The sequence below is a fragment of the Dendrobates tinctorius genome, unplaced genomic scaffold (genome assembly GCF_039654945.1).
Source record: "Dendrobates tinctorius isolate UK_male_01 unplaced genomic scaffold, ASM3965494v1 ptg000014l, whole genome shotgun sequence".
NCBI lineage: Eukaryota > Metazoa > Chordata > Amphibia > Anura > Dendrobatidae > Dendrobates > Dendrobates tinctorius.
The window spans coordinates 31,903,200-32,022,391 of NW_027361682.1; the positions used below are offsets into that span (position 1 = coordinate 31,903,200).

General features: G+C 47.1%; 2 protein-coding genes across 4 annotated transcripts; both read left to right on the forward strand.

The window, feature by feature from the left end:
• Positions 1-19,534: 19,534 nt before the first annotated feature.
• On the forward strand, positions 19,535-35,036 carry TEPSIN (TEPSIN adaptor related protein complex 4 accessory protein). The gene is made up of 13 exons (XM_073560608.1): positions 19,535-19,614; positions 20,073-20,145; positions 21,068-21,159; positions 21,234-21,327; positions 23,827-23,894; positions 23,983-24,061; positions 24,154-24,216; positions 24,762-24,956; positions 25,027-25,204; positions 26,886-26,999; positions 32,840-32,918; positions 33,908-34,042; positions 34,365-35,036. The coding sequence occupies exons 1-13, from the start codon at positions 19,579-19,581 to the stop codon at positions 34,818-34,820; spliced, it is 1,662 nt and encodes a 553-aa protein (XP_073416709.1). The 5' UTR covers positions 19,535-19,578; the 3' UTR covers positions 34,821-35,036.
• Positions 35,037-46,132: 11,096 nt separating this feature from the next.
• LOC141073418 (centrosomal protein of 131 kDa-like) lies at positions 46,133-110,836 on the forward strand. Of its 3 annotated transcripts, none has more exons than XM_073560622.1 (18): positions 46,133-46,270; positions 79,069-79,248; positions 79,974-80,056; positions 80,680-80,794; positions 94,162-94,283; positions 95,885-95,998; positions 96,358-96,510; positions 97,268-97,385; positions 102,491-102,607; positions 102,701-102,866; positions 103,795-103,889; positions 103,985-104,152; positions 104,224-104,430; positions 104,796-104,933; positions 105,716-105,841; positions 107,826-107,942; positions 108,334-108,363; positions 110,654-110,836. In XM_073560622.1, the coding sequence occupies exons 2-18, from the start codon at positions 79,075-79,077 to the stop codon at positions 110,819-110,821; spliced, it is 2,211 nt and encodes a 736-aa protein (XP_073416723.1). In that variant the 5' UTR covers positions 46,133-46,270; positions 79,069-79,074; the 3' UTR covers positions 110,822-110,836. The 3 variants fall into 3 exon arrangements, with proteins under 3 accessions (XP_073416723.1, XP_073416715.1, XP_073416730.1); XM_073560614.1 differs by lacking the exon at positions 46,133-46,270 and adding an exon at positions 75,710-75,891; XM_073560629.1 differs by lacking the exons at positions 46,133-46,270; positions 108,334-108,363 and adding an exon at positions 75,711-75,891.
• The last annotated feature ends 8,356 nt before the right edge of the window (positions 110,837-119,192 follow it).

Sequence of the window (119,192 nt, forward strand, 5' to 3'; positions counted from 1 at the left end):
TTTGAAACAGTATATGATGAGCTCCACATAATGCTACAGTATATGTTGGTCCCCATGGATTAAGCTCCACTGTCTTATGGGCCCAAATAATGCTCCAAACATAATGGGCCCCATTTCTAATGCTCTAGTGTATAATGGGCCCTGTAAATGCTGCTCCAGTGTCTGATGTCCACCTTTGGAATGTTCCAGTGTATGGTGGGCCCCATCTATCATTCTCCAGAGTATAGTGCTCCCCAAAAATTGCTGTCCCAACATTGAAGACAATCAAATAAGTCTCCTTGCTAGGGAATCCCTGTACTTGTCTGGACAGGTGCTGTAGCTTGCTTAACAGCTCGCCAGCCGTTCTCACGCCCAGTATGGATTACACGTGATTGCACAAAGGTGAGAAAGGGTACCGTATCCCCAGATAACATGTATGGATAGCGTACACATTCAAAATATATGTCTCAGGAGGCAGGCTCAGACGGTGTTAGGCCCAGCATGGATTGCACGTGATTGCACAAAGGTTAGAAAGGGTACCGTATCCCCGGATAACATGTATGGATAGCGTACACATTCAAAATATGTCTATACAGCATGAGGCAGGCTCAGACGGTGTTAGGCCCAGTATGGATTGCACGTGATTGCACAAAGGGTACCGTATCCCTGGATAACATGTATGGATAGCGTACACATTCAAAATATATGTCTATACAGCATGAGGCAGGCTCAGACGGTGTTAGGCCCAGTATGGATTGCACGTGATTGCACAAAGGTTAGAAAGGGTACCGTATCCCTGGATAACATGTATGGATAGCGTACACATTCAAAATATATGTCTCAGGAGGCAGGCTCAGACGGTGTTAGGCCCAGTATGGATTGCACGTGATTGCACAAAGGTTAGAAAGGGTACCGTATCCCCGGATAACATGTATGGATAGCGTACACATTCAAAATATATGTCTATACAGCATGAGGCAGGCTCAGACGGTGTTAGGCCCAGTATGGATTGCACGTGATTGCACAAAGGTTAGAAAGGGTACCGTATCCCTGGATAACATGTATGGATAGCGTACACATTCAAAATATGTCTATACAGCATGAGGCAGGCTCAGACGGTGTTAGGCCCAGTATGGATTGCACGTGATTGCACAAAGGTTAGAAAGGGTACCGTATCCCTGGATAACATGTATGGATAGCGTACACATTCAAAATATATGTCTCAGGAGGCAGGCTCAGACGGTGTTAGGCCCAGTATGGATCCCACGTGATTGCACAAAGGTTAGAAAGGGTACCGTATCCCTAGATAACAAGTATGGATAGCGTACACATTCAAAATATATGTCTCAGGAGGCAGGCTCAGACGGTGTTAGGCCCAGTATGGATTGCACGTGATTGCACAAAGGTTATAAAGGGTACCGTATCCCTGGATAACATGTATGGATAGCGTACACATTCAAAATATATGTCTCAGGAGGCAGGCTCAGACGGTGTTAGGCCCAGTATGGATCCCACGTGATTGCACAAAGGTTAGAAAGGGTACCGTATCCCTAGATAACAAGTATGGATAGCGTACACATTCAAAATATATGTCTCAGGAGGCAGGCTCAGACGGTGTTAGGCCCAGTATGGATTGCACGTGATTGCACAAAGGTTATAAAGGGTACCGTATCCCTGGATAACATGTATGGATAGCGTACACATTCAAAATATATGTCTCAGGATGCAGGCTCAGACGGTGTTAGGCCCAGTATGGATTGCACGTGATTGCACAAAGGTTAGAAAGGGTACCGTATCCCTGGATAACATGTATGGATAGCGTACACATTCAAAATATATGTCTATACAGCATGAGGCAGGCTCAAACGGTGTTAGGCCCAGTATGGATTGCACAAAGGTTAGAAAGGGTACCGTATCCCTGGATAACATGTATGGATAGCGTACACATTCAAAATATATGTCTATACAGCATGAGGCAGGCTCAGACGGTGTTAGGCCCAGTATGGATTGCACGTGATTGCACAAAGGTTAGAAAGGGTACCGTATCCCTGGATAACATGTATGGATAGCGTACACATTCAAAATATGTCTCAGGAGGCAGGCTCAGACGGTGTTAGGCCCAGTATGGATCGCACAAAGGTTAGAAAGGGTACCGTATCCCTGGATAACAAGTATGGATAGCGTACACATTCAAAATATATGTCTCAGGAGGCAGGCTCAGACGGTGTTAGGCCCAGTATGGATTGCACGTGATTGCACAAAGGTTAGAAAGGGTACCGTATCCCTGGATAACATGTATGGATAGCGTACACATTCAAAATATATGTCTCAGGAGGCAGGCTCAGACGGTGTTAGGCCCAGTATGGATTGCACGTGATTGCACAAAGGTTAGAAAGGGTACCGTATTCCTGGATAACATGTATGGATAGCGTACACATTCAAAATATATGTCTATACAGCATGAGGCAGGCTCAGACGGTGTTAGGCCCAGTATGGATTGCACGTGATTGCACAAAGGTTAGAAAGGGTACCGTATCCCTGGATAACATGTATGGATAGCGTACACATTCAAAATATATGTCTCAGGAGGCAGGCTCAGACGGTGTCAGGCACAGTATGGATTTGACGGCCCAGATTACACAGCGGAGGAGCAGGGAGAGGTAAAGATTGCAAATGCTGGGGCCCTGCCCAAGCAAGGGGGGCCCACTCGTGGGCGTCGGTACTGGCACTGGGCCCCTCATAGTACAGCGGTGTGTCTGACGGCGGGTGTGCACCACCACCGTCAGAGACACTTGATTGCACTATGAGGGACCCTGTGCCAGTGCCCGCGCCCAAGAGTCGGCCTACCCACCTGTCCAGGGCAACGGCACTCGCACGGTGTCGTGCGGTAGGTGGTGATCCCGGCCATGGGGGGGAGGCAGCACAGTTAGGGAGTTTTAGAAAGTGGCATATGTTGATGTTGGACATTCAGCTGATGCAAAAGGCGAAATAGGTGAAGTCCCAGGAAGAGATGGACCAAAGCAAGCCATTTTTCTGTCACCCTATGTGTCATCAGGGGAAGGTGGGACAAAATCCTTGGAAACCCATGCGTGGTTCATTTTAATGAAGGTTAGATCATCCACATTTTGGGTTGACAGACGGGTCCTTTTTTCTGTCAGGATTGATCCAGCTGCACTGAAGACTCTTTCCGATAGCACACTTGCAGCTGGGCAAGCGAGCTCCTGTAAGGCATATTGTGCCAATTCAGGCCAGGTGTCCAGTTTAGCGGCCCAATAGTCAAAGGGGAATGACCTGTGTGGGAGAACATCGATATGGGAGGAAAAGTAGTTTGTTACCATAGTTGACAACTGCTGTCTCCTGTCACTTTCCATCGATGCAGTATTACCAGTTGTGTGAGCGGTATTTGAAAAATCAGTCCACAACATTGTCATGAAACCCCTGTCTCCAACGCCACTTCTGCTGTGTGCACCACGAACACCTCTGCCAAGCTGCCCCCGGCCCGTACGGCTCGTGTGAGAACCATCACCGCTGCTGTGTGCTGGGAATGCCTCAAGCAACCGATTTACCAGAGTTGCTTGTTTATTAGCCAATATTAGGTCAAGGTTCTCCTGTGGCATGATGTTTTGTAATTTGCCTTTATAGCGTGGATCCAGGATGCTGGCCAACCAGTAGTCGTCATCGTTCATCATTTTGGCAATGCGGGGGTCCCTTTTTAGGATCTGCAAGGCATAATCTGACATGTGGGCCAATGTTCCCGGTGTCAATGATGCACTGCGAGTGCTGGGTGGAGGAGCACTTTCTGGCAAATCCACATCCCTCCAGTCACGCACAAACCCTGTACCAGACCTTGCCACGCCAACATTTTCACTTGCCCCACGAGATGCATCCTCTTCCCCTAAGTAATCATCCCCATCATCCTCCTCCTCTTCTTCCTCCACCTCGTCCAGGAGAGGTCCCTGAGCAGACAATGGCTGAATGTCATCAAGGATTCCCTCCTCCTCTTCCTCCTCATCAACATTGGCTGCAGACGCCTGCTCCTTAAGGTGCGTCAAAGTTTGCATGAGCAGACGCATAAGTGGGATGCTCATGCTTAGGATGGCGTCGTCTGCGCTTACCAGCCGTGTGCATTCCTCAAAACACTGAAGGACTTTACAAAGGTCTTTCAGCTTCGACCACTGCACACCTGTCAACTCCATGTCTGCTCTCAAAGTGCCTGGCCGTGTATCCTCCCACAAATGCATTATGGCCTGCCTCTGCTCGCACAGCCGCTCCACCATGTGCAGGGTGGAGTTCCACCTTGTTGCAATGTCGATAATGAGGCGGTGGTTGTGAAGGTGGAGCAATCGCTGCAGCTTCTGCATACGAACGGAGTGTACAGGCGACCGGCGGATGTGCGCGCACAGTCTTCGCACCTTCTGGAGCAGGGCTGTTAATTCCGGATAATTTTTGAGGAAGCACTGCACCACCAGGTTCAAGGTGTGAGCCAAGCAAGGTATGTGGCTGAGTTTTGAAAGGGCTATGGCTGCCACAAAATTACGGCCGTTATCACTAACTACCTTGCCTGCCTCAAGATGTACACTGCCCAGCCATGACTCAGTTTGTCGCTTCAAGTACTCGGCCAGCACCTCAGCGGTGTGTCTGTCGCCCAAACACATCATCTGCAACACAGCCTGCTGACGCTTTCCACTAGCTGCTCGATAGGGGGACACATCGTGTGCAACAGTGGCAGCTGCAGATGGAGTGCTCGTACGACTGCGCTCTGTGGACGAGCTTTCGCTTCTGGAGGAGGAGGAGGAGGGTCGAACGCCTACAGCCAACTGTTTCCTATACCGTGGGCTAGGCAGCACTGTCCCACCACCGCTGTCCCCTGTGGACCCTGCATCCACCACATTAACCCAGTGCGCAGTTGTAATGATGTATAGTAGGTTTCTATGAAGACAGTGGCTAGATGATAGAGTCACAGACACAGGTATACGTGAAAGTAGTTTGTATTAAACAAGCAGCACAGAACAGCACAGGTGCTGGCGGAGCCAGACAATGACAGCAGTGGTAACAGCAGCAGAACTCAGTCCAGTAGATAGCAAGTTGTACACCAGCACTATGTAGACGTAAGCAGACACAGTCTTAAGGACAGTCACTTAGCCCTCTCCCTTGCGGGAGGGGAATCTTCGAGCACAGTGCAGTGGCAGAGAAAGTCACTAGGTAATTGATACTGAATGTGAAAAGGTAGCAGGGATAAGTCTCTCAGGTGAAACGCACACAGCAGTCAAGATCTTCAGCGCATACCGTGAGTGCTGTAGGAGCGGTGAGCGGTGGAGGCAGGGCTGGAAGGAGCCTTCAGGCAGACACCGTCAGAAGGTCCAGGCGGCGGTTAGGCAGCAGGTAATCCAGGTGGATTCAGAAGGAAGGAAGGAGGTAGCACAGCGTGCAACTCCCAGCTAGCAGATCAGGTACAGGACGAGATATACAAGCAAGGTAGTCACGTCCAGGAAAGCTATTTAAACCCGGCGGGCGGGACCAACAGGCGGTGATGTCACAGGAACCAGTATGGCCGAATGAAGCCAGGCTTAAGGGCAACAGTAAGGGCAAAGTCCGGAACACAGCAGAATAGGAACGATGCTTACATTATTCCCCCCTTAAAGAATGTCCTCCGGACAATCTTCGACCAGGCTTGTCCGGGTACCTTAGATGAAACTGCTCCAGCAGCCGCGGAGCACAGATATTCTCCACCGGTTCCCAGGAATTCTCCTCGACAGAGTATCCTTGCCACTTGACCAGGTATTGCAGCTTCCTTCTGAAGATCCGTGAATCCAGAATCTTCTCCACGACATATTGTTCATGTCCATCAACGAGCACTGGAGCTGGAGGAGAGGAAGTACGCCCTGGGAAGGAATTTGGTACAACTGGCTTTAGTAGGGAAACATGGAACACCGGGTGAACCTTCCAGGCAGGGGGCAATTTCAGACGCACCGCTACCGAATTCACTAGAGCCACGATCTTGTATGGCCCTACAAACTTCTGTCCAAGCTTGACAGTCGGTGCCCTCACCCTCAGATTCTTGGTAGACAACCAGACCGTATCTCCCACCCTATACACCGGAGCCGGCCTCCTGGTACGATCTGCTGCTCTCTTATACCTCTCCTGCGCTGTCGTCAAGGTGGTCTTTAGAGCTTCCAAATTCTGCTGTAAGAAGGAAAGATGGTCAGACACAGCAGGCACTGCAGCCTCCTTGGGGAACTGCGGCAAGATGCTTGGGTGGTAACCCTGATTAGCAAAGAACGGTGACTGCTTAGTCGAGGAGTGCTGCGAGTTGTTATATGTGAACTCTGCCAGGGGAAGCAGATCTACCCAATCGTCCTGCAGATGACTTAAGTAGCAACGGAGGTACTGCTCCAGGGTCTGATTCGTACGTTCCGTCTGTCCATTGGTCTGTGGATGGTAAGCCGAAGACAGACTTACTCTAATATCCAGAGCCGCGCAGAAACACCTCCAGAACCTAGACGTGAACTGCACCCCACGATCCGAGATCACCTCATCCGGGACCCCGTGCAGACGGACCACCTCTTGAATCAACAAGTCTGCAGTCTGTTTTGCTGTGGGTAATCCAGCGCAAGGGATAAAGTGTGCTGCCTTAGTGAGGCGGTCCACGACCACTAGAATGGTGTTCTTACCCTTGGAGACCGGTAGTTCAACAATAAAGTCCATTGAGATGGATCTCCAGGAACGAGATGGTATAGGCAAGGGTTGTAACAACCCGGAAGGCGACGCACGAGGCGTCTTGAACCGAGCACATACCTCGCAGGATGACACGTATCCCTCCACGTCCTTCCGGTACGAAGGCCACCAGAAGTACCGAGCCAGGAACTCTTGGGTCTTCGTTATTCCACGATGTCCCCCAATCTTAGAATCATGGATCAGTCGGAGGACTTCAAGTCTTGTCACCTCTGGTACATACAGCCGATTCTCCTGTAACCACACTCCTCCACTGAAATTTAGGCTTACTTCGGGGGTAGGTTGCCTTAGCAACGGATCTGCTGTGTATGCTGCTTTGATCTCAGACAGAAGATCCTGATGATGGATTGCAGAGATGAAATGAGCGGGAGACACAACAGTACTAGGAGACGACTCAATCACTTCCTCAGGAGCAGCAATCCTAGATAGCGCATCTGCCTTACCATTCCGTGCCCCCGACCTGTAGGAGATGATGAAGTTGAATTGGTTTAGAAACAAGCTCCAACGTGCCTGACGTGGGTTCAAACATCTTACGGACTGCATGAATTCCAAGTTTCGGTGGTCGGTAAGAACTGTAATCGGAGTTGAGGACCCCAGCAGCAAGTGTCTCCACTCCTTGAATGCCGTCACAATCGCCAGTAACTCCTTGTTCCCTACGTCATAGTTCTTCTGCGCCGGGGATAGCTTCTGAGAAAGAAAGGCACAAGGATGAAGAACTGCCTTCTCACCTCCTCTCTGTGACAACACTGCGCCGATGGCGACATCCGATGCGTCCACCTCAAGAGTAAAGCTCAGGTCTGGGTCTGGATGTCTTAAGATGGGAGCCGACACAAATTTGTCCTTCAGCCGTGTGAACGCCTCCTGGGCTTGCGGAGTCCACCGGAACGGTACCCCCTTCTTAGTCAGTTGGGTGATGGGTGCCACAATCTCAGAGAAGTTACGGATGAAGCGCCTATAGAAGTTGGCGAATCCCACAAACCTCTGAACTTCTTTCACCGATCCTGGCGCTGGCCACTCCTGGATCGCTCTGGTCTTTTGATCGTCCATCTGGAGACCCTGTGGAGAGATGACATAACCGAGGAACTGCACTGTTGCCCTGTGGAACTCGCATTTCTCCAATTTGATGTAAAGATGGTTATGCAGCAGGCGTTGCAGCACTGTCCTCACGTGGAGCCGATGTTCCTCGAGATCACTGGAAAAGATTAAAATGTCATCGAGATACACAACCATAAATACATCAAGCACATCTCGGAAAATGTCATTAACAAAATGCTGAAAGGTTGCAGGAGCATTTCGTAGTCCGAACGGCATGACCCGTGACTCGAAGTGTCCATAACGACAGCGGAAGGCCGTCTTCCACTCATCTCCAGACCGAATTCTCACGAGATTGTAGGCTCCCCGAAGATCCAGTTTGGTGAATATCTTAGCCTGCTTCACCCTCTCCAGTAGTTCAGAGATTAAGGGTAGCGGGTGCCGATTCATGACCGTTACCTTGTTTAAATCACGGTAGTCCATGCAAGGACGCAGACCCCCGTCCTTTTTCTTCACGAAGAAGATTGGTGCACCTGCAGGAGAAGTAGACGGTCGGATGAAGCCCTTGGCGAGATTCTCGTCGATGAAGTCCTTCAAGGCCTTTAATTCAGGACCAGACAAAGGGTAAATACGCCCGAATGGGATCTCCGCCCCAGATACCAGTTCTATCGGGCAATCATAAGGCCGGTGGGGAGGTAACATATCTGCCCTCTTCTTGTCACATACCTCTGCCAGATCCTGATACTCCGGTGGTAATTGTCCCTCAGTCGTAGCTACTACCTTGGGGATAGCAGCGACCTTAGGAATAGCGGGGTTGCTGTTAGAACTTGGAGGGAACTGCACTTCCCTGGTCTCCCAGTTGATGCGAGGATTCTGAACCTGGAGCCAAGGTAACCCCAGGATAATAGGGAAGTGAGAAGATATTAGTAAAAAGGACAAATGTTCCACATGTTCCTCTCCAATGCATACCTTCACCGACTCAGTCTCCATGGTTACCGGTCCAGATGTAAGTGGCGACCCGTCTACTGTCTCCATCAAGACTGACGACTCCCTCTTCACTGCCCTGATTCCATGCTTCCTTGCAAACGCGATATCCATGAAGTTCCCACTGGCCCCGGAGTCCAACATGGCGGCGCTCTCGACACACCGACCCTGGAAGCAGACCCTCAAGGATAGGTAATAGTGGGAATTCTTCTTAGTAGCGAAGTAGGAGGAAACGACGGATGTCATCGAGATCACCACTGCGTTCAATGGAAGAGATGCCAGCGAATTCATATCGGCAAAGTCCAGGTCTCTCTGATTGTCTCTGCCCCCCGAATTGTTCAGATCTAAGACGCAGGACTCCCCCGCCTCGGAGTTACAATCAATGATAGCTGCAGCCGTCTTACGTCTCCTGACTGGACACTCGGAGATGAAGTGACCGGTCCCCCCGCAGTAGAAGCACAGGTTTTCCTTAAAGCGATGCTCCTTGCGGGCATCAGGAGGATTTCTACGTACGGCATCCACCTGCATCGGTTCGGGCTCGGGATTCCTCCTGCTGGTGACATCTCTGGAGGGAGAAGAGAACGGAACAGTGTTATTAAACCGTAGATCAGACCAGCGCTCCTGTCTGCGCTCGGAGAGTCGATTGTCAATGCGGATGCAGTGATTGATGAAGTCCCCAAGAAGCACGGGCGAGTCCCCGCGTGCCAGTTCATCCTTAACTGCCGTAGACAATCCCCTGCGGAAGATGGCCTGCTTGGCTGCCCCGTTCCAGGTGGTGTCTAAAGCCCATCTACGGAAGTCCAATGCATACTCCAGCACCGAACGCTTCCCCTGCCGAAGGGTCAGCAGCGTCGTCTCAGCAGTATTAGCTCGGTTCGGGTCATCAAACATCTGCGTCATTGCGGCAATGAAATTGTCCATAGAGTTAAGCAGGGGGTCGTCGGTCTCAATCAAAGGGTTGGCCCATGCGAGCGCCTTACCAGACAGCAGCATGACTATAGTCAGAACTTTGGAGTGTTCAGTAGTGAACTGTGGGGCATGAGCAGCAAAGAAGATCCGGCACTGGTTCAAAAATCCTCGGAATTTATCCCTCTCACCAGCGAACCGGAAGGGTGGAAGCTTCGGGAAGGTCGGTGTAGTATCCCGGGCAGCACCTGCTACCTGCGCGGCTGGGGCCTGTTCCAGAGCAGCAATCCGATCGAGCTGCATAGGAATCGCTTGCTCCAACGCCAGAACACGATCACCCTGAAGAGGAGCTGCTTGTTCCAGCGCCGTAATCCGATTTGCCAGTCGTTGCAACTGTGCCTCTGCTGCCCCGGCGTTGTGTTCGATACGTTGCTCCAGCGTGTCCAGCTGGGTCCTAATGCCTGCCACATCCTGCCGTATCAAAGCAAGCTGCTTGCTTACACGTTTCTCCAGGGACTCTACACCTGCGGTCTCCATATTGGTGGCTTGTATATCCTGTAATGATGTATAGTAGGTTTCTATGAAGACAGTGGCTAGATGATAGAGTCACAGACACAGGTATACGTGAAAGTAGTTTGTATTAAACAAGCAGCACAGAACAGCACAGGTGCTGGCGGAGCCAGACAATGACAGCAGTGGTAACAGCAGCAGAACTCAGTCCAGTAGATAGCAAGTTGTACACCAGCACTATGTAGACGTAAGCAGACACAGTCTTAAGAATGCAGGCAAGGACAGTCACTTAGCCCTCTCCCTTGTGGGAGGGGAATCTTCGAGCACAGTGCAGTGGCAGAGAAAGTCACTAGGTAATTGATACTGAATGTGTAAAGGTAGCAGGGATAAGTCTCTCAGGTGAAACGCACACAGCAGTCAAGATCTTCAGCGCATACCGTGAGTGCTGTAGGAGCGGTGAGCGGTGGAGGCAGGGCTGGAAGGAGCCTTCAGGCAGACACGTCAGAAGGTCCAGGCGGCGGCGGTTAGGCAGCAGGTAATCCAGGTGGATTCAGAAGGAAGGAAGGAAGGAAGGAGGTAGCACAGCGTGCAACTCCCAGCTAGCAGATCAGGTACAGGACGAGATATACAAGCAAGGTAGTCACGTCCAGGAAAGCTATTTAAACCCGGCGGGCGGGACCAACAGGCGGTGATGTCACAGGAACCAGTATGGCCGAATGAAGCCAGGCTTAAGGGCAACAGTAAGGGCAAAGTCCGGAACACAGCAGAATAGGAACGATGCTTACAGCAGTGATGGACACGTAACGGCCCTGGCCATGCCGACTGGACCATGCATCAGTTGTGAGGTGCACCTTTCCGCTCACTGACTGCTTGAGTGCATGGACAATGCGGTCTTTCACATGATGGTGGAGGGCTGGGATGGCTTTGCGAGAGAAGAAGTGGCGACTGGGTAGGTCATAGCGTGGTACTGCATAGGCCATGAGTTCGCGGAAAGCTGTGCTTTCCACCAACCGAAAGGGCATCATCTCAAACGAGATTAGTTTGGCAATGTGGGCGTTCAAACCCAGTGTACGCGGATGAGAGACTGAGTACTTTCTTGACCTACTCATAGTGTCTGGGAGGGTGAGCTGGACTTGAGAGCTGCATATGGTGGAAGTAGCGGTGGACAGGGCGGACTGAGAGAGGGTTGATGATGGTGATGGAGTTGGTGTTCTTTCTGATGGCCTAGAATCAGTCTTTCGTTGATATAACAGTGGGATTCCCTGACTGCTGTGGCCTTGCAACGACACCTCAACATTTGCTGCTGTGCTAACCGGTGGGCTTACAGTGGGGGAAACAATGTAGCGTTGCTGACTACCTTCGTTGTGATCAGTTGCACATGTGGCACTTGAGGTTTGGTGTTGTGTCCACGCTTGCAAGTGCATGCTGGTTAAATGTCTAAGCATGCAACTGGTATTCAAATTTTTCAGATTTTTCCCTCGGCTAAAGGTCTTTGCGCACTTCTTACAGATAACCTTGGCCTGATCATGAGGATTTTGTTCAAAAAAGTGCCACACTGCACTCTTCCTACTTTGGCAGACATTTTGCGGCCTAGCACGCTGTGATCTTTTGACCCTCTGGACAAGCTGTCCAGCAACTCTTTTGATGTTTGGAACCTGTCTTTGGAGTGCTCCGGGCCTGCCAGATAACAGCTGTTGCGATGTCTGCTGTGGATGCTCCTCATCTGAGCTATTGGAAGCAGCACCCTCTTCCCCCAATGGATGCCAATCTGGGTCAACAACTGGGTCATCCATCACCTCCTCTATGTCATGTGCACCTTCCTCTGTGTCACCGTGTATGGTGGTATAGTGTGCGGGAAGGGGCACCTGAGTCTCATCAGGGTCAGAATCTGGCTCTGTACACTGCGAGGACAATGTAGTGCTCTGAGTGAATGTACCAGCAGAATCATCCATCAGCGGCTGTGCATCAGTGCACTCCATGTCAGATTCATCTTGGCCTGGGTAATTCACCATTTGACTTGATAATCCAGGCATGGTATGTGAAAACAGCTCCATGGAGTAATCAGTAGTATGGCCTGCGTCATCCTTCAATCTTGGTTGGGGTGAAGGACACAAGGAAAGGTGTGGTTCATGAACATGAGCCTCCAATGACGACTCAGTGCTTTTACTTTTTACAACTGAAGAAGAGGAGGCGATAGAGCTGGAGGCTGAGTCAGCAATGTAAGACAAAACTTTTTCCTGATGCTCTGGCTTTAAAAGCGGTTTGCCAACTCCTAGAAAACTAAGCGTTCGAGGCCTTATGTAGCCAGACGATGACGCAGGCTCAACACCTCCTGCATTCGGTCCTATTTTGCTTTTGCCACTACCATCAGATCCACCACCAACACCATCATTACCAGCTGCCAACCCCCGCCCAATTCCACGGCCTCTTCCACCAGCCTTCCTCATTTTTGGTAGAAATGTAGACAAAATCCAACAAACTATATAGTATGTAAAACAAGGTGTCTATAGGACAGGGGAGATTTTGAATTTCTGCACACACTTTTGGACACTGGACACTTTTGGATTGTGTGAGGCCCAATGAATATCTGAGCGCTATGTGACAAGCTCGATGGCACAGCTGTGACCTAAGTGACTAGAGGATAAGTGAGAGTTTGAATCTCTGCACACACTTTAGGACACTGGACACTTTTGGATTGTGTGAGGCCCAATGAATATCTGAGCGCTATGTGACAAGCTCGATGGCACAGCTGTGACCTAAGTGACTAGAGGATAAGTGAGAGTTTGAATCTCTGCACACACTTTAGGACACTGGACACTTTTGGATTGTGTGAGGCCCAATGAATATCTGAGCGCTATGTGACAAGCTCGATGGCACAGCTGTGACCTAAGTGACTAGAAGATAAGTGAGAGTTTGAATCTCTGCACACACTTTTGGACACTGGACACTTTTGGATTGTGTGAGGCCCAATGAATATCTGAGCGCTATGTGACAAGCTCGATGGCACAGCTGTGACCTAAGTGACTAGAGGATAAGTGAGAGTTTGAATCTCTGCACACACTTTTGGACACTGGACACTTTTGGATTGTGTGAGGCCCAATGAATATCTGAGCGCTATATGACAAGCTCGATGGCGCAGCTGTGACCTAAGTGACTAGAGAATAAGTGAGATTTTGAATCTCTGTACACACTTTTGGACACTGGACACTTTTGGATTGTGTGAGGCCCAATGAATATCTGAGCGCTATGTGACAAGCTCGATGGCACAGCTGTGACCTAAGTGACTAGAGGATAAGTGAGAGTTTGAATCTCTGCACACACTTTTGGACACTGGACACTTTTGGATTGTGTGAGGCCCAATGAATATCTGAGCGCTATGTGACAAGCTCGATGGCACAGCTGTGACCTAAGTGACTAGAGGATAAGGGAGATTGGATTGCTTTTAAAAAAGCAGTTTCCGGAGCAGTGGGTAAACAGCAATGCCAGCCTGTCAGGAAGCCTTAAAAGGCAGCCCAACAACCAACACCACTGATACACCACTATATAGCCTCCCCTTGCACTGCACACAGTGACTGGTGTGTTGTGCAGGCCAAATTGCTATCAGCAGCAGAAGCAGTTTTTTTTTCTTCTCAGCAGGACAAAAAAAAAAAATTGGGATTGCTTTTAAAAAAGCAGTTTGAGGCCCAATGAATATCTGAGCGCTATGTGACAAGCTCGATGGCACAGCTGTGACCAAAGTGACTAGAGGATAAGGGAGATTGGATTGCTTTTAAAAAAGCAGTTTGCGGAGCAGTGGGTAAACAGCAATGCCAGCCTGTCAGGAAGCCTTAGAAGGCAGCCCAACAACCAACACCACTGATACACCACTATATAGCCTCCCCTTGCACTGCACACACAGTGACTGGTGTGTTGTGCAGGCCAAATCGCTAGCAGCAGAAGCAGTTTTTTGGTCTTCTTCCCTGCCTAACGCTCTCCCTACAGAATCAGCAGCAACCTCTCCCTATACTGAGATCGGCAGAAGATGGCGGTCGGCGTGCACGCCCTTTTATACCCCCTGTGACGCCCACCAAAGCAAGCCAATCACTTGCATGCCCTTCTGAAAGATGGTGGTGACCCGTGCCTATGTCATCACGTTGCCCACAGTGTCCGTGGATCCTGATTGGCTGAAAAAGAACGCAAAACAAACTTTTGAAACGCGACTTTGGCGCGTAAGTCGCCGACCTCGTGGCCGACCTCATCCTAGGGTCGGGTTTCGTTTCATGAAACCCGACTTTGCCAAAAGTCGGCGACTTTTGAATTTTTTCGACCCGTTTCGCTCAACTCTACTAAATATACCTTTTCACTACTGATACAAATATTAATGGTGTGGTCTGTAAAAAAAAACATACTCAAACCATCACCCCCTTGGATCCAGCGCAGGACTCTTTAGTCAGTGCGGAGGCAGAAAGAGGGTTTGTCACTGTTCCACCAGCAACAGGACCACTGTGGCCTGTGATTGCAGCGGTCACATGACTTGAGGGGCCCGTCGTCATGTTTTTTAACGAGATACTACTCAAGGTTGTTTAGATTTCTGTTCGCTGACCACTGCAGCTAATCACAGGACGCAGTGGTCCTGCTGCTGTGGAAACGGACTTCTCCTTTACCTAGTTCGGCAAGGATCCTCATGTTGCTGGTAGATGACTTTAATTTTTTTTTTATAAATGCAGGTCCTGAAGCACCAAAAAAAGAAAAACAACTGCTTACCTAACCTAACGTTTAGACATCTTCACTGCCCTATACTATGAGGAATACTGACGTCTGTGCACTAGGCCACCAGGGATACAGACATTAACCCTTTCCCTGCTCTAAACCACTGGCGATATTAATACTAGGCTCCCTCTCTGCTACACAGATGCAGACAATCTTATCACTGGATTAATTCTCCAATAGATGAGAGACATTGGCATAAATTTCCCTCTCTGTATTAGACCACCAGGAACATTAGCGTAAATTACCCCCTCTGTACTAAATCACAAGGGACAATGGCCTCACTCTGCACTAGACCACCGGCGTAAATTCCCACCTCTTTTCACTAGACCATCGGGCACACTGGCGTAAATTCCCCACTCTGTACTAGACCACTAAAGACACTAAATCCCCCTCTCTGTACAAGACCCCCAGGGACACTGGCGTAATTCCCTTCTCAGTACTAGACCAACACGGACACTGGCCTAAATCTCCCTCTCTGCACTAGACCACCAGAGACAAAGGTGTATGTATATTCCCACCTATCTGCACTAGACCACCAAGGACACTGGCATAAATCTCCCATTCTGCACTAGAGTACCAAGGACAAGAAATCCCCCTCTCTGTACTTGACCACCAGGGTCATTAGCATAATTCCCCCTCTGTACTAGACCACCAAAGATGTCAATTTTACACCCACTCTCTGCACTAGACCACCAGGAATTCTGAAATGAGTTTGGTTCAGTAGAGCCATAGACTGATTTGTTTCAATTCTGCTCCTGATATTTGGGAAGCTGTACAATATGGCGGTATGACCTCACATGTGATCGTGCAGGTAGCACAAGCTTTCTAGTCAAGATGTTACAAATAATGTTTTTCTCCCTCGAATAGAGAACACCCAGAATGAGGCATTACCCTGTGTGCCATCCCTAATACTCCCAGAGTAGTAGATCTGGGTCTCTGGCCCTTTAAAAATACATTTACCTCCTCCAAAAGGCCAGAAAAAAAAATCCTGAGGTTCCGTTTGTATGATGGACTAGGAAATGTTGGTTTCCTTTCAAGCGTCGGGCGCAGGGTGAAAACCACTTCTGATGTAATGACAATGGTGATGTGCCACTGATTTTCAACTTGCCGCCTCGCAAACCGTGGCCCGACAGATTTATCAGGGCTCATACTCACTGGCGAATAAAAAAACGGTCCGATTTCTGGACTGTAAAAAAGGGTGGAGTGCTATGCGCGTGTCATGCGATTTCTAATCTTTCTATCAGTTTTACATTCGTTTGCAGTCCGTTTTTTTTCGCAGCAACTATTTTTCGACAGTCATTTACAGGACCATTTACAGTGTTCTGTGCCACAGAATGGTAATGTATCCGTTTAAAACGAATGGTCCCTTTTTTTTTAATCGCTCCCATTGACTTGCATTGGCGAAAATCGCGGCATGCTGCGATTTTTTTCTCAGTCCGATTTTGGATGGGGGAAAAAAAAAAAAAAAGAAAAAAAAAAAAAATCGCAAGTGAGATGTCACCCATTGACTAACATTGGTCAGAGTGGAATTCGATTTTATCGCCAGTGAGTATGAGCCCTTAGGCTGGAAATGTGGCAAAATAGCAGCGGAGATTACACATTGTGACACGTGAACGGCCCAGGACTGTTTTCCCCAGCCTGCAGCTCCTCTTCTGCTGCAAAAAGGCAACTCAAATCATAGCTGCGGCTGTGAGGGCATGATGGGAGTTGTAGTTTTGAGCCTGCTGGAGAACCACAGGTTTGGGTGTGCACACTTACGTGCCAAATTGGTGCATTTTTGGCTCATCAGCCAAGTGGGCATCAGTTAAGTAACTCAGGCAAAATGACTACTACCACCATCATGGACCAAAAAAAGAAAAAAATCAGAAGAATAGTTTCTGGTTTTAATTCTTAAAATGTTTTCCCTTTTTAAAATTGACGTCTTATGGCGGTATTCCATACTTTAGAGATTTGTGGGTTTTTTTACATTGAGATTATTAAAACTCAAGGTGTACATGGTGTTTTTCCCTAAGACTATACTGGGATGTGTGGAGAAGGCTGGAGCCCGTAGGTGGTGATGAAAGACTATTTTAGTACATCAGCAGCAGAGATGGAAGTGTCCGCAGAGCTGGAGGCCGGGGACAGGGAGAGTCCGGTCACCTCGTGCTGCACTTGGCCTGTAATAAGAGATAATGGAATTGTTAGTAGTCGTCACATGACCATGGTTGCCAGATTGGTCATCTACAGCCACAAAGTCCCTAATGCGGCCCCTTCCATGTGCCACAGTCCCCAGTACAGCCTCGTCCCCATGCCACAAAGTTCCCGATGCGGCCTAGTCTCTGCCGCAAAAACAATGGGACAATTGTGACAGGTTGTAGTCCTAAGCACAGCAGTTCTGGCCAATAGCCATCCCACAGATTGCTCTGCAGCGCCTCTACAGGGGGAAAGAAGCATAGCAGCCAAAAGACACTCCCCATGTCTTCCTTCACCCCCTGCCCTGAGCATAACGATGTATCGATATTACCTCCTTCACTGTTACTTCTGCCTTTAAGGGAGTGTGCACACGCTGCGGATCCACAGCAGTTTCTGCTGTGGCATACAGTACCATTATAATCAATGGAAAATGAAATCCGCAGTGCACACGGTGCGGAATTTTCCGCGCTGATTTGCTGCAGTTTCAAATCCGTAGCATGTCACTTCTTTGTGCGGATTCCGCTGCGGTTTGGCACCTGCACCATGGCAGGTGTCAGACCACAGGGGAAACCCGCAGGCTAAACTGCAGGTTTTACCTGCGGATTTAGACAACCTGCGGTTTTACCTGCGGATTTAGATAAATCCGCCCGGAAAATTCCGCAGAAGAATCCGCAGCGTGTGCACTCACCCTAAGATCTGATGGCTGTCAGTGAACGGCAATATTTACAATTGTAACAGTTATTAGAGATGAGCCAATCCGTCAGTATTTTTATTTGTTCGGACCTGAATCAAGTCTGCCCAAAACTGGATTTTGGGAGATTCTCTCCTCTCTAGTAGCAAACCCTCAGCTGTGAGAAGTATCACACCTGTTAGGCTATGTGCACACGTAGTTGGAAGTGCTGCGGATTTTGAAAAATCCACAGGTCAAAATACCTGCGGTTTCACACCTCACAATGGATAAGGTGGGAAACCGCAGCGGAATCCGCACAAAGAATTGACATGCTGCGGATTGTAACCCGCGCGGAAAAATCCGCAGCATGTGCACAGCGTTTTTGGTTTTACCATTGCAAAGAATGGTACTGTACAACGCAGCAGAAACTGCTGCGGACCCGCAGGGCCAGAAACGCTGCAGATCCGCAACGTGTGCACATAGCCTTAGAGTGTTCTACCTCTTGGATATTTCACACGACTCCACAGTGAACGGCTTTTCAGGCATAGTCTTGAGGCCGGAGGCACACTTGCAACTGCAATGCCTGAAACTCACTGACATTCTCAGTTGCCTCATTCTACATCCAGCTAAAAACATATTGGATGTAGAAGGCAAATGGAGCAAGTTTTTAATGAAACCCAACTATAAAAATTATTTTTTGGCCCCCAAAACATGCATTTAATCAAATATATATTAAAAGATTAGTCCCCGAAGGTGGACAATCTCTTAAACACAAAACTTGCTCATCTCTAATAATTGCTACAATTGTGTTTCCGTTCAGTGACAGCCATCAGAGATAGTGAAGACATTGTGACAAGCCCATAGCAGCAGACTATTATTCTACCAGTAAGACTTGGCCCTCATTGTCTATAGTGGCTGCAAAGGGAACAAACCATCAGCTGTGAACAACAGCATCAGGTCTGTACGGGTCTCTACTCACTGACGGCAAGCACGAAGCCCCAAGTGGCCGACTCACCGCCTTACTGATGCACTGCTTTAGCTCTTCAAACTCCTTTGCACACGTCCCTTTCCGCAGCTCCACTTTTCCAGTGGTGTCCGCTGACACGCATCGCCCGTAGGCCGCTGCCTGTAAACAAAAGGTTAACTATATCTCTTTTTATCCTTCTGACATTTTTTCCCAAAAGAAAAACAATACTGATGCCTCTGAATTGTGCTGACCCTCAGTTACTCCTCCTGGAATTGTAGGAATAGTTAGTTTGGGCCTTGACATATCCCCTAATGAACAGGGTAGGTTAAAAACGCCCATTGACAAGGGGATTGGGAACACCCAGTTGTCCATTTAGTCGCCAAATCCAGGAGGCGGAACTGAGGAAATGCAAGCAACTTTGATTTTTTTTTTTTAACCAAAAGTGCTGAAACAGTGAGAATACAGCCATTTTAAGGCAGCAAATGACTGCTAGGACCTGTAGGGCAAGTCTGCGACCCGTGGAACTACAGGTCCCAGCATGCCGTCCTTCAACGTCGTTTTTTCGCTTTCTTACTTGTATCCTGCACTCCACCAAGAGTCGGGGAATCGTCTCAAGCTTCCACTTCCCCGGAGTCACCGTCCTCGCACTCATCATAGCTCCAGCAGCTATTTTCTTATGGGCGCAGCCATACTGACGTCCCAGCCAATCTGCTCAACCGAAACGCCTTGTCTGCGTTCCAGTTGGTGTTTCTCTTAACGTGCCGCTTATTGGCTGTGCTCTTGGAAATCGCGCGCTGATTGGTTGGTAGGGAGGAATCTGCTTTGTGATTGGAGGACGCTGCTTCCGGCTGTCAGTGAGGCCCCGGCGGCTGGGAGGATGGCGGTGCTGGGCAGGCTGACGTTCCTGCAGCAGGTGAGCGCTGGGCACTGAGCTGACGCTTCTTCCCGCTGCACCTGTGCTTTACAGCTTGTCTGCCTGTTTTTGGCTTTCTTTATCTCACTGAGTGAAATCTCTCCTTAAAGAGATCTTCCATGTCTGTGATGTGGCTGTTTAGATCATTAACATTTTTTAAAAAAATAATTTACATTTTTTACTTTTTTTTTTAAGTGGTCCCAACGGTTCCGCTGTACAAACACTATAAGCTTAGGATGTGTTGCATTGACCTCAGTTACATTTTGTGCCTCAGATCTCAGGAATCTGACCCAACATACATAGGAAATTAATTTGCCGGCACTCCCAGTGACTCCTAGTAAATGACTCTCCTCTGTTTCTGCTTTGTATCGACTACAGCGCCCCCTGGTGTTGTATATAGAGTGTTGTGAATGAGACTGGAGCTCCTTACTAAAGTATCATCTCCTTTTTTCCCCCAGCTTCCATTGTTATTAAAGGCGACTTCCGATGATGATACCCCTTGCCCTGGATATCTGTATGAGGAAATAGCCAGTATCCTTTACTGCCTGTGTGCAGTGGTGCGGCGGAATATTCCCATAGGTGCCATTAATTTCAATTTGTTCCCTATAATACAGAGGTTCCACTTTTCAGGCGGGACCTGATACACGTTTCGGGGATTCCACAGTCCTAAATAGATTTTCCAGATCGATAGAACACTAGACTCGGGCATCTTTTATGTACATGGCTCTGTGGACAAGAGCACCATCAATAGATCAAAGTTTCATGTCTCCCCGTTCCCCTTTCGTTTCCCCTCGCCGTTCCCCTTTCGTTTCCCCTCGCCGTTCCCCTTTCCTTTCCCCTGTCCCGTTCCCCTTTCATTTCCCCTTGTCGTTCCCCTTTCCTCTCCCCGTTCCCCTTGCCGTTCCCCTTTCCTTTCCCCTTTCCTTTTCCCTTGCCGTTCCCCTTTCCTTTCCCCTCGCCGTTCCCCTTTCCCCTCGCCGTTCCCCTTTCCTCTCCCCGTTCCCCTTTCCTTTCCCCTCGCCGTTCCCCTTTCCTTTCCCCTGTCCCGTTTCTCTGTCCCCCTCCCTCCCCTTTCCCATTCCCTTTCTCTTCTCGTTTCCCTTCCCCTGTCACCCTTTCCCCTCAATCCCTCTCTCGCTCACCTTTCCCTTTTATTCAATTTCCCATCCTCCGTTAAGCCTTTCCTTTCACCGTCCCCTTTCTCTCACCCCTCTTCCCTCCCACACCATTTTCCCCTCCCCCATTCCCTTCTTTTCTTTCCCCGGTACCATCCGAGCAGACTTATTATTATGTGTCGGTGACCTGTTTAGCTGTACAGTGCTGGGTTCTGAGTTGAAATCCCACCAGTGGCCACCCCTTCTCGGAGGTTATACTTTCCTCCTCACCTACCCCCATGCATCTCCTCCATATAATAAGTCCCTTGGACTATATTATCCCCTAATCCGATATTCAGAGATCTCCCACGAGTCTTCCGGGAACTGCCAGTTCCTCTTGGAGTATCTTCTGAACCGTCTGCAGAACCACTCGTGTCACGTGAAACTGAAGGTGGGTGTAGTGTGGTGAGTTAGGTGGGCACAGCATGGTGACCTCCAATCCCCTCTAAATATTGTCGTTTCCAGGTGCTGAAGATCCTGCTCTATCTCTGTTCTCACGGTTCCGATCAGATCCTCCAAGATCTCCGACGCAACGCGGTGTACATACAGGAGGCTTCAGGTAGGAGAATCCTATATAGACGCACCCGTGTCATTATTATTACACTTCCTGTCCGTGATCGTGATGACAATGGGGAGCCAAGTGCTGGAACCTGCACCAATTGACAGAATAGTACATTTTTATCCCCGATATAAGATGTCATGGAAGGTCTGACGCCCGACCGACACTCTATTCATTCTCCATTTTAACGAGGATAGAAATGTGCTGGTCCCATCGGTCGGACCCCCACAGATCGACTGGGGACAAGTGATAAGCTGTTTTTAACAGACAACTCCTTTAAACCTGTCATGATTGGGCAGTTTTCTGATTTTGCGATTTGGTTTTGTTCCGCCTCTTCTTCCAAAAGCTAAAACTTTTTTTTTTTTCTTCACTTTTTTGTTTAAACCATTTGTTTTTTTGTGTTAAATCTGTTTTTGTTTCACAATTCTTTGAGAATTTTTATTTTTCTGCTGATGGAGCTGTGTGAGCAGTTGTTTTTGCGTTGGCAAGCTGTAGCTTTTATTGAGGTATACAGTGGGTGAAATTAGCATTGAACACGTCACCAATTTTCTACGTAAATATATTTGTAAAGGTGCCATTGGCGTGAAATCCTTATCAGATGTTGGTAACAACCCATCCAATCCACATAGGCAAATAAATCAAACCATAGATGTCCGTAAATTAAGTTATGACTAATAATGATAAATGACACAGGAAAAAGTATTGAACACGCGTACTGAAATGTAATTATTACTTCATATAAAAGCCTTTGTTGGTGCTGACAGCTGTTAGACGCCTCCTGTATAGAGAAACTAGTTGCAGACATTGCTCAGGTGTGATTTTGCCCCATTCTTCCACACAAGCACTCTTAACATCCTGAATTTTCCATGGGCTCCTTCTAGGATCGCTGATCACCAGGGCCATTCTAGCAGCTTTATTTTTTTTTTCTCTGAAACCAATTGAGTTTCCTTGGCTGTGTGTTTGGGTTCATTGCAAATTGTCTCTTTAGGGTTCATTGTCTTGCTGAAATGTCCACCCTCATTTCATCTTCATCATCCTGGTAGATGGCAGCAGAATCAAGAATGGAAAAATGATTTGAGACATTCATATAATTGAAGGAAGGAGGAAGTTTGCCAGTGCCATATGCTAAAAAACGGCCCCACCCCATGATGTTCCCAACTCCAAACTTCACTGTTGGTTTAGTGTTTTTGGGGTGACATGCAGCACCTTTTGGTCTATAAACATAGTGTTTATTATGGCATCCAAGGAGTTCAATTTTGGTCTCATCTGACCAGACTATATTCTCCCAGTATGTCACAGGTTTGTCTAAATGTTCTTGCGCAAACTGTAAACTCGCTTTAACATGCATTTTGTTCGACAATGGAGTCTTTCTTGCTGAGCGTGCATACAGACCATGGAGGTCGAATGTATTATTCAAGGTGTTTTTACACTGCGTTGATCCCGTCAGGGCTTACTTCCGAACCCCCATATAAAGGGATTCTGGCGTATGCACCGACTGGCACATAGACCATAATGGTGCCGACAGAGTGAACGTGTGGTCTGCCACGCATCATTTTTGGCATGTATTCCTACTGTGTTGTCTTTTAAACAATTGTACCTACTGATTCTAGGTCTTTCTATAACTCTCCACTGGTGGTCCTTTGCTCTTGGACAACTCTTCTGATAATTATTTTCTCTCCTGTCCGAAATCTTGCAGGGAGCACCTGGTCATGGCCGGTTTATGGTGAAATTATGTTCTTTCCTCTTCTGGATTATTGTCCTAACAGTGCACACTGTAACCTTCAAAACTGTAGTTTAGAAATTCTCCTCTAACTTATGCCATCAGTATGTTTTACAACAATAAGGTTGCGAATGTCTTGAGACAGCTCACTGGTTTTACCCGTTAAGTGATGTTTATTGAGTGGCTCCTTGGTAATAAGGCACCTTATTATAGGCAATCAGTTGGACCAGCTGATATTATTTTGCACGAAGTGACAGGAATGCTTTCTAATAGCTGATAGATTTCAGCTGGTGTCGTGACTTTCTATGGGTTTCTGCACCTCTTTTTCTTCATGTCTTCAATACTTTTTCCTCTGCCATTTCTCATTATTACACATAACAATTTATGACACAGTATTTTAGTATATAGTAAATTGTAGTTCTACTGTAAAGAATGCTTCATAGAAGGACAAACACAGCACCCTGCGATCACTTTGTAAGAGTTGGGGCAATGGGTGCAGGTGCACAAGGCCGTTTAAATGCAGCTGTCATTAGCTCTGGGCCGCTTATTTTAGGCAGATGCCAGCTATACTACTTATGACAAAGCTGGCATCTGCTAGGCATGGTGCGGGCTCAGCTCCTGAACCTTTCATTACAGATGTACTGAGACTGACGTACAGCTATAGCGATATCAAGGAAGGAAGGTCCCGGCAGGGATCTACCTACATTACCTTTATCAACACACATCCATGCTGTGATCACTGGATGTGTGCCTTATCTTTCATATGTTTTTCTTCACAGCTGTTAGCGGACCCCCGGACCCTCTGCATGGTATCAGCCTGTACCAGAGGGTGCGGTCGGCCGGTCAGGTAAGTCTGCGCACTATACATATGTTACATTCTAGGACACCTCATAGATCAGTCACAGGTGCCATATTGCTTTTGTCTTCTTGTCCAGGAACTTGTGGGCAGCTTATATACAGATCCCGCACCGCGTCATCCCGATATGGTGCCAAACAAGGAAAGGTGCCAGCCTGGTAATGTGCCAGAACCGCTGTTGTTTGTTTTATTCCCTTTTTAATTAAGTGGGTAATAGTTTGCTAATTGCTCTGCTGTCACTTTCTTACAGGAATGGGGTCTCAGCTCTCCCGCTCACAAGGGTTTGGCTATACCAAGGAGAAGCAGAATTTAGGTAATTTCTAGCGCATTGCAATATATCTACAGATTTAAGGAGAGCTCTCGTGCCTGAGAATTTGAGGGCCGCAGTCTGATTGCTGCTCCTGCACTGTCATCTGTGTCCTTCACTATTTCTAACACTAGATGGCACCATTGTCTAGGATAATTTTCCAGAAACAAATAGTGAGTCTTGTGATCCCGGTCCGCTGATTGGATGTGCCGTGTAGTATATTACGTGGGCTATCTTATGCTGGCATCTGGACGGCCATCTTTTGGGCTGTGTTGCCACAGTTCTGTGTTTTGGGTATCCAAAAATAAGCTTTTTAAAGCAGTATCCCAGCCATTATTGTGATAAATGCAAGATCACAAAGCTGAGCTTAGATGAAGGGGTATTCCCACCAGGAGCAATTAAGAGATCAGTGCGGGTCTCATAAGCTACTTAGAGGACTGTTCACTCTAGATAAAATTTGCAAACCCTCCACTGTGAGAAGTTAGATGTTCACAAAATTTCGCTGACAGCAAACAGTATAATCTTGACCGGTGACCGTCTTTCTCATACAGGCACCCCGAGTGAAGCCCTGCTGAGCGGCATACAGAGAGCAGCCGTCGCTGTGACGCAGAAAGTGCTGGTCGGAGCAGGGTCGCCGTCCTCTTGTCTCCGGGATCAGGCCGATGACACCTACAAGCCGGTGGCGGTGTCCGTGGACGAGCAGCATCCGTCGGCAGAGAAGCCCGTGCCACCCGTGACTCAGAGAGGTGAAGCGCGTCTGATTGGCATGGTAGGTCAAAATTGCCTGCTTATATACTCATGTAGTCTTCCTTCCAGGCAGTCATCGCTCGGGGGTCCCCGGGGGGGGATGGGATGACAGCGACAGAGGTCACAGCTCCCAGGACTCCTTCCATAACAAGTCTCCACGCAGCCAGTCCTCAGATGCCGGGAGCAAAACGGGCAGCGATGGGCAGTCCCGCAGCAGCACCCGAGAGAGCACAGAGATTCCTGAAAGGTAGACTGATCGCACAGACTGTCGGTGTAAATATGAGCACCTTCATTCACTGACAGCAAGCAGACATTCGGAAATGGTGAGACACTGAAGCACAAAATATTTTGTAAAATTACAGAACTTTTCTTAGAATATGGTGACAGAGTCTATTCTAACGATGATTGACAAATCATCTGGAGGTTTTGATTGGTGGGGTTCCGCAGCCTGAGACCCCCCATGATCACTGACGTAGAGGGACAGCAGTGTGGCCAGATGGGGTTAGCCAAAGATGGGTTCAATAAAAAGTCTAAATCCTGTCTTTAGCTAATGTGAAGAGTCGGCTGAGATTTTCTACCTCTCGTTTTAGCTATCACTCATGGTCTCAGCCCCAGACCCCCAGTGATCAAATCTTCCTGTCCTTAAGACCTATCAAGTTTGGTGAAAATGCTGCTTTTTAATCACCATAAAATGAACAGTTCTGCAACTTTCTATTATACTTTGTCAAGCTCTCACTTTTTCCAAAATTTCTGCTTGTTGTCAGTGAATGAAAATATCCACATTTACAGCCACACAACCAAGAACCTCTTCAGACCTAATACTTCTGACACCTAAATTAATCCACTTTTTTCCACCAATACTGCAAATGGCACTTCCCTAAGCAATATACACAAACCAAAGGAGGCAGTATTTCAACTTACACCAACAGAAGAGAACCATAAATGATATAAAAATGTGTTTATTATTAAAAATCCATAAAAATGCTACTTTTAATCAATGCAAACAACATACCCCAAGGGGACAGCATTTACTGGCTCAAAAAAAAAAAAACCCCATGATTACATTAAGGGTTATACCTATATCATGATGGAAAATGGATATAACATATCATAATGAAAAAGTCTTATTATTAAGCCCAGTGGCATAAATTATACATAGACACAAATTACCATAAGCACATTACTGTATTATGTAAATACAAGGGGAAATATATATATACCATATGAGAGTGACACCAAGGAATCCTATTATATTATGCCAAATAGCATTTCTCTTAAATTACCATAAGTATCCCCAAAATCTCTGGTTATATTATCCCTTATTGTGCATATTACCCACACAATAAAAATAGGCAAACCGCATAAATACCAAAATTTTAATTTCCAAAAGGGTGTACTTACTATAAAGTGAGAGGTAATTGCAGCCTGTGATGCTATCCCCTCGCCCCGACGCGCGTTTCGCCCGCTTGCTTCTTCCGGGGTCACCCTTAATGTAATCATGGGGTTTTTTTGAGCCAGTAAATGCTGTCCCCTTGGGGTATGTTGTTTGCATTGATTAAAAGTAGCATTTTTATGGATTTTTAATAATTAAATAAACACATTTTTTATATAATTTATGGTTCTCTTCTGTTGGTGTCAGTTGAAATACTGCCTCCTTTGGTTTGTGTATATCACTTCTGACACCTAGTCTGGTACTTTGTAGCAAACGCAGAATAAGGGAGGGATTTGTGCCAATGATGTATTTAGCTGACAGAGGATTTTCTAGAGGGGATGTGATTGTGACAAACCCTCAGCTGTGTTAGGTGTCAGGTTTTCAGTCTATAGATTTAGAATGAGAATTTTCCCGTTCATTGACAGCGAGCGGTGATTTCGCAAACTGGAGTTGTCCGATGTCCAGTAAGTCGGTAGTGTGTCGTTCTCTTGAACAGGGTGGAAACCGCTCATCCGGGCGACTGTCTACAGGAGGCGCAGTTAGTTGCGACCATCACCAGGGGGCAGAATGTGTTCCTCACCCAAGAGGAGGTGCAGCATTTTATTCGAGGGTGAGTACAATGATGGGCGGTGTACTGATTCATGATGGGGTCCCAGATTAAGAACAACCAAGCAAGATGACCTGGAAGCATTTTTATTTAATAATGGAGTTTGCTACTACTTTGAGCTAATACTCCAGTCATGTCCAAAGCTGCTTAAAATCATCGACCTGCCCTGCATTAAAGGGATATTCCCATCTCCAAGATCCTATCCCAATATGTAGTAGGTGTAATGACAATAATATTAGCAAATACCTCCAATTAGAAATGTAGTATAGTTCTTCTGATTCGCTATGTCAGTTACACCATATGCAGGGCATTGCAGTAGCTTAGGTATCCATGGGTACAACCATTGATATAACGAGTTAGTTGTCAGTAGTTGTAACCATGGATACCTAAGCTACTGCAATGCCCTGAATATGGGGTATGTGACGTAGCTTATCAGAAGAAATATACTACATTTCTAATAATGATGCCTACTACATATTGGGATCTTGGGTGTTTCTGTCCCCCCGCTATTCCCCAGCTTCTCCCCTCTGTCAATCCCTTCACTGGCTCCCAATTGCCCAGAGACTCCATTACAAAACCCTAACCATGACATACAAAGCAATCCACAACCTGTCTCCTCCATACATCTGTGACCTCGTCTCCCGGTACTTTCCTGCACGCAACCTCCGATCCTCACAAGATCTCCTTCTTTACTCCCCTCTTATCTCCTCTTCCCACAATCGCATACAAGATTTCTCTCGCGTATCACCCCTACTCTAGAACTCTCTACCACAACATATCAGACTCTCACCTACCATCGAAACCTTCAAAAAGAGCCTGAAGACCCACCTCTTCCGACAAGCCTATAACCTGCAGTAACCACCGATCGACCAAACCGCTGCACGACCAGCTCTACCCTCGCCTACTGTATTATCACCCATCCCTTGAAGATTGTGAGCCCTCGCGGGCAGGGTCCTCTCTCCTCCTGTACCAGTTATGACTTGTATTGTTTAAGATTATTGTACTTGTTTTTATGTATACCCCTCCTCACATGTAAAGCGCCATGGAATAAATGGCGCTATAACAATAAATAATAATAATACTGTACAGTAGCAAGAGGCGGTGTCTTGAATCCACAGAAGTTGCTCAGGTAGTGCAGCTCATCTAGGATGGAACATCAATGTGAGCTGTGGCAAGAAGGGTAGCTGTGTTTGTCAGCAAAGTGTCCAGAGTATGGAACAGATACCAGGAGACAGGCTAGTACACCAGGAGACATGGAGGGGGCCGTAGGGGGCGGCAACCCAGCAGCAGGACCACCACCTCCTCCTTTGTGCAAGGAGAAACAGTGCCAAAGCCCTGAAAAATGACCTCCAGCAGGCCACTAACATCCATGTGACTGCTCAAACTGTCAGATCAGACTCCATGCGGACCCGACATCCATAAGTAGGTGTTGTGCTTTCAGCCCATCACTGTGCAGGACGATTGGCATTTGCCATAGAGCACCATGATTGGAAGATTTCACATTGATGCCCTGTGCCCTTCATGGATGAAAGCGGGGTCATACTGAGCATATGTGACAGATGTGACCGAGTCTGGAGACACAGTTGAGAGCGTTCCGCTGCCTGCAACATCCTCCAACATGACCGGTTTGGTAGTGGGTCAGTAATGGTGTGGGGAGGCATTTCTTTGGAGGGTCACACAGCCCTACATGTGCTAGGCAAAGGTTCCCTGACTGCCATTAGGTACCGGGGTGAGATCCTCATACCCATTATGAGACCATATTCAGGTGCAGTGGGCCCTGGGTTCCTTCTGATGCATGATATGCTAGGCATCATGTGGCTCTTGCATGTCAACTGTTCCTGCATGATGAAGACATTCATGCTCTGGACTGGCCTGCCTGTTCCCCACACCTAAATCCAATCGAACACATCTGGAACATCCAGTGCATTGCGAAAGTATTTGGCTTCCTGGAACTTTTCAACCATTTCACACATATCATGCTTCAAACATAAAGATACTAAATGTAAATTTTTGGTAAAGAATCAACAACAAGTGGAACACAATTGTGAAGTTGAATGAAATTTATTGGCTATTTTAAATTTTTGTGGAAATTCAAAAACTGAAAAGTGGGGCGTGCAATATTATTCAGCCCCTTTACATTCAGTGCAGCAAACTCACTCCAGAAGTTCATTGTGGATCTCTGAATGATCCAATGTTGTTCTAAATGACTAATGATGATAATCCACCTGTCTGTAATCAAGTCTCCGTATAAATGCACCTGCTCTGTGATAGTCTCAGGGTTCGGTTTGAAGCACAGAGAGCATCATGAAGACCAAGGAACACAACAGGCAGGTCCGTGATACTGTTGTGGAGAAGTTTAAAGCCGGATTTGGATACAAAATGATTTCCAAAACTTTAAACATCCCAAGGAGCACTGTGCAAGTGATCATATTGAAATTGTCATGATCCAGTTTGGATATGACAGAGAAAATGCACAAGTAACCTTTTTTTTTCCTTTGGCTGTGACTTTTGTTCTAAATTTTCCCCCCAGTGGTGGTGAGCGTCATTGCGCGCTTAGTGCACATGATTATAAAACAGGTGTGATTGCTCTATAAAAGAATGTCAGATGTGGTAATCACTGTTGGTGATAGTCCTCAGTTACAAGCAAGCCTGGGCAAAGGATGGAGCTGAAGGAGAGTCCTGGGCAGCTCAGTGAGAGTCCTGGAGTGGCAGCTATGGTGTCTGCGAGGAGGGCTGGCATGGCTTGGTGGAGCTCCACCTATGGTGTCAGCAAGGTGTTCTTGCATGGCTTGGTGGAGTGATAGCTATGGTGTAGAGCTGCACTCATGATGCTGGACTCGGTTGCTGGAAAGCTGGATTCAAGATGCTGGACTCTTTTGCTGGATAGCTGGACTCATATGCTGGACTGTGTTTCTGCACAGCTGCACGCAGGTGGTGGATTCTGTTTGCTCCAAGGCTGCACTGTGGTGTTGGATCTGGTCGGAGGAAAAGATGCACGCATGTAGTGGGCTCTGTTGCTTGGAGCGTAAGCAACAGAGCAAAGCTAAGTGTTGTTTCCCTGTTTTGTCTCTTTTCCTTATGTGTGTTTTAGTGTAGTGGTGGGATTAGTTTCCGCACCGTCCTCTTCACTAGTGAGGGTTTAGGTGCAGGGCGAGTCAGGGTTTTTACCCAGAAACTTCTGAAGAACTTGCAGTCTTCATTGGCCCCTATCTCCTCCCTCTCATGTCCTGATTCTGCATTGAAGCATTACAATGAAACACTTCAAACTGCCCTGGATGAATTTGCACCCCCTATAAATAGAACACCACAACGCAGACGGCGACAACCCTGGCACACGGTGCAAACACGTTTCCTGCAGCGGTGCTCCAGGTGCGCCGAACGTCTGTGGAGAAAATCCAATCTACACGAAGATTTCATCCATTTTAAGTTTATGCTTAGAACATACAACACTGCCCTTCACCTCTCCAAACAAACCTATTTCAACACCCTCATCATCTCACTGTCCAATAACCCGAAACGTCTCTTTGACACTTTTCATTCTCTACTCAATCCAAGAGTACAGGCCCCAACCACTGAGCTCCGAGCTGACGATCTGGCCAATTACTTCAAAGAAAAAATTGACCAGATCCGACAGGAAATTATCTCCAAATCCCCTCATACCATGCACTGTCCTCCCTCCCCCACTGCATCTAACTCACTCTCTGATTTTGAACCAGTCACAGAAGAAGAAGTAAGCAGGCTCCTTGCATCTTCTCGCCCAACTACTTGCACCAGTGACCCATTTCCGTCACATCTCCTCCAGTCCCTTTCCCCTGCTGTCACCCCTCACCTAACTAAAATATTTAACCTCTCTCTCTCTTCTGGTATTTTTCCCTCCTCATTTAAGCATGCCATCATACATCCACTACTTAAAAAACCATCCCTCGACCAAAACTGTGCCGCTAACTATAGACCTGTCTCTAATCTTCCCTTCATCTCTAAACTCCTGGAACGCCTGGTCCACTCCCGTCTTATCCGCTATCTCTCAGAAAACTCTGTTCTCGACCCTCTCCAATCCAGTTTCCGCTCTTTACACTCCACTGAAACTGCCCTCACTAAAGTCTCTAATGATCTGCTAACAGCTAAATCAAATGGTCATTACTCCATGCTAATTCTCTTGGATCTCTCTGCAGCATTCGACACTGTGGATCATCAGCTCCTCCTCACTATGCTCCATTCCATTGGCCTCAAGGACACCGTTCTCTCCTGGTTCTCCTCCTATCTCTCCGACCGCTCCTTTACTGTTTCTTTTGCCGGTTCCTCCTCCTCTCACCTTCCCCTTACTGTTGGGGTTCCTCAAGGATCGGTTCTAGGCCCCCTCCTCTTCTCCTTGTACACTGCCCCTATTGGTCAAACAATCAGTAGATTTGGTTTCCAGTACCATCTCTATGCTGATGACACCCAATTATACGCTTCTTCTCCTGACATCACGCCAGCCTTTCTAGAAAACACTGGCGATTGTCTAAACGCTGTGTCTAATATCATGTCCTCACTATATCTGAAACTGAACCTGTCAAAGACTGAACTCCTTGTGTTTCCTCCCGCTACTAATGTACCTACACCCGACATTGCCATTTCCGTCTGTGGTTCCACTATTACTCCCCAGCAACATGCCCGCTGTCTTGGGGTCATACTTGATTCCGAGCTTTCCTTTGCCCCCCACATTCGATCACTGGCTCGCTCTTGTCATCTGCACCTCAAAAACATTTCTAGAATTCGACCTTTTCTTACTTTTGACTCTGCAAAAACTCTTACTGTTTCTCTTATTCATTCTCGTCTCGACTATTGTAACTCTCTTCTAATCGGTCTCCCTCTTACCAAACTCTCCCCTCTCCAATCTGTCTTGAATGCTGCAGCCAGGATCATATTCCTCACCCATCGTTACACCGATGCCTCTACCTTGTGCCAGTCATTACACTGGCTACCCATCCACTCCAGAATTCAGTATAAACTTATTACCCTCACCCACAAAGCCCTCCATGGCTCAGCACCACCCTACATCTCCTCCCTTGTTTCAGTATACCACCCTACCCGCGCCCTCCATTCTGCTGATGACCTGAGGTTAGTATCCTCAATAGTCAGAACCTCCCACTCCCGTCTCCAAGACTTTACACGTGCCGCGCCAATTCTTTGGAATGCACTTCCCAGGTCAATACGATTAGTCCCCAATCCCCACAATTTTAAGCGTGTCCTGAAAACGCATTTATTCAGACTGGCCTATCGCCTCAACACATTAACCTAACCTATCCCTGTGTGGCAGAGCCAAAAATTTTACCATAACCAGGTTCCCAGCATCATGTTCCCACATGCTTTATGCATCCATTAGCCCTCTGTGTCTGTACTGTTACACACTTAACATTATGGCTGGTCCATACAATCAGGGCAATTGTTACCACCCACCTTTCGTGTCTACCTCTTTCCTCATAGACTGTAAGCTTGCGAGCAGGGCCCTCACTCCTCTTGGTATTTGTTATAATCTACTGTATGTGATTATTGTTATGCTGTAATGTCTATTGTCTGTACAAATCCCCTCCGAAATGTAAAGTGCTGCGGAATATGTCGGCGCTATAAAAATAAAATTTATTATTATTATTATTATTATCTTGGAGATGGGAGTACCCCTTTAAGGCTAACATGTTACATGGCCGCTATTTATCTTATCTTTCACATTTTACTCCTCTCATCAGGAACACTATGCCCCCCACAGTGCAGTAATGCGGATAACGCTCCACGCAGAGCAGCAGTGATTGGTGGCAGTAGATTAGATTTCGGTTTGTGCACTGACCTCTGTATTTCTACACCAGGTGTTCGCTGCTGAACTGTGAAGTCGTCTTCGCAATGTTAAACCGCTCGTTAGAAGGTGATGATGCGGGTGTCCAACTGGTGAGAAAACGCGAGCCAAATGCAAACTGTCATTCATAAAATGTCATGGATGAAGCAATGGCCCTGTGGATGTCGGCGAGGTGGCTGTCCATGGCAGGGAGAGTTCTGTGCATGTCGGCGAGGTGGCTGTCCACGGTAGGGAGAGTCGTGCGCAAGTCAGCGAGGTGGCTGTCCACGGTAGGGAGAGTCGTGCGCAAGTCAGCGAGGTGGCTGTCCACGGTAGGGAGAGTCGTGCGCAAGTCAGCGAGGTGGCTGTCCACGGTAGGGAGAGTCGTGCGCAAGTCAGCGAGGTGGCTGTCCACGGTAGGGAGAGTCGTGCGCAAGTCAGCGAGGTGGCTGTCCACGGCAGGGAGAGCCATGCACATGTCGACGAGGTGGCTGTCCACGGCAGGGAGAGCCCATGCGCATGTCGGCGAGGTGGCTGTCCATGGCAGGGAGAGTCCTGCACATGTCGGCGAGGTGGCTGTCCATGGCAGGGAGAGTCCTGCACATGTCGGCGAGATGGCTGTCCACGGCAGGGAGAGCCGTGCACATCTCGGCAAGGTGGCTGTCGTCGTACGCATGTCGGCGAGGTGGCTGTCCATGGCAGGGAGAGTTGTACGCATGTCGGCGAGGTGGCTATCCACGGCAGGGAGAGTTGTACGCATGTCAGCGAGATTGTTGTTCACGGCAGGGAGAGCTGTACGCATGTCGGCGAGGTGGTTGTCCACGGCAGGGAGAGCCCTGCGCATGTCGCCCCCTCCCCCCCAAAAAAAAGAAAATGGTAATGCAACAAGACTAACAAAATGTCATATGTACCCTATCAAAAAAGACGTCCGCTCACTCTTTAAGAAAAAAAGCCCCTTTTAGGTCTCTGAAAATAGCGGTACAAATTTATTTTAACGAAGAATAAAAATGTGCAAGTTTCATATCGCAGCTATCTCCCCCTGCTATTATTTTGGAAAAGGAATTACTGCATTGTAAGTTTTTTGCTTTCGGTGTCCTTGCAGCGGTCTATGTGCGCCGTAGCTTCACTCATGACCTCTGACCTTCTGTCACATGAGCACATGCTCTCGGTGGTTAGGAAGAACCTACAGAAACTGATCCGTGGACCTCCAGGACCAGTGAAGGATAAAGCCAGGAAGGTAAGGGACTGTGATTATAAAACTTGTAGGGGGACCAATTCCTACTGTTGGGGGGATAGGGGTTACACCAGGTGGCCATACACTTTTTACATTTGGCCCTAAAATTACTTTAGTCCAACGGGTAAGATACCACCGACTGTTTACAATATTGTTTCACATTTATGTTACTTTTTCTACTCCAATTACTCCCAAAATTGTGTTCGGGCAGCCAGAAGAATTTTGAATGTAGCTCTTGATGTGAATGGAGTACACATGCTATTAACTAAGCTTTATTTGCAACAAATTTTACTTTGTTTGTTTGTTTTTTGTTTTTTTTTGCAAGATTCTCCTCCAGTTTGAAGCCCTGACGCAGACGTCTACTAAACCAGAGACCGTCCAGTTACCCACCTTGCCCTCTACCCAACTCACCCCATTGGACCTTCTAACTGACAACCTCCTAGAAACAGGTGACGAAGATCTACTGACACCCTCAAACACCCCTACGTCCCCAATTGTGGCAGATCCCTCCAAACCTGCTTGCTGCGGATATGTACTAAATGGACACGAGCATACGGACGGAGAAGAGGCGGCCACCATTGAGAAGGACAACTGTGCCTGCACTGACCCACGTGGACGGTTGTCACTTTTTGATGGCATGGAGTTGGTGACTCCTGTGCGAAGACTTGGAAAGGATGATATGCCAAGTCCAAAGCTACCTACCACTCCCTTGGTACAAACAGTCTCACAGGAGAGGACTTCACAGCCCGGTCTATCAGCTTTCTCCTTCTTGAACAGTTAGCCTACGACGTGGTGCTATAGATGACGGAGGTATCTGTGGCCGGTGATGCATGGTTTCTGCCTATAGGACACAGAAGATATTGAAGTCACAGGCAGCTGGCCTGAGCAGCAGAAACCAGCGAGCACTAGCACGTTCAAGTATTAATATGTTAAGGGCTGTGTATATATCATGATATCCTACAGCGAGGACACTTAATAAAATATTTGGTACAAGAGAGTCCAAGGAGGTTGTCCTAAAGGGAGAAAGGTTTAAGGATCGGAAAAAGAAATTGTAGTTCCGTGATAAATAAAAATTTTGAGGGTAATGTTGCACAGATCAAACATGTCTCCAGTTGGCATCTCTAAATAAGGGCTCATACTTGCACACTCCAGTCCCAGTGCCAGCGGCAGTGCTGGGTTTTCATGCGAGAGACTCGCACGAGAATTGTGCGAGTCTCTCGGAAGTGAGTATGAGCCCTAATTGATGTTCTGTAGTCAGGAGGAGAGCAAATTGGCATAGCTGTTTCCCACGAAGCGAATCTTGGCTTATTAGAAAGGCTCCTTACACCAGCTGGTGGTCTTCACAAGTGGAAACATTGGGCACCTAGACCACTAGCTCTGATAGATTGCGCAGAGAGAAGTCGGAACTTTTGCTTACCGTGACTCCCGCTGTTAACTCTCAGGATCAGCTCTTAGGTCGTACCTCACACCAAGGATGTTAAATCTTGGCAAAAAAAAAACGTACTTTTACTTATTGATCTGATGTGTTATTATTTTTTTCCCTCAGCCTTTTTTCTTGCCAGTGTCTTGTCTGATGAATTTTCAGCAGAGAAATGAAGTCTTCTTTTCTGTGGGAAGATTTTCAAAACCAAGAGCAAAACAAAATCTGAAAAAAAATAAAATACTACTTGAACAGCAGTGTACATTTTCAGCTTAGGCACATAATTATATGAATTTGTTTTTGATGTGTTTTTTGAAGTAGATCTGCTAGAAAATCCACTTAAAAAAAACCTCTGTGTGCATCTAGCCAAAGGTAAGTTCACACTATGCTTTTTGATGTAAATTCTACTCCAAAATCCACATGAGAAAAAAAAAATTGAATACTGTGAATAACTTTCAATGGAAAAGCACCTCTAGTTGCTTTAAAAAACAAATGTTCCATATTTCCCTACGGAATCAATAGACGCCTTAAAAAAAACACCTGCGCACAAAATCCGCATAATAAAAAAAAAGAGGGATTTTTCGTTCTTACCGTAAAATCTCTTTCTTGGAGCCTTCATTGGGGGACACAGATTACCATGGGTGTATGCTGTGTGAGGTAGCGCTGTCATTCAAGGTTGGGGGACACTCGCTTGGCAGCCACACAATCAGATCCAGCTCGGATTTTCATAACTATAACAGTCCATGAGGTTTATTTGTCATCATAAACCACAGCAATATAACATAAAGTTCACCACAGCATAGCGTCCATTACAGAGCTTCCCTCTGTTAAGCCTGTGATCATACAGGTTCTGCTTAGTAGGCTTTCTATCCTCATTTATCTCACCCACATCAGGGTCTCCACACGGTTCCTTCATTCAGGCTGCAGACGTCCATATCCCTCCAGGTAACTCTCAAGCTCTGGCAGCCATTACACACAGCCACACACAGGCTGTTAGTGAAGAGATCCTTCTCCTCACGGGACCTTCCAAACTGGATCAATCAGGTCCCAGCATTCACTCCTTGTGACCTATCCTGGCTACGTTATATGGTCCGTAGCCACGCCCACTGGGTCACATGGCTATGACCTCATCACAGGTCCTTCACCTACTCACATAGCCTTTTACTATAGGTGTTATCAGACACACCCCTGGGTGGGTTTGTGGGCAGCTAGAACCCACCCATCTCTCCAGCTGCCTGAAGGCTTCTCCCTAACACATAGGCATGACAGATCAGCTCTGCTGATCAGCACATAACAAAGCGTTCATCTCAAAGCCACCCACTTTGAGACACACCACGGCTACTCCGTATTCTGCCACTCATCCTCTCTCTTGGGACATCCACACAGCGCCCCCTAGTGGACACAGTGGTCATTACACCACATACCCCACCCCTCTGTTCAAACTTGTGGGGTTGAACACACAATCTTACACCAGGATCTCGAGACCGGGCACACATTACACCTTGCCCCACAGGTCGAGAGAACCGTCTCCATCTGTCATACGGCCTCATCTCTACATTAGGTCTCCCCCGCCCCAAGCGGTCAGAATATCGGTCATTGTCTTTGACCCTCCATTTGCAGTCTGTCTGCGTCATCAGACACAGTTTAGTCACCACCCTCCTAGAGTGCGCTTCGTCACCTGACCATTCTCCCGCTGACCGGCTCTCCCGGTTGGTACGGTCATCAGTCATAATCGGCTCTACTGTCTGGCCAGAATCTGACTCATTCAGCATCTCACAGGAACTACGGTCTCTCACCGTCATCCTGCCAGTCAAACTACCACTTGCTGACATTCTTCGGCCATCTGCCCTGTCACTTCTTGGCGGAACTCTTCGGGTCCTTACATCTTGGTTGAGTTGCAGGCGGCTGCCACCTGGTATTCCGTACTTCTTTATTAATTCGCCGGCGGTCCTGCCTCAACTGCTCAATCTCTTGCAGGTACCCCACCCGATACTCTACGAGCATCCGAAAGTCTCTCAGGCTCTCCATGGAGCCAACCACCATGATGGGAATCCTACCCACTTCACTGGATATCTGGTCTTCATCATCATGAGGGATCCTCACTCTCACCACTCCGGAGATATTCACAAGGTCTTGCATTACCTTCCCGGATCTTCCAATGATTCTCCCAATCAGAGCTTTGGGTACCGGAACCACATCTTTCCGCAAACCCCTCCGATCCATAGCCTCCCTGGCTAACTCCAGGCGTCGAGCAGCTTTCACATTACTCTGCCTGACCAACTGTGTGACGTGGAGACACTGCAAATGCATCTCTTTCAGGACAGATACCCGGTTTGCTGTATCTTCTCTGGTGGATATTATCACTAACTGCTGAGTCTCAGGTTCCCAGTGCACCTCACACGCCTTGACCACCTCTTTGAAAGCCTCATGTACTCCTTCCTCCGCACAGGCATCTTGCATGTCTTCTGGAACGTCAATCACAGTCTTGAAGGACGTGGTCTTGCTCTCTTCCAGGCCAGGAGGCTCTGGCCTTACCACGGACACTTCCCTCACTACAGTTGACCCGACCGGGTGACTGTCTTCTTCAGTTCTTAACTCATCAACTTCACATGATTGGATCACTTCATGACCCTTGGCGACTATGGCCACTGGCAGTTCTGTCTTATCACTCACGCTCACCCGCGGTAAGTCTTCGTCCAATTTCTCCCGCAGAAGACTTTTTACTACTCCTCTGAGTTCCTCCATCTCTTCCTTGAGGTTCTTGTTCACACTTTGCCAGGTGGACAGGTGACCTCTGAGCTCCAAGATCTCTTCCTTGAGCTCTTCGACCCTGTGCTCGGCCGTTTGTCTCAGGATTCTTTCTCGCTTAACATGTTCATCCACCTCTTCTCTGAGGGCCTTATTCAGTCCTTGCCACGTTATCATGTGACCTTTGAGCACAGAGACTTCTTTCTCTAGCTCCTCTAGTCTGTGCTCCCTGTCTCTCTCAGAGCCACAGTCACCCCCAGAGTCTGAGTCATCCCTCCAGTTACTCACTAACCGTGTGACTACTTCAGTCGTCTTATCCACCAGGTCAGCGACAGTTTTGTCACGAGATGTCTGGTCCGTCCGTTGGGCTGACATACCCCTTTTCCCGGTCACTTCCACCTCTGACCTTTCCACGTCAGGAGCCGTCACCGTCTTCGTATTGGTTAGCCCAACAGTAGGAACGTCTCCACCCTCCTGGCATATATCATCAAACCTGACAAAGTCCCGGCCCCACTCCAAGGCATACACTAAGTCTGATGGTATACTGCCCCCTTGGCACTCACTGCCTTCGAGACCCTCAAACATTATTCTGTCTCCCGCATAGTTCACTGTGACCCCATGTGCACAGCGAACCTGGACCATTTTCTCGGTCAGACAGAAAGTGAGAGGAGTTCCTACCAGCGTCACCTGACTCTTTGAGTCCAACTGTCCCGAGATCCCTTCCCGGTGTAGCATCACGGAACACACTTGCGGCCAGTCATCACTCGGAAAGAATATCCCACATTCTGGAAATGACATACATGAACACTGCAGTTTCCCAGACATACCCACTGAGCCAACCAGTGCTGCCATTTCATCAAACTCGGCCCCTTTCTGGACCACCACCCCAATTTGGGTTACCACCTCCCTCTGAGACTCCACCCCTTTTTGAGTTACCACCCCAATTTGGGACTCAACCCCCTTTTGGGACTCCACTTCTTTTTTGGTTACCACCCCAATTTGGGACTCCACCCCCTTTTGGGCTACAACCCCGATTTGGGTCACCGCCCCCTTTTGGGACTCCACCCCCTTTCGGGATCGCCCCATGTCTGTTGTACCGGTCTTCTCAGACCACAGTTCACACCACACAGTTTATGTCTCGTACGATATCAGACAAGTCCTTGCTGGCACCAGCACAGCTCCTGCTGTCACCGATCACCAGCACTAACGGCTGCTGTTCACACACACAGCGGCTGGAGTCACTGCAGCTCCTGCTGCAGTGTCTTCGTGGACCCGCCGATCCACCGGAAGCCGCTTGTCACCTTCGTGGCCCCACCGAGCCACATCAAGCCGCTTGTCACCTTCTTGACTCCCACTGAGCCACCGCAGGCTGAGTCGAGAAAAAAGAAGAAAAAAAACACCACAAAAAACTCACGTGTCCTGACTGTGTGCTATTCAGGACGCTCCTGTCTCCACTTGAGACCGTCCAACACACAGGGCGCACCGGGTGCGATTCAGGGAGCGACCCTCCTCCCAGGGTCTCCCCACACAACGGCCTCACCAGGTTCAGGGGCTCAGCGGGTGCTCTTCAGGACATCTGTCTCCGCCTGAGACTGCCCAACACTCGCGCCTCACCAGGTCCAAGGTCACACCACGTGCTCCTGGGATCCGACTCTGCTCCCAGGGCTGACCCTCCAGGACCTTTCCTCACTGGACCCTCCAGGTACACTGTCTTCCTCACTGACCCAGGTCAGTACCACACGAACACCAGTCCGATACCTGTGTCGGCCACACGGGTCACCGTTTTACTCATGGACCCAGGTCAGTACCGCACGAACACCAGTCCGTTTCTCCTATGTTGCCCACACAGGTCCTCGGGTACCTCTTCTCCGCAGAGGCACACTAGCAATTACCAGTTTCTTTCTCTTAGGGAAGCGGCCGCACTGGGCTCACCGATTCGGACAGTGCCTTACTCACTAGGCCGCCCTACGGTTTCCAAAACCACAGCCGGACAGTGGCCAGTCAGCAGCACATCACACGGCATCCACAACCGTCAGCCCTCCTGGCTCAGCGTGGCTCTTTGCCACCGAATTTTGCAGTCCTTATCCGTTGCTCCCAGCAACAAGGCTACACCATTGCCCGCATTCTCCACCAATTGTGAGGTAGCGCTGTCATTCAAGGTTGGGGGACACTCGCTTGGCAGCCACACAATCAGATCCAGCTCGGATTTTCATAACTATAACAGTCCATGAGGTTTATTTGTCATCATAAACCACAGCAATATAACATAAAGTTCACCACAGCATAGCGTCCATTACAGAGCTTCCCTCTGTTAAGCCTGTGATCATACAGGTTCTGCTTAGTAGGCTTTCTAGCCTCATTTATCTCACCCACATCAGGGTCTCCACACGGTTCCTTCATTCAGGCTGCAGACGTCCATATCCCTCCAGGGAACTCTCAAGCTCTTTCAGCCATTACACACAGCCACACACAGGCTGTTAGTGAAGAGATCCTTCTCCTCACGGGACCTTCCAAACTGGACCAATCAGGTCCCAGCATTCACTCCTTGTGACCTATCCTGGCTACGTTATATGGTCCGTAGCCACGCCCACTGGGTCACATGGCTATGACCTCATCACAGGTCCTTCACCTACTCACATAGCCTTTTACTATAGGTGTTATCAGACACACCCCTGGGTGGGTTTGTGAGCAGCTAGAACCCACCCATCTCTCCAGCTGCCTGAAGGCTTCTCCCTAACACATAGGCATGACAGATCAGCTCTGCTGATCAGCACATAACCAAGCCTTCATCTCAAAGCCACCCACTTTGAGACACACCATGGCTACTCCGTATTCTGCCACTCATCCTCTCTCGGGACATCCACACAGCGCCCCCTAGTGGACACAGTGGTCATTACACCACAGCTGCTGCTAGGAGGCTGACACTATGCAAAACAAGAAAATTAGCTCCTCCCTGGCAGTATACACCCACTGACAGGCACCAAGTACCTCGGTGAGAAAGCAGTAGGAGAAGCAACCGAAAACTATCAACATATGTACCAATCCAACAAGGGACTCGAAGACCCAACACGGTACAACTTAAACAGGGAGGGTGCTGTATCCCCCAATGAAGGCTCCAAGAAAGAGATTTTACGGTAAGAACCCAAAATCCCTCTTTCTTTATCGTCTTATTGGGGGACACAGATTACCATGGGACTTTCCAAAGCAGTCCCGAGGGTGGGAACAGCCATAAAGGAACGAAAGAAGGAAGGGCTTAGGTCGGCCGATGTGCAACCGCTGTCTGCAGAACCTTCCTACCAAGAGCTGCATCAGACGAGGCCTGGGTATGAACCCTGTAGAACCTCGCAAAGGTGTGCAAAGACGACCAGGTCGCGGCTCTGCAAAGTTGTAAGGCCGAAGCCTGGTGTCGCACAGCCCAAGAAGCCCCTACAGCCCGGGTGGAGTGGGCTCTCACTTCCGGAGGGGGCCGTTTTTCCTGAAGTCGGTAGGCTTCCAGAATGGTAGAAAGAATCCAGTGAGTGATTGTGGATTTGGATGCCGGAAGCCCTTTCCGGCGACCTTCAGAGATGACAAGAATCGGATTGGCGAAAAGAAGCGGTTCTGGCAAGGTAGACATGCAAGACTCTCACTAGATCCAGTTTGTGGAGCGACTTTTCCAGAGGATGAGCAGGCGCAGGACAAAACGAGGGAAGGACGATATCCTCGTTAATGTGAAACGGGGATACCACTTTTGGAAAGTAGGAAGGAACCGGCCTGAGAACGACCTTATCCTGGTGGAGGATTAGGTATGGGGAACGACAGGATAAAGCCGCCAGCTCAGAAACTCTCCTGATGGATGTAATGGCGATTAGGAAAGCCACCTTCCATGAGAGAAAGGACAGAGGAATGTCCTGGATAGGTTCGAACGGCGCCTTTTGGAGAGCGCCAAGAACGAGATTGCGATCCCATGGATCAATCGGAGAATGATGAGGAGGAGCAACATGGGCGACTCCTTGGAGAAAAGTCTTCACCTGCGGTAAGGAGGCCAGATCCTTCTGGAAGAGGATTGCCAGAGCAGACACCTGGCCTTTGAGGGTACTGAGGGACAGGCCCGCATCCAAACCGGACTGGAGGAAGCCGAGTATGGATGGAACGGAGAATGACAATGGAAAAACATCGTTATCCTCGCACCAACGGAAAAAGGCCTTCCAGTACCTATGGTAAATGCGGGAGGAGGCTGGCTTCCTAGCTCTGATCATGGTTTGAATGACCCGGCTGGAAAACCCTGATTCTCTCAGAATCGTGGCCTCAACGGCCATGCCGTTAAACTCAGAGACTGAGAATTCTGGTGGTAAAGGGGGCCTTGTGAGAGAAGATCTGAACGGTCTGGAAGCCTCTAGGGGACGTCCGCGAGTATGTTCACCAACTCTGCGTACCAAGGCCGTCTTGGCCAGTCTGGAGCCACCAGAATTACTGGGATGCCCTCTGACTTTATCTTTTTGACCACCCTTGGGATCAGGGCAAGGGGAGGAAACAGGTAAGGCAGTTGGAACTGGGACTACGGAATTACCAGGGTGTCGCAATCGACGGCTAGAGGATCCCTGGACCTGGCTACAAAGTGAGGAACTTTGTTGTTCATCCGATATGCCATGAGATCGACGTCCGGGGTGCCCCAACGCTGGCATATCTGATTGAAGACTGTGGGGTGAAGGGACCATTCGCCTGATGCTAGACCCTGGCAACTTAAGAAGTCGGCTGCCCAATTTTCCACCCCTGGAATGTGAACGGCAGAGATCGCCGGAACATGACGCTCTGCACAACGCAGTATCTTTGCCACTTCTGACATTACCTGCCTGCTGTGAGTACCGCCCTAGTGGTTTATGTACTCCACGGCCGTGGCGTTGTCTGACTGAATGCGGACTGGTTTGCCTACGAGAAGAGGCTGCCAACGAAGGAGAGCAAGGAAGATTGCACTGATCTCCAGAAGGTTGATGGGAAGGAGAGTCTCCTGGGTGTCCCAGCGCCCTTGAGCCGTTTTGCAATGGTAAACCGCCCCCCATCCCAGGAGACTGGCATCGGTGGTGATGACTTGCCACTGAGGCGGAAGAAAGGACCTTCCCTGGAAAATTGACGCCGGCAAAGTCCACCAAGTCAGCGATTGTCTGACTCTGAATGGAAGGAGAATGAGACGGTCCAGAGAAAACGAAGTCTTGTCCCAGGCTGAAAGGAGGAACAGCTGGAGAGGGCGAGATTGAAATTGTGTGAAAGGCACTGCTTCCATGGAAGCTATCATCTTCCCTAGGACCCTCATGCAGGACCGGAGTGGAATGATCCTCAAGCGTTTTAGGGATCGGATCCCCTTGCAAAGGGCTGAAAATTTGTCCCTCGGTAGAAACACTCAGGCTAAATTCGTGTCGAATTCCATGCCCAAAAAGGTCAGACGCTGGGTAGGGTGCAGGATGGACTTCTCTTTGTTGACTATCCATCCGAGGCGGCCGAGAGCATCCAGGGTTATCTGAAGACTTTGAAGACAGTCTTGGCGGGACGAACCCTTGATCAGGAGATCGTCCAGGTAAGGGATGATGAGAATCCCCCTGGATCGAAGGATGGCCATGACTGTTGCCATCACCTTCGTAAAGACACGGGGAGCGGAGGCTAGGCCGAAGGGAAAGGCCGTGAACTGATAGTGGTTGTCCTGAATCGCAAAGCGGAGATATCTCTGATGTTGCAAACAAATAGGGATGTGGAGGTAGGCATCCTGTATGTCCACAGAGCAGAGGAACTCTCCGGGTTCCATCGAGGCTATTACCGAGCGCAGGGACTCCATCTTGAAGTGGAGGATCCTCACGTGGCGGTTGAGCAACTTGAGGTCCAAAATTGGACGAAGGGAGCCGTCTTTTTTCGGGACTACGAAGAGATTCGAGTAGAAACCTGAAAACCGTTCGTTTGAAGGAACGGATAACCCCGGCGGAAAGAAGGGAGGAGACGGCCTGAAGGAACCCTGGGATCTGGGATCGCTGTCTTGGGGGGTTGAGACAGGTAGAAATGACTGTTTGGGGGGGAAGAAAATTCGATTTTGTATCCGGATGTGATGATTTCCTTGACCCAAGCGTCGTCGACAGCGGATAGCCATGCGTCCTTGAAAGAGGAAAGTCTGCCTCCCACCCTGGAAGGATTTCCAGGTGGGGGTGACCCATCACTTAGATGAAAATCTGCCGGACCAGGGGCCTGAAGACCTGGAGGGCTGACCTCTTGATCTCCAGCAGGGAGCGGGTTTATATGATGGTTTTCTCCGGTCTCTGGAAGCGGAGGGCCGGTCCTGCTGGGATGAGCCTTCTGTGGGAGAGAAGGGGCGAAAGGACCTAAATGGCCAAGAAGCTTTTCTGATAAAAAACCTTCTAGGCCGGGACTGAGGAAGGGAGGTACTCTTACCACCAGTGGCATCCAAGATTATCTGATCCAGCTTGGCGCCAAAGAGCCTAGAGCCGTGAAATGCCAGGTTGGTGAGTGACTTTTTAGAAGTGGTGTCCACACTCCTCGACTTCAACCAAAGGATGCGGCGTATGGTTACTATGTTGCTGTTAGCTCTTGCTACGCACCCAGCCACGTCCAAGGAGGCGGCCAAAAGGTATTTACCCGCATGATTAATCTGGTCTGCTAAGTCTGCCAGCTCGTCCTGAGGTGCTGCCACTGAAATGCCCTTGCAAAGAATTTTTGCCCAAGCTGAAATGACTTTCGCCACCCAAGCGGAGGCGAAAATAGGACAGAGGGAGGTGCCGAACGCCTCAAAAATTGACTTAGCCAACGATTCTATTTGCCTGTCTGTCGGATCTTTAAGCGAAGCTCCGTCCGGAAGGGATAGAACCGTCTTAGAAGAAAGACGGGAAACTGGTGGATCTACCTCGGGAGCTTTGGTCCATTTTGTGACTAGATCCGCATAGAAGGGATATAGCACATCTAAGTACTTGCGGCCTGAAAAACGTTTCTCAGGATGTTGCCAGTGATTGGCTAAAGAAGTGTCGAACTCCTTGTGATTAGGAAAGGTTCGAGAGGGAGGCCTCACTCTCTTAAAAAAAACAGAGCATTCCTGAGGGGGCGCCTTATCCTCCTTTATTTTGAGGGTTTGGAATATAGCCGATATGAGACTATCCACCATGTCCCGAGTTTTAGCTATGTTGTCCGCCTCTGAGTCAGATCCAGACTGGGAATCATCGTCTGACCTAGGGTCGTCTGCTGATGAGGGAGACGAGCAGCGTAGCCTGGGAGAAGCGGAAAGACCTTGCGAGCTGGAAGAAGAGCCAGACAGAGCCCGCTTCCTAGAGCCCCTACCCGGCCTGTCCGTCTGAAGGTCGCTGTCAGGTGCAGGCGACTCACCGTGAGGGGCGGTCGGCGCACAGGTGGCTGTAGATAGCTGGGGTAACCGTTCTAAGACCTGGACCAGAGACTGAGAAACTTTAGTCAGATCAGAGACCGACAGACATTGCAACGGCCCACTCGGGGTGGGGTGCTCTCATTCCGGGGCTCGGAGTGCTCCTGATGGGCAGACATGGTGGAAGGGCTGCAGGACGGGCAGAAAGCAGAGAGGAGACGACTGACCTGATGCCCACTTATTTTTACAGTGCGCGCAGGCGTAGTGAATAGCGGTGGGTCTAGAACAGAGAGCCCTTGTAGGGTTGGGCATATGTCTATGCGGTAGTAGCGCTAACCTGACAGGGAACTGCCATGGTGAGCTAATTATAGCGTCAGACTGTAGCAGCGCCGAGCCTACCGAGGTTCAGATGCGGTTCCAAACACCGTTGTGTCCCCCCAAGAATAGATCCGGTGCAGGGAGAGAAAGTGATATCCAGAAATGAACAGGAAACCGCTGGCGGTGGGCGGGCTTAACCGCTGAGCCGCGTGATTGGAAGAAGACGGAGAGGGGGCGCGGTTAAGGTAAAGACTGACAGCGCTGAAGAGAAAGTAGCCCTGTGATGGGCTAGAAAGCGCGCGCAGAGAGGGAGGAGAAAGTTTTCAAACTGAAAGTGAAAGCGTCTAGATCTGAACTAACGAGCGACGGCGCCCCCGGAGCCGCAGGGACAGTGAAGGTACCGGGTAGATTACAGCCTGCGGAAACCACCGCTGGAACCACCTGTGCTAAGCAGGAGAGGCGCGCGTGTGACAGAGCACCCGGGGACAAAAGGGCGGGAGGTTCAAAACGGCAGTGAGGGGCACCGACCCTGGTAACATTAATGTGGAGAGACTGCAGGGCGGGAATTTCAAACGGGGCACTGTACTGCCTGTAATGGCTGCAGGGCTGAATGGGTCAGCTTGGGTCCATTTTTGAGAGCGGGGCTGGAGGGGACATTCAGATCAGCTTACCTGACGTCCCTGAAGAGGATGACCGCAGGGGCCCACGAATAGGGAGCAGGCCGCTGGGAGAGACAATCCTCTGTACCTGCACCATGTCCGTGCAGGTGAATAAGCCCCACCCATCGGACCGGACAGCGGCAGTTTACATACATCTGAACCGATATAAAAAATTGAATGATGTCATTATATGATATCTCAAAAAAGGGGTGACAGATTCCCTTTAGGCTACTTTCACACATCAGGTTTTCGGCGTCAGGCACGATCCGGCGTCGTGCCGGAACGCCGGATCCGGCAAATGTTTTGTAAAACTGGATGTGACGGATCCGGTTTTCTGCCGGATCAGTCTTGTTTTTGACAGACAAAACCGGATCCGTCTCATCCGATTCATCCGTTTTTCTATCCGTTTTTCGACAGATTACGCCGGATCCGGTTTTTAAAAACACCCCTTGTGGCCTTCCGAACGGGATTGGCTACTGGAAAACTATATATAGCGTGTTCCTACAGCCCTTCTTTGACAGGTTGTAGAGGAGAAAGTGCAGGTTGGAGAGAAGAGCAAGTTACTGGCGAAGATGGATGTTGTGATTGGAAATATTTTGAAGAATTTGGCAGATTTTACAGCGGAGGCGAATCGTTTGAGGGTGATTGTTCTGGAGAAGGAGAGAGCGAGACAGCAGCGCATCAGGCATCGTAGACGACGTTTGTGGATCCACCCCATCACAGCCAAGAGAATGACGCGTGGGGTCTATTCTACACTCTGCATGGACCTTCGACGAAACCCGGATAAATTTTTTGGATATGTTCGGATGAAAATGGAGAATTTTGATTACTTGGTGGAGCGCATTGCACACCTCATAAGAAAAGCGGACACCTATTGCCGCTTCTCTGTTTCACCCGCAGAGCGTCTGATGGTGACTTTAAGGTAAGCCACATTTATTGGATGTGCTCGCATCAGAGCACACTTTCACTGCAATCTTGTTGGTGGTAGTTTGTATCTCCAAGTGTTATAGCTGAGTTTTGGTATGTAATGCTGTGATTTAAAACTAATTGATTGTTTTTTAATTCCCCACAGATTTCTTGCAACTGGAGAATCCCTTTCATCACTGCATTTCCATTACAGACTCGGGATTTCCACCATATCTGGAATAGTGAAGCACACATGCCATGCACTGTGGGACTCCTTAGCTGAAGAGTTTTTACCAGAGTCCACAACAGAGAGGTGGATTGAAATTTCAGAAAAGTTTCAACAGATATGTCAGTTTCCCAACTGCTTGGGCGCTGTGGACGGGAAACATATCCGCATTGTAAAGCCAGCCGGATCGGGATCGGAATATTTCAATTACAAGAAATATTTTTCAATTGTCCTCATGGCCATCGCTGACGCGGAATACAAATTTATTGCTGTTGATATTGGGGTCTATGGCCGCTCCAATGAGTCTCAAGTTTTCAAACTGTCTGCCATGGGGCGTAAACTGTATGGAAACACCTTCCAGTTCCCACCCCCTAGACCGCTGCCGCAAACATCTGGTCCACCTATGCCATTTGTCTGTGTAGGGGATGAAGCCTTCCAGCTGTCAGAACACCTTTTGAAACCGTACTCTAGCAGAGGATTGACGAGAACAAAACGCATTTTTAATTACCGCCTCACAAGAGCAAGAAGAATGGTTGAATGTACCTTTGGTATTCTGACAGCCAAATGGCGGGTCCTATTGACTGCGATCAACCTCAAGACAGAAACTGTGGACGAGGTGATCAAAGCTTGCGTGGTACTCCACAATTTTGTTATCTGCAAGGAACCCATTTCCATTGAGGACACCTCTGAAGAAACCACCTTGCAAGATTACCATGACATTACCACTAGAAGTTCTGTGACGGTTTCAGTAATGAGGGACAATTTTGCACTATACTTTATGTCACCTCAAGGCAGAGTACACTGGCAGGATGACAGAGTGTGAAAGATTTGTGCCCAACCAAACTTGTGTACCTTCTGTACCAACAGTATATACCTTTGCCAACCAAAGTTGGCTATCTTGTCATGGTCTCTATTTTTAGCTTTAGGCCACAGGTGTGTACCTGGTTGTGTTTTATGCAAAGTATTTCACCTTTTAACAAAAGTTGTGTACATTGTTAGGAAATCACCAACAATAAACACAACTTTTTAGGTGAAATACTTTGCTTCAAACACAACCAGGAACACAACTGTGGCAAAAAGCTAAAATTTACCCACAGTTATACCTGGTTTTGAATACCTTTTTACCTTTTTAATACCCTGTATTTAACCTTTTTTTTAAACATATTTCGCCGCAGAAAGAAATGACAGACAACCAGTGTAAACAATAATTTAACTTTTATTTAAAATATTTTTTTTTGTAAACTGTTTTTAAAGTTAAAAAAACTTTTTTTAATAAAGGTTTGAAACCAACTGGGCATTTTTATTACAAAACACATCATAAATCTGTGTAGTGTGGGGTGGAAATACTGCTGGAGGGGCTGCGGGACACTTCGACACTGGGAGTGTGGAGAGAGGATTGGGATCGTGGTGGGGAAGGAACAGTTAGAGGTGATGGTGTGGAAAAAGCTACAGAATGGGTGGACATGTGGGAGGCAGAAGAGGTGGTGGGCGGTGGAGGGTTGGGCAGGGACTGTAGGAGCAGATGATGTTGATGGCAAGTTGTATGGGGAAGGAGTTTGGTACGGGGAAGGAGTTTGGTACGGGGAAGGAGTTTGGTACGGGGCAGGTTGCTGGAAGTGGGGAGGTTGCTGGTACTGGGGAGGTTGCTGGTACTGGGGAGGTTGCTGGTACTGGGGAGGTGGATGGTATGTAATAGGAGGGGGGAGGATGGAAAGTGGCTGGAGGGGGTGCAGATGTAATAGGAGGGGGAGGATGGAAAGTGGTTGGAAGGGGTGCAGGTGGAGGAACTACTGTGGTGGGAGGAGGAGGTTGGGAGGTAACTTGCTGGAGAGCACCGTGGCATGAATGCATTACATGCATCTGCTGGGTAGGAGATAGCGTTTCCATGCGCTCCACAACAGACCTGAAAAAGGTGTGGTTTGGCGAAGATCTTGCTTCTGAATGCATGGTTTGCAGAAGTGTCTTCACCTCCAGAATGCTGGAGTTGATCTGCTGAAAGCCTGCGGAGATTTGCTCTGACAAGACTTTTAGACAGTTCTGGAAAGATGCATTCAGATGCAAGAACTCTGGCGCATAAGTCTTTTCCTGACCCCTCTGCCGCTGCCGCCCAGTACCCGCAGGTGTACTAGAGGTGGCAGGGGCAGAAGGGTGGGGTAAAGGGAAATCGATCTCCTCACCAGCAGCTTCATGTAATGTAGGCGGCCACGATGCTCCTGTGCTGGTGGATGGGACAGATGGGTCGAATGTGTTGGAAGGCTGGGAAGGTGCAGATGTACCGGGGCGGTCGAAGTGTCCCTCGGTGCCGGTCTCCTCAGGGATCGCCTCAGAAGGGTCCAATCGTGCAGGCTCCCGAGTGCTGCTCACCGTGCTGTGGAATAAAGAGAAAAAAAAACAATTAAAATAGTGACATGGTATGGCCCTGGCTGAAAAAAAAAAGTTACATCTAACATTTTTTTTCACATGTGGTGTGTAATATTTACCTTCTAGTGACCATTGTTTCCCGGAGGAACGACAGGGCTTGTGCGTACTTGTACTTGCTCCTGCGTCCTCCAGATCCACTCGGGGCCCGCATCTCTTTATTGAACTCCTTCTTGAAACGATCCCTCACAGACCGCCACCGCTTCACAATTCTGTTCCCTGAAACGAGAAAGGAGTGGTTAGTATACAACATCAGTGTTTCCCAAACTCCAGTCCTCATGGTCCCCAGGGGTCATGTTTTCAGGATTTCCATAGTAAATAGAAATCCTGAACACATGATCCGTGGGGACCACGAGGACTGTTGTTTGGGAAACACTGGTTTACATCAAGCAACCGGTACTGTATATACTTACGCTCTTTAATCTGGGCCCGAGCATCGAGGTCCTCCCAGCGGTCCACAAGGAGCGAACAGATTTCCTCCCAGAGTCGCCGGGTAACAATCAGGTCAGCGTGGCGGCGGTCAGCCATATTCCAGAGCGGCTCCCTTTCTCTGACGAGATCGGTGAGGTGGTCCACATCGATTCCTCCATCCTCACCGTCAGAGTCGGGAGCACGTTGTGAAGGCTGTTAAAGAAAAAGACAAAAATAACATAATTAGCCTCCACAAAAGAAATGAAATAAGTGCAAAAAACAAAGCAAAAATATTTATACTTACACGCTGGTGACCGCCGCGTTGCTGTCGCCGACGACCCTGGGAGGCACTGCGAGGACCTCTTGGCCGAGCACCAGATTGGGAAGACTAGAGAAGAAAACAAAAAATGTTATGTCTTTGGATGTAGGCATTTGTTTGCTGTGTGTGGTCTGCAGAACATTGTTTTCTATGTGTTGTGTGTAGTGTGATGTTGTGTTTCTGCGTTTGATGCCAAAATCTTACCAATTGTGAGCCCACTCAGGTGTCTGTCCACCCCTTCCTTCTTCTTCTGGGAGCTCCTCTTCATCTTGTGATTCCTGTTTTGAAATAAAAGGCAATGAATAGACATATATTACAGAGATGATGGATTTTGGAAATAAAAACTTACCGTCAAACGCTGACGATGCGAGGGAGGGCTCCCAGAAGAAGATGTGCTGTCTTCCTGCTGGCCAGACTCCATGGCTGTGGGTGGTGTTCCTGCTGCTGCCATTGCTGCTGCTGCTGCATCTCTTGGGCGGCTGTTGAATAAAGAGAAACAAAGGGCCAATGAATATCTTGATATTCCATGGCCCTAGTTTGGAGGAATGGGGGATTTGATAATTACCGTCTCTCATCTGCTGCTGGACTCCCCTCCTCAGCATGTTCCATTTGCTGCTCCATTTGGCGTGGTGGTGGTGCTGATGGTGCTGCTGCAGATGTCTCCTGCCTTCTCCTGCTCCTGGTTCTTGGCTTGGGTGGCATGTTGGGTGTGGCTGAGGGTCCCACTGTCTTGCTTTTATATATGTCTTGTGGGCAGAGCTACTGAGCATGCTCAGACCAAAAAAACGCTCATAGGCTTTCATTGTGTGAAAAAGCTGGACACGCCGGATCCGGCGTGTCCAGCTTTTTCGCCGGAGACAAAAAACGTTACAGTAGCCGTTTTTTCCAGACGCCGGATCGCGGCACATTGCCGGATCCGGCGAAAACCGGATGAAACGCATGGCCATCCGGCTCGATCCGGCTCTAATGCAAGTCAATGGGGGGGAAACCGGATCCGGCATTGCATTTCGCCGGATCCGGTTTTTGTCAAAAGCGCCGGATCGCGCCTGACGGCGAAAACCTGATGTGTGAAAGAGGCCGCCGCGACCAATCAGCAACAGGCGCAGTGCACAGGCGCAGTCCTCAATCAGAAGGATGCACGCCACCGCTACTGTCGGGAGATCAGCGGCTCTAGCCGTTGATCTCCCAACAGTTGCTGCGGGTCAACTACGGGCGTCAGCGGCGATGCAGCCGGGAGATGACCAGCTAGAGGTACCCAGGGTCCAGAGGAGAGGAGACTCCGCCGGACCCTGGGTACCATAAAACGTGTAAAAAATAGAATTAAAATAAAAAAGAGTGATATACTCAGCTTCCGACGGCCTCCGGACTTTTTCTCTCCTCTCCATGCTGCCGGCATCTTCCGTTCCCTAGTGAGGCTTTGCGCCAAAGACCGCTGATGACGTCATGCTCTCGCGAGAGTGACAGCAGCAGTCTTTGGCGCAAAGCCTTACTGGGAACGGAAGATGTCGGGAGCATGGAGAGGAGGGAATATTTAGACATTTCTCCTACGCCTCATTGGGGGACACAGAAACAGTGGGTGCTATGCTGCTGCCACTAGGAGGACACTAAGTAAACCAGAAAAAAAGTTAGCTCCTCCCCTGCAGTATATACACCATCTCGCTGGCTGAGATTTCTCCAGTTCTTTGCTTAGTGTCTGCAGGAGTCACTTGGTTCTGGTTTCAGACCCCACCGTTTTTATTTTATTTTTGAATTTTCTGTAAATTTTTATTTTTTAATTAACGGAGTGAAAGGGGTGACGGTTCCTTTCTACGGCCCGCTCTCCCCCGAACCAACAACAGGCAAGCTCGTGGAGTAACGCTTCACGTACACTTTCCTGCGACAAATGGGGCTGATTCCTCTGACGATGGTTCCCTTATGGTCGGTACTCCACGGATACGAGGGCTAGCGCAAAAGTAACGAAGCACAGGAGTGCATGGAGAAGGACTTGAGCAGCGCTTTCTGATGCCCTGAATCAGCCCCAGAGCTCTCCATCCCCCTACCACAGGGTGGATCGATTGAGCAGTACCCCTTTAAGACCTCCTCCAGCTCTGCTGCATCGTCCGGAGGAATGAGACCCTGCAGCTGGAAGAACGCAGAGCGCGACCTGCCTGAGCTCAGGAGTGGAAGTATGGGGTCGGGTCCTTACCCCCGGGAGAAGCGCTGACTCAGCGTCAGCGGTGGTGCACCGGCGCCCCTTCGCGCAATCCCCCCCGCTTTTCCGACCTACTAGGCCGCAATTTGAATGGCCCCGCCCCGACGCCTACCACAGGTAGGCCAAAAAATTTAGTCCCCGACTTTTCCGGCCTACTAGGCCGCAATTTGACTAGCGCTGCCCGCGCTAATGTCGCCGTCCCCTCCTGTTTGCGCCTCTCCTCTCTTACAAGACGCACAATTCTAATCTCGGGGGCCATGTCCTTTTCCATCAGCGGCTGTTAACCCCTTCAGGCTCTGGACAGCCGGATACCTGGTGACACCACAGGACCACCGCTATTCCTCCCGGGGGGACACAGCACAGGACCGGGTAAGCTGCATCTGCCCTCAGATTAAAGCTTAACCTCTTCCCGGCACATTCTCTGCAGCTGCAGACAAACTCTGCCGTTAACCCTTTCAGGAGCGCTATGCCTCAATGTAAGGAGGCTAAACAGGCGGTTAATAAGCACACTGCGTTTTTATACTGTGTGCACCATTTGCAAGTCTGCATTACCCAGTGGACCGACTAATCCGTTATACACGGACTGTGACCCGGCCTGCACCCCAACCTGCTCCCCGACCTACGCTCCAACGCCCCTCGCCGCGCTGCTGACGGACCTCCTGCGATTAGTACCCCTGAGGGGGCCGCGTCCCTCACGGTCGGTGAAGTCTCTGACCCAGGCTATATTCTCCCTCTGGGAAAAAAACCTCGAAAACACAATAATCGGGGTTCAAAAATCAATTGTCAAACCAGAAAGCACCAAAAACAAAAACCCCATAAAAATTAACTTTTAATAGAGTCATTAAAACAACCCATAAATGAATGTCTAAATATACCAGGGGGTCAAAGGTCAGTTATTTATATAGGAAATTTTTTTTACCATATATGTACAGGGGCAAAAAAGCTAGATTGCCCTATTAGGCCGTATAGTGACCCTTCCTTACCGCGGAGGGGTGCCAACCTCCGCGGTCAGGAAGGGTCACTATAGGGCAATCTAGCTTTTTTGCCCCTGTACATATATGGTAGAAAAATGTTCCTATATAAATAACTGACCTTTGACCCCCTGGTATATTTAGACATTTATTTATGGGTTGTTTTAATGACTCTATTAAAAGTTAATTTTTAAAGGGTTTTTGTTTTTGGTGCTTTCGGGTTTGACAATATATTCTCCCTCCGGGAGGACTCTTTAAGTCAGAACCACCAGCAGGGGTCATCCTCGTTCAAGGGATGGTCAGGTCTCTGGAAAGCTGACCCATGACGCGTCCCCTAGTCACGTTTGCGCCTCTGCATCGGCGCCTCCTGTCTCTCACTCGCCTTTTTCTGAGGTTCACAGCGAGCATGAGCAAGAATCCCCCATCTGATCAGGAGTCGCTTGATTCTCTTACAGAATCAGTCAACAGGATTCTGAAGTTGGATGAGGAAGATATTCCCGCTCCAGCACACGCTGTCTCATTAAGAAGACCAAGCTTGTGCGTAGGTTGTTTACCAGCCGTCCTGGAAAATAGGAACCGGCCACATAAATGGTTCTCAGGGCAACAGTCTATTCAGGCTAAATACCCTATTGATACAGACCTAATGAAGGATTGGTTACAGCTCCCTCTGGTGGACCCTCCTGTATCGCGTCTTGCTTTTAAAACGCTCCTATCTGTTTCTGAGGGTTCCTCAGTCAGAAACTCCTCCGATTGCCAAATTGACTATCTTGCCTTCTTTCGCGGCAATTTGGGTCTCTAAGGCAATGGCCGCTTGGGCAGAAGCCTTAATTACTTCCATCCAGGGCACCATTCTTCCGGCGGCAACCACTGTTGCCAGGCAGATAATTCACACAGTGGACTTTATAGTTGACGCTTCTGGTGATGCCGCCAACTGCGCGGCTCAAACTGCCGCTAATGTGACCTCCATTACAAGAGCCCTATGGCTACGCGGCTGGCGGATGCCACATCTAAAAGAGCATTGTCTTCTCTCCTCTTTCAAACGGGTCGTCCTTTTGGGGAGAAACTGGACTAGCTCTTTTCTGATACTACCGGAGGGAAAAGTAAATTCCTTCCTCAACACAAAGGCTGTTCGGCCGTTTCGCAACCAACAGCCGACGTGTCTTCGATCTTCTCGCAACAATTCCGGTTGGTCCTCCTCTACTTTCTCTTCTAGATCAGGTCGGTCCCCGCGAGGAGACAAAGGCGTCCAGGTCTCATATAGACCTAACCGCTCTTAGAGACCCAGGTCTAGGGGAGCCAGATCTCATAGATCTACCCAATGACTTGTTGCGGTTTCCGGCAGGCACCGACAAAGTTGGCGGCCGCCTACTTCCTTCAGCCACACTTGCCTCATAGTTGCCCACAACAAGTGGGTCAGGTAGTTGGTGTCCTCGTCCTCCGGATACAAGATAGAAGTTTCTCCCCTCCAACTCGGTTTTTCCTTTCCTATCCCCCAAGGAAAAGACAAGAGCCTTCCTTCAGGCGGTTCAGGCTCTGATAAGGGACGGAGTCATCATTCTGGGCCCTCATCGCCTGTCATGGCCATTCTCCACTCACGGGGAGTGGCGGTGTTACCGTTTCTGGACGACCTGCTCATCAAGGGCCCGTCCCTTCCAGCCTGCGAGGAATCCGTGGACATAACAGTGATACACTTTTTCGCCTGGGCTGGAACATAATTTTCGAAAAGTCTTTCCCAAAACCGTCTCAGCAGATGTCCTTTTTTAGGAATGATCATGGACACTTCCTGCAAGTTGGTCGTTCTCCTTCCAGAAACGGCCCAAGCCTTACTTCAGGCAATGCGGACTCTTTAACCACCAGTTTCGCGCTCTATTCATTTCAGCATGGGAGTTCTCGGAAAGATGGTGGCAGCGATGGAAGCAGTTCCATTGGCACAGTTCCACCTCCGTTCCTTACAACATGCGTTGCTGTTAGCTTGGAACAAGAACCCGTTCCCCTGGATCGTCGGATCCTTCTGTCCCTGTGGGTCAGGCAAGCCCTTAGGTGGTGGACACTGAGGTCCTCCCTGAATCAGGGGAAGTCTTTTCTCCCAGTAAAATGGTTGGTAGTATCCACCGACGCATATCTTCTCGACTGGGGTGTGGTCTTTTGTCATCACACTGCACAAGGGTCGCTGATCGACCCGAGAGTCACGTCTCCCCGTCAACATTTTGGAAATACGAGCGATCAGATTAGCTCTACGGAGTTTCCACCATCTCCTCGCAGATCACCCCATCAGGATCCAATCCAACAACGCCACGGCGGTATCGTATATCAACCGCCAGGGAGGTATCCGTAGCAGAATGGCCATGCACGAAGTGAGTCACATCCCCCTTTGGACCGAGTAGAAAATTGGACGGCAGATTTTCCCACTCGCCAAGGTATCACCTCGGGAGAGTGGTCCCTTCATCAGGAAGTCTTTCAGCAGATTTGTCATTGATGGGGGACTCCGGATGTGGATCTCATGGCCTCAAGACTAAACAACAAGATTCCTCGGTTCGTTGCCCGATCGTGCGATCCATGCGCCAACGGAGCGGACGCCCTTGTTCTGCCATGGCACCGGTTTCGATTCCCGTACATCTTCCCCTCTTTCCTTGCTTCCGAGGGTCATCAAGAAGATCAGAGCGGAGGGAGTACCAGTGATCCTAGTCGCGCCAGATTGGCCGCGCTGAGCATAGTATGCAGAACTAATACAACTAGTCGCCTGCGTCTCCTGGCGACTTCCAGATCGCATGGAACTACTTTCGCAGGGCCCGAGTTTCCACCAGAATTCCGAGGTCCTGTCTTTGACGGCGTGGCCGTTGTATCCTGTTTTTTTCCACAGGCTCAGTTCTCTCACGACGTGATTTCCACCATGATTAGTGCTAGGAAGCCTGTGTCCATGCGCATCTATCACCGCACCTGGCAAAACCTTCTTTTCGCGATGCAAGGATCATGGTTGATCACCTCTGATGTATTTTCATTCCGGCCATATTGGAATTCCTTCAATCTGAATTAAAATCAAGCCTCGCGCTTAGCTCGCTCAAGGGCCAAAGTTCGGCCTTGTCAGTACGTTTCCAACGCATAATTGCCACCAAACTTCAGGTCAAGACGTTCAATCTGGAAGTTTCCCATGTGGCGCCTCCTTATAGAAGGCCTTTGGAATCATGAGACCTTAACCTGGTTCTTGGAGCCTTACAGGAGGCTCCTTTTGAACCGCTGCAGGACGTGTCACTGTCCATCCTCTCTTGGAAGGTGGTCTTCTACTGGCAATTACGTCAATCAGACGAGTTTCGGAATTGGCAGCCCTGTCCTGCCGTTCTCCGTTCCTGAATTTGCATCAGGAAAAGGTAGTTCTCAGGACGTCCCCATCCTTCCTGCCAAAGGTCATCTCCTCTTTCCATCTTGACGAGGAAATTGTTTTGTCTTCCTTTATGACCAGCGCCAGTCCATCACATTCAAAAAGCCCTCCACACCCTGGATGTGGTTAGCGCCATGAGACGATATATTTCGCGGACAGCTTACTTCCATAAGTCAGATGCCCTGTTCATGCTTCCAGAGGGGCATAGGGTCTAGCCGCGTCAAATCCACGCTAGCCAAGTGGATTCACTTGGCGATTCATGAATCCTACTGTGTCAGGAATGCGCCTCTCCCAGCGGGGATTAAGTTGCACTCTACCCGGTCAGTGGGCGCTTCTTCGTTCATTCGGTACCAGGCCTCGACAGAATAGGCCTGCAAGGCTGCGACTTGGTCCAGTCTGCATACTATTTACAAAACATTACCAAATTCATTCTCAGGCCTGTCTACATGGCTGCGACTTGGTCCAGCCTGCTTACCTTTACAAACATTGCTTAATTCATTCTAAGGCCTCTGTGGATGCAGCTCTCGGCAGACGCAGCCGGCAATCGGCAGTGCCTCAGTGTTATATGGGGTATTAGCAGATGTATGCTCCCCACCCAGGGACTGCTTTAGGACGTCCCACTGTCTCTGTATCCCCCAATGAGGCGTAGGAGAAATAGGGATTTTTGTGTAATCACCGTAAAATCCTTTTCTCCGAGCCAATCATTGGGGGACACAGCACCCACCCTGTTTAACCTATTGGCTCACTGTAGCATTCTTAGGCTTTGACTTAGTTATGGTTATTGTTGACTGTTTATGCTCCTACTGCTTTTTTCTCTGAACTGGAGAAATCCCAGCTAGCGAGAGGGTGTATACTGCAGGGGAGGAGCTAACTTTTTTTCTGGTTTACTTAGTGTCCTCCTAGTGGCAGCAGCATAACACCCACTGTCTCTGTGTCCCCCAATGATTGGCTCGGAGAAAACAATTTTACGGTGAGTACAGCAGAATCATCTAGCAGTGGCTGTGCATCAGTGCAGTCCATGTAAGATTCATCTTGGACCCAGGCATGGTATGTGAAAAGAGCTCCATAGCGTAATCTGCAGTGTGGGCTGCCGCATCCTTAACTTTTGGTGGGGGTGAAGGACACAAGGAAATGGGTTTTTTATGACCAGAACCCTGCACTGACGACTCCGTGCTTGCAGGTTTCGACCATTCAGAAGAGGAGGCAATAGAGCTGGTGGCTTGTAAAATAATGCTTATCCTGTAAAATACTCAGGATTAGTTACCAGATAAAAATATAGTGGTTTATTTGGATTCTTCCATCAAAGAAAGGTTATTACAGAAAAACAGGTGAATAAAAATAAGTGAAAGAGATATTGTCCATTGTTCATAGCAAAGCAGCATGTATTCTTCTTTCTCTCCGGGATCTCACATGGCAAATGGCGTCTGTCTCTCAGTTCGGCTTCTTCGTACTAAAGTAACATACCAGCTGTTGAGTTATGTCATCTTGCGTCTGTGTCTCATGATGGTGAGGGAAGAAGAAGAGCGACCTCTACAGTTAGCCATGAATTATATACGTCTCCTAAAGCACGTGGTCTCTACATATATGGAGCTGTCTTTCTACCATGAGCCAAGCTTAAAAATAGCCTATGTCGTGTAAGCTAAAGCAATGTACAGAACTGAGTCTTATAAGAAATTAACGGATTATTAATATTTAACAATTCCCCCTTTTGAGGGAGACAGACATTAATTGGAACCCTCAAATATAACAAGATCTTTTTCTTCTTTTCTTCTTCTTTGACAAAATAATTTAATATTAATAATAATAATAATAATAATAATAATAATAGATTACCGTTATAAGTATTAATGACATAATTGATGTGAATTCATGTTATGGTAAGTCGTGAACAATATTCATATAAAATATGTATAATTATACTTCCCTAAGTCTAAATTGAAGCATCTCAGGTCCAGTCATCATCATCTGATGTCATCTGGTCTTCATTTTGATGTCTTCTGTCTTCTTCTTGGTTCTTTTAAAAATACAGTTTTCTTATAGCATATAGATGTTGTAGAAATCGTGTCGTGTATCAAATCAAAGTCTATAGATGAAATGCAGCTTTAATATCTGTGCAGTGTCATCTTTAAAAACCTGGGCTTATATTGGCTCGCCTTGGATATTCTGGAATCCTCCATCGGTACTGGTCTTTGAACAGGTGTGACGTCTTTGGTCAGCAAAGCAAGGGTTAAAATGACTCTTCCTTGCTAAACATAGCACCATAACCAGTCCTTGTCCTAATGCACAGGACATATGTCAGGGTTGTAGCTTCCTGATAATTACCTTCATTGTTCACCAGCTTTCATCGAAGCTTTTCAGGTGATTGAAAACCTCTGGAACTTGATAAGAACGTGATAACACCGTTCATCTCAGCATCATAGGATCATCGTCCTCTGGTTGTCAGGTTAGACACTTTAATTGTGACTGTCGGTGGTGGATACTGCACTTGTGACTGTCAGTGGTGGATACTGCACTTGTGACTGTCGGTGGTGGATACTGCACTTGTGATTAACACAGTCTATTACTCAGTAATCACAGCTTTGTTACCTTCTGGGACTTCTGGATCGCGGCATTCTTCTTCTTGCAACTGATAAAAATCAATGAAGTTTAGAAATGTGAAAAGTCTTTATTAACATAATTTCAGTATCTTGCTTGAAGTCTTCATTCCCTATTCTATACCAAATCTGGTAATTTCCCTATCCTATAATATCACAGCGTACCATAGCAATCAGTAATATCCATATAATTATTATCAGAATTTGTACCATATATAGATTTCAATATTTGAAATAATAAACGATAATACATTATTATCCGCATTTTTCATGTGATAGAACATTTTTTTATGTCATAGGTGTAATTATCTTTTTCAACCCATAGGTGTCACTGTTTTATGTAACCAGTGTTTTCATCTTTATTAATAAGGAATATATTTATTATACTAATAATATGTAGGAATGTAAAGCCATGAACCAAAATAAGAATATATGAGTGAGCGAATGAATGAATAAAAGAATTGTTGCATATAACTCAGAAGTGAAACATTTTCCTTAGTAAAAGAACCATATAATTGCTATATTTAATGAAGCAATATTCTCAATAGATATTACTTTACTAAATATTGGTGAAAGAATTAAAAATAATGAAAAATAAGAATAAAAATAAAAATAAGAATAAGGCCTTTATGTTGATGCAGAGTAGTTATGTCTTCAGTAACATATACCCTTAATATTTCCATGATCTGGATTATTTCATAATTGTCATAAACTTGTGTTACCAAAATATTCAAATTATGCAACTTTGCATGTAATTCCTCTTAGTGTAAAGAAATGACTCTTTATAATACTTGTTATTATACCCAATGCTTATACCATTGTACCTTATTAATATTTTTTTCCTATTAAAATGTGTGAAGAAGAGTTATTAATCAAATGTGATGATGTAGTCAGGATAAAAAACATATTTTCCCCCTTAATACCAAAAAATATTGTTCTATGAAATAATTCATTTATCAAAACCAAAATTAAAAATAATTAATGTATAAATTATGTGAATTTATACTTGCTTATACCATTATTTGTCTGAAGATGTGTAACCATCAAAATTAATTTGAATATCATAAAATTATCCTTTGGAAAAATTAATTTGCATAAACCATTTTGATGTGCGATTGCACTTATCCACAATTAACTAAATCAAGAAATAATTACTATAGAAATATAGAAATATATGTTGTATAGATAATATTTCATTATATATCCTAATATTCTAATAATTTAACTGATCTGCATATTTCTCCTAAAGATAAAAGCTTTTGGGGGTTTTTTTCTTTCCTCATTCAGAATCCTGAGGCCTCATACAAACGTATCACATTACTCGCTCAGCAGCTGCTCATACACTCAGTCACTGTCACTCAGACTGTGTCACATATTAACTTTAAACCAAATACCTCACATATGAAGGTGTGATGAATACACGTATTTTAACCCAAATTATCCTAATTATCAATGCATTGTAAACTATTTCAATTTAGTCTCTTAATATTTCTTTGAATATTCCCCAAATACACATGACATAAATATATGTATATGTATAGCTATACTTGACATTTAGGCCTGGAAAAAAAATTCCATTGGTTTGCAAAAGTTGAGACCCCCTTAAAAATTCTTTTCCTAAGGAACAGGGACATAGTATACTGGTATACTTGTATTATTAGAACAAGGTTCAAATTCCCCTGCTGTGGTTGTCATTCAAACCATGCAGTAAAGCACACACCCAGAACATTTTAAAAAGCAATTAGTTATTTCCTTTTAAGGGTTAGATATATAAAATCATGCAATATTGCAACTTCCTGTGTAAATAAAGGCATAAATCCTTGGAATAGAATTTTTCCCCATTAAGTCCTGCTTTGAAATGAAAATTCTAAGGAAACATAAAAGATAAGGTTAATATCATATTCATATTCTAAATATTATTACTGATGTAGATTTTAATTTTCATTAAAAAATACAGTTCTACTATTTCTACTTCTACAAACACTCTATATATACTGTATGACTATGTATATATCCACAAACCATAAAACTACAGGATTATACTCTATAAAATAATTACATATAACTCACTAATTGTATAACACTTTTACACAATATATATTACTTTTTCTAGCCAATTCCTAAACCCATACTTATTTCTCTGCAAAAAATATCCTGAAAGGTTCTTGCCATTTTAAAGCTGATAGATTCTTGGAGCAGAGTATTCAGTTTACAGGCCATGATGTCACTCACCACCTGTTTCTGTCTGTCAAATTCAGCCATCTTGGTTACAGAAAGAAAATCAGAACTAATCATTTTTCTTAATTCAATTTGTGTCTTTTCGATGTTCTTTTGCATCATTCCATATGGCTTATAACAAACATGTGATCTCCTTTGTACTTCATATATTTGGGGAAAACTCATTTTAGAAGGCTTTGCTAATACAGGCTTCTGATAAGATTTTACTCTGCCTGTCTTTCCAAAATTAGCACAATTTACTTTCCTCTCACGATTCTCGTGTTTTCTGGCAAAATCAAGGGATTGCGCACATTCAAACAATGAATCTTTTTGTGACGCAATAACACGAGATGCAGGATTTAAAAACCAAAATTTGCTTACAAAACTCCTTATGAGGGACTGTGTTTTGACATTCTCACTCAGCATTTTGTACAAACGTTCATATATGGACATGAACGTAAAAATACATTCCTTCCGACCAATTCTTAATTTTTGAAGAATATCAATATCTGGATGATTTTCATTTGATGAACAAAAAATGAGAATTTTTAATCTGTCTTTATCAGTTAAATTCTCATGTGTTTCACCAGATAACTTTAAAGACAATCTCCTAGCAAAATTTACAGGGATCCACATTTTGAACAACTGATTCTTCTCCTCGTTAGATAAATCAAATTTTTCAGAACAACTTTCAAAAATCTCAGAGTTCCTACAAACATCTATTTTGTTGTCATAAGCAGGAATTATTTGGCATATCTTTATCAAATCCTTCCTCACGCTACTTCGGATTTGGGCCTGTGAGTCTTCTATTTTTAGTGGTACGTCTTTCCCTTGTACGTCCTCTACGTCAGTTCTGAAGTCTCCTCCTACTTCTCCATCTTGTTCCACGTCTGCAAGGTCACCTTCAATGGCCGCTACAGACACTTGATTACAGTCAATCTCCCTAACTTTACAGCCAATCTCGAGAACATCACAACAATCATTTTTGGATTTCTCTGACACAGATCTATGAAATATATCTACCATCTGTAGAATATTTTTTAATCTCTCTCTTTCTCTATTGAAAAACTTAGAATCTAACCTCTGATTCTCGAGTTCACACTCGGCATATAAACTTAACCATAAAACTTCTGAATTAGAATTGTCTACAGACTTAAATTTCAATTTACTCTGCTTAGCAAGACAATTAATGACATCCATTTTATCTTACCTTGAAATGTTTCAGCTTGTTCCTTTGATGGACAACGCTGGGTTCCTGTCTTCACACGTCTGGCTCTTTGGCACTTGTAGTACTTCTCAATCTATCTGGTACTTCTTACTTCTAGGTTCTATGTGATTCTTGTAAGTAGTGGAATTCCCAATAACTTGCACATATGATTTGACGTTAGCAAAGTCCAATCCCCCGTGTGGGCAAGTTGAGGGAAATCCGCAAAAAAGTACAAAAATTCAGATCTGGCTGGCTCTCCAATGTAAAATAATGCTTATCCTGTAAAATACTCAGGATTAGTTACCAGATAAAAATATAGTGGTTTATTTGGATTCTTCCATCAAAGAAAGGTTATTACAGAAAAACAGGTGAATAAAAATAAGTGAAAGAGATATTGTCCATTGTTCATAGCAAAGCAGCATGTATTCTTCTTTCTCTCCGGGATCTCACATGGCAAATGGCGTCTGTCTCTCAGTTCGGCTTCTTCGTACTAAAGTAACATACCAGCTGTTGAGTTATGTCATCTTGCGTCTGTGTCTCATGATGGTGAGGGAAGAAGAAGAGCGACCTCTACAGTTAGCCATGAATTATATACGTCTCCTAAAGCACGTGGTCTCTACATATATGGAGCTGTCTTTCTACCATGAGCCAAGCTTAAAAATAGCCTATGTCGTGTAAGCTAAAGCAATGTACAGAACTGAGTCTTATAAGAAATTAACGGATTATTAATATTTAACATGGCTGTTTCGGCCATGTACGCCAAAACCTGTTCCTGATGCTCCGGCTTTAAAAGCGGTTTTCCTACTCCAAGAAAAGGCAACCTTACAGGCCTTCTTGGGCCAGAGGATGACGCAGGCTCAACACCTCCTGCCTTAGCTGCTATTGTGCTTTTGCCAGAACCAGCCGATGCACCACCACCATCAGTACCAGACGCGCCCCCTTGCCCACGTCTGCGGCCTGTTCCATCATACTTCCTCATGTTTGGGAAAATGTAACCAAAATACCAGCAGAGAGATGGTACTGTATGAGCAGCGTCCAGCTGTGTAAGGTGTATTAAACAAATTAAATCAACGTATATATTATGTTAGTCACAGGCGCTCTCACAATATGTATTGGACCGTAATCCAACAAGCAGATATACGGAACTGTTTGAAAAACGGACACGACTCTAAGGTGTAGGTGTGGAAAAACGGACAAACTCCTCGTTTTTTTTTCCAGAGTCACACACAGGTAGCTTCTATTTGTCCGTGCTAGAAGGCGGTACACGGTAGTGTGTGAGGAGCGCACACCGCTGTATGGTGTGTGTATGTAAAATTGTCAAACTCCGTGTATTTGTATACGGACTGTGATAAAACACTCCGGGATCGCCTTTGCTGTGGTCAAAGGTCACGTGCATTCAGCATGAAACTCAGGCGCAGAGCTGGGATTCGGGTGTAACTGACCCTGGGTCAGGTTTATTAACGGTGAAAGCAATGCAAAAGGAAATAAAACATAAAACAAATCCTTGCCTGTCCGGCACTAACTAAACAATGGACAACCTAACTACCAACTGGCGGGCTTCTCCCGTCCAGCCAAACCACAGTTGCAGTGGGCACTGCTTCCACTCACGTGTGTCTCTCACACAGACAGGCTCTCTGTGTTCCCAGGCTGAGACACTCACACAACCACCTTGCATCCTTTTATATCCACCTCCCATTATTCATTAGCAAGCAGGTGCGATACTGACCAGACTAGGCCACATAGGAAAGGAATCTGGGCGAGATATACCTGCCCTCATCCACTATTCCCACATGATTCTCACATATCCCCCCCCTCTGCTCAGACCACTCTGGTCGAGCAATGACACCCGCCAAACAGTGCACTCGGGACAGGGCATCTGCATTCCCCATCTATACCCCTGGGCGGTGCTCCACCATAAAAGTGTAGGCCTGCAGGGCAAGGAACCACCGGGTCACCCGGCTATTCCGTTCCTTGTTCAAGTGCATCCACTTGAGAGGGGCATGGTCAGTGATCAGCCTGAACTTTCGGCCCACCAGGTAATATTTGAGGGCCTCTAGAGCCCACTTAATGGCGAGGCACTCTTTTTCTACGACTGCATACCTTTGCTCGTGTTTATTCAGCTTCCTGCTGAGATAGAGGACTGGGTGTTCCACTCCGTCCATCACCTGTGAGAGTACGGCCCCGATACCGGTATCAGAGGCATCCGTTTGTACCACAAACTCGCTGCGGAAGTCCGGAGTCACCAGTACGGGCTGAGAGCAAAGTGCCCGTTTTAGGCTATGGAAGGCTTCTTCAGCCGCTAAACTCCATTTAATCATGACGGAGTCTTTCCCTTTTGTAAGATCCGTCAGGGGGGTAGCGATGGCTGCAAAATTGGGTATGAACCGGCGATAATAGCCGGCGATCCCCAGGAAGGCTTGCACCTGCTTCTTGTTGACAGGTTGTGGCCAGTCCTGAACCGCCTGAATCTTATCAACCTGGGGTTTAACAACACCCCTCCCAATTACATACCCCAAATACCGAGCTTCTTCTAGCCCGATGTGACATTTCCTGGGGTTCGCGGTTAGACCTGCCTCCCACAGGTCGTCAATCACAGCTTGTACTTTCTGGAGATGAGTCTCCCAGTCCAAGCTGTAAATGGCAATGTCATCCAAATAGGCCGAAGCGTACCGCCTATGTGGCCTCAGGACTCGATCCATCAGTCTCTGGAAGGTCGCCGGTGCCCCGTGCAGTCCAAACGGCATATACACATACTGAAATAAACCTTCCGGCGTAGCAAATGCCGTCTTTTCTCTGGCAGCCTCAGCCAGAGGGATCTGCCAATACCCCTTGGTTAGATCTAGGGTCGTAATATACCGGGCTTTTCCTAACCGATCTATTAACTCGTCGACCCGGGGCATAGGATAGGCATCAAATTTTGAGACCGCATTCAGTTTCCTGAAGTCATTGCAGAACCGGATGGTGCCGTCCGGTTTAGGAATTAGCACAATCGGGCTGGACCACGCACTGTGCGATTCCTCAATGACTCCTAACTCTAACATTGCCTTCACTTCTCGGGAAACGGCTTCACGGCGCGCTTCCGGGATTCGGTAGGGCTTTACGTGAACTGTGACACCAGGTTCCGTTACGATGTCATGTTTCATTAGCATAGTCTGCCCGGGTTTTTCTGAGAAAAACTTTTGGTTGTGAAGTAGAAACTGCCTGACCTCAGTCTTTTGCCGCTCCGAGAGAGTCTCTGCAACCCGTACCTCCGGTACGGTATGCGAGCAGACGGGACGGGCCAGCTCCGCTGACAAGGCAGACCGATCTTTCCAGGGTTTTATCAGATTTACATGATAAATCTGTTCAGGTTTCCGTTTACCTGCCTGGTATACTTTGTAGTTTACTTCACCAACTCTTTCCTTGATCTCAAAGGGGCCCTGCCTCTTTGCCAGGAACTTACTGTCCACCGTGGGGACCAGGATCAACACCCTATCTCCCGGTGCAAACGTACGGATCTTGGCGCCCCTATCATAGATTCTTTTTTGGGCTCCTTGAGCCTGTATCATGTGTTCTTTGACTATAGGCATAACAGCCGCAATACGGTCCTGCATTTGTGTGACGTGATCTATCACTGTTTTAAACGGAGTGACCTGACCCTCCCAGGTTTCTTTTGCAACGTCTAACAGTCCGCGAGGACGACGGGCGTACAATAACTCGAAAGGCGAGAATCCCGTGGAAGACTGGGGTACTTCCCTGATGGCAAAAAGCAAATACGGAAGTAAATAGTCCCAGTTCTTCCCATCCTTGTCTATCACCTTTCTCAGCATCTGCTTCAGAGTTTTATTGAACCGTTCGACCAACCCGTCTGTTTGAGGGTGATACATGGATGTGCGTAACGGTTCGATTTGTAACAATCGGCAGAGCTCCTTCATTACCCTGGACATAAAGGGGGTCCCCTGGTCGGTGAGTATCTGTTTTGGTATACCGACCCGACTAAACACATGCACCAGTTCCTTGGCAATCGTCTTGGTGGCCGTGTTACGCAAAGGGATGGCCTCCGGGTAACAGGTGGCATAATCCAAGATGACCAGGATATGTTGGTGTCCACGTGCAGACCGTGGAAGGGGCCCAACTAAATCCATCCCAATCCTCTCAAACGGGACTTCAATAATAGGTAGGGGTACCAAAGGGCTACAGAACCGGGGCTTAGGTGCAGAGGCTTGGCAGTCAGGACAAGACTCGCAATATACACGAATATCGTGATGCATGCCTGGCCAAACAAAACAGTGTAATATCCTTTCGGTGGTTTTCTGGACTCCCAGGTGACCTCCCATCACATGTCCGTGGGCCAGGTCCAGCACCTGCCGCCGGTAGGGTTTTGGCACGACTAATAGTTGCACCGTATCTTCCCCCTTTTTCTCTATCTGATAGAGTAAATCATTCTCCAGAACCATGTAAGGATATGCCAGCCTAGAGCCAGGTTCTACGGGTACCCCATTTATCACTTTTACATTTGTCCTAGCCTGAGAAAGGGTAGGATCCTTTATTTGCTCGCTTTGGAAGTCATCTTTCTGAACTTCTAAATCCGGCAAACAGGGAGGTGGACGGCTGTCAGCCTCCTCCTCTTCCCCGGTCTCCTCCGAATCACCCGCCATGACTGAAAACGGGAACTGCAGGTCATTTCCCGCAGACTCTTCCCCCGAGTCTTCCAGGGAGACCTCTTCCCGGGGTTCGGGACCCACACGCGCCCTGGGAGAAGAATCATGTACACTATTACCCGAAGGCATCAACTGATTCTCCCACAATTGCCAGAAGTGGGGAAAATCCCGGCCCAGGATAACATCATGCAATAACGCCGGGACGAGTCCCACTTTATGTTGCACAGACCCATAGGAAGTTGTAATGCATATGACCGTGGTGAGGTACGAACAGGTGTCTCCATGCACACACGTTACAGAAAATTTGTCTGATGGTCCAGTCGGGGCTGACACCAGACTGGCCTTCACCAGAGTCACCACACTTCCCGAGTCTAACAATGCCACCACATTTTTGCCATCAACAGTTAAATCACACAAGTGTTTTTCCACATCCTTTTGACCGGCATTCACACTCACTACCCGTGCAACCATAGAGATGCGGTTTTTAGAGTCTGTGACGTCGCACTGCATGGGTTCAGTAGTGACCGGACAGTTCGCAGCAATATGTCCCATCTCTTGGCAGCGGAAACACCTAACGGGCCCCTTGCTTAGACCATAGTTCGTTACTCTCGGCCTCGCAGTGCGGGCAGTCCCGTTTTCCTCCCCCACTGTCTTAGGGATTTTTCCATCTCCCCTACTCCCTGGAACAGTCTTACCGGTTCCACGTGGAGATGATGAAGAACGAGGTGGGGTAGCGTCGTCTCGGAGTCCTTCCGCCACGGAGTAACGTTCAACCAGATCCACCAGTTGATCTGCCGTCATAGGATTTCCATGGCTTACCCACTTCCTCAGGGCTGGCGGTAGAGCTCTCAGGTACTTGTCCATGACGACTCTCTGGATTATCTCTGGCGCTGTCAGCACCTCGGGTTGTAGCCACTTCTTCGTCACGTGGATCAGGTCGAACATCTGTGACCGCGGTGGTTTATCCGGCTGATAAGTCCATTGATGCACTCTCTGTGCACGGACAGCGGTCGTCACTCCCAGCCGGGCCAAGATGTCGGCTTTCAGTTTGTCAAAGTCCTGCGCAGCTTCAGGCTCTAAGTCATAATAAGCCTTTTGGGCCTCACCGGAAAGAAACGGGGCAATCAGGCCGGCCCATCTTGCCTTCGGCCATTTTTCTCACAACGCCGTCCGTTCAAACGTAGTCAGGTATGCCTCGACGTCATCTTCTGTCGTCATCTTCTGCCAGTACCGACTCACGTGAATCACTCTCGACTCGGCTTCCAGGTTAACCTCAGGTAAGCTTGCCAAGCGCTGCGCCACCTGCTGGAGAAGCGAACGATCGGTAACTGTCATGTCCACCAACTCCTTCAGCTGGGCCATCATCACCCGATTAGCTTCTTGCTGGACGGCGGTGGACTGTACCAGCGTTTTCACCACGTCCTCCATGCTCATGCTTGCAACGTGATGCCCGCGTTCTCCACCACAATGGTGATAAAACACTCCGGGATCGCCTTTGCTGGGGTCAAAGGTCACGTGCATTCAGCATGAAACTCAGGCGCAGAGCTGGGATTCGGGTGTAACTGACCCTGGGTCAGGTTTATTAACGGTGAAAGCAATGCAAAAGGAAATAAAACATAAAACAAATCCTTGCCTGTCCGGCACTAACTAAACAATGGACAACCTAACTACCAACTGGCGGGCTTCTCCCGTCCAGCCAAACCACAGTTGCAGTGGGCACTGCTTCCACTCACGTGTGTCTCTCACACAGACAGGCTCTCTGTGTTCCCAGGCTGAGACACTCACACAACCACCTTGCATCCTTTTATATCCACCTCCCATTATTCATTAGCAAGCAGGTGCGATACTGACCAGACTAGGCCACATAGGAAAGGAATCTGGGCGAGATATACCTGCCCTCATCCACTATTCCCACATGATTCTCACAGGACTGACACGCTGTCTGTCTATTTTTGACCGTAATCAAACAGCAGATATACGAAACTGTTTGAAAAACGGACACGACTCTAAGGTGTAGGTCTGGAAAAACGGACAAACTCCTCATTTTTTTTTCCAGAGTCACACACAGGTAGCTTCTATTTGTCCGTGCTAGAAGGCGGTACACGTTAGTGTGTGAGGAGTGTACACCGCTGTACAGTGTGTATGTAAAATTGTCAAGCTCCGTGTATTTGTATTCAGACTGACACACGCTGTCTCTGTCTAGTTTTTACCGTGATCAAACAGCAGATATACCACTGGCGTAACTACCGGGGTAGCAGCCGAAGCGGTTGCTTTGGGGCCCGGCCCATATAGGGGCCCGGGTCCCCGGTCCGATCGGCGCTACCCCAGGGGCGGACCTACCGCCCGTGCAGCCCGTGCATTGCACGGGGGCCCCAGGGGAGAGGGGGCCCCTCCAGCACAGCATGGCTAATTATTCAAATTAGCCATGAGCGCCAAGCGCAAGGAGGAGAGGAGCCAGCCCTGAGGTGAGATGATATCAGCGTCAGTCACGCTGTGCTGCGCTGCTGCTGTGGGGGAGGAGAGGAGGAGACAGACTGTCTCACTCACTGTGCCTGTGGTGCCGGCCGGACGGTGGCTGCAGCCGCAGGTCAGTCAGTCACTTGTGTGTGTGTATGTGTGTATGTATGTGTGTATGATGTATGTGTGTGTGTATGTCTGTGTGTGTATGTGTGTCTGTGTGTGTATGTTTGTGTATGTATGTGTGTCTGTATGTATGTATGTGTGTATGTCTGTATGTGTATGTCTGTGTGTATGTATGTGTGTACAGTTGTGGCCAAAAGTATTGACACCCCTGCAATTCTGTCAGATAATACTCAGTTTCTTCCTGAAAATGATTGCAAACACAATTTCTTTGGTATTGTTATCTTCATTTAATTTGTCTTAAATGAAAAAACACAAAAAGAATTGTCCTAAAGCCAAATTGGATATAATTCCACACCAAACATAAAAAAGAGGGTGTGTGTGTGTGTGTATGTATGGATGTCTATGTGTATGTATGTGTGTGTGTGTGTGTGTGTGTGTAGGTTAGCCTGGCCCTGGAGGAGATGTGGACATGAGAAGACTGTGATGAGGAGAGAAGGCCATGGGGGGTGATGGAAAGAAGGCATTGATGGGGAGAAGGCAATGATGGGAGTGATGGCGAGAAGGGAGTGATGGGGAGAAGGCAATGATAGGAATGATGAAGCAGGCAATGATGGGAGTAGGCAATGATGGGAGTAATGGGGAGAAGGCAGTGATGGGGTGATGGAGAAGGCAATGATGGGAGTGATGGGGGGAAGGCAATGATAGGAGTCATGGGGTGATGGAGCAGGCAAGGATGGGAGTGATGGGGAGAAGGCAATAATGGGAGTGATGGGGAGAAGGCAGTGATGGGGAGAAGGCAGTGATGGGATGATGGAGAAGGCAATGATGGGGGTGATGGAGAGAAGGCAATGATGGGGGTGATGGAGAGGGCAATGATGGGGTGGTGGGGGAAAAAGAAATTATGATGAGGGTGGTGGGGGAGAATGCACTGGTGGTAGTGGAAAGGGCAATAATGGGGGTGGTGGAGGAGGAGAAAATGATGGGGGTGGTGGAGGAGGAGAAAATGATGGAGGTGGTGGAATGGGCAATGATGGGGTGGGGGAGATGACAATAATGGGATGCGAGGGGAGGAGGACAATGAGGGGTGTGGGGGATTGGGATGTTAGGAAGGGGGACTTATAATGGCCTTAGGAACAGGGGGAGGTGGAGGAAGACGTTATCGCTTATGTCTAACACAGTCCCTTAGTATATAGTGTACTCACTACTATGTCTAACACAGTCCCTTAGTATATAGTGGACTCACTACTTTAATTCTGTATAACACCACCCTTAGTTACATAGTTTCCTCTTTTATGTATAACACCGTCTCTTATTACGTACCATCCTCTCTAGTCATGTATGGTGCCGTCCCTTATTATATAGCTTCCTCTGCTGTTACAGTATGTAAAGTGCTGTCTCTTGTATAGTGTACAGTATTCTTGTTAATTTTGTTATTTACAGTGCCCTGTTTTATTACATAGTCCCCTCTCTTGTTAGATATGAAATGACTGCTGATGGAGCAGCCGGTGACCAAACTACCAGTCCATCAGCACCTCCATTAGAAAGGAAGCTTTCCCATGCTCCATCAGCCATCATTGCATTATACAGCTAACAAGACAGGACGGTATGTAATAAAAAACAGGGCTCTATATAATTCAATATGTAAGGAACGGTACTGTACATAACAAGAGAGGGCACTGTGTAAGGGACAGCAATATACATAATAAAGGAGACTATGTAATATATATACATGTATGTGTGTGTGGCTATATAATGTATATACTGTATATATATATATATATAGCTTTGACGCCATAAAAGGAGGGGGGCCCAGACATATTTCTTGCACAGGGGCCCCAAGCTGTCAGTGTCCGCCCCTGCGCTACCCGGTAGTGCAATTTAATTAAGCACATTACTGCGGCGCTCCGGCGGGTGCTGTGGGTGGCCAACGCTGTCTTGGGGGCCCACCGGCCCGGTGCGTGTAGTGTACGGGATCCGGGGCCCCGGTGGAAAACAATGTACACTATGATTTCGCAGGCTACGCTGCATTTCTGTGCCTGCTGTGCGGAGCGAAGCACATATTGGGCCCGCCTCCCTGCCTGCAGCCAGTCACAGAGTGTATTGCTTCAGACTAGTTCAGTCCCGCCAGTTCCCTGAGCCCTCGCTGTCTATTAGCTCTCTGCAGAGCTGCCTGCCGCATGGACCTCTGGGAATGTCTTTGATGGGGTGTGTCTTTGAGGGGGCCCGTTTAAAAGTTTGCTATGGGGCCCAATCAGTTCTAGTTACGCCCCTGAGATATACGAAACTGATTGAAAAACGGACACAACTCTAAGGTGTAGGTCTGGAAAAACGGACAAACTCCTCGGCTTTTTCTTCCAGAGTCACACACAGGTAGCTCCTATTTGTCCGTGATACCAGCCGGTACACGGTAGTATGTGAGGAGCGTACACCGCTAGACGGTGTCTGTATGGAAAATTGTCAAGCTCCGTGTATTTGCATACGGACTGACACGCTGTCTCTGTCTAGTTTTGACTGTAATCAAACAGCAGATATACGAAACTGTTGGAAAAACGGACACAACTCTAAGGTGTAGGTCTGGAAAAATGGACACAACTCTAAGGTGTAGGTCTGGAAAAAAGGACAAACTCCTCGGCTTTTTTTTCCAGAGTCACACCCAGATAGCTTCCATTTGTCCGTGATACCAGCCAGTATACGGTAGTGTGTGAGGAGCATTCACCGCTATACGATGTGTGAAAAAATGAACGCTCAGTAACTCACCAGGACAAAATAATAAAATTTGGAGTGCTTTGAAAAAAGCAGTTTGAACACCAGTGTGCACACAGCAATGCAGGTAGCCTTAAAAGGCAGCCTAATCACCACCAGCGCTGCTGCACACAACAAAAATCCTCCCCTTTCACTGCACACTAACTGTACAGTGAAAAGCGATATCAGCAGAAGCGTTTTTTTTTTTTCTTCTTTCCTGCCTCACGCTCTCCCTGTTCAGAATCAGCAGCAGCACCTCTCCCTATTGTAAGATCTGCAGAAGTAAGATGGCGGTCGGCGTCCCCGCCCTTTTATAACCCCGGTGACGCCACACAAAGCCACTTCAATGCCCTTCTCTAAGATGGTGGTGACCATTGCCTATGTCATCGCGTTGCCCACAGTGTGCGTCCTCCATCATTGGTTTAAAAAGGCGCTGGAAGCATCATTTGAAACGCGACTTTGGCGCTCGGGTCGCCGACATCATGGCCGACCTCACGCTATGGTTGGGTTTCGTTTCATGAAACCCGACTTTGGCGAAAGTCGGCGATTTTTGAAATTGACCGACCTGTTTCGCTCAACTCTAGTCTCCACCATCCCTGTACTCCTCGGTCATAGGAGGCAGCAATTGTCAATATATATTACTGAAGTATTGCATTACATAGTGCAAGCGGTCAAACAATCATGGGTTAAAAAAAGTAGAAGTTTTTAAGAACATTAAAAAATTTTATAGCATAAGTTGTACCTCACCCTCTTTGAAGATGATGTAAAAAAAACATTTGTTAATGTTTGTATAAACCTGATTTTTCAAAATGCACAAAATATTTAAACCCTACGGTAAATGTCAAAGATGAATTGAAACGCTAAAATTTTTCACTTTTTGATCACCACATGACCCCTAAAAAAAGCAATCGAAACATATGTACCCAAAACGGTACCAAAAAAACCCAAAGTCCTCATCTTTTAGAAAAATAACAAAAGGCTACCGATCTCAGAATTTAAAATTTTTTTTTTTTTCCAAAGTTCAGAATTTTTGTAACCACTATAATATGTTAGATAAAAAGTGTATAAGGCCATGTTCACACGTAGAAGAAAAAGCTAAATTACGCCTCTAAAAATGGCTGCTGCGGGAAGTACTGCGTTTGACTACTGGGGCGTGGGGGTACTTAGTGCCGTGTTCCCCTGGGGGTGCAGATGGTGGCACCCTCCATCACCTGCTTACTGACACTACTGCATCCCCGCAGGGGTCCACTTAGTGTACTAGAAATCTTCATTAACAGGTGTAAAGAATTCTCTAATGAATAATTAGACAGAAAGAATCCAGTTTCCACCCTTGCTTCCTCTTAAAGGGCACCTGTCCTAATAAGGCTGCCTCACATAGCTAAACTATTAACCCTTGAGAAATTGGGGCTGCTAAACTGACCACAAAATACCAAGAAGGTCAGAATATTGGGCTTCATGTGACTATACCCGATGCTTCGGGACTGAGACACTGTCCCTTTAAGAAGAGAGCAATGGTTGCGCTCCAATAACATAGGGCGCTGACGGATCAAACAAAATCTAAAATGGCTCCCAATGAGTATGTGTAACATGCACAATCCCTTTAAATTGCAATGATGACGTCAACTCTTATTTTTTTATTACATTTTTCAAGCAGGTGAACCAACATGGCAGACATGGCCTTCAGTAGCCCCTCAAGCTGTCAGGATAATGCCATCCCACCTGCACCCCACAATCATGCTGCCTGAATGGACATTACAACCCTTTTAGAACCTCTTAAAGGGACTGTCTGGCCTCCTCGTGAATCCTCGCATTGCACGCTGTCATGATTCTCCAGCGCTGGTAATGGTCTGTCATGTGACTGCAAGTATGTGATTTGCATACTTCCAGCCACATTCAGACTAGACTTGTCCAGGCACTGAGCGAGGCCGCGCACGTCTAGTCGGCACGTGACTGCATGTGTACAGACAACATACTCGCGGTTACCGGCGAATCCTGACAGTGCGCAGTACGGGCAATGTGAAGATTCACAAGTCTGCTCTCTGCATATAGATTAACACCAAGTGAGACACTATTTATTAACTTGCTGGCAGAATCCATAGAGAGCTGTGTTATGGGCCCAGTGGAAGAAACTGCTATTGATCTTGCTTGAAACAAGGTGTTTGTTCACACAGTGCTTCCATATGCTGCGGTTTTGGCAAGATCGTGGATAAATTGAAGCGAAAAGCGCAGAAAACAAGCAGCCTCATCAGCATCAGCCACAGCGTAACCTAGCCCCGCCCCTTTGTGGTCTCCACCAAACTGCTGAGCGCAGCCCCGCCCCTCCGTAATAGTGATGGGTGGAGAGCCAATCACGTGCCACTGATATTATGCGCCTGCCAATGAGCCCGCAGCTCTAACACGTTGTTAGGTTGTTGTGTGTCGCTGCCATGGAAGTCTGTGGGTAACATTTTCAGTTACTGTCCGTTCTATGCCGTAAAGGAGATTGTGGGGGCTTTCTGACCCAAACACCCGGTCCCGGGGGGCAAACGGAAGTCCTAGGAGTAAAAGACGCACAGTGGGTGAGTTCTATCTATACACAGGTCACAGTCTGCACATCAGTCCTGGAGGCTGAGCCTCTAATATAGAGACTGGTCCCTGCACCCCGGAGGCTGAGCCTCTAATATAGAGACTGGTCCCTGCACCCCGGAGGCTGAGCCTCTAATATAGAGACTGGTCCCTGCACCCCGGAGGCTGAGCCTCTAATATAGAGACTGGTCCCTGCACCCCGGAGGCTGAGCCTCTAATATAGAGACTGGTCCCTGCACCCCGGAGGCTGAGCCTCTAATATAGAGACTGGTCCCTGCACCCCGGATGCTGAGCCTCTAATATAGAGACTGGTCCCTGCACCCCGGAGGCTGAGCCTCTAATATAGAGACTGGTCCCTGCACCCCGGAGGCTGAGCCTCTAATATAGAGACTGGTCCCTGCACCCCGGAGGCTGAGCCTCTAATATAGAGACTGGTCCCTGCACCCCGGAGGCTGAGCCTCTAATATAGAGACTGGTCCCTGCACCCCGGAGGCTGAGCCTCTAATATAGAGACTGGTCCCTGCACCCCGGAGGCTGAGCCTCTAATATAGAGACTGGTCCCTGCACCCCGGAGGCTGAGCCTCTAATATAGAGACTGGTCCCTGCACCCCGGAGGCTGAGCCTCTAATATAGAGACTGGTCCCTGCACCCCGGAGGCTGAGCCTCTAATATAGAGACTGGTCCCTGCACCCAGGAGGCTGAGCCTCTAATATAGAGACTGGTCCCTGCACCCAGGAGGCTGAGCCTCTAATATAGAGACTGGTCCCTGCACCCCGGAGGCTGAGCCTCTAATATAGAGACTGGTCCCTGCACCCCGGAGGCTGAGCCTCTAATATAGAGACTGGTCCCTGCACCCAGGAGGCTGAGCCTCTAATATAGAGACTGGTCCCTGCACCCCGGAGGCTGAGCCTCTAATATAGAGACTGGTCCCTGCACCCCGGATGCTGAGCCTCTAATATAGAGACTGGTCCCTGCACCCAGGAGGCTGAGCCTCTAATATAGAGACTGGTCCCTGCACCCCGGAGGCTGAGCCTCTAATATAGAGACTGGTCCCTGCACCCCGGAGGCTGAGCCTCTAATATAGAGACTGGTCCCTGCACCCCGGAGGCTGAGCCTCTAATATAGAGACTGGTCCCTGCACCCCGGAGGCTGAGCCTCTAATATAGAGACTGGTCCCTGCACCCCGGAGGCTGAGCCTCTAATATAGAGACTGGTCCCTGCACCCCGGAGGCTGAGCCTCTAATATAGAGACTGGTCCCTGCACCCCGGAGGCTGAGCCTCTAATATAGAGACTGGTCCCTGCACCCCGGAGGCTGAGCCTCTAATATAGAGACTGGTCCCTGCACCCCGGAGGCTGAGCCTCTAATATAGAGACTGGTCCCTGCACCCCGGAGGCTGAGCCTCTAATATAGAGACTGGTCCCTGCACCCCGGAGGCTGAGCCTCTAATATAGAGACTGGTCCCTGCACCCCGGAGGCTGAGCCTCTAATATAGAGACTGGTCCCTGCACCCCGGAGGCTGAGCCTCTAATATAGAGACTGGTCCCTGCACCCCGGATGCTGAGCCTCTAATATAGAGACTGGAACCTGCACCCAGGAGGCTGAGCTTCTAATATAGAGAGACTGGAACCTGCACCCAGGAGGCTGAGCTTCTAATATAGAGAGACTGGAACCTGCACCCAGGAGGCTGAGCTTCTAATATAGAGAGACGGGTACCTGCACCCAGGAGGCTGAGCTTCTAATATAGAGAGACTGGTACCTGCACCCAGGAGGCTGAGCTTCTAATATAGAGAGACTGGAACCTGCACCCAGGAGGCTGAGCTTCTAATATAGAGAGACGGGTACCTGCACCCAGGAGGCTGAGCTTCTAATATAGAGAGACTGGTACCTGCACCCAGGAGGCAGAGCCTCTAATATAGAGAGACTGGTACCTGCACCCAGGAGGCAGAGCCTCTAATATAGAGAGACTGGTACCTGCACCCAGGAGGCAGAGCCTCTAATATAGAGAGACTGGTACCTGCACCCAGGAGGCTGAGCCTCTAATATAGAGACTGGTACCTGCACCCAGGAGGCTGAGCCTCTAATATAGAGACTGGTACCTGCACCCAGGTGGCTGAGCGTCTAATATAGAGACTGGTACCTGCACCCAGGTGGCTGAGCGTCTAATAGAGAGACTGGTACCTGCACCCAGGAGGCTGAGCCTCTAATAGAGAGACTGGTACCTGCACCCAGGAGGCTGAGCCTCTAATAGAGAGACTGGTACCTGCACCCAGGAGGCTGAGCCTCTAATAGAGAGACTGGTACCTGCACCCAGGAGGCTGAGCCTCTAATATAGAGACTGGTACCTGCACCCAGGAGGCTGAGCCTCTAATATAGAGACTGGTACCTGCACCCAGGAGGCTGAGCCTCTAATATAGAGACTGGTACCTGCACCCAGGAGGCTGAGCCTCTAATATAGAGACTGGTACCTGCAGCCAGGAGGCTGAGCCTCTAATATAGAGACTGGTACCTGCACCCAGGAGGCTGAGCCTCTAATATAGAGACTGGTACCTGCACCCAGGAGGCTGAGCCTCTAATATAGAGACTGGTACCTGCACCCAAGAGGCTGAGTATTGTTTTTTTTTGTTTTCTACTTTCATGTTGTTCATTGCATGGTGATCATGGCTGTGCAGTGAGATTCTCCATTGCTTGTACCACATACCGCACTATCACCATGTTGCAGTATATAGTGAAAATCACAGGATGGTCTACACAGGAGCACTGTAATGGTGGGTGGGGGTGTTCAGCAGACCCCAGTAGCAATGGTATCCCATCTGCATAAAGTGCAGATGGGATACCATTTGTGTGGGTGCCATTGCGTGCGTGGGACCCTTGAGCTGCACGCTTTAAATGGTGCTGTCACAGATTGACTGTGGGAGCTGGCAGCAGCTGATGGGGCTCCGCTCTGTTTGCTGCTGTTACATTCAGATGGTGGCTGCCAGGAATGATGCGGGCACAGCGCCTGAACCTGCTTCAAAGATGAGGACCTGACAGTGGGTGTGATAATATGTAATAAGTTGGTAAGGGATTAATGGGACCCTGGCCTCTCGTCCAAACATTACTAGTCCTTGTAATATGACCCAGGAGATGTGTAATATAAGGTGACGGGTTTCACATTTGTGTTTCCAACAGGTGCCCATGCAGAGTCCTCTCAGCACCCCGTCCCCTCAGGGTGGGGAGAATAATGGGGAGCTTGCTCTAACTGGATCCCAGGTCTCTGTGACCCGGCGTCCTAGCAGTGCTGGAAGCGCCAAGCCCATCTCACGTTCCATCTCCGTCATCACTGATACCCGGAGCAGAGGAAACCAAGTGGTAAGAAGTCACCATGCCGCTCCATGTAAATATGGATGAGGAAAGCCTGCTTGTAGGGCTCCAGTGTCTTTTCCATTCCACGAGGGCTCATGAATTGCAAGATGAATTGTCATAGAATGTTTTATAAACGGGGCCAAAAAATTCCAAGTGGTGTAGAATTCAAAATAAAAGCTAATTTTTGCTGTTCTTTTTTTTTGGCTGGTTTTGTGACATTTTGCAATAAAAATGATCTGGACACTTTTTTGTATAGGTCAGTACAGTAATAGCCATATTCCGAGAACCATGACTTTATCTTATTTTTTGGTCAATAGCTGTAGTTTTTTATTTCCATTTTTTGGTCTGTTCCTTTTTTACACCATTTTTTGATAGGTGAAGGGATAAAAATACAGTGATTTTGCCACTGCATTTTTTTTTTTCCATTTCTGCATTCAATACATATTTTTTCATTCTAGTTCATACAATTACACACTTAGCCAGACCAAATATGTAAATTTTTTTAGACATCACTATTTTGGTTTTAAGGTTTTATTTTAATATAGGGTTTTAAAAAGTGGTAGAGGGTATGCGGCACTAAACTGGCGAAGCGTCACTATGATTCCTGGGATTATTGAGATCCCAGAAGTCGATTAAAAGCCTGGAATATCCCTTTCAGACTTATTTAGGTAAAACGTAACCCCTTTCCACCAATATTGCTCTCACTGTCACCTGATTTCTTTCCTGAACAGAGGGACTCGCCCCGGGCCATCAATAACCTTCGCCGGTCCAACAGTACCACCCAGGTGACACCAGGCAGCGGCTCTCTCTTCAGGTATTGGTGGCATAGGCTGCAGGGCTGCGATGCCCTTTGTCCGGACGGACAGACGGCAGATCATTAACAGACTGCTCATATTCTGACCTTTGTGTTCCCAGCTGCTACCCCCAGGGGTATACATACATGAGGGTGGGGGGCCGCTGCTCATGGCTGCAGGAATGTGACAGATGTTCTGCAGGGAAGTGCAGGGGGATTGACACTCATTGTCAGACCCTGAAGGTTGTGTCCTTCCTTTCCTTACACAAAAGGTGAAGGTAGTGGGCTTATCTACCCTCCCCCATAATTCCTGGTGAGGTGCTGCATTAACAACTCAGATTGGGGGGGGTACAACCTTTAATCACTGTGCAAAACTCTGTTTGCCATCCCTATCCGTACATAGTAAGGCAAGCTGTTACTTGTAGTCCTTTGGCAGGCGGATGGATGTTAATGTGACACCTAGGAGGTCTACTTTCCACGCAGGTGCAAAATATTACACATTCCATGTGGGTTGTCACCCAGATTACTTAAAAGAACTTGCCACTCAGGACTGTGGGAGAGCTGGATGACAACCCCGGTTAATGTCGAAATAGTGTCATTGGTTGTCGGTCATTTGTAATCTTTTGCCCTTTCGTCTCACTCAGTGGGGAGCAGAGGGAGGATTTCTTAGCCTTTTTTGAGAGCAGCTTCGTGGGAAGGAAGAAGCTACATGGACTGGCCAAGACTCCCCCGGAGAAGAAGGCCACGTGGAATATACTGGTACGTTCCCCAGCAAGTTACACGCCATGTCTGTCTTAGGACAGGGTTGTGTTTACCCTTCTAGTCTGTGCTTGCAGGATCTCTGCTCCATGTCAGTGAACTAAATTATTCTCTTTTACTGTTCTCACAGCTGAGAGTTTGCTACAGTTGTATCCAGTCCAAAGAAACTCCCATCAGCAACTTCAAATCTTCATAGTTTGCTCCGCCTCTGCTCCTGGTGTCTGTTAGGCTAGGTTCACATTGCGTTAGGGCATCCGTTTAACGGATCCGTTAAACAGATACGCTAACGCTGATGTCATTTTTGATAGCTTTAGTGCCCTAGCGCTAACGGTATGTGTTAACGCATGGTAGCGCTAAAGTACCATGCGTTACCATGCGTTAGCCCATACAGTTCTATGCACAGCGAACGGGTCCATTCGCTGTGCATTACTGCCAACGCACCCAAAAACGCTGCATGCAGCGTTCGAGGGTGCGTCATGAATTAACACGTACTTGCTAACGCATGCCGATTTTGGATCCGTTACATAGCGATAGTGCCGCTATGTAACGGATCTGTCAGCGCATTGCCCCCTAACGCAATGTGAACCCAGCCTTACAGCCTGCAGTGTGGCATCTCGTCATCAGCGCTGCATCCAGGGGATCAGCGGCTCGTGCCGTCTGCTCTAGTAGAACCACTCGGTCACTGACCGCAGTTATGTCAGTGGTGCAGACTGTCAAACAAAAGGAGGAGCTGCGAAGACTCAGCGCCGGACCCGGGGATGTTGAGTAAACCCCTTCTGGGGCGATTTTACATTTTTGCGCTTTTGATTATTTTTTCCCTTCTTCCAAATTTTTTTTTTTTTTTGGCTCCATTTACGTTGCTGTATGAGGGCTTGTTTTTTTGTGGAACGGGACGAGTTGTATTTTTTGAATGACGCCATTCTTTTTGTCTTGTGATGGACTAGAAAGCAGCAAAAAAAATTCCAATTGCGACGAAATATCACAATTCTGCAGTTGTTTTTATTTATTGATTTTTATTTACCTTTCTCCTACGTCTCATTGGGGGACACAGACAGTGGGTGTTATGCTGCTGGCCACTAGGAGGACACTAAGTAAACACAGAAAAAAGTTAACTCCTCCCCTGCTGTATACACCCTCTCGCTGTCTGGGAATTGCCTAGTTCTTGCTTAGTGTCTGTAGGAGGCACTTGGGTCTGGCTTCAGACCCCATCATTTTTAATTTATTGTTTGAATTTTCTGTAAATTTTTATTTTTTAATTTACGGAGTGAAGGGAGCGACGGTTCCTTTCTACGGCCCGCTCTCCCCCAAACCAACAACAGGCAAGCACGCGGAGTATACCTCCCCGTACACTTTCCTGCGACGACTGGGGCTGATTCTTCTGGCGATGGTTCCTTTACGGTCCCGGTACCCCTCACGGATACGAGGGCGAGCGCACGGAATGCACGGAGAAGATTTGACCAGCGCTTTCGGATGCCCTGAATCAGCCCCATAACTCTCCATCCCGCTGCCCATAGGGTAGATCGATTGAGCAATACCCCTGTAACAACCTCTCCGGCTCTGCTACATCGCCCAGGAGCATTTTTACGTCAGGATCTGAGATGGGATGAAACGTGCAGGCTCCTAGACAGCGCAGACGGATCGAGCACGGGATTGGAGGTATGGGTCCTGGTCCCTGGGAGAAGCGCTGACCGAGACTCAGCGGCGGCATACCAGCGCCCCTTCGCCTGGCGCTCGCCGCGGGTAGATCCAAAAATTTAGTCCCTGGCTTTTTGGCCTACTAGGCCGCAATTTACATAGCGCCGCCCACTGTTCGTGCCAGTTCCCTGAAAAATGCCCACAGGAAAATTGCCAATTGCAGCATCACAAAGTTTAAGATCTATGATTTTTGAGGTGCAAGGTGAGAATGTTCACATGATATGTGATAACTTGTGATTTACAGTTGATCTAGTGCAAAACTGCAAAAATGAAGATCTGTGTTTGCAGCAGTCTGTCATTATCAGCAATAGATAGATATAGTTTGCTCTCATCTCTCACTGACTCTGCCTTACTCCTCCCACCAGCCCAGAACAGCAGCACATGCAGAACCAGGAGCAGTGTGATCCAGAGGAGCCATCACTGCTATCAGTACTCACAAAAGTATCACTCTATTATCTGTGGAGTTACATGGGACTGCAGGTCACATCCAGCGTCGGACTGGAACACCTTGGGCCCACCAGAGAAAATCATTCTTGGGGCCCACTATGTAGCTGCATAGAGTTAAATACCAGACCACCAATTGTGCGGTAAAACACGCTAATATCCGGGTATAATATAAGGTTGTACATGTCTTAATTATGTAGCAGGAGTTGGGGTAGCCCCCTCATAGAATATAATGCAGCCCCCTCATAGAATATAATGCAGCCCCCTCATAGAATATAATGCTGCCCTCCTCATAGAATATAATGCAGCCATCTCATAGAATATAATACTGCCCCCCTCATAGGGTATAATGCACCCCCTCATAGGGTATAATGCACCCCCTCATAGGGTATAATGCACCCCCTCATAGGGTATAATGCACCCCCTCATAGGGTATAATGCACCCCCTCATAGGGTATAATAATGCACCCCCTCATAGGGTATAATAATGCACCCCCTCATAGGGTATAATAATGCACCCCCTCATAGGGTATAATAATGCACCCCCTCATAGGGTATAATGCACCCCCCTCATAGGGAATAATGCACCCCCTCATAGGGTATAATACTGCCCCCCTCATAGGGTATAATACTGCCCCCCTCATAGGGAATAATGCACCCCTCCTCATAGGGTATAATGCTGCCTCCTCATAGGGTATAATGCTGCCTCCTCATAGGGTATAATGCTGCCTCCTCATAGGGTATAATGCTGCCCCCTCATATGGTATAATACTGCCCCCCTCATAGGGAATAATGCACCCCCTCATAGGGTATAATGCTATATAGATATAGAGTTAGATAGATATAGATAGAAAGATAGATGTAGAAATAGATATAGAGATAGATAGTAGATAATGGATAGAAAGTAGATAATGGATAGATATAGATAGAAAGATTCATAGAGATAGATAGAGATAGATATAGAAAGAAATATAGATAGATTGATAGGTAAATAGATATAGAGATAGATAGCTATAGATAGAAAGATATAGAGATAGATATATAGCTAGAGATAGATAATAGATAGAGATATACAGATATAATAATAATAATATAGACATATATAGATATAGAGATAAATATATATAGATGGCTATAAATAAAAATAGATATAGAGATAGATAGATAGATATAGAGACAGATACATATAGAAAGATAGATATAGAGATATGTATAGAGATAGATATAGAGATAGATAGAGATAGCTAGATAGATAGATGGATAGATATAGATAATAGATAGATATAATAGATAGATATAGAGATAGATGGATAGATCAATAGATAGATAGATAATGAGATATAGAGATATAGTGTTAGATAGAAAGATAGATATAGAGATAGATATGGATATAGAGATAGATATGGATATAGAGATAGATATGGATATAGAGATAATATATAGATAGCTATAGAGAGAGATATAGAGAGAAACAGATATAGAGATAGATATAGAGATAAATAGATAGATATAGAGATAGATAGATATAGAGAGAGATAGATACAATGAAAAGATATAGAGATAAATAGATAGAGAAAGATAGATATAGAGATAGATAGATAGAGATATAGATAGATAGCTATAGAGAGAGATATAGAGAGAAATAGATATAGAGATAGATAGATAGATATATAGATATAAAGATAGATATAGAGATAGATATAGAGATATAGCGAGAGATATAGATATAGAGATAGATAGATACAGAGAAAAGCTATAGAGATAGATAACGGATAGATAAATAGATAGGTATAGAGATAGATAGATATAGATATTAGATAGAGATATATAGATAAAGATAGATATAGATGGTAGCTAGATAGATAATAAATATAGAGATAGATAGAGTAAGATAGACATAATAGATAGATATAAAGATAGAGCGATAGAGATAGATATAGATAATAGATAGATATAGATAATAGATAGAGATAGATATAAGAGAGATAGAGAGAGAGAGGGAGAGAGAGACAGAGAGAGAGATAAAGATATAAAAAAACAAAACACAATACTCACCTCTCCTCCTCGCTCCCACGCTGATCCCGGCTTCAGTGTCAGGAGCTGCCCCCTCTGCCAGACACACAGCGGGTGCGCGATGTAGTGACGTCATCGCGCACTGGCTGTGAGCCAGGAGCAGAGAGGACTGAGGGCGGCGCCGGCCCTGATTTACAGCTGTAGTCTGCAGAGCAGCTTACTGGGCTGGGGGCGGGGCCTCTGGGGGTGGAGACCTGAAATGAGATTCACTGCTTCGCAGTGAATATTCATTTCTCTTTAGCAGCGGGGACAGGGGCTCCTGCCTCCTGACACCCGCTGCTACTCCGCTGGCAGGGGCCCCCATAGCAGCTGCATGGTGTGCGACACACCACTGGCTGGGGGCCCCTGGAGCAGCGGGGGCCCTAGGCAACTGCTGGCCCTGTATGCCAGTAGGTGCCATGGCCCACCAGATGCCAGGGCCCACCGGAGAATCCACCGGTTCTCCGGTGGGCCAGTCCGACGCTGGTCACATCTAATACATTATCATCTCAGTGGGAGCCCACCATAAACAGGGAGCTGCTGGCAGAGATAGTTGTTCCTGGAAGCCCAGAAGGCATAGCAGAAAGGTGAAATTCTGCCACTTGTAACACCTTGTGTACTTGCTGAGAATGTATGTTTTTGCAGTGGTGTAACTGGAGCCCAAATTTGGACCTGCCCCCCCCCCCCCCCCCACACACATTCGTCAGATGTATGGGCCCCTGTACTGTTCTAAATTCTATAAAGGCTTATGAATTGCCCCTTTCATTATGTAGTGAAATGTCCCCCATCCTGGTATATATGCCCATCATCCTGGTGTATATGTCCGCATCCTGGTATACAGTATATGTCCCATTGCTGGTATATATGGTCCCCATCCTGGAATGTATGGTCCAAATGGTCTCCATCCTGGCATATATGCCCACTTCCTTTTATATATGTCCCCATCCTGGTTCACATTGTCCCCAATCCTAGTGTATGTGTCCCCGTTCTGCCCCTAATACATAATTAAAAACAAAAACATTCTACTCGCCTTTCCTCTGCTCCCACCTCACCCTGTGTCTTTTGTATCCACCACACAGCCCGGCAGCTGACATCGGAGTGTGCGCCATTGTCATGCGCCACTCCCTGTGGCTGCACCTCCGATGTCAGCTCAGCTCACAGCCACTGCATGTGTTGCAGTGCAGCATGTATCGCAGTGCAGGGACCCGACGGGTCTCTGCAACACCATGCATGTCATCTGGATCTGTGTCTTCAGTGAGGACGGAGATCCAGCAGAAGCAGGCATCTGTACCCCCGTGCCTGCTCGTGGCCTTCATCGCTGCGACAACAGTCGTTGCACCTATGTGTTTTTTTTCTGTTGGTGAACCAATAGTCTTACCAATGTGTGTTCCCCTCACCCTGTGTTGTCTAAGTGGTGTTCTACCCATGGGGATCGAGTGCGGGCGTTCAGTGGGATGAGCCCTGGTTTTTATGGGCTCTCGAAATACAGCCAGGTCAGCAGACAAGAGCACCCACTGGCCCATGTGTCTCCGTAGTGATGTCATCGACCAACACAGGAGCCGGAAGTGCCAGAGCAGCGCCGCTCTCCTATTGATTTCAGTGGCAGTGAATCGGGTGCCTGCACTTCCTTCCCTGTCCACTTATGACTACCAAGAGTAAGAGTGAACAGATCTACGTAGTGATGTATCATACACATATACTGCAGGTGTAGGCAGGCATAGGATGAAAGAAAATGCAGAATAGATTTGATTAAGGGTCTCTAGGCCTATACACACCACACTGAGCGTGGAATTATTTTTAGCACAGTGGACTGACAGCTTGTAAGAACATAATCTGTACTCTGGGACTAGGTATGAGTGAACCGAACCTGTAGAACCCGGAGAAGTAAACTGGGCCCAGAGACCTGTGGTGAAATCCATTCTGCATTTTCTTTGCTGCCTGTGTTGTGCTGTATTGTATTTCAATGGAGCCCATGGAAGTCACCGGGCTTTCCTTGTTGACATTATTTCACATTGACATTATTTCACATGCTCCCCCACCCCCATTGTTTCCAATTGGCAATCGTGTCATTCCTTTTGGTACAACCCCAGTGAGCAATGGCTTTCCTGCTGTGCCAGCCAATTGTGTTTTGGTTAGTTAAAGCATGTACTTTAATAGCTCTATCCCCATATTTTTTAATTTCTTTTCAATAAAAGTGTATTTTGAGTTCATCTAAAGTATTCTAGCCAGAGGAACAACAAAGTTATGATTTACTTGGGGTTTTAATATCTTGCATTTCATACTATCAACGCAGTGGTGACTTGGAAATGCCGATTGCATCGCTCTTCAAAGTGCCATTCAATTCTCAAAACAAAAGATGACAACGTAGTTCAAGAACCAACAGAACATTATCATGACTCCTTCCCTCAAAAAGCAGAAGCAAATGTGCTGCAGAGCATCTCACCTAGAATTCTATATTATTCTCCTGTCCTGCAGAGCATCTCACCTATACCTTATACTATCTCCCGTCCTGCAGAGCATCTCGCCTATAATTCTAGATTATTCTTCTGCCCTGCAGAGCATCTCACCTATACCTGTATACTATCCCCCGTCCTGCAGAGCATTTAACCTAGAATTATAGATTATTCTTCTGTCCTGCAGAGCATCTCATGTATACTTGCATACTATCCCCCTGTCCTGCAGAGCATTTAACCTATAGATCTATGCTACTCTGTCTTGCAGAGCATCTCACCTATAACTCGCTACTGTTTTCCTGTGGGTATTCATGTCTGTGGGCAATTTTCTGTGGGCATTTTTCACATATCATGTGAACATCCTCATCTTGCACCTCAAATATCATAGATCTGAAACTTTGTGATGATGCAATTGGCAATTTTCCGTGTGGGCAGTTTTTCTTGTGGGCAATTTTCCTGTGGGCAATTTTCTGGTCACCGTTAGCGCAGCCGCCCACGTCTTTGGCGCCTCTCGTTCTGTAGGAGAGGCGCCCTGCTAGTCTCAGGGGCCATGTCCTTAACCCCTTCTCTGCTCCTCGGGCTCTGTGACGGCTGCGGGGGTGCGCGCACAGATGGGCAACACCTGGTGACGCTACAGGGCCACCGATATTCCTCCCAGGAGCACAGCGTCAGGACCGCGGGTAACCTGCATCTGCTCTCAGAGAAAAGCTTAACCCCTTCGCTGCATATTCCCTGCAGCTGCAGCCCAGGCTCTGCTTGTAACTCTTTCACGGGCACTATGTCTCAGTCTAAGGAAGCAAAAAAATGGGGCTAATAAGAAGCCCACTGCGTTCTTTACCGCTGGTACCTATTGCAAGATTGCCTTGCCCAGTACCCAGACTAATCCGCTATGCACGGATTGCGACCCGGCTTGTTCTAAAACGCCATCCGCCGCCGCTGCAAGGTGCTCCCTGCGTTTAGTCCCCCTGAGTGGGCTGCGTCCTTGTCATGGTCTGTTGAGTCACTGACCACGGCTATAGACTACTCCGGGAATCCTCTTTAAGTCAGAACGCGTCTTGACAGCCGGAGGAGGGCTTTGGCGACGGGAAGGGATCCTCAGGTCTCTAGAAAGCAGACCCATGATGCGTCTCCTAGTCACGCTCGTGATTCAGCATTGGCGAGTTCTGTCTCGCGCTCTCCCTCTCCTAATGTTCGCAGAGAACATGTCTCTGAATTTTGAGTCTGACATGTCAGTCCCTCAGAATTCCCCAAATGTCCATGAATCGCTTGATTCTCTGACAGAGTTAGTCAACAAGTTTTTGACGTTGGACGAGGAGAATATTCCCGCTCCGGAACACGTTATCTCCTTTAAGAAGACTAAACGTGTACGCAGGTTATTTGCCAGCCATCCGGAGTTGAAGGACATTGTCTAGGAACGTAGGAACCGACCACATAAGCGGTTCACAGGGCAAAAGCCTATCGAGGCTAAATACCCCTTCACTCCAGATCTAATGAAGGATTGGTTACAGTCCCTTCTGTGGATCCTCCTGTATTGTGCCTTGCTCCTTAAACGATTCGATCTGTTTCTGAGGGCTCTTCAGTCAGAAACCCCTCAGATTATCAAATTGGCTATCTCGCCAGTTCAGTTTTTGGGAGCTTCAGGAGCAGCTTTTTTTTTTTTCCATCTTTCGCGGCGACTTGAGTGGCTACGGCAATGGCCACTTGGGCAGAAGTCTTAATTACTGCTTTCCAAGGTAGCAATCCTCCTCCGGAGACAACCAGTGTCACCAAGCAGATACTTCACGCAGGGGATTTTGCAGTAGACGCCTCTTTAGATGCCGCTAATTGCGCTGCTAAGGCAACCGCTAATGCAGTCTCCATCAGGAGAGCCCTCTGGCTACGCGACTGGTGGGCAGATTTCACCTCCAGAGACTTCTCTGCCGTATCAAACTGGTCGCCTGTTTGGACAAGAAACTAGACCAGCTCATTTCTGACACTTCGGGGGGAAGAGTAGGTTTCTTCCCCAACAAGGGGCTGCCCGGCCGTTTTTGGAATCAACAGCTGACTCGTTTTTCGACCTTTTTCACAACTGCTCCAGCTGGTCCTCCACAACCTTCTCTTCTGGATCAGGTCGGTCCCTGCGTGGAAACAGAGGTTCCCAGGTCTCTCACAGACCTAACCGCCCTTGGAAACCCAGGCCGACAGCATCTGTATCTAAGGAAGCAGATCCCATAGATCCTCTATTCAATGACTTGTGTATCCGGCAGACACCGACAAAGTAGGCGGCCGTCTGCTGTCATTCAGTCACAGGCCGCACATGCGCCGCAAAGGGACGGAGTCATCCTTCCGGTCCCTCAAGACGAATGGTTCAGCGGTTTTTTATTCAAACCTTTCTTTGTGGTTCCAAAGAAGGAAGGAACGATCCGGTCCATACTGGACCTCAAGCTGTTAAATCAGTTTGTCAAAGTACGGCAATTCCGAATGGAATTCCTCCGATCGGTGTCGCCTCCATTCAAAAGGAAGAGTCTCTATCATCCAGCAGTTCCTGCGTTTTGCAATTCGAGAAGAACACTTCTAGTTCGTTGCCTTGCCCTTCGGTCTCGCCACCGCCTCCAGGGTCTATACCAAGGCCATGGCGGCTGTCATGGCCATTCTCCACGCTCGGGGAGTGGTGGTACTGGCATATCTGGACGACCTGCTGATCAAGGGTCCGTCCCTTCCAGCCTGCGAGAAATCCGTGGATATCACAGTAAATACACTTTCTTGCCTGGGTCGGAAGATAAACTTCGAAAAGTCTTCCCCCAACACCGGTCCAGCAGATTTCCTTTTAGGAATTGATCTTGGACTCTTCCTGCGGGTTGGTCATTCTCACTCCAGAAAAGGCCCGAGCCTTACAACAGGCAGCGCGGACTCTTTCCCGACTGGTTTCTCACTCCATACGTTTTCAGCATGATAGTTCTTGGAAACATGGTGGCAGCGATGGGAGCGGTCCCATTCGCACAGTTCCATTTCCGCCCCTTTACAACATGCGTTGCTGTTAACTTGGGACAAGAGCCCGTTCTCCCTGGACCGCCGGTTCTTTCTGTCCCTGCGGGTGAGACGAGCCCCCAAGCGGGGGACACAGAAATCCTCCCTGAGTTAAGGGTAGTTCTTTCTCCCAGTACGATGGTCGGTGGTGACCATCGACGCCAGTCTCCTAGGCTGGTGTGCGGTTTTTTCTTCGTCATCACACGGCATAGGGTCGTTGGTTAATACGAGAGTCACGTCTCCCCATCAACATCTTGGACATTCGAGCGATCAAATTAGCTCTACTGAGTTTCCACCATCTCCTCGCAGGTCACCTCTTCAGGATCCAATCCGACAACGCCACGGCTGTGGCGTATATCAACCGTTAGGGGGGTACTCGGAGCAGGATGGACATGCACGAAGTGAGTCACATCCTCCAATGGGCCGAGACCAACCTTTCGCCCATCTCAGCAATCCACACCCCGGGTGTGGATAATTGGGCGGTGGTTTTTCTCTCAGTCGCCAAGGCCTTGCCTCAGGAGAGTGGTCTCTTCATCCGGAAATTTTTTTCAGCAGATCTGCCATCGCTGGGGGACTCCGGATGTGGATCATATGGCCTAAAGACAAACAACAGAGTTCCTCGATTCATTACCCGATCGCACGATCCATGCGCCATCCGAGCGGACACCCTAGTTCTGCCGTGGCACCGGTTCCGGCTCCCGTGCATTCTTCCCTTGCTCCCGAGGGTCATCAAGAAAATTAGAGCAGAGGGAATACCAGTGATCCTAGTCCAGGGTTCCCCAACTCCAGTCCTCAAGGCCCACCAACAGATCATGTTTTCAGGATTTCCTTTGTATTGCACAGGTGAAGCAATTATCACCTGAGCAATACTAAGGAAATCTTGAAAACATGATCTGTTGGTGGGCCTTGAGGACTGGAGTTGGGGAACCCTGTCCTATTCGCGTCAGATTGGTCGCGCCGGCCATGATATGCAGAACTAGTACAACTAGTCACCGGCGTTCCCTGGCGACTTCCAGATCGCATGGATCTACTCTCACAGGGCCCGATTTACCACCAGAACTCCGGGGGCCCTGTCTTTGACGGCATGGCCATTGAATCCTGGTTTTTAGCACCGGCTGTTTTTTCTCCCGATGTGATCTCCACCATGATTAATGTTAGGAAGCCAGTGTCCATGCGCACTTATCACCGCACCTGGAGAACCTTCTCGTGGTGCAAGGACCATGGTTGATCCCCAATGGTGTTTTCTATTCTTTCCATATTGGAATTCCTACAATCCGGATTAACATCAGGTCTCGCGCTTAGCTCGCTCAAGGGCCAGATTTCAGCCTTGTCAGTGCTATTCCAATGCAAAATTGCCACCGGACTTCAGATGAAGACATTCATTCAGAGAGTCTCCCAGGTGATGCCTCTATATTTTAAGGGCCATTGGAATCATGGGACTTTAACTTGGTTCTCGGAGCCTTACAGGAGGCTCTTTTCGAACCACTAGCTATTCTCTTCTGGAAGGTGGTCTGCTAGCGGCAATTACGTCAATTCCACAAGATTCTGAATTGGCAGCCCTGTCCTGTCGTCCTGCGTTCCTGAATTTTCATCAGGACGAGGTAGCTCTCAGGACATTCCCGTCTTTTCTGCCCAAATTCGGGTCTTTTCATCTCAATGAAGAAATTGTTTGGCCTTCCTTCTGTCCGGCTCCAGTCCATTGCATTGAGAGGGCATTCCACACCCTCGATGTGGTCAGGGCTCTGAGATGGTACATCTCGCGGACGGCTCCCTTCCACAAGTCAGATGCCCTGTTCGTACTTCCACAGGGGCATAGGAAGGGTCTAGCCGCTTCAAAACCACGCTAGTCAGGTGGATTTGCTTGGCTATTTAGGAATCCTACCGTGTTCGGGACACACCTGTCCCAGCAGGGATTCAGGCGCATTCTATCCCCTCAGTGGGCGCCTCTTGGGCCATTCGGCACCAGGTGTCAGCAGAACAGGTCTTCAATGCTGTAACTTAGTCCAGCCTGCATACCTTTACAAAACATTACCAAATTCATTCTCAAGCCTGTCTGCAAGGCTGCGACTTGGTCCAGCCCGCATACCTTTACAAAACATTACCAAATTCATGCTCAGGCCTGCGAATGCATCTCTTGGCAGACGCATCCTGCAATCGGCAGTACCACAGTGTTAAGCCAGTGGTACATGGGGTATTAGCAGTTGTATGCTCCCCACCCAGGGACTGCTTTAGGACGTCCACTGTCTGTGTCCCCCAATGAAGCGTAGGAGAAATAGGGATTTTTGTGTACTCACCGTAAAATCCTTTTCTCTGAGCCAAGCATTGGGGGACACAGCACCCACCCTGTTTGGCCTATTGGCTCACTGTAGCATTTTTAGGTTTTGACAGTTATGATTATTGTCATTCGTTTAATGCTCCTACTGCTTTTTTCACCGAACTGGGGAATTCCCAGCCAGCGAGAGAGTGTATACTGCATGGGAGGAGTTTACTTTTTTCTGTTTACTTAGCGTCCTCCTAGTGGCAAGCAGCATAACACCCACTGTCTGTGTCCCCCAATGATTGGCTCGGAGAAAAGGATTTTACGGTGAGTACACAAAAATCCCTATTTTTCAATATACAGTAAAACTAACCTGGTAATATAAGTCTCCAGGTCAGTACGAGTACGCAGATACTAAACGTATAGTTTTTTTAATATTATTATTATGTCAGTGATGGAAAAAAAAAAATTCAGAATGTTGCCATTTTCCGAGACCCAAAACGTTTAATATTTTTGGTCTATGGGGGTTTTTTGCGCTCTTACCTGATGTTTTTATTGATACCATTTTGTAATATATATATTTTTTTGGTCCCTGCAATGTTGCGGCAGCCTAAAAAATTTTTTTAAAAATATAAAAAAAAAATATATATATTTTTAAAAATCACACGCTTTGCCCCCTTTAAAACTAAAGAGATAAAAGAAAATACACATATTTGGTATCGCTGTATTTGTAAAAATCCGATCTAGCAAAATTTAAAATAAAATTAACCAGGATCGGTAAACAGTGTAATTAGAAGAAAAATAATCAAAACACCAGAATTACATTTTTTTTTTAACTTTCAACTGTATTTGTTAGTCCCCTTAGGGGACTTGAAATTATAATTGCCTAATCGTTTCTACTATACAAAGTAATACTCAGTATTGCTATGTATAGCCAAAATCACGATCATCAGCAGAATTAAAGCAGTCAGGGCAACCTATCGGCACCCCGCAATAACATTACGACACGCCAGTGTGCACATAGAATGACACAGCACCTGTCAGCAGGCGTTAAAGGGAACCTGTCACCTGTTTTGGCCACTATATGATGCGGCCACTGCCTTTCAGGGCTTATCTACAGCATTCTATAATGCTGTAGATAAGCCTGCGGGTCCAACATGCAAGATAAGAAAAATATAAGTTTTATTATATACTCACTGGGGGGCGGTCCGATCCGGTCTGATGGCTGTCGCAGGTCTGGGTCCAGCGCCTCCCATCTTGTTGCAACGCCTTCCTCTTGCTTGCTTCATTGCTTTTGGCATCGCACTTCTGCGCAGTACTTACAGTATAGCATCTTATAGTGGCAAAAACAGGTGACAGGTTCACTTTAAATCCCGTTGTCACAGATTGACAGCAACATTTATTTTAGGATTTACTATAATTTAAGGGTGTAAATAATTTTATGCCCTTTTGTTTCACAGGATGACCAACCTCGTGCTTTTCCTATACCCTCAAGTGCCCGCAGTGCCAGCTCGGTTCAGAGCTTGAGCATGAAGAGGAGAGACATGCCCATCCTGGCACCCAATTTTCCAGCAAACAACAGGTATTTTTTTCAGCATAGTCCTACATTATATATAAAGTAGCGATTTGTGAATAAACGTCATCTGCTGCCAGCGCCCTACTGCTGCCAGCGCCCTACTACTGCCAGCGCCCTACTGCCTGCATCCTACTGCTACCTGCAGTTCCTGGTGTGCATGATACTCATCAAGAAGTCAGTAATAGTCCTCATGAGGGTGGCATGTGGACTTGATGTCATCTAGGGAAGTCTGACAGGTCCGCCATTGGTGGCTTGATCGCTCCACAGATGAGAGCAGAGTCTTTAGCTGCCACGTTGAACGTTAGCTGCCTTCAACATCATCCAGCATCACTGTTTTGGTGGTAGGTCAATGATGGTCTGAGGAGGCATATCCTTGGGGTGGGGGAACCTCATCATTATGCAAAACAGTCCCCTGACAACTGTTAGATACAGGAATGAAATTCTCAGAGTTGTTGTGAGACCATTCACTGGTGCAGTGGCTCTGTGTTCTCTTGGTACAGGACAATGCTCGGCCTCGTGTGGGCACTAGGGTGACCGGATCTCATATGGGGGAGAAAAAATGTCAGAATCTTGTTCGTCTGGACCCCACAAAACGATTCCCCTTTCCAGATATTGAGAGAGCCAAAATTTGAGCTCGATCAAACGACGTTAACCCGTGCCGCTCGTCGCTCAAAGTTTGAAAACATCCAAATTGAGGTATTTTAAGATTTAGGTATTTTGCATAGTCTGTTAGACTATAAAGAATGTGACAACAACATTGCAGAAATAGCCCTGACCAAATTTTCGAACCATTTGTGGTATTTGAATGCAGAGTTGGTGGGATTATCGTTTTTTGATCCCACCATTACAGACAATGAAAAGTTGTTAATGGCTAATAAATTGCTCAGTAGCACAGATGAACCATCAGAGCACGCTAGGGTTGTAAATCCAAAAGTTAGGAAAGAAAAATTAAAAGAGGTAGGAAGTAACCGACTTTAACGACCTTCTGACAAAAGATGAAGAACAAAAGCAATATGTCCTGCAAGTTGTAAGCAAATGCCGAGCATTATATTCTGACGTTTCAAAAACTACTTTAACAAAAGCTCTAGAATAGATTAGATAACTATGTAAAATTATCAACTCATGTAGGTTAGCGTGCTCTGATGGTTCATCTGTGCTACTGAGCAATTTATTAGCCATTAACAACTTTTCATTGTCTGTAATGGTGGGATCAAAAAACGATAATCCCACCAACTCTGCATTCAAATACCACAAATGGTTCGAAAATTTGGTCAGGGCTATTTCTGCAATGTTGTTGTCACATTCTTTATAGTCTAACAGACTATGCAAAATACCTAAATCTTAAAATACCTCAATTTGGATTTTTTCAAACTTTGAGCGACGAGCGGCACGGGTTAGCCAAAATTTGAGCTCGCTCAAACGACGTTATCTCAATATCTGGAAAGGGGAATCGTTTTGTGGGGTCCAGACGGACAAAATTCTGACATCGATTTTTTGCGGTCACCCTAGTGGGCACGCAGAGTGTGTGGCCATTTCCTGGATGGTGAAAGCAATGACAACTGAGACTGGCCCTAACATATTTCCATTTTTATTTCTTCCTTGTTTAGGAGTAACAAGGGGACCGTAGGAAATACTGTAACCACGATGGTGCACAATAACTATTCATCCGGGCATCGAGGACTGGCTGCCAAGAGCTCCAATCAGAAACCTTCATCTCTAAAGTAAGAGCGCTGAGGTTTTTTTGGTGGACAAGATACATAGGGCTTTAGCGTTACACCCAGTGTTTAAAAAAAAAAAAAAAAAAAAGTTCTGCTTTTTGTATTTCAGAAATAGTGCCACCCTTGCTCTTGGGCTATGTCTGATATTGCAGCCCAAGATATTGTGAGTCCAATAGCAGCCTATCTGCTGACTGTAACCACTCGGGGTTTGAGGGGGCATCATTAATGTTAAGCCCCTCCTGCACGTCCTTCCAGTTGTTAGTTATTTTTTCTCTCTGAGATACGTGGTGCTTGGAGATCTGAGCAACGGCTTCTCTCCTTCATATAATTTACCTTGCACCTTTCTCCTTCATCTTCCCCAGTAATCAGAGGATGCCCAATGGTGAAGAATCCGGCAGCAGCTTCCAGAAATTCCAGAAAAATATGTCCGGCACCAACAACCTGGGGCGTAACAACGCTGGAGAAAGCGGCGCTGCCCAGAGGCAGAAAGAGGTCACTGCAGAAGAAGCAGAGCGGTCAGTGCTTTCCTTTATTCTTATACTTCATATCAGGCTTGAATATTTGGTTAAATCCCACCCCACATTTCCTTTATTCGTATCGCACAGTAACGTTCCCCTTATTGGGCACATCTGCACATTTCTCTCCTAAATTTCTCTGTTCTGCTGAGGAGCCTAATGTTTTTGTTTGTCTCCGTACTTCTCATCAAATCATAATACTCACCCTGTCTTCATTAACATCACATGTATACACTGGTCACTGCCTGCAGAAAGATCAGCATACTCTTTCCCTGAAATACTACTGCTACTGGGAACGTTGACAGTTCCACTTTCTGTCTGATTTAATAGTTGTTCCAATTCTTGCCCTCACTAATATAACAAGATCACCAGACTCTCTGCCTAAAATACTCTGTAAGTGTGTGAATTGTAATGTTTCCACTGTAGTATTTATTTTATCCCCTTAGTAATACCATATGAGTAAAAGGGTCACTACATCCACCCTGCTCCCCTCCTGAAATTCTCTGTTCTGATAAACCTTTATTTTAGGTTTGTTTAACCTCCTATTTGCCTTACATCTGCTGCCTATAACTCGTGTAGCTTTTTCCCAAGCAACACAAAAACATCTGAACAGGTCACTGTCTCCTGCAAGGTCAGCACACTCCTCTCCTGCTGCAGTCACCATTCCCAACACCTAATTGCTTATACGTTATATCTCTATAATGTATGTGAGATATATATAATCGGTTGATGACCCCAGGCGGGCTCTCCTGCACAGGTTTATTCTGCAGGTGAACAATGCTGCCATCACCATTCAGCGTTGGTACAGGCGCCAGCGTCAAAAGCGGAGATCTGGGGAGGAAGCTCTACGTCATATGTTGACTTCGAAAAAAGAGGTAAATCGACCTAACATGGCATATTGGGGTTGTTCGGTGTGGGGATGTGCCCACAGGGACCCTTGTTATTCTAATACAGAGTTGCTCACACATGCTCAGTCATTCTCCATAAAAGTGGCAGAATGAGGATCCCTCAGGATCGGACCTGCAAGAATCACAGTTTTATACACTATATCTGGAAACCCAATTATTATTGGAGTGTCAAGGGGTTAATATATCAGCCACGGACTGAGGGCTCATACTCACATGCGAGAAACTCGGACGAGTCTCGCACGTCAATACCCGGCTCTGCCGCCGGCACTCGGATTGGAGCGTTCAGCTGCATGTATTTCTATAGCACAATGAAAGAAAAACGAATGGCACTCACCGTTCCCAAAAGTAGAAGTCTTTATTTCATGGATAAAAATGCATGGGCTCGGGAGCAATGCAGAGAGTGCGAAACAGCCGTTGTCCGCACTCTCTGCATTGCTCCCGAGCCCATGCATTTTTATCCATGAAATAAAGACTTCTACTTTTGGGAATGGTGAGTGCCATCCTTTTTTCTTTCATTGTGCTATTGTATTTTGTTATATTTCTTCAGGATTGAGCACCCGTTCCTTGGGGTATGTGGCGTTCATATAGTGTGTGAAGGGTCTCTTTAGATTTGTTTAAGAGACCACGGTGGTGCAGTGGTGCCGAATCTGTTTCTCTTTTTTGGACTTTATACAGCATGTATTTCTATGCAGCTGAATGCTCCAATCCGAGTGCCGGCGGCAGTGCTGGGTATTGAAGTGCGAGACTCGTCCGAGTTTCTTGCATGTGAGTATGAGCCCTAAGTCAGTGTGTGTGGATCCAGCTCAGAAGCTGGGGCTGCTCCACGCAGGGCGATTGCTGCTGTTAATACCTGAAATGCCTCTGTCAATAACTGACACCAGTATTTACGCACCCATCTGCCCCACCTCGCAATGCAATTGTAAAATGTCAATTGGGCTGCCAAAATGCCCAACAGCGCTGTTATGTTCATTTTCCTGCAAAGTCTTGACTTCATAGGGGATCGTGATTTTTGCTAAAGATAACATACACTGCAATAACACAGTTTTGTTATGATCACACGTTCAAGTCCCCTATGGGGACTGAAAAAAAAAAAATCCACACAAATGTGTCCTCTGGAAAATGGGGAAAAAAAAAGTTATTGGTCTCAGAAAATAGTGACGCCAATTAAATTTTAGTGAGAGATATATATATATATATATATATATATATATATATATATATATATATATATATATATATATATATATATATATATATATATATATATATATATGCCTACAAGTAGTACTCAACCCCCTGCAGATTTAGCAGGTTTGATAAGATGCAAATAAGTTAGAGCCTTCAAACTTCACACAAGAGCAGGATTTATTAACAGATGCATAAATCTTACAAACCAAAAAGTTATGTTGCTCAGTTAAATTTTAATAAATTTTAAACATAAACGTGTGGGTCAATTATTATTCAACCCCTAGGTTTAATATTTTGTGGAATAACCCTTGTTTGCAACTACAGCTAATAATCGTCTTTTATAAGACCTGATCAGGCCGGCACAGGTCTCTGGAGTTATCTTGGCCCACTCCTCCATGCAGATCTTCTCCAAGTTATCTAGGTTCTTTGGGTGTCTCATGTGGACTTTAATTTTGAGCTCCTTCCACAAGTTTTCAATTGGGTTAAGGTCAGGAGACTGACTAGGCCACTCCAACACCTTGATTTTTTCCCTCTTGAACCAGGCCTTGGTTTTGTTGGCTGTGTGCTTTGGGTCGTTGTCTTGTTGGAAGATGAAATGACGACCCATCTTAAGATCCTTGATGGAGGAGCGGAGTTTCTTGGCCAAAATCTCCAGGTAGGCCGTGCTATCCATCTTCCCATGGATGCGGACCAGATGGCCAGGCCCCTTGGCTGAGAAACAGCCCCACAGCATGATGCTGCCACCACCATGCTTGACTGTAGGGATGGTATTCTTGGGGTCGTATGCAGTGCCATCCAGTCTCCAAACGTCACGTGTGTGGTTGGCATCAAAGATCTCGATCTTGGTCTCATCAGACCAGAGAACCTTGAACCAGTCTGTCTCAGAGTCCTCCAAGTGATCATGAGCAAACTGTAGACGAGCCTTGACATGACGCTTTGAAAGTAAAGGTACCTTACGGGCTCGTCTGGAACGGAGACCATTGCGGTGGAGTACGTTACTTATGGTATTGACTGAAACCAATGTCCCCACTGCCATGAGATCTTCCCGGAGCTCCTTCCTTGTTGTCCTTGGGTTAGCCTTGACTCTTCGGACAAGCCTGGTCTCGGCACGGGAGGAAACTTTCAAAGGCTGTCCAGGCCGTGGAAGGCTAACAGTAGTTCCATAAGCCTTCCACTTCCGGATGATGCTCCCAACAGTGGAGACAGGTAGGCCCAACTCCTTGGAAAGGGTTTTGTACCCCTTGCCAGCCTTGTGACCCTCCACGATCTTGTCTCTGATGGCCTTGGAATGCTCCTTTGTCTTTCCCATGTTGACCATGTATGAGTGCTGTTCACAAGTTTGGGGAGGGTCTTAAATAGTCAGAAAAGGCTGGAAAAAGAGATAATTAATCCAAACATGTGAAGCTCATTGTTCTTTGTGCCTGAAATACTTCTTAATACTTTAGGGGAACCACACAGAATTCTGGTGGTTTGAGGGGTTGAATAATAAATGACCCTCTGAATAAACTTTTCACAATTTAAAAAAAAATTAAACAAAGAAATAACATTCTTTTTTGCTGCAGTGCATTTCACACTTCCAGGCTGATCTACAGTCCAAATGTCACAATGCCAAGTTAATTCCGAATGTGTAAACCTGCTAAATCTGCAGGGGGTTGAATACTACTTGTAGGCACTGTTTATGTGTATATATATATGTGTATATATATATATATATATATATATATATATATATATATATATATATATATATATATACATACATACATACATACATACATACATACATACATACACACACACACACACACACACACACACACACACACACACACACACACACACAGTGGGGCAAAAAAGTATTTAGTCAGTCAGCAATAGTGCAAGTTCCACCACTTAAAAAGATGAGAGGCGTCTGTAATTTACATCATAGGTAGACCTCAACTATGTGAGACAAACTGAGGGAAAAAAAAATCCAGAAAATCACATTGTCTGTTTTTTTTTTTTTCATTTTATTTGCATATTATGGTGGAAAATAAGTATTTGGTCAGAAACAAGCAATCAAGATTTCTGGCTCTCACAGACCTGTAACTTCTTCTTTAAGAGTCTCCTCTTTCCTCCACTCATTACCTGTAGTAATGGCACCTGTTTAAACTTATCAGTATAAAAAGACACCTGTGCACACCCTCAAACAGTCTGACTCCAAACTCCACTATGGTGAAGACCAAAGAGCTGTCAAAGGACACCAGAAACAAAATTGTAGCCCTGCACCAGGCTGGGAAGACTGAATCTGCAATAGCCAACCAGCTTGGAGTGAAGAAATCAACTGTGGGAGCAATAATTAGAAAATGGAAGACATACAAGACCACTGATAATCTCCCTCGATCTGGTGCTCCACGCAAAATCCCACCCCGTGGGGTCAGAATGATCACAAGAACGGTGAGCAAAAATCCCAGAACCACGCGGGGGGACCTAGTGAATGAACTGCAGAGAGCTGGGACCAATGTAACAAGGCCTACCATAAGTAACACACTACGCCACCATGGACTCAGATCCTGCAGTGCCAGACGTGTCCCACTGCTTAAGCCTGTACATGTCCGGGCCCGTCTGAAGTTTGCTAGAGAGCATTTGGATGATCCAGAGGAGTTTTGGGAGAATGTCCTATGGTCTGATGAAACCAAACTGGAACTGTTTGGTAGAAACACAACTTGTGTTTGGAGGAAAAAGAATACTGAGTTGCATCCATCAAACACCATACCTACTGTAAAGCATGGTGGTGGAAACATGCTTTGGGGCTGTTTCTCTGCAAAGGGGCCAGGACGACTGATCCGGGTACATGAAAGAATGAATGGGGCCATGTATCGTGAGATTTTGAGTGCAAACCTCCTTCCATCAGCAAGGGCATTGAAGATGAAACGTGGCTGGGTCTTTCAACATGACAATGTTCCAAAGCACACCGCCAGGGCAACGAAGGAGTGGCTTCCTAAGAAGCATTTCAAGGTCCTGGAGTGGCCTAGCCAGTCTCCAGATCTCAACCCTATAGAAAACCTTTGGAGGGAGTTGAAAGTCCGTGTTGCCAAGCGAAAAGCCAAAAACATCACTGCTCTAGAGGAGATCTGCATGGAGGAATGGGCCAACATACCAACAACAGTGTGTGGCAACCTTGTGAATACTTACAGAAAACGTTTGACCTCTGTCATTGCCAACAAAGGATATATCACAAAGTATTGAGATGAAATTTTGTTTCTGACCAAATACTTATTTTCCACCATAATATGCAAATAAAATGAAAAAAAAACAGACAATGTGATTTTCTGGATTTTTTTTTCTCAGTTTGTCTCCCATAGTTGAGGTCTACCTATGATGTAAATTACAGACGCCTCTCATCTTTTTAAGTGGTGGAACTTGCACTATTGCTGACTGACTAAATACTTTTTTGCCCCACTGTGTGTGTGTGTGTGTGTGTGTGTGTGTGTGTGTGTGTGTGTGTGTGTATAATATTTATTTATTTTTTTATAAAGTTTCGAATTTTTCTAAACCACTAAAAAAGTGAAAAAACAATCCAAGTTTGGTATCTCCGTAATCATACTGACCTGGAGAATCGTGTGCCCACTGCAATATTAATGCCGTAAAAATGGTGTAATTCCTAATTTTTTGTTCTCCATATGCTGTATGGTAAAATTATTGGTGTCTTTCAAGACTACACATACGACTACTTTGATGGAAAAATTTAAAAAAAAAGTTGCGGCTCTTTAAAAATGCAATGGAAAAAAAGAAAATGACTCCGTTGTTAAAGGGTTGATACCAGCTGTGACTTCCTAGAGAACTTTTGTAGAAATCCTGTCCCTGTTTGACTTAAAGATGTGAACATTTTCTTCTCCCAAAAGGAACGGCAGCATCAGGCAGATGAGAGCAGTTACCTAAATTCCCATCAGTCCAAAAACGACGAACGCAAGAGAATCCGAGAAGAGAAAGCTCGACAAGCCCGGCAGGCAGCCGTCCAGGTAGGTGATGATGCCCTCCCGTCAATGGTGGTACGGTGGGCAGTACCTGGCCTCTACATTATATATTGTTCTTATATCGTTCTCCAATCCAAGGAGCTGCAGCTGAAGCGGGCACAGAAAGCCCTGGAAGCCAAGAAACTGGTAGAAGAGGAGCTTGCACTGCTGGAACGGAGCGGGAAAGTGGGAAAGAAGAAGGTCGGCAGGAATCTGCTCAGTTCCCCATTACAGAGAAGTAGCAAGTCCAATAACAATAATGCAGGTAAGAGATGTCACAGGACATGGTAATGCTGTTCTGCACTTCTAGAGTCACACATTACTTTAGGGTGAAAGGGTTATTTCCATGTTTAGAAGTTATCAGCTACTCATAGGATAGGTGATAACCTGTTTATCTACTTCTGGGACCCCCCGCGATCCCTAGAACCAGGATTTTAAATGCTCCTCCATTCATTCTCTATAGCTGAGTACAGTACTCACCTATTTCTGGTAGTACCTCATAGAGAGTGAATGAAGCAGAGACCAAGCATGTCCGTCAACCACGCCATCCAGATGGGGCATTTCAGAGGTCCCACTGGTCAGACTACCATCCCCATCAGGTAGTTATCAACCATCTTATGGATAGTTTTTTGGACAATCGTCTTACAGGGAATTTTACATATTGCAAAGTAATGGCATACATTTGGGAAGAGAGAATTGGTCAGTGTCTGACCTTTAGGGACTATCTCCCATCTTGAGAATGAAGGGTACATAGCTCTGGTTTAGAACTGCATACTTTTTCCTCTTGACAACTTGCGGTGTATCCCCATTGAAGTGAATACAGCTGTGTTGCAGGTTCCCGGGGGCACAGTGGGTGGTCAGGGAGAAGGGAATGCATCGGGTGTCCACTTAATTATTAGAATTAGTGGAGGCACAGAGACAAATCATATATCTATGACATATTCTAGTTAGGGAAGACCCATTAATGAGGGACATCTCATTATGCCATTCCCTTTAAATACACTCTGTTAGGGGGTCTTGCTGACCGATCCGGCAGATGTGTATTTTTTTAATTACATCTTGATTTTTATAGCCCCAGAGCGAATGCATAAGATGGTGGTCTGTGGTGTCTGATGTTGGTACCACGGACCCCAGAATACGAGTGTTCCCTTATATGAGATACTCATGGTTTGTGCTCTTATCTGTCCGTTTAGATGCTAGAATTCAGGATGTGCTTGAAAATGATAATTCGGTAATCCCGCTCTTCAAACCGTCCCCAGATTACAGGAGCAGTGAGCACAGTGCCCAGGTTCGTGTATCACGTGACTTCTCTATTGCCCATATTGTGCCATTTGATCTGCCTTTTATTATTGCTTTGTGGACCACCTCCTCCTTTTTCTTCAGGCGCTGTCCACTCCTGACCATATATTGGGAGAAGTGGATGTAGCAGCCTCAGCCCAGTCTAAGACCACCCTGACCGATCTACTGGACACCCTGAAGCAGCTGGAGGAGCCCGAACCGTTGATGGAAATAAGAACAGAGACCAAAGACAAATTTCACTGGATCGATGGGGTAAAATGGGCTCATGGCTGGCAGGTAGCTGGAGTGTCGGACTACGTCTGTATTAACCACTTGTTTTCCAGGATGCAGACACATCACTTACGACCGATAACCTGGAGCGTCATAGTCAGATGACCCATAACAGACAAGTGGAGCAGAAGGAGGTTCATGGTGGAGCTGCGACTTTGCTGTCCGAGGCCAAGCTGCAGAACATCATTAGCTTTCTAGATGAAATGGAAAAAGCTGAACAAGAAAGGCCACGGTCTTCGGGTTCCAACACTCACAAAGGGGTAAGTAGCCCCCAACATGGATCAGATATTTACTCTCACGATATAGGAATACATGACAGCTAATTGGTTCCTATGAGAGCATGAAAAGCAGTTGTATGAGATTACAGCACCTGGAAATTGTATGAGCCGGGACTGGTATTGCAGCTCAAAAGGTGCTGGTCCGCTATACTGCGCACACAGCTCAGGAGTGGTGCCGAATCTGGGAAAATCTAATACAACTCCTTTAAGGTTTCTCTCTACATTCTAGCTTTATCTCTTCCCTCTCGTCCTGCACTTTGCAAATTACATGGTGTGACACTGCCCCTTGGTGGCCACATTACAGATTGCAGCAGTCCCTATATAGTCCCTCTTTATTTTGGGTGCAGACTCTTCTCTCTGAGGCAGAGCTGAATCATCTGGAGCAGGCATCGGCTGTCGCCACCGAGGTAACCAGTTCCATGTTAAAGATGCGGCTGGAACTGGAGGAGAAGAAGAAAGCGCTGAGTCTTCTGCAGACGGCTTTAGTAAGTATCTCCTTCCTGAGGTTCCTCTACCTGGTGACATGCCATGGTGGCGTGTCTGAAGATCTGAGTGCTGGTGACACTTAACCTCACTGTGACCCTTACGATATCAGGCCAAGGTTCCTAGCACTCAGTGTGTCTCTGATTACTAAGGTAATAATAAGCTTTTATCACCTTTTCACAGGATGGGTGAAAAATCTGTGATCAATGGGGGCTGACTATTGAGAATGAGGATCCCAAAGACCTGTGTAAATGGAGCAGTAGTGCACATATGTACCCACTGCTCCCATGCAGTAAAAAGAGCAGTGGTCCTGCTTGCACATTACTGCTCCATTCACTTGGGGACAAAGGACCCAGTTAGCATGATATGTGGAGGTCTCAAAAGGTCAGACCCAAAGTGATCATTCATTTATAACTGTTTTAAATCTAAAATTGACAATTACGTGAGTGCAGAGAGAAGACGACCAGGTTTGGCCTAGGCCCACCATAATATGCCACCAGGCTACTCTATTGCATACTGTCTCAGATTGTCTAATGGTCTCCCAAAAGAAGAGTGAAACGGACAGGTCTCTTGCAAACGGCTGATTACAGCCACCGCCATGGTTCCACCCATTGACTCCTATGTGAGTTGCATAAATGTGTATGCAGTGGGCAGGAATAAAGAATTTACCATTGAATTCTGTGGCGTAAATGAAGCTCCTTAGCTGCCACTTGAAAATAAACACTAAATCTTCTGGTTGATGTGAACATATAGGATAAGTTTTCTCTTTACATCCCCCTCCTAGGCACAGCAGCGTGAATTAACCGTACGACACGTCAGACAAACAGAGAAAGAGATGAGCTACCAGCTGAGACAGCAGAGTGAGCAATACGAGGCCACCATACAGAGGCACCTCACTTTCATCGACCAGGTAAACAATCACTAGAGCCCTAATAGTGCCCGCTCCACACATGGCAGGTGCTGACTTTGTTATATAACCAGCAGTACTTTCTGCGGTATTACAGTATTTAAAAACAAGCAGTCAAATGATCTGTTTCCAGTCCCCTATAGGGACTAAAAAGTAAATTGAAAAATTAAAAGTAAAAATATTAAAATACAAAAAAATAAACATTTGCCTCACCTTTTTCCCCCATTTAAGAATTAAGGGAAGAAAATAAGCATCTGTAAAAGTCTGATCTATCAAAATATAATATTATTTAACCTGTTCTTATCAGAAATGAAACTCTGCTTTTTGGTTGCTGCTGCTAGCCAAAAAGTACTATGAAAAGCATCATATGTATGCCAAAATATTACCACTAAAAAAAACATTCCTTCCTTCATCTCAGGCGTCAGGAAAAAAAATACTGATATCAGAAAATAGTTACATATACCAGATTATTGTACTCCAAACCCCATTCTTGTGATCGGTGGGGGTCCCCGCGATCAGCTAGTTATCTCCTATCCTGTAATGACTTAGGCTGTGTGCACACGCTGCGGATTAGGTGCGGATTCATCCGCGCGGATTTTGTAAAATCCGCAGGTGAAACCGCAGGTCAAAATACCTGCGGTTTTACCTGCGGATTGCTCTGCGGTTTTTCATCTCCTCAATGGAGGAGATGGGAATCCGCAGAAAGAATTGACATGTCAATTCTTTCTGCGGATTGAAAACCGCAGATAATCCGCGCGGAAAATTCCGCACCATCTGCATTGCGGTTTTTGATTCCCATAGGGAATCATGGTACTGTACACCGCAGCTAAAACTGCTGCGGGTCCGCAGCGGCCAAAACCGCTGCGGAACCGCAGCAAAATCCGCAGCGTGTGCACACAGCCTTATAATTGGGACACAACTCCTTTTTAAAGGAGTATTCTGATCACTATAAATGAGTAATAGATGTGGGCTGCAAACGCTCCACCTCTATTCATTCTTCACTTGGATATGGTGGCCAGATGGCACAGGAGAGTCTGCAGACCTCTGTTCTCTAAAAAGGCTCCTACCTCTGGGGCCTGCCTATCACACATTTATAGCATTTCCTGTGGCTGTGCCATAAATGTCTAAGGGCCCCGTCACACATAGCGACTCACCAGCGTTCCCGACAACGATATCAACGTGTCAGGATTGCTGGTAAGTCGCTGTGTGATCGCTGGTGAGTTGTCAAACAGACAGCTTCACGAGCGATCAGCACCAGCGACGCTGAGCGCACGGCGTCGCTGTGTACTTTAGTTACCAGCGCGCTGATGCGGGGAGCTGGTAACTAAGGTACACATCGGGTTTCTAAGGGGCATGCGTCACTTAGAAACCCGATGTGTAACTTGGTTACCAGCTCCCTGCATCAGTGCGCTGGTAACTAAGGTACACAGAGGGTTTCTAAGCTCCGCCCTGCACTTAGAAACCCTGCGTTTACCTTAGTTACCAGCACGCTGATCGCTGGTCTCCTGCCTGTCACACGTAGCGATGCGTGCTGCCCAGCGGGAGACCAGCGATCAAAAAAATGTCTTGGCCATTCTAGGATGATCAGCGATATCCGACAGGTGGGCCGGTCGCTGGTCAGTGTCACAGCGATCTCGCTGGTGAGATCGCTGTTGCGTCACGAAACTTGTGACTCAGCAGTGATCTCGCTAACGAGATCGCTGTGTGTGACATGGGCTTAAGATCAGAATATCACCTTAAATAGGTTGTCACAGTGACAAGTTATTGCCTATTCACATTATTTCCTGTTGATCGGTGGGTGTCCACCCATTAATGTTGCAGGTGATTGTGGTCATTCTCCAACCTATCAATAAGTTATGACCTAACTTGTTTTCCTCAGAGCACCACTTTTATGAAAGGCCATGAATTGAGTTTGTGATTCCCCCTTCCCCCACCACCTATGAGCCAAGCAGTGTACTTGACCACTTTATTGTCTGCCTATGTACAGCTCATCGATGACAAGAAAACTCTGAGCGAGCGATGTGAGTCTCTGGTAAGTGAGCTGAAGCAGGTGGATCACAAGTACTCCAGCAAGATCTCCCAGATGCAAGAGCAGCATGACACGGTGAGAAGAAGCAGCGTCTTGTACTCCATTTACATCCACAGCTGCATTCAAAATTCTGCTGCTTTACCACTACTCTGCTGCCCCCTTGTGGTTCAGTGCATGTGCATTGTGGAAGATGTCCTGCTTAAGGATTAGGGATCTCCTTCCACAGCATCCGCTACAACACTGAATTAGAACAGGGCCATGTTGTCAGATTCTCTCAGTAGTGCAGTCCTAGATTTTTTGTGCAGTGAACATGAAGTTTATGAGCCCAAATACAGCAGGCCTTATAAATGGGTCCCGTTTTATGCCTCCCTCAATTCCTGGTGGGGTTTTGTCCTCCCGTTATTGCATTCTCTTAGTGATTTGTTGTCTCTTCCCCCTTTTTCTTCTTCTCTTTGCTTTCCCCCAGGTTTGGCAAACTCTGGGCCCCCTGTGTGAGGTAATAGCCCTGTACACATTACATGCACGCTTTTCTTGTTGCACTGTCACCTTGGCAGGACCCCTGTCTGTCATGCCCGTGCCCATCAGTTCTCATACGCTGCGTATCATTGTATGTCTACAGCATGATCCTTAACCATTTTACACTAACTGGTTTATATCTCTACTTGCACCTGATTTGGCACAGGAAGATGTATGTCAGTGTGCTCTACGTTAAAGAGGACTTTTCGCCAGTTCAAAACTGTCTAATTTTTTTGTCTTATTTTTTTCCTAGTGCTCCCCTGACTATTCCAGAGATATGGAACTTTTTATTTAGTACAAATCTTTGTTCTCTACAAGGAGGCGTGGCTGATAGGGTCATTATGCAGAGTAGCCTAAAGACACGCCCCAGAGGATCCTGTAAACCACACTCCTAAATGAAAAAGGCCTATATCTTTTATCTGCATGGCGGATTTAAGAAACAAAAACAATGGTGTTTTCAGAGGAATAGCAGAAATAAAATAAGAGCAAAAAAATGATCACTTTTGACCTAATGACAGGTCCTATTAAATGTATGCCGTCCTTCCCTTCTAGTACCCCCCAATCTTAGTGATCGCTCTGACTTCTTTATAACTGCATGGATTAGAAATAATCTACGCTGCGCTATTAAATGATGCTGCTTTCCTCTTCTGCTTGGATGATGATGTCATCACATCATTTCCTATTAAGTGACCTCATTAATGAAAAGGTTACCTGTACAATCTCTGTAGGGGTAAACACTAGTTAAAGGAGTTTCCCAATTTGTTACTACCTTATTGAAATATAATACAGTCTGTGATATATTCACCAATTCCATGCTGCAGTCGAGCCACTGATCTTGTTTGTGTAGTGATTGGCTGCTCCAGTCACGTGATGTCATTTATTGATCAGATGGCATCAAGCAAGATGGAAAATATATGAGGATAGTGCAACTTTTTTTGGTATAGTGGGAAAATCTGCAATACCTGACATGGCCTTTGGACAGAAGAGGCGCTATTTTACAGAATTTTTTTTTAAATGTCCTTTTCCTCCCCATCCTTATGTTTTCCTAACATTCTTCTATCTGTCGGGTCCCACTATTTTGCTTTGCATGATACAGACCAGGGATATAACACCTCTAATATTTCCTGTAGGGCACCCTGATGCATGCAGAACCTCACAGGCCACTTTTATTACTGGATCGTTGGTGATTAATTCATTTTTATGTTTTTACCACTGAATACTATTATACTGCCCCCTATTGACCGGTTTTGTGATACTACACTAGGGCTTTTTATGTAGTGTTTGACTGCTGTGTAACTTTATGTACTGATTTTATAATGTAGCTATTTATTTGGTTACATGATAGGTGGGTTCTCCCACTGAGGACCTCTTTCTTTGAGCCAGAGTAGAAAGCCTTTCTATGAGAGTGGATGGCCACTATGTAATGCTACAGTGCTGCAAAAATTCCCAACTGACTGTGTTTTTTTCTCTGTCGGGAGTTGGACCTATGTTGATCTCTGCTGCATTCCAAAAGGGAGCGTCCCTTTCAATGATCAAATTCAGTCAGCCTGCATCCACCGCTAGGGGGAGCTTACTTGATCTATACCACTTTCTTTGAACTTGGCTATATACCTTTTAAAAATGGGGTTTTCCGACTCTGCGGACAATTTTATTTTTCTTATTTAAATGCATGAATTTGGGGTTAAAAATCATTTTTTACAATTCGGGCTCATTAAAAATTTTGCACCGATTGACTTTTACTGGCTATTTGTTTCTCAGCACATTAATCTTTGGTCATAAATCAGTTGCAAGGAGCTCAGAAAAAGAGACAGATAAGCATTACAAACTCCTCCCATTGGATCATTAGAGCGAGCTCACTGACAGACTCTGTTAACCCATTCTGCAGACAGTAATAAACAGAGAAACACAGAAGCTAGAGAAGGCAAACATCACAAAATATTTAATGAAAACAGATTTTTAACCAAAAATACAGACATTTAAGTACGGAAAACTGTACTCAAAGGTGGACAACTCCTATGGAAAATTGATAAATGTATGACACAGGACACGGAGCCCCACCAATCACGATCACTCATCACTGCTTCCCTGCCGGTTCACCACTCATTGAAAGTGTCTAGTCGTGTAAGCGCAGCTGGGGTTGTCTGCACCCCCATGGCTGTACCCTGAGGATCACCCCCTGCCTCCAAGGTTGTATTTGGGCAATGCATGTAACGCAGCAGTACCAAATACGACAGTCGATATATCAAGTTTCACCACAACGTGTCTTCTAGGAGATGAAGAAGCTGCAGGAACTCATGACAGCGACTGAAAAAGTACGAAGGGAGAAGTGGATCGACGAGAAGACCAAGAAGATCAAGGAGATCACGGTGAAGGGTAAATATGGCGTTCTTCTACCTTTTAACCCCTTCCCACCATGTGGTGCACATATACATATGTGATCAAAATTGTTAGTACCCCTCGTTTAATGACAGAAAAAAACCTGATGGTCACAGAAATAACTTGAATCTGACAAAAGTAATAATGAAATAAAAATCTATGAAACTGAACCAATAAAAGTCAAACATTGATTTTCAACCAGGCTTCCACAGAATTTTTAAAAAATTAAAACTCATGAAATAGGCCTGGACAGAAATGATGGTACCCCTGAAAATAATGTGACAAAAGGGACATGTTAAACCAAGGTGTGTCCACTTATTAGCATCACAGTTGTCTACAATCTTGGAATCAGTGAGTGGGACTGTATAGAGGGCTACAGATACTCTGTGTGCTGTTTGGTGACATGGTGTGTGTCACACTCATCATGGACCAGAGGAAGCGAAGGAAAGAGTTGTCTCAGGAGATTAGAAAGAAAATTATAGACAAACATGTTAAAGATAAAAGTTATAAGACCATCTCCAAGCAGCTTGATGTTCTTATGACTACAGTTGCACATATTATTCAGAAATTTAAGCTCCATGGGACTATAGCCGACCTCCCTGGACGTGGCTGCAAGAGGAAAATTGATGACAAATCAAATAGACGGATAATACGAATGGTAACAAAAGATCCCAGAAAAACTTCTAAACAGATTAAAGGTGAACTTCAAACTCAAGGAACATCAGTGTCCGATCGCACCATCCGTCGTTGTATAAGCCAAAGTGGACTTCATGGGAGACGACCAAGGAGGACCCCATTGTTGCAAAAAATCATAAAAAAGCCAGATTGGAATTTGCCAAACTACATGTTGACAAGCCACAAAGCTTCTGGGAGAATGTCCTATGGACAGATGAGACAAAAATGGAACTTTCTCCTATGCCTCATTGGGGGACACAGAGACAGTGGGTGTTATGCTGCTTGCCACTAGGAGGACACGAAGTAAACCAGAAAAAAAGTTAACTCCTCCCTTGCAGTATACACCCTCTCGCTGGATGAGATTTCTCCAGTTCTTGCTTAGTGTCTATAGGAGGCACTTGGCTCTGGTTTTAGACTCCACCGTTTTGGAGAAGTGGGCAGCAACTAACAGAATGGTTTTTAACAGGGAAAAATGCAAAGTACTACATCTGGGCAATAAAAATGAAAAAAGCATATACAGAATGGGAGGAATAGGCCTAAGCAACAGCACATGTGAAAAAGACTTGGGTATACTAATATGACACAGACTGAATATGAGTCAACAGTGTGATGCAGCAGCAAAAAAAGCAAATGCAATTCTAGGATGTATTAACAGAAGCATACAGTCTAGATCACGTGAAGTCATTATTTCCCTCTACTCCTCTTTGATCAGACCTCATCTGGAATATTGTGTCCAGTTTTGGGCACCACATTTTAAAAAAGACATCAACAAACTGGAGCAAGTTCAGAAAAGAGCGACCAGAATGGTGACCGGTCTGCAAACCCTGTCTTATGAGGAAAGGTTGCAGGATTTGGGATTGTTTAGTTTGCAAAAGAGAAGACTGAGAGGAGACTTAATAGCTGTCTACAAATATCTAAAGGGCTGTCACATTGTAGAAGGATCAACTTTATTCTCATTTGCACAAGGAAAGACTAGAAGCAATGGGATGAAACTGAATGGGAGGAGACACAGATTAGATATTAGAAAAAACTTTTTGACAGAGTGATCAATGAGTGGAACAAGCTGCCACGAGAAGTGGTGAGTTCTCCTTCAATGGATGTCTTCAAACAGAGGCTGGACAGACATCTGACTGGGATGATTTAGCGAATCCTGCTTTGAGCAAGGGGTTGGACCAGATGGCCCAGGAGGTCCCTTCCAACTCTACGATTCTATGATTCTATTTTATTTTTGATTTTTCTGTAAATTTTTATTAATGGAGTGAAGGGGGCGATGGTTCCTTTCTACGGCCCGCTCTCCCCCGAACCAACAACAGGCAAGCACGCGGAGTATACCTCCCCGTACACTTTCCTGTGACGATTGGGGCTGATTCCTCTGGTGATGATGGCGATGATCTTACGGTCCCGGTAATCCACGGATACGAGGGCAAGCACATGGAGTGCAATGGAGAAGACTGGAAAAGCGCTTCCGAATGTCCTGAATCAGCCCCATAGCTCTCCATCCCCCTGCCATAGGGAGGATCGATTGAGCATACCCCTTTAAGAACTCCTCCAGCTCTGCTTCATCAGCCCAGGAGGATGAGAAGACCTGCATCGATGGCCCCGGACAGCGCGGCCTGCCGTGCACTGGAGTGGAGGTATGGGGTCGGGTCCTGGCCCCTGGGAGAAGCGCTGACTTAGTCCCTGGCTTTTCCAGCCTACTAGGCCGCAATTTGAATAGCGCCGCCCGCGCTAACGTCGCCGCCCCCTCCTCTTGGCGCCTCTCATTACTTACGAGGCGCGCAATTCTAATCTCGGGGGGCCATGTCTTTTACTTCAGCCTGCTCTGGACACGAGCTGTGAGGCGTGCAGGATACCGAGTGACACCACAGGGCCACCGCTTTCCTCCCGGGGGACACAGCACAGGACCGTGGGTAAGCTGCATCTGCCCTCAGATTAAAGCTTAACCCCTTCCCGGCACATTCCCTGCAGCTGCAGACAGACTCTGCCGTTAACCCTTTCAGGACCGCTATGTCTCAATCTGAGGAGGCTAAACGGGCTGCTAAGAAGCACACTGCGTTTTTTACCGTGTGTACCACTTGCAAGTCTGCCTTACCCAGTGCACAGACTAATCCGTTATGCACGTCCCAAAGCAGTCCTCAAGGGGAGGGAACGGCAAATAACTCCATCAGGATGAGGAAGTGAACCCTTGTCACCTGCGAGGTCTTTTTTACCCCGATCGGCACTTGCCGAAGTTAGGCATGGGCTTTGAAAACCTTATGGACCTGTGGAGGACATATCATCGCACTGCAGAGGTGCCAGACGAAGGCCTAAAGAGTACAGTCAGGAGGACACACACTGCCCGGGCAGAGCGCGTCGTACTCAAAAGAACGCAGTCCTTCCTGAGCCGGCAACCCTACTAATGCCGACCAGTTTCCGCGAACAGAACTCTAACCTGAAGGCCAGAGGACCTCTTCACTTCAAGCCTGAGCTTGAGAAGTACCGTTGCTGTGGCGAAGTAGCCTGATGAGAGGGCGTCACAAAGGAAAAGTCCGAGGCGGACGAAAGAAAGGGAATTCAGAATGATGGAGAGAGGATCCACAGGAAGTGCACCACAGCCGCTACTGACTCTGTAAGACCCCAGGAGTGGTTGAGAGTCTGAAAGGGACAGATACCAACTGAAAAGGAAAATGAACCCGTTCGTTGCAAAAGCAGACATCGCCAAAGCCCTGAAGAAACCAGGACCTGGTAAGAGCTTCATGGAGCAAGGAAAAAATCATGCGATTCACAGAAGATAAATGTTGAACGAAGAAAATTTCTTCCTGAAAAAAACAAGAATGGACTCAATCCTAGATCCCCAAACGTCATGCTGATGAAAAAGCACTGAAGAACGACGAGGCTTAGCCTGAGGAAGGGGAGCGCTTGTCCTTCCGGTGAGTTCCTTCATATTTTGGCCTATTGGAGCCACACGGAAGGAACGGAAAGTTGGTGAGGGACCTCTTTGGGGATAATTTCGCTTGTGAAACCGAAAGCCAAATGGACCCTTAGTTTTTCGCCTAATCGTTCCCATCTATGTCTCAATGCAAGAAAAATTTTTGAACCGGTCTCCAGAAAGAATGCTCTGAGCAAGCTAGGTCATGCGTCTATAGAACTTTGCAACACGAGTTGGGGCTAAGGCAGGACACGCTATAGCGGCGGGTGCTTTCAAGGTTGACTCTGCTAACTTCTGTGTGAATTTGACGTTGGTATCCATGAGGGATGCACGTCTGGGTGAGGAAGGACCGTAGTGGTGGAGAACTTGGTGCCGGAGGGTCTGTAGTCACAGAAGTAGTCTAATTTGTGAAGCGCTCAGGAGAAAAAAGATATACCGAGGCGCCCCCTTGTTTGGAACCGAACACTGAAAATGTACTGAATGGAACCTGGGGATAACCTGGATCTCATCGCTGCGTTGTAGGCACAGGTTGGCTATAAAGAGACAACTGATTGCTCGATTAAGCAGGTAGAGTGAAGACTACTGGATGACTTTTCAGACGGAGATCAAGAGGAAGATAAACCCAGCATACAGGGATGAAGGTGAATATGGGAAAAAATAGTCCAGCTGGACTTATAAAAGTAAATAGTCGAGCAAGGAAAGTCCATGGCAAAACATGGAGAATGTCAACTGCAAATAAATTTGGCTCTAGGTAGATCAAATAGACCCCAGAAAAACAACTAGGCTGATGAAAGGAAGGTTAATACTTATGACGATGTAAACGACCGAATCCATCCTGGACCCTCTGGAGTAGGGAGGGGATTGCAGTGTGTAGATCCGCGTGCCTAAGTCTAAGACAACACGCGCCCAAGGATCACAGTGAAAAAATACAATTCTAGCTGAAATAAGAAACGTGTTATCACTCATCCTTAGATCCAAGACTGGAGCAGCTCTGTGGTACAGAGATCCACTCCGTGTGGACATGGTAGCCTTTTACGTTTAACTGTTAACAAACCACAGATGTTATTGACTATGAAATATGCAGCTGGAAGATGTCTTAGACTCACATGAGAGAGGCTTGAAATCACAGCTGCAGCCCGCCAGAGGTAATAAATGCCAGCACCTCACCTCGAGTGGTTATTATATGGGAGCTAGGCAAAAGCTGCAAAGGACCCTGAGGAATGTGAGAGAGGGCGCTCCTGACTCATCTGACAATGGGACAGTAGAGCCGGGCCGGTGTAGTCGATAGACTTCGGGTACGTTTGAGTTACCGGAAAGGTGGCGTGTATTGACTAAACCTGTCTGGTAGAGGACTATCGAAGTGCTCGATAAGGGATAGAATACTGCTGCAGTAGGACGCGAGGAACCTGAAGACGAGGGCGTCTGACTCACCTGAATACGGTACAGAACACCAGTACCACTGAAGCAGTCAACGCCAGACACGTCTCCACAGTAATATGGCCATTTCAACCACTGTACCTAGTAGGTGGTGCGTCTGAAGCATGGATAGCGGATATAGCACAGCTGCCATTGGCTCTAAGTATCCTGTGAACAAATCAGCGTTTAGCGAACCCGGAGAAGGATATAGGAGACAGCCATTTCTGTGTTGCGGTGCGGTCTAGGCCTGGATACCTGACGACCTTAGGCAGAATAACGGCTTCTGTGTTGCGGTCTGGATCTTGGTACCTGACGACATTAGGTAGAATAACGGCTTCACGTGTAGTAAGCCGTACCCTGAAGTCTGTATTAAAGCAGATTCTGACCAGTCAATTCTCTTGAAGGTAGAACAGTAGGTCTGGGATCAGAAAGAGACTAAACTCTACTTTCTGTTGTGCGCCCGGGATCCAACCCCTGGACTTGCGAGTTGTGGACAGCTTCCTTATCCACTGAGCCACAGCAGACAATTGCCAGGTAACACGGACTTCTATCCAGCTGGAAGTCTGGCCCAAAACACTCCAGACGTGAAGAGATAGAAGCAGCTCATTATTCTGCTTAGGGCAGTGTGAAGCCAGCGTCCGGAGGGGGCTGCAGAAAAAGGAAGGGTGAGTGCCTGTGAGCACTAAAAGTAGATATGGAAGCAGTTGCTATGCCAGGGCTCCAGCATCAATATGTGTGAGGCAATGGTCGAGTCTTGCTCTACTGAAAATTAAGGCACATCTGCAATTGCGGTGGAACTTCCTACCAGACAAACGCCATGCGGCAATTACAGTAGAAAGCAGCGTGGCTCTACATGGCTCTGAGTGCTATGACACCAGACATACTGATGCACAAGAGACTACGCGGCAGATTACTACTACGCCAGTGAATTACACGCCTCTAGAGTACTATTACGTCAGTGACTGTATGGCTTTAGAGTACTGTAACGTCGGTGACTGCACAACTCCAGAGTACCATTACGTCAGAGACCGTACGGCTCCAGAGAACCATTACGTCAGGGACTGTACGGCTGCAGGGTGCTATTCCGCTAATAACTGTCTCTATACCACTATCGATTGTACGGCACAACTATAGCGCATATCACATGAGACACACTAGCAAAGATGGATTCTCCTTCACTGGACCTGCGGAAAGTGTGGCCCTGCTTAGTTTTACTATGAGGAGTTTATACTCCGCATCGTACCTGATTAGGCTGAGCGGAGATAGGCAGGAAAGAGTTGGTCCCGCCAGGTGAAGGCACTAACCGGGTCCCACGCTGGGAGAATGCGACCACTGGAGGATGCCGAGGTCCGAGGAAGGCGCTTCTTGCCGCAATAGAATGAACACACTGTGAAACAAACACCGCTCTGCACAGCCCGCAAGGGGATCGGAGCTAAACGTTAGCTCTGGGTGCAGGAAGATGGCGGTGATGGCTACTATCTCTGCGCCGCATGTGAGGCCGGGTAGAGACGGCGGAGCTTGCACCGGGTGAAGTGAGGGTAGACGGGCGGGAAAAAAGCCTGCCCGAATACAGAGAAGCCGGGGGCGGAGCTACCGAGGACTAGGCCGCAAATGAAGGCGGGGCCTAGATTAGTCCCTGGAAAACGCTGACGGAGCGGGGGCGGCGCGGAGGCCTGGAAAGCGCTGGAGCTATAATTCGGATCCTATCAGAAAGATAAACTGGTGCGGGGGGAAAAACGGTGGGGCACCGTGCTGAGGAGAGCAGGCTGCTGCCCACCGTCGCCTATTCTGAGGGAAGGCACTAACTGAGGAAAGCCTGAAGCGCACAGCGCCCGGCGAAAGGAGGGTGAATGATCCGCCAGCCTCAGCTGGGAAGTGAGCTCCCCAAAAGTGCGGCAGGAGAGCGGCCAGGGGAAAGGGAGGACTAGGCTCGAATATAAGCCGGGGCCTAGATTACCAGTGACCGTCTACACCTGACAAGGGGTCTCCTCTTCTTTACCTATCTTCTTATGGTGAAGTCGTCCAGACGGTTGCCGGACGTCACGTCTCATCCAACTAACAGGCTCTGGTGGGCGAGTAGGTGGGAGACGGTGGGCCAAGACCGGGTTTGTAACACCTAAGCACGCTTCTGTGCTAGGGGATGGGGTCCTGCCGTCCAGACATATGAGGATACGGGGTGGCTTTACACGCCGTACTCATAGTCTCTGTGTAGGAGTACAGTAGTGTCCATTCACACTGTATCCCTCCGGAAAACCTGAAAAGAAACGACGCACATTGAGATAGATAAGGGTCTAGTGAAAGACCCGTATCCACCTCCTACTGACAGTAAGCTAAACTAAACATCCTACTTCCTGTCGGTGGGGTGTACACTGCGGTGGAGGAGCTAACTTTTGTTCTGCATAGTGTCAGCCTCCTAGTGGCAGCAGCATACACCCATGGTTCCTGTGTCCCCCAATGAAGCGATGGAGAAACATTAATAATGCAGGATATAAATCAAATGATCAGAGACAATCACATGTTCAATTTTCCTAAAAAGGCTTAAAAAAAAAAAAGTAAAAAGCTAAAGAAAAAGTTAAAAAAAAATTGTAATTACTGCGTTATTACCTTACTGCGGAAATATTTTGTATGGCCATGTCCATAAAAGTTCGATTTATCAAAGAATAACATCAGTTATCCTGTATGCTGAATGGTATAAAACAAGACAAAAATACAAGAATTGCATTTTTGTTGGACCTCAGCACCTCCCAAAAAAAAAAAAAAAAAAAAAAAAAAGCAGAGAAAACATTGTATGTATCCTAAAATGGTATCAATAAAAAAAAATAGGTGCACACACAACACAGGTTTATCAACGGAGAGATAAAAGTTACTGGTCTCAGAAAATCGTGACGCAAACCAAATTTTTTTAATTTTTTACTAGATTCAGTAAAACACTGAATCTAGTAAAAAATTAAAATTAAAAAAATACTTTTTAATACTTAAAAAAATAATAATATGATAAAAAGTCTTTTTGACCTGAAGAGTTATGTGTTAAAGTAATTTTTTTTTATTCCACAGTGAATGCTCCAAAAGCAAAACTTCAAAAATAATGGCTGACATTTTAGACAGCTATGTTGACAGAAAAAAAAATGTTATGACTTTTGGAAGAAAAATGAAAGCACAAAGTACTGTAGAATATTTTGGCAAAAAAAAATTTTCATTTTTATCAAAGTGAAAATGCAAAATTGTGCCTGGCCGGGACAGAGTTAATGCTGCACTCACTTCTAGGTCTCAAGGAATCAGTGCACACTGTATATGTAGAATGTAATGATTATCCCTTGGCCTGTTTCACACTTCACTTTTTTGACGTCAGTCAAAATCCGCCAGTTTTAGAAAATAATGGATCCGCCCCTTTTTTTGGTGGATCGTTTTTTTCCCCATAGACTTGCATTAGCGGC

Bases quoted from the DNA above. Each gene is read 5' to 3' on its own strand.
- TEPSIN (XM_073560608.1), top strand. From the start codon at position 19,579: ATGGCGGTGCTGGGCAGGCTGACGTTCCTGCAGCAG. The intron at 21,160-21,233 runs GTGGGTGTAGTG...TGTCGTTTCCAG, and splicing joins CGTGTCACGTGAAACTGAAG to GTGCTGAAGATCCTGCTCTA. The intron at 25,205-26,885 runs GTAGACTGATCG...TCTCTTGAACAG, and splicing joins AGCACAGAGATTCCTGAAAG to GGTGGAAACCGCTCATCCGG.
- LOC141073418 (XM_073560622.1), top strand. From the start codon at position 79,075: ATGCAGAGTCCTCTCAGCACCCCGTCCCCTCAGGGTGGGGAGAATAAT. The intron at 102,608-102,700 runs GTAGGTGATGAT...CTCCAATCCAAG, and splicing joins CCCGGCAGGCAGCCGTCCAG to GAGCTGCAGCTGAAGCGGGC. The intron at 108,364-110,653 runs GTAATAGCCCTG...CGTGTCTTCTAG, and splicing joins CTCTGGGCCCCCTGTGTGAG to GAGATGAAGAAGCTGCAGGA.